This window comes from Callospermophilus lateralis, chromosome 6 (genome assembly GCF_048772815.1).
Source record: "Callospermophilus lateralis isolate mCalLat2 chromosome 6, mCalLat2.hap1, whole genome shotgun sequence".
Taxonomy (NCBI): domain Eukaryota; kingdom Metazoa; phylum Chordata; class Mammalia; order Rodentia; family Sciuridae; genus Callospermophilus; species Callospermophilus lateralis.
This window is the reverse complement of record NC_135310.1, coordinates 10,134,595-10,251,385: the sequence shown is the minus strand read 5'-3', so window position 1 is coordinate 10,251,385 and position 116,791 is coordinate 10,134,595. Positions and strand designations below refer to the sequence as shown.

The window sequence follows — 116,791 nt, the reverse complement described above, 5'->3', positions numbered from 1 at the left end:
TCACCCAGCTTCTGTGCCAGGCCCTGAGGCCCTGCCAAGCCTCCTCAGGTGACACTGGGGGAACAGCCAGATTCCAGTCTGGAAAACTCATGCTGCCCCTGAGGCTTCCCCTGACTTGGACAATGGTCTACTGATGCAGCAGAGCTTGCTGTTCTTGGCCTGTGAAAGCCACACACAAACACACACCTGGGACAGGTGTGCTCGGGGCTGTTTTTCCAGCTGCAATGCAGAGTTGGGCCAAGGCCCAGTGGCAGGTTGGCAGTCCATGAGGGATCTGCATCTTGGCCCCCAAAAGAATTAAGCTCCCCTGGTGCTCAGCGTCCGCAGGCACCCACACCACCCAGTGTCCATGCCAACACACCCAACCAACAGGTCTGTCGGCTTTCAGGAGTAGACCAAGAGGAAAGGGAGGCCCCTGGGGGCGGAAGGAGGCCTGAGCCTGGGGCTTGCTGGCCAGGCCACTGTCTGAGGGGTAGCCTAGGAAGGCCAGAGCCCTGGGCTGGGCTGGGGCCAGCTGGAGGGTTCTGATGCCTGAAAGGCCGAGGGACCCATGACTGGTGATAAGCCCCCAGCGGAGTCATGTGTGCCTGTGTGTACGATTGGCCTGCACCCACAGGGGCTGCTTCAGAGGCCGTTTTCAAAAAAAGTCATAGTGTAAGGAAATGAACTTCCAAACCGACCACTCCTAGCAACAGCTAGAGCTGAGTCAAGTGACTCCAGGTTCACCCACCTGGCCACGTGGCTCTTCCCAACACTGATGGGGTGGACATTAGAAAGACACAACTGTCTCTCTGATGATGGAACCCAGGGAACCAGACAGAGACAGGCTTCTCTCCTCCCACCTGGTAACTGTCCACTCAGTCTGACAGGCAAGCCCATGTTGCTTCTGAGGTCAACAGCTCCCACGACAGAGCTACTCTGTCTTCTGTCCTGCATGATCACTGCTTCATGCATCAGTATTTGAATTCCAGCCTTTGAAATGAATGACCAGGGCATGGACCAGCCAAGTTGCTGCTTACCAGCCTTCCATTTAAGAAGCTCAGTTTCTCTGGGCTCAGTGGCTTACATCTTATCCCCAGGAACTCAGGAGGCTGAGATAGGAGGATCAAACTTCAAGGCCAGCCTCAGCAACTTAGCCATACCCTGTATCAAAAATGGGGTATAGCTCTGTGGTAGAGCACCCTGGATTCAATCCACAATACCACACACACACACACACACACACACACACACACACAAGATCCAAAGTGGCAGAAGAGAGGAGGTTGAATTCCTGGCTGCTCTGTGGTGTGAAACCAAGAAAGCAGACGGGTAGCTTCTCCACAAGTAAGGTGCTGGAAACCCTCAGGGACACTATACATCCACAGGGTAGAAACTCTACCACCTCAGATTCATACTGTTAGATGGGTAGACACACAAACAACATGACAAAGCAAGGGAACAAATCATGCCAAGCAAACCAAGAAACTCCAGAGACAATGAATTGACACCACAGTGAAGAAATGTAGAGAAGGAGTTTAGAATGTACATAAACTGATCTGCAAAATAAAGGGTGATGTAAGAGAGCAAATACAGATAGCAAGAAATCACTTCATTAAAGAGAGATTCTATTTAAAAAAAACAGAAATTCTTGAAATGAAACAATAAAACAAATTATAAATTTCATAGAAAGCATCATCAACAGACTAGTCTACTTGGAAGACAGAACTTCAGGCAATGAAGACAAAATATATAATCTTGAAAATAGAGTTGACCCAGGAGAGAAGATGTTAAGAAACCATGAACAGAACTTCCAAGAACTATGGGCTAACATGAAAAGACCAAATTCAAGAATTATCAGGATAGATGAAGATGCAGAGATACAAACCAAAGGAATGCACCATCTTTTCAATGAAATAATATCAGAACGTTTCCCAAATGAAAGACTGAAATGGAAAATCAAATACAAGAGGCTTACAGGACTCCAAATATGTAAAATTATAATAGACCCACTGGGGGGGCGCGGTCCTGGGGTTGTGGCTCAGCGGTAGAGTGCTCGCCTGGTGCGTGCAAGGCAATGGGTTTGATTCTCAGCACCATATAAAAATAAATAAAAATAAAGGCATTGTATGCAACTAAAAGAAATAAATATTTTAAAAAAAACAATAGACCCACATCAAGGCACATTATAATGAGAATGCCTGGCATACAGAATAAGGATAGAATTTTAAAGGCTGCAAGAGAAAAACATCAGATTATATATGGGGGAAACCAATACAGATCTCAACTGGTTTCTCAACCCAGACCCTCAATGCTAGGAGGTCCTGGAATAATATATACCAAGCTCTGATAGAAAATAGATGCCAACCAAGAATCCTATGTCCAGCAAAATTAAGCTTCAGATGTGAAGATGAAATAAAAACCTTCCATGATAAAAAAATTAAAAGAATTTGCAACCAGAAAGCCTGCACTATAGAATATTCTCAACAAAATATTTCATGAAGATGAAATGAAAAAAAAAAGTGAAAACCAAAAGTAAAGGGAAGAACTACACTAAAGGAATAGTCTGTCAAAGGAGAAAGAAATTCAAATTAAACACTAGAAAGAAACCAAAATGACTGGGAACACAAATCATATCTCAATAATAACCTTGAATATTAATGGCCTAAACTCCTCAATCAAAAGACATAGACTGCCAGACTGGATTAAAAAACAAGACCCAACAATATGCTGTCTCCAAGAGACTCACCTCATAGCAAAGACATCCACAGACTGAAGGTGAAAGGGTGGGAAAAAACATATCACTCACATGGACCACATAAATGAGCAGGGTTTCTATCCTCATATCAGATAAAGTGGACTTCAAGCCAAAGTTAATCAGAAGGGACAAAGAAGGCATTTCATACTGCTTAAGGGAATTGTACATCAACAAGACATAACAGTCATAAATATTTATGCCTGGAACAATGGAGCATCTATATACATCAAACAAACCCTTCTCAACTTCAAGAATCAAATAGACCACAACAATAATACTGGATTTGAACATTTTTATCCATATTTATGAATACAAATATGAATATTTTGTAAAAATATACATAAAAATATTTAAGTGGATATGGATTTGTATATAGCTTTTTTTGAGATGGATGTTTACAATTTTAGTAATGTATAGGATATAATTATGTAACTGAATATATATGAAAATTTATGAGTAAGATTAGAGTATACACACACACATACACACAAATAAAATAAATTAATTATTTCCTAATAAAGAGTTAAATTATGCCAAAAAACAGTTAAATTATGCCTGTGTGTGTGTATATATATATATGAAGTATATAAACATATATGGAATATATGTGTGAAAATAAATGGATATTCAAAGTAATATTTATAATTTTTGTTTAAAAGGCTCATGATTATGGGTAGGGTTAGGTTTCATTCTGAGTTATGGCTTTGGTTTAGGGGTTGGGTTAACTTTAGAACATATGTATCAATATATATGAATATAAATATGAATATAGAAGTAATACATATACACTTTTATCTATGGATATTTTTACAGTAAGCAATATTGATATATTACATGTGAAATCTGGGCTATGCCTATGGAAATGAGTATATATATATATATATAAAATATCTATGAGCTTTTATGTGAATTTATGAATCGATTTATTTATTTATTTAAATATATTTTTAATCATAGATGGACACAATACCTTTATTTAATTTATTTCTTTTTATGTGGTGCTGAGGATCAAACCCAGTGCCTCACACATTTCAGGCAAGGGCTCTACCACTGAGCCACAAACCCAGCCCCTGAGTTTAAATCCCCAAAACCTGAGCTAACATCCATTTTACATTCATGTAAAATGTTATGGTTTATATAAAGAGAGGTCTCTCTGAAGTGTGTTGGTAGGTATAGGACTAATGTAGAAAAACAGGGTTAGTTTGGGGATTGAACACTTTTATGTTTATATAGGAATACAAATAAAAATATATATGTAAAAATATACATGAAAATATTTAAATGGATATAGATCTGTATATAGTTATTTTTCTTTTGAGATGGATGTTTACAACTTGTTTTATACTTTATGTAATTGAATATATATGAAAATATATAAGCAGGAATTTGGTTGCCATTAGGGTATGCTCATATATATATACATGAATGTATATAAACATATAGGAATATATAAGGATATTCAAACTAAAAAATAAAGTTGTTTCCTAATAAACAGTTAAATATTCAAAAAAAAAAAAAACAGGCCCATGAGTTTATTGAACACACCAGACCATTGAATGAAGCAATCCCCTCACCAGAGGACACCCTAACACTGGATATGGTAGCACCCATCACCTGGTCACTAGTCACAACCCTTGCCCAGGAAAATCTCCACAGTGACAGATTTCCAAACCTCTGTCCTGGGGCTTCAGCAGAGCACGGTTTCTCCTGCCAGCGAAGACCAGGCATGACCCACTGTGACATCTCAAGCTGAGACTCCAAAGGAACCTTCCAGCCAGACCCTGGCTTGGAGTAAATTCCTGCTTTGACAGCTCTGTGCCCTGAACAAGTCCTCCTGCTGGTCAGTGATCTTATCTGACTGTCGGCAGAGACTCTGCGTTCCCATGTGTCTCCTGCATCTGCTTCGCCCTCCATTCAGTCTCTGAACCCCTGGGGCCACCCTTCTTACCGTTCTGTAACCTGTGCATACACATGATCATGTACAGTGCGATGTGTGATGTGGTATCATGGATATTAGTAGTTAAGATTGGAATAAAAGAACTTCTCACTGCCAAAATAAAGAAAAAAAGAAAATTTATTGAACAGAAAGAGAGAGAGAGAGAGAGGTTGTTTCCCACCCAAAGAGATGCTCCAAGGAGGTGCTCCCGTCCCACTCACTTCTTCACGCCACAGGACCCCCTGAGCACCAGGTGCTGTCCAGTCTAGCCATGACCTCTACAGACAGGGCCAGCAGGACAGTGCAGGACAGGCTGCAGCACACTTACGCAGGTCTGCCGTGTGCGAGGCTCTGTGCTGGACTTTGCTGGATTTCAACGTGTTTGGTTCTCACGACGCCTGGACTTGAAGACAAGGGGTCCGAGGTACTGAGAAGTTAGTAAATGACACAAGATCGCCCAGTGAGGAAGGGCAGGTCCAGGACCCCAGCCCGGCTGCCTGGCTGCAGAACCCGAGCTAACCTCCCCAGGATTCCGTCTGAAGGAAGGCGTCAAGTAAAACAGAGATGCGGGTCCCATGCCAAGAGTGGAACTGCCCTGGAGGAAGAGGAGGGACAGGGGAGTATGTGCTCAGGTCCTGGAGGGGTCACCTGCAGCCTGAAAGGTGAGAAGGCCTGAGCGGCAGACAGTTTTGGGGGACAGGCCTAGAGGGCCCTGAGCTGGGCCGTGACAGTCTTGGGAGCCAAGCCAGGGCAGCGGACCTGGAAGGCAGGGAGGAGCAGGGGGAGGCAGGGGACAGCAGGGTAGACAAGCCTGCTGGGACAGGGCCTGACCAGATGGCTGTTGGAAGTCACATGGGTGACGACCTATCCTGCAGCAGTCCGGCTGCAGCAAAATAACGGGGGAGGGGGGGGGGGCGGACACGAACAACTTGTGTACTTTGATGCAGCAGGAGTGGGAGCCGTTTATTGTAGGACAACCCAGGTATTTATACATTCCACACAGCTTATCTTAATTAGCATAAACTAGATACAGCAGTCAACCAATCAGGAATCTCCACACTTAATGGCTCGCTTGTTACTTCACAAACCACTCCCTCTGGCAATATGCCAGGCGCCATCCAGACTTGTTTACAGACTCTAACATTTCCCCCTTTTGTTTAATTTAAATAACGACCATAGTGGTTTTTACACAAACACCATAAATAATCTGCTACAAGCAGAAGGGGAGGATACAAAATGCCACAATACCAAGCCAATTGATGGCTCCATGCAAGAAGCCCTTGGAAAAATTATACCAGCAATGATACCATTTGCAAAGATACCGAGTTACAATTTGTTGTAGATTGCAGTTTGTTGTCTCAGTCCAGGTAAAGCAGTGTCTCAATAGATTAACTCACAGTCCAGGTAAGTTCTGCAGGCAGCTAGCTTAAATCACAGTCCAGGTAAGTTCTGCAGGCAGCTAGCTTAAATCACAGTCCAGGTAAGTTCTGCAGGCAGCTAGCTTGATCCGAAGTCTCCTCCGATTCTCAGTAACACTGGAAAATCTTCCACCTTCGTCTTCACTGGCACTGAGACGAAGGCAGAACTCCGGATGGCTAAAGAAAATCCTGTAGTATTCGAGCAGGCGCTAAGAAAACAATCTTCTGAACAAATTAGTGCATTATCGCAAGGTTTTTTACATTTGAAATAAGCCTTAATAGTGCTCATTACTCATTAGTTTCCAGGTGAGGGAGAACCATTGTAGTTACTGGCCTAGGAAGCTATCGAACTTCAGGGACTCGGCTGTCTTCCGCATGCAGCGTCCTGGGCAGCCCCAGATGGCCCTGAGGAGAGTCCCGGACTCAAACTGCTTCCGGGCACAGGGAGCAAGAGTCTGCGAGACTGTGCCTCCAGGTCAGGTCTGGATTTGGGCTCTCGCAGTGGCGTCCGCACCCCGGGCAGGGGGCGGGGAAGAGCCGGCTGCCGCGGCTTGGAAAGCCCTTGCTGCGCCTTGAATGGCTCGCACACATGGCAGCCGCTGCACCGATTCATGCACCCTCCAGTAACGAAAAGTATTCAGTAATAGCCTTTTGCTGCAACTTTTTTCCTGATAATCCTTCCTCCTCTGAACTTTTTTTTTTCTGACTAGAGATCCTGGGCTACCATCAACACATGCCCTAACTGCTCTTGGTTCCACTGGGGTGCCTCCTTCCCTTATCAATTTACTTCTCACCCCTTCCATATTTTCATCACAAAGACAATACAACATTTCAAGACAAAACAAGACACAAACATTCTGTATCAATCTTCTCCATTTTCTCAAAATGGCCATTTTTCCTCTCGCCCTATCTAGGGACGAGCAGATTTGCTCCCGTCCTATCTACGGATGGGCAGCTTTTTTTTTTCGTCATTTACCCTCGAGTGTCCCGGGGCTCCTGGTACGGGCCACCATCTGCTGCAGTCTGGCCGCAGCAAAATAACCGGGGGTGACAAACGACTTGTGTACTTTGATGCAGCAGGAGTAGGAGCCGTTTATTGTAGGACAGGAGCGGTATTTATACATTCCACACAGCTTATCTTAATTAGCATAAACTAGATACAGCAGTCAACCAATCAGGACTCTCCACACTAAATGGCTCCCTGGTGTTACTTCACAAACCACTCCCTCTGGCATTTTGCCAGGCGCCATCCAGACTTGTTTACAGATTCTAACACTATCCCATGGGTGTGCCGTGCAGAGAGAGGGGACAGCTGTGCCAGTAGCTCCCAGAGTCCAGGGGACAGCGTGGTCTCAGCGGTCAAGAGGAGAAAGTGCTGCTGCTGGGGCCGCCTGGTTTGGAATTGACAGCCACGCCCAAGTGACAGCTCTCCCCTGCTTCCAACACCCCTCAGCAGGGCTGAGACCGCCCCAGTCCTGCAGGCGGCTCTGTTTGGCCTCACGACCTCTGCAAAGGGCTTCAGTGGGAGGGAGGATTGCTTTTCTGGTGGTCGCCTCTAGAACACCTTCCCACCCGCAGGGGAGGAGCCAGGAGGGACGGAGAATGGGGGCTGTGGGCAGCAGGGAGGGAGGAAGGGACAGAGTCTTTGGGAAAGGCCAAGGGACAGATGGACGGGGTGGACGAAGGAGGCCTTTGGGGAAAGATGAGGGGTAACATCTCCTACAAGGGTTCCATGATGGGAAGATGAGGAGTTCTTGGTGGGCTCTATTCTCAGTTTGCAACTTGGTTGAATAAATGAGTTAGTAAAGTAATAAGTTAAAAATATTAAAATTTTTTTACTTACATACAATCTTAATATCTAATGAAATATTCTTATGAAAAAGTATTTCAAGCCAGGTGTGGAGGTGCATGCTTGTAATTCCAGCAACTCAGGAGGCTGAGGCAGGAGGATCACAAGTTTGAGGCCAGCCTGGGCAACTTGGGCTAGTGACATAGCTCAGTGGTTAAGTGCCCCTGAGTTCAATTCCTTTTTTTTTTTTTTTTTTAAGAAATAGTAGAATTGACAAGAAAGACAAGAAATCCAGTTTTTTTTTAAAGAGAGAGAGAGAGAATTTTTTAATATTTATTATTTAGTTTTTCGGCGGACACATCTTTGTTTGTATGTGGTGCTGAGGATCGAACCCGGGCCGCACACATGCCAGGCGAGCGCGCTACAGCTTGAGCCACATCCCCAGGCCCGAGTTCAATTCCTTGTACCAAAAAAAAAAAAAAAAAAACTGTCTGGAAATCTTGGAAAGCCAGACAGTGATTATGCTAGAGACTCAATAAACATATTATTTGCTGATGGGTGGATTTATTATACCAGCTTATAAATTAGAAAATATGATGTTATTTTTCTGAACCTCAGAAAAGAATGCATGGTCTGATAGGAGGATGTCCCCTGAGCCAGCAATGCGGCTCAGGGGTAGAGAGCCAGCTGAGCATGCCCAAGGCCCTGGGTTTGAGCTCTAGCACCACAAAAAAAAGAAAAGGGGTATTTTCTAATTTTTAAAAACATTTTTATAAAAACTCATTTGGATGAAGCTTTAGTCAGGTATAACAATTACTCACAAGGAGCTGACATTTAATGAATCCCTTTAAGGAAAATACAAAGTTCCGTGAAACTGAAACTGCCCCAGGGCATCCCATGTGACTCAGGCCCTTCTTGGAGATCATGTCCAACGTGTCTCAGGTGGCAGAAGGGTGGAACCTGGAGGACAGTCCAGGAACATCAGGTGACGACAGCAAGGGAGGAGTGGCCTGGGGACCCCTGCGGGGGTCTGGGAGATCTCAGGAGGGTGGTCCAGAAGCACTCGCCTGTTTTAGTAACCAGCAGCTGGTAACTGATCCCTGTGTATGCAGAGGCTACGTACAAAGGAAACAGGCTGTAAGAAAATGAACTAAGAAAACGCCCCACTGTGCTCTGAAACTGTCCCCATGAGGGTCAGCCAGCCGTGACCTCCTCACAAATAAAGCCTAAGGACATTTCCCAGTTGACCTATCGTCCCTGGTGACCCTTCGCAGCCTCAGCCATTACTAACCTCTGGCTGGAAACGCTTGCTTTGCTTGGGTTGAGGATGCTGCTGGATGTCCCCAGCCTCCTGTCTCTCCTTCTCAGTGACCTCGCTGGTGCCTCTGCTCCGCCTCAGGTCTCCAAGTCAGCACTCCTGCGCTCAGGCCTGGCCATCTCAGCTCTCTGACCGACACCAGGCCCTGGTGAACCCACTCAGGCTCCAAGCTCTTAAATACCATCCACATGCCAATGTCAAGAAAAAGTAAGAGGAGGTCACACTTGTACCCCAGCCGACTGCCAAAACCATATAACCAAAGCCTAAAGCATCCTGAAGATTCTCCCATGCACCAGCCCTAATCTTAAAGGAGACAGAAAATGCAAACACCAAGTTCCTGCCAGCATGAGTCAATGAGATAAACCAACCAGCTGGAGACAAATCAGCTAAATAGCTCCTCCAAGTTAGAAAGAAGGCAGGGCTTGGTGGCACACGCCCTAATCCCAGCAACTCAGGAGACTGAGGCCAGAGGGTCACAAATCGGAGGTCAGCCTGGGCAACTTAGCTAGATCCTATCATACGACAAAAATTAAAAGGGCTGAGGGTATACTGGTAGAGCCTTTCCCAGCACGTTCGAGGCCCTGGGTTCAATCCCCAGGAGCACAGAATAAAGTAATAATAGAATGTGAATGTCACCCCAAGGTCCCAGCCTTCCTCTTTGTACTGTGTGGACTGTGCCGTAACTGTCATGAAGGGGTGTCTTGTCACTTTAGTTGGTGGGCTTCCAATTCGCAAACTGCTCTCGGGCGTACACAAGAAAACTCTCAGTGTGTGAAGTTGGGTCTGACTGTGTTTTGGACACTGGTGACCTCCTATTTACATCTGTCCAGACTTTGTCTCGGACTCCAGACTTGCATCACCCACTGTCCACTCAATTCCGCTGCTGGGTATGACTGAGCCCCCTCACCCACCCACCCAGCCACCTGCCCCTGCCACAGCTGTCAATGGGGATGCTCTTCCTCCAGAGTCTCCACCAAAACTCTGAGCCATCCAAACTCCTGTCTTCCTCCCATCCCCCATCAGCCCTAACAGTCCTCCCTGGTGACCTGTCCTTCAGAGCCCAACCATTTCTCACACCCTACGACCATTGCCCCAGCCCTAGAAGCACCAGATCCCCCTGGGCCACTGCAGTAGCCTCCTGCCCGGTCTCCCTCCCTCTGCCCAGCTCAGCAGCAGAACATGAATCTGAGCTGTCACTCCTTGGCCTGTCACTCAGCAAGAAAGCTAAGGTCATTGCAGTGGCCCACAGCACCTGTGTCCTCCCCTCCAGCACCTCCCCTTGCTCCTGCAGTTCCTGGAACGTGTGAGGCTGCTCCCTTACCAGGGTCTGCCTGCCTGTTCCCTGCTCCCTGGATGTCCGTCCCTCAGAGGCCCATGTGGCTCGCCCCTCCCTTGCTTTGGCTCTTAGGGGGAGCATCACTTCCCCAGACTCCTTGGCCCCTGTGGAGAGCTGCAGTGCTCACACTCCTTCTGCCCACCTGGACCTCTTTGCTTGACTCCCTGTCTGCAGCAGGGATTTTGTCTGTTTCCTGCTGTGAGCAGGCTAGGACGATGCTCAGCACATGGTAGGTGCTCAGTAAATACCTAACAGAGTAGGAGTCGCTCCAGGGGGCAATGGGAAGGTGTGATCCTCCACTTCCTGGATACGAGTGAGCCCCCCTGTGACAGGACTTCTGGGTATCAACACCGTCTCAGGCACTGTCTTGGCACTAGGGACACACTGGGGACAAATAAGAAACAATAGCAAAGGACCCTGTGCAGGATCTTCGACCGCAGCAGGAGAGACGATGACAAACAGGAGTGGGCGGCTCACATTGTCAGACATGGTAAGAGGTAAGGAGAGGACGGGAGCAGGCAAGAGACGAGAATGTGGGAACCGCGAGTCCACTTGGGCGGCTCACAAAGTCCCACAGGTGGAGGAAATCCAGGAAGTCCTCAGGATGCCAGAAGCTGAAAGTCCAAGATCACCGTGGGGTGGGCTGCCTTCGGCTGAGCTTCCCTGGTTTGCTGATGGCCCCTCCCCTGTGCCTTCACGTGGTCCCCCCTCTGTGCACTTAAACGTCTGTGTCCTCATCTTTACTTGTAGGACCCCAGTCCTTCTGACTTAGTCACCGCTAGATCCCCATCTCTAAATGCAGTCCCATTCTGAGGGCCTGAGGGTTAGGACTTCATCAAATGAGTTTCGGGGAGACCCAAATCAGCCCCACAAGGCAGCGGGGAGGAGGTTTAGTCGGAGTGGGGGTGCAGGGAGGAGAAGGCAGTTTTCTAACCAACCTGAGGGAGTGAAAGAAGCAGCCCGGGAAGCCACCTTCCCAGCTCCACGGCCCGGGGCAGGAAGGTGCATGGCTCATGAGACAGAAAGCAGCAGAGCCAGGGCGGTGACAGGCCAGGTCTCGGTGGGCCAAGACTGAGTGAGCTCGGCAGGGGACGGGGCAGCGGGACCGGGATGCTGCCAGGGCAGGAGGAGGTAACTGGATCCACGCTCGCTCCAGATGGCAGTCAGGTGGGGGCAGTGGGTGTGGGCTGCAGGGCGCCCCACCCAGACCTCGCCTCTGAAGGGAGACCAGGTCCCTGGGGCTGGCAGTACTGCTCCTGGCTCAAGGCCTGCCTTGCCCTCGCTCCCCTCACAGGCAGGGGTGGGTGGATGCACTCAGGACCTGTCTGAGAGGTCCCAGGGACCGCCAGGGCCTGTGACAGTTGCATTTCTTCCTCTTCCTTCCCTCCCCCCTCTCCCACCTCCTGCAGGCGAACCCCCAGCTCGGAGTCTATGTCACAGGGAACCAAACCTAAAGTAACAGGCCACCATCAGCCGTCAGACCCCCGATGTGTTTTCAAGGTCAAGTCCACAGGACGGAGACCCTATCATCATCTCGTGGAACAACCAGAGACAGCTCCACGGCTCTGTCATCCGCTCAGGCCCAGGGACCACCGAGCGTGGGACCTCTAGGGCCGCAGCCTCTTCTGCCTTCCCTGCTCCCAGGCCCAGATTTGCTTACTGGGAGTTTTTGTTTATTTGTTTGTTTGTTTTTAAGCGTAATGAGTTTTATTAGGCATTTTTATTCCGTTCCCCATCCTACTTCAAATTCGATTCATGGGTTCAACCCCAGCCCCTAAAACTATACTCAGATCTCTGCAGAAACTTAAAGCGACGACCACCCATACTGGGAGCTCCGGAGGGGCTGGAGCGGTGCTCCTCCTGCCCTTCCCCACCGTCCTGCCCCATCCTTGCCCTCCTCGTTTCTGTCTCCACCTTGGCCTCCGTCCTCCCTCCCTCTAAAGATCTGACTAGCGATGGGACACCTCCCACGCTGGCGCCTTCACCTGCCCTCCCCTGCTTGCCTTCCAACAAGCCCAGGCCTGGCCTGTCACACAAGGTTGCTGCTGTCCCTCTGCCTTTGAGTTGATTTGCTGCCTCTGCCATCCAGACCTCCAGCTGGCACAGCACAGAACTGCAGGTTCCGTCCTGGGCTCTGCAGCTGGCTGTTTTGCTCAACCCTCGAATGAAACTGCAGGTGACTCAGGTCACTGGTGCCTTCTCATCAAACCAAGGTTCTCTCCTGAGTCCTCACTCTCGGGGACTCTAAGGTTTTCAGCAGAGAGCCCGGTGGAGCCCTCCGTGTGGGCGCTCTTGGCTTCTCGGCTTCCTCAGGCTACTTCTTGCTCGTCTTTCCCTCCCCCTGCTCCCAGGTGCAGACACCTGCCTTCTACTCCCCCGCAGAGAGCTGCCCTGTGCATTTCTGGTCCCTGGCATGCAGCCATTTCCCCTGGTCAACCTGCCCAAACCAGACCACAGGCCCAGCTCAACCCCGCCCCTGCCTGTGGTCAAGTCAGCCCTCTCCCCTGCTTCTCCTGAATTTGTGCTGCATCCTCAAAACGTTGGGGGCCTTCCTGACTCCTCACTGCCTCCTGCCCTTTTGTGCAATTCCTTTCATTTCTTTAGAAGCTCTCAGGTCTTGGGCAACGTGGCAGCCATAACAAATACCATAGACCAGGTGCTCTGAACAGTGGCCCCTGCTCCCTCATGGTTCCGCAGGCTGGAAGCCCAAGGTCAAGATGGGGATTTGCCTTCTGGTTATGGCCCTCTCCTGGCTTCCAGACATCGCCTTCTGTCTGTGTCCTCATGTGGCCTTTCCTTGCAAGGGTGTGGCCATCGGCATGAGAGTGCAGTGGGGGTGGGGAGCCCTCCAGGGTCTCTTCTTCTTTTTGGTACTGGGGACTGAACCCAGGGGTGTTTACCCACTGAGCCACATCCCCAGCCCTTTTAAAAATATTTTATTTAGAAGACAGGGTCTGAGTTGCTTAGGGCCTGGCAACTCAGTTGCTGAGGCTGGCTTTGAACTCGTGATCCTCCTGCCTCAGCCTCCTGAGTTGCTGGGATTACAGATGTGTGCCACCAAGCAAGGCCAGGGTCTCTTTTTATAAGGTCAGTAAGCCTATCATTTCTATCATGTGGGACTCACTCTCAGATATCATCTATCTGACCCTAATTATCTCTCATAAGTCCCACCGCCAAGTAGCATCCTGTTGGGGGTTAAGGTTTCAACATACCAGTTTGGGTGGGAATGACACTAGCATTGAGTTCCTGACGTCCCTTCTATTTCTCTTTGCTTTGGTCATTTGCTGGACTCCCTGGCTCCCAGCCCACACCATGACTGAGTTCAACTTCCTGCTATGGCCTAGTCTGTGGCTGGTGGGGTTGGCTTTGCCTTCCTTCCCTCCCAACCCTCATCCTCCAGGCTCCCAATGCAGAAGGCCCACTTGTCCCCCCAGGTTGTACCCATGCTGAAGTGGCGAGCTGGCCTGTTCTCTGTGTCTCCAGTTGGTTACTTTCTCCATCGGCTATAGGTGCCATGTCCAGGTGGCCCAGAGTCTACAAGGCAGTGTGCGTGTAGGAAGGGTGCTTCCTCTGCCACCAGAGCTGCTGGCCCTGCCCCAGGCCAGAGAGCAGACACTTGAAACCCAGTAAGCTCTTGACTCATCTACCTTGAGAGACAAGGGACAGCGTTTTAACATTGCCAAAATCAAGGCGGAGCTTACCATCCGTGGTGTTCCACTGAAGTGTGTGTGTGTGCGCATTTCCTTCAGTGGTACATAAAACAGTGTCTCATCTTACAGTTGATGGCATCTTAGATTCTAGAAGCTATAAAGCTCAAGTACTGGTCTTGACTGTAGGAAAATTTCAAAAATATGTAAAGCATGCTACAGTGCAGAATGTTAGGTAGGAAAGAGGAGACAGAAAATAAACAGAACACTTGTTCCCTCCCCAAGACCTTACTGTCTAGTTAGTGAAATAAGACTAAGAGAAAATCAATACAAAAATAGGTGCCAACACATGAGCAAGTCAGCCCTGAGGTGTCCAATGATCCTCCGAGTGCACAAAACATTGTTATCTGGGATCAAGATCTCAGGAATATTTCCTGGAAGAAGTGAACTGTGGTTTAAAAGGGAAGGAAAAGTGGGCCAGTGGCTAAACTGCTTAATTTAATGGGCACATTGTTTTCATGAGGTAGTAAAATTTCATGAAAGGGAAAGAATTTGGACGGATTATGAGCATCATATCTGGGATTTCCATGCATCATGGCTGAAGGCTCAAGACAACCAAAAGTTCTGTGTTCAAGTTTACTTTATTCCCTGAATCTTGGTATGATGGGCTGTTCACTGAGCATTAAATATCTGGTTGTTTCCGGTCACAGCTGAAGTCTGCAAGGACACCTCCATGTCCTTCTTGGCACTAGGGGATCTGCCCCTTCTGGAACAGGTGGGGACAAACAGCTTTGGCCCACAGTCTTGTCCTCAGTGCAGAGAGGGGAACTGGCTTGTGCTGGGAGCCTGATGGGAACTCCGTGGTGGAGGCCTCTGGGGCCACGCACAATACCCCATGTGACCCCAAGGTGATTCCAAGTCAGCCTAGCGTCCCCTCTCCCTCCTCTGCAGACTCATCCTGACTCACAGACCTCGGGCCCAGAATCCAGTGGCAAGAGGGGCACTGACTCAGGTCACCCAGCTGCCACGCCACGTAGGCCACATCAGATGCATGCTAAATGAAATCTGTGGGAGGGGCGCGATTTCCATCTGAAGGGCGAGGTGGAGGATGCTCAGACAAGCAGTAGTGGGGCTGTGTTTGGGGTCACAGTACCAGTTCTCCCTCAGCCCACACTCTGATGATGCCTGGAGGTGGACCACACTGCCCTCACTCACAGAACAGTAAAAGGCAGCATCTAACTGTCCACTCTCCATGCTCCAGCCATTCATGCCCCAGGAATTCACTGTCCTCGTGGTCACCTATTAAAGGGGCCAGTTATCACTGCCCCCTCCTCGTCAGGGAGACTGAGGCAGAGTCTAAGTGGCCCATCCAGGTTAGCAGAAGCAGAGCACAGAAGGAGGCCCAGCGTCCCCGGGGCGCGGGTGGAGCGGGAGGGCCGCGGTGGTTTCCAGCTCCACAGGGCCCTCCAGGCCGGGGGCTGCCCATATAAGGCTGCAGCCGTCCAGCATGGGTAGGGGCTCGTTAAGGCCCCCAGCGGCTCAGCGTCCTCCTCCGCGGCGAGGAATGTGTGGAATCTCCTCCCTAGCTGCCGCCCACCACATGGAGGACCCTCCCTCCACCCACACCCGCCGGGATTAGCCCCCAGTCCCGGTGCCGGCGGAGCGCACTCCCCGCCCACCCGGGCCTCGGGCGCGTCCTCGCCGGCGCGCGCGCAGCTGCCTCGCCGCTGGGGGGAGCGCGGCGCCTTGGCGGAGCGGCCCGGGAGGCGGCGGCGCGCCCTCACCTGCCCCAGGCGCGGCTCAGCGGGGCGGCGGCGGCGGCGACAGACGAGGCCGCGAGGCCGCCCGGGAGGAGGCCGGGGAGGAGCCTGGCGGGGCGGGAGGGCGGCCCAAAGTGAAACTCCTGGAAGTTGCGGGAGCGCGAGGAGCCGTCGCGGGCTGCGCGCCCTCGGGCGGGACGGGCCCGGCTCCCGAGCACAGCGCACCCAGTGCCCATGGCCCTGAGCAAAGGGCTGCGGCTGCTGGCGCGGCTGGAGGCCACGGGCGAGAGCAGCGTGCTGCTGGAGGCGCGCGGCCGCGGAGACTGCCTGCTCTTCGAGGCCGGCACGGTGGCCACGCTGGGTGAGTGCCGCGCCCTCGCCCTGCCGCCCGCGGGCGGTGACGCCGGGAGGACGGGCGCCTGCCTGCGCCGGGACCTGGGGAGACCCGCGCCTCCCTGCCCCAAGGGGCCAGTCCTGGAAGGCGCGGGGACCGCCAGGACTGGGGATCGCGCGGAGGCGGGTGGCTTTTAGGGAGGAAGGGTCGCAGGGGATGGCCGCGAGCACCCCTGGCTGAGCATGGTGGCGCACGGCGGCACCCGGGGTCTCCGTCTGCGCGCCCCGAGGGCTCTGTTCTTGGAGAGGCGGCTCTGACTTTTTACGCTTGGCGCTGCTGGGTCAGAGCGCGATGCAGATTCACGACGGTCCCAGGGGACTGACTTAGGAGCCGGCAGTCCTGGCCCGGCGCTGGGCCTGGCGCTCTTTCTTGTGCACCTGTTGATGAAACCAGTGATTGCCTTTAGGTTTGTGTTGGCTTGGCTCCACTCCCAAAGGGGATGGGACCCAAGCTCCGAAACACAGACTCTGGGGAAACCACAGATGGCATCTTTGTCTTACGTTAATACTTGGTCGAGAGCGTCACTACTTTGGCATATAGGACTTTGGAAGCAAATATACTATCTGGTGAATTTACCTGTATGCTGGATGTTAGAAGATGCCAAGCCAGCATATTTCACCTTTGGGCTTAGAAACCTTTAAACTGGCATGGTGCTGAGGATTTGGAGACATAATCTCATTTAATTTTCACAATTTTACAAAACCATTGTTGTCATTCGCATATTACAGACAAGCAAATTGAGGCCTGAAGATGCTAAGACACTTGTTTGCTCAGGGTGACACAGTCCACCTGACTTGTGTCTGGCCATTCATGGCTTCCTGATTCCTGGTTTTGTGACCAGCACTCAGGAAGAAGGTTCTAGGTGGCACCAAAGCCAGTGACATCAGGTGGGGTTGTTGGGTTTGTCATCATAAACCCTGGAGAGAGATTTACAAGAGCAGGTGTCCAGCTGCAACATCTTCCGGTGTTCTTAGCTCACCAAGTGCAGAATCACTTGTTCACTTGTTCAGCGAATACAACTGCCACTCAAGCAGTGCTTCATAAAAGTCTCCAATTGTGTGTGTGTGTGTGTGTGTGTGTGTTTTATGGTGGTGCTGGGGATTGAACCCAGGGCCTCATGCATGTGCTCTCCCACGGAGGTACATCCCAGCCCTCTGGGCTTGTTTTTACATTTATATGCATCAACTCTAGTTAGGACACTGGACTGTGTGCATATATATGTGTGTGTGTTTCTCCGCAGCACCATTTCTTCTATTTCTGTTTCCTGGATCATTTAACATGTAATTATCTGGATTGCTTTCAGTCACTTGATTACTGAAACAGTGTCTCCAGTATTCTTTGCATCAAAGTGTGTAGCAAATCATGGATTAAATTATTATCAGATTATTTCATTTTGGGCTCTGTCCTGAAAAGTCCAAGTTTGGTCATTTGTTATGGCCTTGAAAGAAAAACCACAGAAATTTCCATTCCATTTTAGTTGTCTACTTCATACCACATTTATCAAAACTGAGAGATTAATTTCATGACACAAAACTACCATTTCATCAAAAAGATTAAAATATCCTTTGGTTGGATTACAGTGACATAAGGCAAGGTTCATACACATTTAAGGGTTCCTTTGAAGCCACTTGGAACAAAAAAATACTTTTTCTAAAGTGAAGGTTTTTAAATGATTAATGAAGGCGGCAGAGTGCGTATCTTCCAGGGGAAATGGGCTGTGGGCTGAGGTGCCTTTCCCTGGCATTGGGGATGCAGCGCCCTGGCTTTATAGTAGAGGTGGTGAAAGCAGTTGGCATGTCCTTAGCTCATGTGCAGTCCACACTTGTCTCTTAACCTATCATTTGTTTTTTGGTAGACCGCAGGCTAAATACCTGTGCTTTTAAAGATTGTTTTTTTTTTAATTAAATGAAATGAAACTATTTTTAAAAAGCAGCTGTACCTTTTGATGGTATTCCTTGTCCAGAGGCTTCTGAGGGAGCGTTCAGTGACTAGAAGTTGTTTCAAACTTTGAAGACACCCTAAGTGCACACATTGGATACATTGACGCTGACCTTGAAATTCCCATCTGTGCTCCGGGGCTGGCCAGCTGAGTTGCTGTGCTTTGCTGTCCTCAGTGAGGTGAAAGGCGCTCCCCCTGCCCCCAGGAAGGTTGCATCTCTCCTTTTGCAGGGACAGTGCACCTGTCCTTTCCCTGAGAGTATGGGGTGGGGACAGCTTCCTTTTCTCTTTGGCTGTGGTTTTTCTGTGATGGATGTCCCCAGTGAGTAACAGGAGCCTAGGACACTAGAGGTATGGGCTGTTGCCACGTGGGTCATGGTGTTCCTGGCTCCTGCGTGGCTCCAAAGCCTGCCCAGCTCTGTGTCAGGTGCACACTACTGCTTTTACAGGGATCAACAGGTGATGAGGTGGCTTGGCTCTCCCACCATGAGCACAGGTTGCCAGCACCTTCCTGCACATTGCACCCCAAGGATTCTAGTTTGAGGAACGTCTGTCACTGGAAGGGCTCAGCGGTTCCTTAGTGTTTTGGGTCTTCATTGGTGTTCACAGGAAAAGCTGATGATGCATGATTGGTTGGCAGTTGGACTTCTCCCTCTTACCTGCTCTAGCCTGTCCTCACCTGTTCCCACCTGTCCTCCTGTTCTTCCACTGAACTTTGCAGATGTTCTCCCTACAAGGCCACCTAACCTGCTAATGAAAAGGCGGTTTAAGGAATAGTTCCAAATTCATGTTTCCAGAAGAATTAAGCTGAGAATCTTTTAAATGGATCAGTGGGAGCAGGAATTCCAGAGACAGAAAAACTAAAGGTATGGGCACCAGTTTAAAAGGTTTTCACCAAGTGGATGTGGTAGTGCTCACATGTAATCTCAGCAACTTCAGAGGCTTAGGCAGGAGAATACTGAAATCAAGTCCAGCCCGAACAACCGAGTAAGACCCTGTCTCAAAATAAAAATGAAAAGGGCTGGGGATGGGGCTCAGTGTTAGAGTGCCCCTGGGTTCTATTCCCAGTACTGCCGACTTCTGTGTAGATGACAATCCAGCGTCCATTGGCCCCATCCAGAATCAGCATCCAGATGTTCTCTTGTTCACACATCCACACAAGAAGCACTGGTCTTTTGCGGCTGTCTCTTTTAGACTTTGGATGGACCAGATGGAGGGAAGCGTGCTGGTTGTTGATGGAGTTCACCTGCTTTCAGAGTGAGCGTCAATGCTCCAAAGTTCAGTGTTCTCCAAACAGCCAGCAGGTCCCCATGTTTACACGTGGGTTTATGCCTGTACCCTGCCTCTCTACCCCGCCCCCCGCCTTGTTACTGTTCAGTGTGGGCAGCAGGAGGGAGGATGGGGAAGGAGGCTTGGGAGACTTCATTAGTGCACGTCCCTGCCTTTCTTTGAGCAACTGTTCTTCCCAGCTGCCCACAGAGGCCACTGTCACGCTTGGCGGGAGAGGGTGAGGTGGCTGAAGAGCCCACCCAGAAGCCTTGGTCTGGACTGTTGCCTTGGTCACTTGCTTGGGCTTCATGGCTGGAATTATTTGGTCAGTGACTTGAAGCCTTGACTGGTTAAGAGCATTGGAGAGAACCTGATAGGTGGCCAATCTGGGAATGCTCCTGGACAGAGGTGGACGCACAGGTGGGGGGTGGGGGGCTGGGCTCCTGACATGGGCCGGTTGGCCTCAGAACTCCTGTGGCCCCTTTCCTGGCTGTAGGTCTTGTCAACACAATGATGTTCACAGAAATGCAGTTGATGTGTCCTCTCCTTGTGGTCTTTTTTTAACTTTGTCCTTTTGATTGTGACTTCAGATTTCAGATCTTGCCAGGCTCTTGTTTTGGCTGCTTGTCTCAAAAACTTTGTTTTTAACTTTTAATTATGAGAATGTTTACACATACACAAAAGTACAGTCAATCTCCATGGATCGATTGACACACACACGCACACACGCACACATGCACACTCTCTCTCTCTCTCTCTCTCTCTCTCTGTTGACAGTTACCCATATGGTGTCAGATTCCCTGTATTTTTTTAAAAAAACTTTATTCTATTTCTTCATTTGTATGTGGTGCTGAGGATCGAACCCAGGGCCTCACACGTGCTAGGCAAGTGATCTACTGCTGAGCTACAGCCCCAGCTGCTGTATTATTTTTTTAGTTGTAGATGGACACAGTTTCTTTGTTTTATTTTTATGTGGTGCTCAAGCAAGCGCTCAACCACTGAGCTACAATCTCAGCCCTTGTCCCTATATTTTTAATGAAAAAAAAAAATGAATCTCCTAAAATTTAGTTTTCTCAGTGCCGGGCAAGATTTTGATTTATTTGGACTGGCTCTTTTTTTTTTTTTTTTTTTTTAACTTGCATTTATATATGTAAGTTCAAATTTTATTTTATTGTAAATTGGCAAATTCTATTTATGGGGTTCAAAGTGATGTGGACATGTGTATGATGAAATTAAGCTGATTACCATATCCACCACCTCAATACCTGTTCTGTGTGAGACCATTTGAAATTAACTCTTAGTGATTTTGAACTATCCCAACAGGCTATCATTACCGTAGTCACCAGGGTACATAAGTTCACAGTTTACTTGATGGATGTCGTTGTGACCAACAGCAGAAATGGTGGTGTGAACGGATTCTGAGGTTCTGTACAAGATCCATGTTTCAAAGCACAGTGGTCACTGGGATGGAAGAGCCACAGGGTGGAAGAAGAGGGCACTCCGGAGGGCAGCAGTGGTGGGCACAAGAGGAGAAGGTCTGGGCTCTCCAGTGGCACCACCCCTAGCCCTTGCACAAGAGAGGACAGAGGAGCCCTGGCCACCTGACCTTTGTGCTTGTCCTTCGGGGCGACATCCTGCTACTCAGTACCCTGGAGTTTGCTATGCAAATGGCCCAACCTGCTTCCTTAGCCTGCTTCCTGCTTCAGGGGCAAAGGGCTCCTCCCAGGGGTGTCCACCCCAGGCCTGAAGGTTTGGGACCCTAGGGCGAGGGATAAGAACTGGACCCAGGCGAGATACAGCAGCATATGCCTGTCATCCCAGTGGCTTAGGAGATGGAGGCAGGAGGACACAAGTTCAAAGCCAGCCTCAGCAACATAGCAAGGTCCTAAGCAACTTAGCAAGATCCTGGCTCAGAATTTTTTAAAAAGTCAGGGACGGTACTGGGGATGAGGTTCAGTGGTTAAGTGCCTTTGGGTTCAATCCCCAGTGCAAACCCCCCCCCCCCCAAAAAAAAAAAAAAAGAACTAGAGCCAGGTGGTTGGGTGTCCAGCTGTGTGCACAAAGAGGGGTATGAAGCCCGTTGGGGAAGGCAGTGGAGGAGAAGGGGCCATGCTGGGATGGGGACCTGACTTCCGGTTCATCATGGGCGAGTGCTTCTCAAGGTAGGAGGGAGAATGTATTTTATTTAACAGTTTGTTAGCTTCATTGAAAACATGCAGGGTGCCAAGCACCACTGGTACTGTGCCCCAGACCCTGCAGATATTCTGTGGGCCTGCTCTGGGCACCTGCATGAGTCTGGGGCTCACTTCTGGAATAATCCTTGGGTGCTTAGTTTCTGTGGCCTTGCTGCTTGAGGACAGGAAGTAGTTTCTGTTTTCACTTGAATTGTCTTTCAGCCCCTGGACGCACTGACTTAGCACTTCCAGGCTGTGTGCCTGCTGGGAGGCAAAATCAGATCCAGCTGGGAGGACAGGAGTCTGCTCCTGACCAAGCTGAATGCTTGAAAAACCAAGTCCCCGAGCTGCTTGCCCTCCCTGCTCCTCAGGCCCTCGGACCCAGGGCTGAGTGGGGGCAGATGGGGTCCACCTCTAATAGGAAACAGCCCAGGTGAGGGCTGCCTGCCTTCAAGACCCCCTGGAGGGGGCTCTCCAGCACTTGCAAGTAAATGGGGGTCATTCTTTCTCAAGGAAAATTAGACAAGTGAATGAAAACCTTTCCAAGTGCGTGTCCTTGGTCCTGAGTTCCACCTGCAGAAACTCATCTCAGGAATAGTCACAGATCACAGCCCATCTCGCTCAAGGATGTTTATCTCTCGGTGTTTTGCATGTTTTACTGGTTAAATAAACTCTGGTTCAACTTGGCAGTAGCTCCTATTTGATTACCATACACCAGGTGCTGCTCCAGGTAGATTACACATACTGATTTATGTGATCCTTACGATGAGGCAGGGGCTAATGACCTCCATTTTACACTTGGAGAAACTGAGGCACAGAAAGACATGAGCATTTGCCAGAGCTTCCGCCTCTACTTTGTGGCAGAGTCATGATTTGAAGAAGGTCTGAAGGCACCAGTGAACAGTGTGTTCAGTAAATTCTCTTTCCTGAGCTGGGGCTGGGGCTCAGCGGCGGAGCACTCACCTAGCATGTGCGAGGCCCTGGGTTCGATCCTCAGCACCACATAAAGATAAATAAATAAAATAAAGGTATTGTATCTACAACTAAAAACTAAATGTTTTTTAAAAAATTCTCTTTCTTAGTGAAAACAATAAATACATTGGTGTGTGGAAAAGACTCACCCTGTTCCACAGTCTTGGGCTTCAGGTCTTTTTTTTTTTTTTTTTTTTTAGTTGTAGATGGACACAATATCTTTATTTATTTATTTTTATGTGCGCTAGGCAAGCGCTCTGCCACTGAGCTTCAACCCCAGCCCCTTCTCTTGGGTCTTGAACTCTGGTGCAGTCAGGGAAGACAGTCTTGCAGGTGACTGTGGTGCACCAGCGCGGTCCCTCCAGTTGTGGCAGGGTTTCGTCTGACACACGTCTTCATAGAGGAGGCTCTTACTTGGGGATCCCATCACCCACTTTCTGAGGGTGGGGTGTGCAGCTTTACCAAGGGCAGGCTCCATGTTTGAGAAGGAGCAGGCTTCAAGCCTGTGCTCCAAGAGGGAGATCTGGGTCCCCAAGTTGGTCTCATTCTTCCACGTGGATGTCCCAGCGCCTGGCACAGAGCCCCATGCGGCCTCAGGGTGCTGAAGTACGGGCCCCATTCCTCAGTGCAGAGGAAGAGGGCCCCAGGCCCCAGGGGAACATTCAGAACAGGAGGAGTGTCAGATAGGTGCAGTGTTGAGCTGGGTGGTCCCTGAGGGCTCCGGGGTTTTGAGATGGGAGAAGTCCCTAAGCGAGGTGCCAGACGCTGTAGGAGCAGACCTACCTGCCCCCGTTGGCTGTTCTGGGCAGGAATTGCTCTGCCAGGTGGGTGGACATGATTTGCACCGAGGTGGCGCTGAGCAGGTGCCAGCACCTCTCCAAAGGCCCGCCAAGGAAGGCTGTGCGCACCTGGCTGGTCCTGTGGGCCACAGCCATCTGCACTGTGGCATTAAGAGACTGGCAGGATGCCACTTGCTGGTAAAGCTTCCTGGTTCAGAAAATGCCTCAGAACTGGAGGATTCCTTTGATGAGTATCCGCCCTGGAGGGCAGCGTGTTCCCGGCGGGACCGATGACCCAGATTGCAAGAGCAGATTCTAAGTACACAAGTGGAAGTCTGAGCTTAATCTTAAGGCAGTTTGGGGGGATACGGGGCTCCTGGTGAGGTGTGAGATGTCATGGGAACTGGCACTTCGTTCTCTTCCTGGGTCTGTGCCCAGTCTGCCTGGCACCCCCAGGCTGATGGCCATCTGTCCTGCTTTCCTGGAATCCCTCCTGGTGTGAAGGCGAGCCTCTCCGCTTCTCCCTGGAGTCCCTGGAGTGCATCTGTGAAGCCACGCACATCCTGGGAACAGCGCCCCTTCCTTCCCCTCCGCCCTGGCCGTGGGCCCCCCGTGTGAAACTTTGGTCCCATGTGCTCTGCCTGCTTCAGCTCCACAGGCTGTCCCCTTGCTTCAGTGATGCCGAGGGCCTGGGGTGGGGTGGGGAGAGGGTGCCGATCCTGGTAATGCTGAGGTCCAGTGGAGGCCCGGGCTGGCAGCTGGAAGGTGAACCTGCAGTCCTGGTTTTTCCTGCCCAGCTGGCCTTTCGTGAACACAGAGGCAGGCAGTGGTGTTGTGACCACTTGGTGGAAGACTGGTGGAAGCGATCTTATTCAGAAGAAATAAACGCTTCCTTCCTGTCTTCGGAGCTGACCCTAGAATGCCCAGTGGATCGCACCCCCAAGCCCCTGTCTCCTCCTCCGCCTGTTGGCAGCTGACGGCAGGGAACAAAGGTGGCTGCTCCATCTGTAGGTGAAGCTGGGGACCCGTCTCTGGGCTGCTCTGCCATCCTGGCCCCAGCCTCTCTCCAGCCGGAGGGTCACCAACCTTTTCTTCCCTAGAGGAAGCCTGTGCCTGGCCAAAAGCAGATATTGGAGCTGTGGGTATTTTGAAGAGAGACTGCTGCCTGCTTCACCCTCTGGCCTACAAACATTTCCTACAGTGGTGACTGTTGTGACCACAGTGACCGGGTGAGGGACAGCCCAGCCTTCAGAGGTTTGACTTTGAATCCTTCTCTCCTCCTTGTCAATCAACAAGCACTGCTTGGAAAACTGACCATCTGTCTACACCAGCTGGAGGGCTGGTTAAAATGCAAGCCGTGCCTCAGTTGCTTGGGGTGCAGTTTGGGAGGCTGCAGTCCATACTTCTCGAAAGCCCCTGGGTGATGCTGTTCCATGGACCACATGTAGCTAAGGTTCATCAGCGGCTTGGGAGAGACCTGAACTCCTTATGCTGTCCCCCTTGGGAAAGACAACCAAGCCTTCCAGACCTTGGAATCTTTATCTGAAAATAAGTGAATTACAATTAATACTGCCTTTCCTGTTCTTGAGATTACATGTACCTTTTTTTTTTTTTTTTTTTTGGTAGTGCTGGGGTTGAACCCAGGGCCTCATGCATGTGAGGCAAGAGCCATACCACTGAGCCATATCCCCAGACCTCCAGCGTGTGTTTAAAAAGAGCTGGGTGTGATGGCGCATATCCGTAAGGTCAGGAGGCTGAGACAGGAGGATCACGATTTCAAAGTCAGCCTCAGCAACTTAGCAGGGCCCTAAGCAACTCAGTGAGACCCTGTCTCTAAATAAAATCTAAAAAGGGTTAGGGATGTGGCTGAGTGGTGAAGTGCCCCTGGGTTCAATCCCTATTACAGAGAGAGAGAGAGAGAGAGGAGAGAGAGAGAGAGAAAGAGAGAGAAGAGGAGGGGAGGGAAGGGGGGATGGGAGAGAGAAGTGAGAGAGGGGGAGGGAGGGGGGAGGGGGACTTAATCACCAAGTATATGCACATCACTACTTCACTCACCTACAAGTTTAAACTACCCAGAAATTTAGGAGAAGTTTAGAAGTGATGTGGCAAGGTTCCTTATAAGAAAGTCAGAGCTCAGCCTTGAAATCTCGTGCTCTGTGATTTCCTTGATCTCTACTTATGGATCAATGAAAATACGTGAGATTCTCTCAGATTCTGCCAGGTCCCTATCACTTACAAAAACTTACAAAAAGCAATGGCACTTTGAGCTTAAATAGAACACCAAGTAAAGTGTTCACTAGTGTATTATAAACTGTGCTAACTTCAGGCAGTTTATTAAGAGCCCAAGTTTCATTATTGTACAGCATGTTTTAAAAAAATAACTGGAGGGCTGGGGTTGTATGCAAGCCGTGCCTCAGTTGCTTGGGGTGGAGTTTGGGGGGCTGCAGTCCATACTTCTTGAAAGCCCCTGGGTAGAGCACTTGCCTAGCATGTGCAAGGCACTGGATTCGATTCTGAGCACCACATATAAATAAGTGAAAAAAATAAAGATCCACCTAAAAAAATAAAATAACTGGGCTGCTGTTTGGCTAGGGAGGGGGCAGTTTGTGTACCTGGGAATGTGTGATCTTTTTTCCGTCTGTTGTAACTTGGCCTCACCAGAAGTCTTGCCAATGGCTGACAAAGTGTTGGACACTTTAAGAGAGGAGGGTCTCTGCGGTTCCTGCTACAGGACTCAGTGGAACCCAGTGGCATGCTGCTGGCAGAGATGAGCTGCTTGCAGCAGGATATGTGCTCTGGGCGCAGGACAGTGACGTTGCTCTCAGTGTCAGGGTGTGGATAAAGAAAGGAATATTAGAAAGTCAGGGCTGGGGTGACTGGCTGCCACTGGGCCCAGCCAGGCCCTTGTAAGGGTCCATGGGGCAGGGGCGGCTAGCCTGTGCCTCTCCTGTCCCTGGGACCACCAGGAGGGCAGGGGACCAGGTCTCAATCACATCTGGGTGGTAATTGGGGGCCAGGGTGGAGGTGTAAGAAAGAATTCCATGTTGGAATGCGTCTCCGGCCAGCAGAATCTTACGTTTCAGAGGGCCACCTGCTTCCTCCAGACTGACCATGGAAACAGTCCCTTTGAATGAGGACTGAAAGACTTTGATTCTATAAGTTGATTTTTAACCCTGAAGCAATAGAACCTTTTTTTTCCTTCTATTTTAGTTTTGCTGTTTACTGACAGGTAAGAAGTATGATTTTGAATAGGTTGTTAAAAAGGCACTGGGTTCGATTCTGGGGGTACCCCAGAGTCTCTGTGGTAACACAGAAGTCTTGGCTCCTATAAGGTCCCCTGGGGTCCAGGACAGGGGCTCCTCCTCCCTCTCCCTGCCCACTTTTCCAAGCTGCCAGTTTGTGTCCAGATCTGCCCTCGGGCCCCTTTCCTAACTCACCGAGGCTCCCTGCTGGCTGCAGGCTGCCCTGGGGAGACCCTGGTAAAAGCTCCCTGACTTGTGTGGTGGAGATGAGATTTCCGATTGTGGGGTTTTTTGTTTTGTTTTGTTTTGTTTTTGTGGCATGCTGGGGATGGAACCCAGGCCTTGAGCATGCTAGACAAGTAGAAAAAACTTAAAAGACCTTTGTCTTGTCAGCTTAAGGATAAAAAAAACCACATTGAACCAAAAGAGTCATTGTTCTAATTTCACGAATGTCTGGAATCTTACAGAATGCAATGACTATTCTCCACCTAATTTTTTTTTAAACAATATTACTTTCCATTGGATATAAAATATAATTAATGATTTTAAGTGGTGTTGACGATCTGTAGCAGTGCCTCACACAGGTGAGGCAAGTGCTTTTAAATTGAGATACACATGCAGCCCATTCAAGAAACTGTGTCCCCAACCCTGTGATGAACTATTTTGTCCACTATGGAGGTGTGTTTGTAGCTTATCCCTAAAACATGGGATCAGGATCATAAGACCAGATATATGAAATGGGGAAACAGAACGAAATTCTGTGTGCATACAAAGTCTCCTGGCCTTCTGGGCTTGTCTTGCTAGCACCTTCCCTTGTAGGTTTCTGGTTCACTTGACTGTCAGGAAAATTTGGTTACTGAGAGCGTATTGGAATGTTACCTTCTAAGACAAATAAGTTCAGAAGCAAGACTTGATGGGGTCCCATGGCAAAGGTCCTTTGGGGGACCCCCCAGCCGCGGGCCTCCTAGAGGGCCGCCATCTTGGCTCCTGTCTTCCCCCTCCTGTGCCCTGGAAGGCTTTGGGTGTGGATGATAAGAGAGCTGTGTCTGGGATTAATTTGGTGTCGTCCAGATGGACTCAGGGCAAGTAGGTGATATCGGGGTGGAGAATGTTGGTGACCCCAGGGCTATGATAAGCTGGATGGTGGTTCATTAGTCACAGTGAGTTCATAAATGGGCTGCTTTTCAGTGTCACCAAATCAGTGACCTTCCCATACACCAGCATTCACCAGTTAGAGGGCGCTGCGGGGGGAAATGTCCCACTCTCCACAGTTTCTGGGAGTAAATGAAATATGTGAGGCTGAGAAGAAGAAGGGTATGCAACTTGACGGACGCTAGGATCCATGGACACCATGTTCTTGGGGTAGGACCACCAGCACTGTGAAGAGGCCCGTTCCATTTCATCCATAGACACAGGTCCCTGAGTAAAATCCAGCCGAGTTCCAGCAGAGGGCTTATGTTAAGTGTAACAGGCTGGTTTTAAAGTGTGTCTGGAACTCCTGCACCTGAAAATTCTGACCCTGCCCTCCCATTTGGGTTCTTGGAAACCCCACCCAGCAGATGCATGACCTGAGTCGTACTGGTTCTTTTCTGTTCTTAAACCCCAGCATCTCCAGCCACTCTGCAGCCACCTCCAGAGCCCAGCCTCTCCCTGTGTGGTGCAGCTGCCTCCTGACTAGCCCGCTGGCTGCTGGTGAGGCCTGCACACCCTGCCCACTCCGCCCTGCTCTTTCTTCTCCTTTTCTAGGGCTTCCCCCCCGCCTCAGAATCCTAACTTGTTCTTGCTGTTCCACCTGCCCCCAGAGCCCTTCCCCAGGGTCTGCCTGGCTGCCTCCTCTGCATCCAGGGCTCAGCCTGGTGACTTCAGCTGGACCTTCCTGAGCACGGTAGCTGTGCTGGCCGGTGGTCTGTTCCATTGCCTGCTTTCCTTTCTTTGTAATGAAATACCGTGTGTGTGTGTGTGTGTGTGTGTGTGTGTGTGTGTTCTGTTACCCACCACAGCCACAGCGGTGCAAGGGCACTGGATTGTGTCCCCCAGACTTGTGTGAATGGAGTACTTGAGTTTATTTAAAAGTCTAGCTGGGAGCAATGGCACAGCTATAATCCCAGCAACTCGAGAGGCCGAGGCAGGAGCATTGCAAATTTGAAGCCTCAGCAACTTAATGAAACCCTGTCTCGAAAGGAAGGAAGCAGGGGAGGGAGAGAGGCAGGGAAAGAAGGAAGAAAGGAAGAGGAAGAGAAAGAGAGGAAGGAAGGAGGGAAGGGAGGAAGGAAGGAAGGAAGGAAGGAGGAAAGAAAGGGAATGGTGCTGGGGTCGTAGCTCAGTGGCCCGCCCTGGGTTCGGTCCAGGAGGGGCTGGGGTTTGCTGAGGGGCCTTGCCCAGTGGACAGTGTGGTGCCTGACTTGCTTTATCCAGGTGAACACTCAGAACGCCCAGCCCTGCTTGGCAGGTCCCTGAGCAAAGGAGGAGGCCGGCAGGACGGGCCACTGCTCCGCATCCAGGGAGTGTGGTCTTCACAGCGGTTCAGGCCAGGGACAGCGCAGTGGCCGTCAGTCTAGTAGCCCCTCAGGTCAGGTTCCTTATGAAAGCTCTGTGTACATAGATCTCAGGGCTCACAAACATGTCCCGTTATAAAGATCACCCCTGAGGCCCAAGCCTCATTTCCCTTTGAGGTTCTGATTCACTTATGGATGTTTTCTGTCCAGAGGCAGTTTGTCAATTAGGTGGGGTTTTTTTTTTTTTTTTTTTTTAACCATAAGAAGTGTTGAGGGGCTGGGGTTGTGGCTCAGCAGTGTGCTTGCCTAGAACGTGTGAGGTGCTGGGTTCGATCCTCAGCACCACATAAAATAAATAAATAAAATGAAGATATTGTGTCTACCTAAAAAACTAAAAAAAAAATAAATATTAAAAAGAATTTTAAAAAGAAGTATTGAGTGGCAACTGTTGCCATCCTACCTTTATGGGGTTCCCAGGTGTCCTAGTTCTTTTGTTTGTTTGTTTCTATAACAAAATACGCGAGGCAGAGTACTTTATAAAGAAGAAGTTCATTTAGCTCATGGTTCTGGAGGTCCGAGAGCCTGGCATGGCCCCTGGTGAAAGCCTCGTAGTGGACAGAATCACATGGTAGGAGCACAGGGGAGAGGGGGGGGGTCAAGGGAGGGAGCCGAGACCTGGGAAGAGCCAGGCTCCACCTTGGGAAGAAAAGAAGAAGAGCTAGAGCCCTTCCTTCTATCATACATTAAAATAAATTCCAGAGATAATGAAGAATTAAATGTAAAAAAACCCCAACTTTCAAAATATTAGAAGACAGTATCTTACAGGTTTATGGTGTGGAAGGACTTTCTAAGGAAAGCATCAAACTCAGCAGCCATCAAGGCAAGAAAAAGTACAGATTTCAGACTTTGTTTTTTTAAATGGGCATCAAACCCAGGGCACTCTGCCACTGAGCTACACCCCGAGCTCTTTTTTATTTTGAGATAGTGTCTTGCTAGGTTGCTGGGGCTGGCCTCCAACTTGCTGTCCTCCTGCTTCAGCCTCCCAACTCTTGGATTACATGCATGCATCACCACACCCAGCTTAAGAAATCTTTTTTATTGAGCTATAAAATGCAATAGAAAATGGGCACTCTGAGTGCACAGTCCATGAATTTTCACCAAGTAAGCCCACCCACGTATCCAGAGGGGGAGTCTGGAGATGGAGTGTCCAGCACCCTGGGGCTCCTGCTGCCCCTTGCATGGGTCACGCTGATGGATTGGATTACATAAAAATTGCAAACTCTAGTGTACCACACACACTCCAAGTGTCATTAGAAGGCAAGCAGCAGTCTGGAAGGAAACTGCGTTCAACCCTTTGTGACATAAAAGCTAAAGACTGATAATCATTGCATATAAAAGAGCCCTGGAGATCACCAAGGACAAACAGTGAGCACAGAGGCTGGCAGGGGGATAATACGCGATTCTCAGAAGGGAAAGCACAATACTCAGAACAATGGGGCTGGCGCTGCCAGCTCTGCCAGCTCTGCCCGCAGCGGCGTGTGATCAGGGTGGGTGAGGGCTGAGTCTCCCTCCTGCGCTCCCCCCGTGAGCCAGGCACGACCGACCGTGGTACCGCAGAGGGCGCAGGTGGATGCCACACTAGGTCAGGCACCCGCCCTCCTGGGCCACAGCTGGTCCTCACACCTGCCCAGCTCCTCCTGCCCCCGCCGGGATGTTGGTTCTCTGGTGCAGGCTCCCTGGGAGGGAGGGCCCTGCAGGCCTCCAGACAGGCCCAGACTGGACTTGCCCTCCAGGGGGCCCAGCTGCTTGGGTTCCAGCCTTGAGAGACACAGGGCAGGACTCAGGTGCTGGGGACACAGCCACAGCCTGGGACAGCCTGAAGTGGCCAGGGTTAGGAGGACACAGCCAGCTCCCTGAAAGGTAGGGGACAGGCAGGAGGCTGGCAGCTCGTTCTGTAAAGTCCAGACCCCACCCTCAAGGGGGCCCCTGGAGACAGGATTTCATGGGCGCAAGACACTGTGTCCACCTCGCAGAACGTCCCCCAGCAGCTCCCAAGGTCCCGCAGTAAGACAGCTGCTCAGCAGTGTTGCTCAAGACCCTTGGCCTTTTGTTCATGGAGCCTGTGGCCGCACCTCGGGGTACACCAGTGTCCCAGGGGATGCAGTTTGGGAATCCTGCTGGGACGTGGTTAAGGCCCAGAGCCTCCCGTGGGAGGCGCCAAATCCAGGAAGGAAGCCTTGGCCCCGGGAGTGAGGGGCAGTTCAGAGTCGTCCAGTGGTGGGCACTAGGGTCATCTGAGAAGGCCTCTTCTGCCCCGTTGTGGAAGGGAGCGTGGGTGTTCTTTTCCGATGCCAGCCAGGCCCCTGTGAATGACAGACCAGGGTAGAGGAGAAGGAGTGGTGAGCAGCCCGTGGCCCCGCGTGGCCTGGAGCTGGCCCACGCGCCCGAGCTTCCCCTGGTGGCTCGTCCCTAGTCTGCCCCACGTGGGCCTCCGTCTATCCCCCGCTGTCTGGGAGACCCCGCTGCAGCTCTGGCGGGTGGTCCTGGGAGTGCCCCTGGCTTCCTCCCCAGACAACCACAAAGAAAGACCATGGGAGAGGCCTGAGCAATGGGTGATGGCCTGTTCTCTGGATTCCGGGTCAAACTGTGGCTAGAGCCGGCCTCTGGTTGGCTGGCCTTTCCCTCAGCCCGCCCCCCCCCCCATGTCCTGAGGCTGCTCTGCCCTCTGTCCGTGGGGTGGGTCTCCTTAAGCCTACCGCGCTGCCTCCGCCCCTTCCCTGGAGAGCCTCCTGCCCGCTCTGTCCCTATCCAGGTGAGGCCATGCCCACAGGCTCTACCTCCTCTGCTGGCCTCACCCTCTGGCCTCCTCACAGCCATGGCTGTCTCCCTTCCCCGTGGACCTGGCCCTCCCAGGAAACCGGCCCTGGGGGCTGAATTTCAAGGCCTGCCCCCTGCCTCCTTCAGCCCCTCCCCTGTCAGGACCCCAGCAGGGCCTTGTGCTGACCTAAGCCTGTGTCCTCTGCCTCCTCCCGCTGGGCTGTGGCGACTCTCACACTCTGCTCCTTTTACCGCCTGCCTCCTTCCCTCCTGCAGGTGAGTTGCTCAGCTGGCCAGAGAGGAGCCGGACAGTGCTGACTGAGTGCTGTTGGGTGATCTCAGGCCTTTTGCTGGTCAGAGTCTCCTCCTGGCTCTGGAGTGACCACTCCACCCACTTCAGTCCCTCTCACCTGGGACTTTGCTTCCTACTTCCCTGAGAAAATGAAAGTCACTGAGAGGGAACTTCCCTAGTTGCTGCTCTGAGCTGCGTGCACCACTGTCTCTGTCATGTTCCTGTCCTGTCCGTCCGTCCAGTCCCCCTTGCCTTTTAACCCCTTGCTGCTCAGTGCCCCCTTTCTTGCCCCCTGGCCCACGTCCACCATGACCAGGAGGCTGACATATCATCCTGAGGGACCTGACCTGACCCTGGCCCCTCCTCATTGCCCTGTCCCTCACGCCAGGGGCTGTCCACACGGGCTGTGTCCACTTTCCTCCTCCGTGCTCCTCTGAAGCAGCTCGGGCCAGCTCCAGTCCTCGCCTCTCCCCTGAACTTGGCATCCTGGCCCAGGGCCCTCACCTGCAGAGTCCCCTGCCAGCGGCCCGCAGGCCTCCACGCTTCCTTCCCGGTTGGTCGGCTTTTCCCATGTTCTGTTCAGGCCCGAGGCCTTCCTCAGGCCCGCGTCCCCTGCAGTCTGGGGGTGCCGGCACCCGCGGGCCTGGAGAGGCCTGGTGAGCGTGGAGCTCAAGTCAGGAGGCTGTGACTGTCCTCCTCCTGGGGTCCCCAGCTCCCGCCTCCCACCTGCCTCCTGTCCACAGGAGCTGTGTGTGGCCCAGTGCAGGGCTTCAGGGTGTGGGGCGTGTACACGTGTGTGGAAATAGGGAGGAGGTGGGAGGGGGCCACTGGGGGGAACCACTTGAGCAAGGAAGAGGACGGGGGAACTCAGGAACTGGTGGGGTGGTCCCCGCAGAGAGGAGTGATGGAGGACCAAGAGCAGCTGGGCCACCTCCAGCACCGGCCTGGGCCGGAACCAGCTTTAGGGTTAGATGCAACATGGCACCAAGGGCCCCTCCCTCCTGTTCCCCACTGGGTCGGAGGAGAAGCGACGCCCGGTCCTGCGGTGCTGCTCGGCCCAGTGAGCATCCCAGTGAGCGGATATGGCTGCCAGATGCATGGCCAGCTTTGTGCCAGGTTTTTAAAGGTGACGATTTGCTTTCCTGGATTCTTTTTTAAGGAAAAAAAGACTCAACTTCAAGTTCTCAGGTCCCAGGAGCCTGCCTCCCCCTCGGGCCTGGTCCCCTCAACCATGCTGACAGCTCAGCCAGGGGTGTGGGGAGTGGGGGAGGCCCCTGCCCGGAACAGTTTTCCATTCCAGCTGCAGGAGGCTGGGCTTCCCTCCTGTTTTCCCTGGCTGCGCAGGAACATCAGCGCGGCATTGGTGGGGACAGTGCCTTTGCTGACCTAATGCTTGTTAAAAGTTTGAGCCCCAGGGCTCCTGGTGGCCTGGACTTTTTGGTGAGGGGGAGATGCAGTCAAGTCTCTCAAAGGCTGACTGGCTGGCCAGCTGGCTTTGTCTCGGGCTCGGCTTCTGTTTCCAACAGATGTTTTGGTTTGCGTTTGCTTAGCAACCCTCCTGCTCTGCAGAGCTGCCTGGGCTCCAGCTGACAACCCTGGGAGGCTCAGCCACAGCCAGACTGCACTGAGCTGGACCCGCTCAGAAGGAGACTCTGATCTTGACCTGGACCCGTCTCGAGACCCTGAAATGCAGGATGGCTTACTTAATGTCACATCCAAGAACGGGGCCACAGGTGGTACCTCCACTTGGGGGGGCTGCAGTGCTCAGTTGACCTACTTACTGTTCTGACTCGTGGGCAGGGCAGGGCTTTCCCGGCATTTCCTTATGGCCTATCATCGTGGAAAATCTTGTTAAGGAGGAATGTGTGGCTGCCTGACTCTGGAGCTGCACCGGGTCTGCTGACCCACAGATGCTCTTGGCTGGGCCTTCAGCAGAGCAGACCCTGGCCATAGCCCCTGGAAACGGCAGCTCCCACTGACGCAGCCCCCACCTAGGGTGGCCTGACCCCACGCTCTGTCTGGGGACCGGAATCCTGGCCACACTGTTCTGCTTGAGGGCGAGTCTCCAATGCCCTGAGCTGCTCAGGTGGCCTCTTTCTCCTCCACCCAGAGGGTGACCTGAGGGCAGGGAGCCTCCACTTCTCCTCCAGGCTCCTGGAGGCCCACCGGACCTTTCTTTGCGGTTCACCTGTGGTTCCTCCCCGTCCACACTGCGACTGGTTCTTGCATAAGCCACGTTGTCGAGGGGTGAGGAACTTTCCTCAGGTTACCAGGGAAACGACTGAAAGTCTCTCCACAGTCAGATGCACCTGCACAGAGGGACACCAGCTCTGTCACCCTGGGCCCGAGCCCACCGTGACATCAGAGACTGCCTCGCAGCCACGGTCAGCTTCCCCTGCCCTCCTTTCTCTGTCACGTTCTCGAATCACATCTTGTTCTTGGTACCTTGGGTCCCCACATGGTGGCCCTTGCGAAGACAAGGACGTCTCCTCCACCTAGTGTGTCCCTCCCTAGCCCAGCGTGCCCTAGTCCCACCACCATCTGTGTCAGACGCCCCCCTCCGTTCCCCTCCCCCGTCTTGCCGCCCAGCCCTCCTGTTCCCTGGGCCCTCCGTCTGGTGGGGTCTCCACCTGGAGCCTGTCACCTTTCATGCCCACTCCGCCCTCTGCCTGCTTCCTCTTCACAGGACAGAGAGCACCCACCTCCTCCCCCTGCCCCTCGCTGGCTCCCACCCCCCTTGGCCGAACCAACTCATTCTGGCCCCATCTCTGGTGGAAGTTCCAGGGTCCCTGTGTCACCTCCCCCTGCTCAGCTCACCCTCCCTCCCTCCCCAGGACAGTCCACTCCCCTCCCCTCCCCCTCCCTGCCTTCACTCCTGCAGATGGCCTTGTTCTCCTCACACTGGGAACATCGAAGCCCTCAGGGAGCGTGCTGGCCAGTCTCTGTGCACCCATCTGTCCCCGTGTGCTGTCCCTGCCCTCCTGTTCACATGCTGGACTGCGGTGGCTGGGGCTGGCCCCCCCACCCCGTGCCCGGATCCTGCTGGCCTAGCCCAGACGAGCGTCTCTGGGACCTAGCTTGGTGGCCATGCCACATCATGGAGAAATCTTTTGCCCAACTTCCCTCAGCAGCCCGGCATTTCTCTGCCCGCCCCCACGTGTGGCCACGTGCCCCCAGAGCTCCCCGGGGAGTGGTCTCCTCGCAGCCTGTTTGCTCCCACTGCTCCATTAGGTCCTGGCCCTCGGCTTTATGGAAGCTGCTCCTGTCTGGTCACCAGTGTCCCTGGAAGCGACTCCTTCTCAGTTCTCCCGCTGTGGACGGCACAGAAGCCTCTGCCCTCCCAGCCGCTTGGGCTTCCTGCAGGTCCTTCTCCCCCAGCCTCTGGGGCCCTGCACCTCTGGAGTTTCCTAAATGTTTTTTGGCCACTTCTCATTGTCCCCAACACGCTGTGCCCAGAAGCCAGCCCTGGGGCTCCCTCCACTCCCGTGACATAGACACCTCCTGCTGGCTGAGGCCCAGCTGGGCTCCCGCTGGCATGGCCCTGTGTCCTGTGGCCACTTGGCGGCGCTTCTGGCCTGGCCAACGCCAGGAGCCGCCCTCCCGCTCCAGTGCTTCGTCCCTAGGAGCCGGGTTAGGTCCTCTGGGCGCTTCATGCCGCTGAGGAGTCACGGGGTCTCTTTGCTTCTCGTTTTGTGGTGCTGAGCTTTGCGCCCTGTGCCAGGCAGCGCCGTCCCCTGAGCTGCATCCCCCAAGGTTCCCAAGATGTGCTCATGGTGTTGGTGGCCTCACCTCTCCAGGCTTCTTCTGGAAGTGTGTGCAGACGCAGCGACGTGGTGACGGGGCACCTGGGGGCAGGACAGGGTTGACAGGCAGAGTCCGTGATTCATGGTGACGCGGGTACCTAGGGCCCGATGTCCTGCTCGACTTTTCTTTGGAATTCCCACGGGAGGCCAGCACAGTGTCCTGAATCTGCTTGCTTCTCAGCACTTCCTGGGCATCTGCCCCTGTCCAGGCAGTGACCTGGTCCTTTCTTCCTCGGCCATCCCAGTTTCTCCCAGTGGGTCTCCCAGCGTTTCTTCTTGTCCCCCTAGCGTCTGTTCTCAGTGGCAGCCGGAGCAGTCCTCACATCCCTGCAGTGACTCTCCTCACTCACATAAGACCCAGCGTCTCCTCACCACCGACAAGGCTCTGCGCTGGGCGTCCTCTGTGACCTTTCAGTCACGCCGACCTACTTTCTCCAACTTGGGCACTTCAGTAGTGCTCCTGCCTCTGGACATTTGCACGTGCTCCTCCTCCCACTATCTCCTTGGCCATCTCTCTCACCTCTTTCAAGTCTGCAGTCAAATGTCGCCATTGTAGTGAGACTTTCTCAGATCAAACTATGTAAAATCTATTCCCAAACCACAATTCATACTCCTGCTTCTCACTAACTTGTTCTCTTTGTCTGGAGTCATTGTTCCTGTCATTCTTATTGATCTTATCTGTCTACCTTGGCACCTGGTAGGCTCTGTCTCTGCACAGGTTCAGCCTCCCCCCCCCCCCCAGGGCTGCCCTCAGCTGCCATTGCTCATCCTTCCTCACTTGTGTCCCTTCCTAGCCACCATCAGATGCCTGCCTCGGCTCCCCTCTGGTGTGGCTGGTCGCCTGGTTCTCTGTGGGGTCCTGGGGCCTAGAACATGCCAGCCACAGTCTGTGGCACTGAGATGGGGGTTCACCGAGGCATGGTGAGCCCTGGCAAGCAGCAGGGCTGCGGGGGTGAAGGGTGCTCATGGCCCCGTGGAGGACAGGAAGGTTCTCCTGCGGAAAAACCTACAGGACGTGTGCAGGCAGGCAGCTTCCGTCTATTCCGGGGCCTTCAGTAGGGGGCAGAAGTTGCGGGTGGCGGCCAAACGCAGCCTGCAGAGGTGTGCGGCCGCCCACGCGGAGCTTAAAATAAGCCGAGATTGGTCGCCAACACAGAAACACCAGGAGTGTCCTGTTTCTCTTGCAAAACCGCAGCCCTGCAGGCCCCGGGCTCCCACAGCTGTCCACCTGCGCAGGGGTGTGTCCTGCCCCTCCGATGGCGTCCTTTGGCCTTGCCCTCTCGGTGCTGGGACACATGTCTTGTGGCCTCCGGGCTGGCGAGCAAGGGCACCCCTGCTTCCTTCAGACCCACCTGGGAAAGTGCAGGGGCTGGGGCCAGCAGGGGGTGGTTCTGGACAGGTCGTGGGGAGGTGAGGCTCAGGGATGCCACCCTGGGCAGGGAGGGTCACCAGGGGGGCTGCAGCCTGGGGGCGGGGTGCATGCTGGTCCAGAGGGTCCAGGCCTGGGAAGGAAAAGGAGCCTGGAGAGATGGCCACAGGAGTGCAGCCTGGGGAAGGACGGCTCTCCCAGTAAGGTTGCTAGGTGTCGGGGTCTGGGATGTGCCCCCCAAAACGATGTGCTGACCTCCTAGGCCGCAGGACCTCCTAGGCCGCGGGAACTCACAATGAAACTTATTTGGAAATAGGGTCTCTGTAGCCCGGTGGTTGAGATGAGGTCACACTGGAGAAGGGTGGGCCCGTAGCACAGGGACACATGGAGAGAGGACACTGATGACAAAAGCAGACTGCAGTGATGTGCCACAAGCCAACAGTCCCCAAGGAAAACCAGACACCAGAGTCTAGAAGACACGAGGAAGGACCCCCCCCCCCCCATGTCTCCAGGCCCGGGAATACGCTGGTTTAAGCCCCAGGGTAGCAGTGTGGTAATGACAGGGAGCAGTACTTCTCCCCCATTGTCAGGCCCAGAGGTGGGCAGCTAAGTCTGTGGTGAAGGTATTTCTATGAGGGAGGCAGTAATCTGCAGGAGGCCAGCCTCACCAACTTAGTGAGACCCTGTCTCAAAATGGAAAATAAAGGGCTGGGGGTGTAGTCCAGTGGGAGAGTGGTCCTGGGCTCAATTCCTGGTACCAAGCAGAAAAAAAAAAAAAAATGTTTATTCAGGAGTGGGAAGAAGGGCCCTGTTGGGTATTGCTTGTTTGTTTGTTTGTTTTTAAATATGGGGGCATGAAGGCTTTTTGACCTCTGTGTTTGATTTTGCCTTTGGCAGAGGCCCTGTGATCTGTGATCCCACAGGGCCAGGGATCCCTTCCCTCCCCTGAGGGCGCACATGACCGCCTCACTTTGTTTAGCACTTCCTGTGTTATTTGCTCAGGTTTGTTTGCGCTGTGGAATGAATGCACAAAGGTTTCTTTGTTTTGTGGTTAACAGGGTGAGAACCAGATAACACTGAGGCTGAGGGCTGTGTGGAAGAGCTGGGGTTGGAATGATGCTTCTGGGGTCAGAGTTGTTTTATTGCATTTGGTAGCTCTCTGCGGAGATGCAAAGGAGAACTGCTGTTTGCTCTGCTGGCCCTGCCTGCACCTGTCACCTGGGGAGGAGGTGCAGAAGAGGAGGCCCCTTTCCCAGGACTCCAGAAGCGCAGGGCACTGGACAAGCCTGTTGCCTCACAGTGGGCTCCTCACTGCCTGCAGCAGACCTTCATTGTGGGCCTGGGAACAGATCCTGAGAAGAAGGATGCTTCCTCCTCCTCACTCCTCCTCTGTAGACAGAGAGCAGGAGACCCGGGCCCCAGAAGACCACATCCTAGTACCCGCCCCAAGCTGGGATCTGATCCTGGACCATCTGGACGGGGACAGTGTGTTCACAAGGGTCCTTCAGTGATGGAGGTGGAGGCGGGAGGCGGACAGAATGAGATGTGAAGATGGAAACGGGTCAGTGCCTCGATTGCTGAACTGGAAGAGGGAGGACTGGCCAAGCCAAGGACTACAGGCAGCCCCCAAAGCTGGAGAAGGCACCAAGCCACCTGCACCCTCCAGGTGGAGCCCAGGCCCACTCATACCTGGCTCAGTGACTCCCTTTCACAGCTCAGACCTGAGAATCTAAGGTCAGCTATCTGCTGTTCCAAGCCAAGTGTAGTTTTGTTACAGCTGCAACAGGAGACTAATACATTATTCTCCCACCTCCCCCAGGTGCCCTAGGCTTTCTTCTTTTAGTACTGGGTTTGGACCCAGGGGTGCTCTGCCACTGACTTGCATTCCCAGCTCTTTTTATTTTTTCATTTTGAGACAGGGTCTTGATCAGTTGCCCAGGCTGGCCTTGGACTTGTGATCCTCCTGCCTCAGCCTCCCAACTCACTGGGATCACACTGCCATGCCCAGGTGCCCAAGGTTTTTGAGGCAGGTTGATGGCACAACTGGGTCTGTGTCTTCCCAGTCCTCTTCTAAGGGACCCTGACTGAGACCCCCATTTCATAGGTGCTGTATTTGCTGTAAGTACCCCCTACCGTGTGCCAGCAAAGTCTGCTCAGCTGTGAGCATTGGGGGCTTTCAGCAGCTGGTAGAGATCTGTGATCTTATTAATTATGCTTAGGTTACTACACCTGCAGTCTCAAAAAAAAAAAAATCAAGTGTTGGGGGAAACCAATTCATTAAGCTGGTTCTTGGCTTTTTCAAGGTCAGTCACCACTTTGGATTCTAGCCTCATAAAAATACGTTTCAAAATCTGCACACAAAACGAACTGGACATGACTTTCCTGGGTTCATACATGAGACACCACCAGTGTACCTCCGTATCATGTATAACCGCAAGAACCGGGAGTTGTGCTCCATGTGTGCATAATATGTCAAATACACTCTACTGTCATGTATGTCTACAAAGAACACATAAAATGAAAGAATTTTCACATAAAAAATCTGCATGCAATTTTGGAGATTATATAGACTCTCCCAAAGCTGTCCCTGAAGCTCCTGTGGCTGCTGGGAACTTCCTGTCACCAGGTGAAGAGCCCTGGTGTTCCGGTAGCTCTCCGGAGGTGAATGGCTGCTTCCTTAGCAAGGCTCCTAACGTCTTTGCAGAGCCCTGGAACCGTGTTCAGGGGACCCTCGTTACTTGCACATCCCATATTTGTAAACTCACATACTCTCAAACTTGTTTGTAACCTCAAGATCAAGACTCGTGGGGTTTGTGTGGACGTGAGTGTGGTGACAGTTTGTGACACCGGAATCACATGTTCCTGGCAGAGGTGGAGCATGTCCTGTCTCATGCTGTGAGCAAGTGCCCTTTTTGAGACTCAGTCAGTGCCACCTCTTGTTCATTTTTTATGTTTTTGTTGGTGATTTCACCATTTAGTATTTCTAAGTGCCAAGGGGCTGGGATATGCCCTACTGAGAAGACACTTTTTTTTTGTTTTTGATTGAACTCAAGGGCACTCTGACACTGAGCCACATCCCCAGCCCTATTTTGTATTTTTTATTTAGAGACAGGGTCTCACTGGGTTGTGTAAAACCTCATTTTTTGCTGAGGCTGGCTTTGAACTTGTGATCTTCCTGCCTCAGCCTCCCGAGCTACTAGGATTACTACTTTCTGTCTCTATAAATTTGCTTGTTCTGGACATTTCATATAAACATGGAATATTTAGAGGTCATTTATGACTGGCTTCTTTCACGTAGTGCAAGCTCTTCAGGTTTCATGTGTGTTGATATTTTGTTTGATGCACGTAAGGTCTGTTCTGAGAAGCGGTCCTCAGGCCCCTACCGCTGGCGTGAAGTAGAGTCTGTGGCATCCTGTGAAGGTCAGCACTCCCTGCGTCTAAGGGGCTTCCCTCGTCATTTTCTTTCCTCTTCTGCTTTCCAACTTGGCTGTGCCTTTGCGTGGGCGCAGACAGTGCCAGCCACCTGCGGGAAAGGCCACAGCTGGCTGTGACTCACTGGCCCCCATCCTGGGTCATCCTGGGGTGCCCAAGCTCCTCTGCTCAGACAGCTCTGGGTGGAAGCAGTGCCCTTGGGAAGTTCCAGGATGAGGCCCCCATGCTGCACTCAGGAAGGAAAGACCTCAGGCGCAGTCCCAGTGTCCCACTCATTACTGAGAGGACGGAGTGGATGTGGGGGGCGGGGGTGGCAGGCCAGGCCCAGGGCACCTGCTCCCAGCTGCAAGCCACTGGCCCCCGGAAAGCTGCCGGCACCTCCAGAGAACCAGCCTTTCCTGGGAAAGTGTCCGTCCTGGCCGCTCAGCGGCGGCTGGGGGCCGAGCCATTGTCTGCCTGCTCCTTCTCGCGTGGGTGGGAGCAGATTGGCAAGCGCAGTGTGAATGAAGGGGCGTGAGCAGGAGCCGCTCGCTGATGTCTGCTCTCCTGTGCTTCCCCGCAGCTCCGGAGGAGAAGGAAGTTATTAAAGGACAGTATGGCAAGCTCACGGACGCGTACGGCTGCCTGGGGGAGCTCAGGGTGAAATCTGGTGAGTGTCCCTGGGCCACAGCACCGTCGGGCCTCCACGCGGGGGCACGGTGGCTCTTGCCTTCTTGGGGAGGCAGCGGGGTTGGGCATTCAGTTTAATCACTCGAGGTGACAGTAGCCCAGTCGGTACCTGCCTGGGTGGAGGATGGGGCGCCCAGCCCTGGTACCAGGAAGGCGCCCCTCCACTGTTCTCCCCAGGACCTAAGTTTTCCCCAAAGGTGGCCGGGGCTGGTGCTGCAGGGGTCGTTGGTCTGCCTCTGGCTGGGCCCAGGTGGGTGGACGAGGGCCGGCGAGCAGGAAGATGCCCGAGACTCTGCATGGCCGGGCTCCCTGGGTGTATGGAGGCAGGAGGGGCTGGACTGGGGGTTGGTGGCCGGGAGAGAGGAGACGCTGAGACCTGCAGCCCAAGGCTGAGAGTGAGAGTGGTTGTGGGGAGAGGAAAGGTGACTGCACTTGAACATGGCAGCTTGGCCTGGCCAGAGGGAGGAGAGCTGGTGGGCAGCAGTGGACACCCTTGCTTGGGTGAGACTCAGGGCTGAGCCCTTCTGCGTCACCTCTGCAGCCTGCAGCCTGGGGTCCCTGGGAGTCTGCAGCCCCCCTTTCCTTCCTCCTCCCTCTGCCCATGCACTTTGTGTCCTTCCCACCCTGGGTCATCAGCGATCTGACCGTGGACATTCCAGCAGCCTCTGGGCCAAGCCTCCTGCTTGGCAGAAATGAGAATGGCCATGGCTTGTCCAGCCTTGGGCCTCGGCTGTTTTGGAACCGGTATGTGAAACTTGTCTGCACCACGCACAGCCTCTGTCGTTAGAGACCCAGGGCTTCTAAAGCTGAAAACAGGGTGCCTGTGGCCCCCCCTTTTCTGGCTCCTTCCTGCCGTGGGGTGTTCCTCTCTGCGCTGTGAGGATCACATCGGCATTTTCAAATTGGAGCCCCCGAGGAAGTAGTCAGGGGTCACGTGACAAACTGCACTTGGTAAGGGCTGCTTTGTGCCAGGGGCCAGCCACGGTTAACCCAGGCAGTCCTGAAGATAAGCCGGTGTGAGGACGTGTCTCTGTCCCCGTGGACAGGGAAGGAAACAGGCGCAGAAGGTTGAGCCACCTACCTAGAGGGAGCAGCTCGCTGGGCTGCAGCCCCCTCCAGCTGCCTCCAGCCTCCTGCATGAGAGCCTGCAGCCTCCGAGGGCTCGGGCAGGGTTTCTCTCTGCAGTGACGAGGCCCTTGCCCTCCACAGTGGTGCTGGGGGGACCGCGACCCTGAAGGGTGCTTTCCTGCCCTGGGCCGAGGAGGCTGGCCTGGTTACCCTCCCACTCTGCACATGCAAAGGGAAGCCCTGGAAACCTGTCCTGTCCTTATCTAGTCAAGACACCTTTCTTCTCAGGGTCACTTCTAGGTGCCCAGGATAGCTCTCCGTCATCTGGCAGTTGGCACCTTTTTTTTTTTTTTTTTCCATGAATGATTCCTTTTGCATCTGACTTGGACTTGCACTCAGGGAAGTGGGGTGACTGGCTCAAGTTCACACCATCCTCAACCCCTTGGCCTGGGTTTTAAACTCGTGCCTTGTGGCACCAGGGCTGTCCCCACCACCAAGCTACCTGCATTTCTGGAAGGAATGGTGGCAGGACATCCAAGGAGGACAGGAAGCCTAGAGCCTTTCCCTCCAGGGAATGGCCAGTGTCCTCCCTGTGATCTAGGTCCACTGTCAGGAATTGGTCCAAAGGAGAAGGGCGGCAGCTCCAGTCCCAAAAAAGTCCTGTCAGAGCCAGCCAGGGTGTCTGTGGGTCCCCAGGGGCCGCCACAGGGACTTCTGGGGTGTGGAGTGTAGAGGGAGGTGACGGACTCCCAGAGCTGCCACCAGGCCCTTGTCCCTTCCCCAGCTAGTGTCCCCAGGAGTGAGTGGACACAGCCTGTGGGCAAGCCAGGGCGGATCAGCCAAGCTGCGCATACCCACCTGGGTGAGGCCATCAGATCCCAGCCCCATTTCTTTGTCTGAGACAGGGCCCCCATTGTGGCCAGGCTGGCCTTGCGCTCCCCCCAGGCACTGTCCGCCCCATCTCCGAGTCCCCAGGCCTGTAGTGCCCACCGCACCGGCTGCCAGCCCCGCCCTGTGCTCAGCTGCTCCTCCAGCTGCCGGCGAGTGGTGAAGACGAGAGGCTGTGGGAAGGCCAGGATCCTTTGGCCCACTTTCTGCACACTGCAGTGTATTCTTGGGACCGCTGAGAAGCCCCCTGCCCCCTGCAGGCTGGAGGAAAAACCCCTGTGGCTGGACTGGGGTCTGGCTTGGCCTTGATGTTCTGTTTCATTCATGGAGTGAAATTCCAACTTTTGGTGACCACCGAGATGACATCAGGTGGGGCTTCCCTGTGGACCCTGAGGGTGAGGTCTTCTGAACAAAAGAAAGAGGCTTCCTCCCTGAAATGCCAACAAAAAAGAGCTGTCTCATGATTAGCCAGGGTGTTAGGCTACGGATGTATATACTACAAAGCATAGAAATTAAGTACAGCAGAACGAAGAATTTATCCCAGCAATTTTAGGGATTTAATTCCTCTTTAACCCCAGCCCTCAAGATCCTCCTATTTCACAGTTCAAGGGACTCTGTTCAAATCCCAGTCTGTAATGAATTGTGTCTCCTGGACTGTGCAGTGCACAACCTGTGAATCTATACATAACAGCCCTGTGAATTCTCCACCAGACAGCCCTCCTGCCTTCCAGGACCAGCTTTACAACTGGCTTTCTGCATTCATTTAATTTCCCTAGGGCTGTTTCCCCATCTGTAAAACCAGGGAGACTCCTCTCTGTCCTACACAGTTCTTAAGAGCTCTTCATGAGAGGATGAACATGGAAGTCTTGAAAACTATGGGATGTTCTTTAAACATTAAGGCTGGCCATAGAAGTTTGTGAAGGGGCCTGGGACAGTGGCTTTCCTGAGGCTGATGGGAGAAGCTGGTGTCCCCCCTGCGTCCTGAGAAGCTCTGCTGTTTCCTTCCTCGGTCTCTAGGAGTTCTGGAGGGGAGGACTCCTTGGGTTGTCACCTGTAGGCTGCTGACAACTGATTTCCAAGTCTAGTCACTTCAGACTGAAGCTTCTCAGGAGAGGGAGGTTTGGGCCTTTGGTCTTTTGAGATTTGGGTTTTGCAGTGTTCTGAAATGGATGGCCTTTGTGACTTAGAATGATTTATTTCAGTATTACGTCCAGTGGTTGCTGGTAAATATTCAGCTCCAGATGGCAGGGGAGCACTCTGGAGGTCAGGGTAACTGCGCTGGCCATGGCCGACTTCAGGCTCCCCCTGTAGAGGTGGAAACATGAGCCACTGGCCAGGGGACGCGGCTCCTGCAAAGTGCTGTGGGTGCCCCTTTGCACTCCTGAGAGGCAAGGGGGGAGGGGCTGGAGACCTGAGGACCCTGAGCCCCTTAGATCAGCTCAGCTCAGGTCCCATCTGGGTGAAGGTCCTTGCTGCACTGGTGGAGAGAGCCTGGACGTCCAAGTCCTCAGAGGCCCCAGTGTATGTGGCCTGGGGAGGCAGAGGACAGGGGAGAGGTTGGTATGGATGTGGCCAGGGAATTCAGTCTGGGCCTGCGTGAGGAAGGCCAGCAAGGGGGACCAGGAGGCTGGGGCTGTCCTGATAGCAGGGCATATGTCTGCACAGGCCCCATCTTTATCCCGTGGTCTGGTGACAGGTGGCCACCAGAGGTTGACACATAGACCCTGGTACTGCAGGGTCTGGGAAATTGGGCAGTTTCGAACTTGGATCTGGTTTTGAAGGCAGTCCTGTTGGGGGAGGGCATCTCTAAGCTGACGTTGTGGTTTCGGGGTTTTTTGGTACTGGGGATTAAACCCAGGGTGCTTGACCACTGAGCTACATCCATAGTCCTTTTTATTTTTTATTTGGAGGCAGGATCTTGCTGGTTGCACAGGCTGGCCTTGAACTTGAGATCTTCCTTGCTCAGCCGCAGGATGACTGGCAGGCACCAGGGCCCCCAGCTGGGTTATTTTAAGCTCTTATTGTGGTAACACCTATGTGACGTGCAGCTTGCCGCCCATCATGCAGGTGTGCAGTTGGGTGGCCCTGGCACGCGCCCTGCTGTGCTGCAGCCATCCCGTCTCTCCAGGACTCGTGGTGTCTTCCCACCAGATCCTTTGCCCCCACAAGTGACATGGAGAGGTCATTGCCCCCACCCCTCCAGCTCTGCTGCTGCAGGTGGTGGGCAAACACGAGCCTCTGTCCTCCTGTGGGCGGATGTCCCCGTCCCTTTCTGGCCTGTCGCCCACTCTCATCTTTCCCTCGCCTCACGCTAGCTCCCGTGTGGTCTTTCTTTGGCCCGAGCCCAGGGACTGGAGTGTTCAGCCTGGAAGGGACACAGAGGCCACCTGGTTCACCCTTCCTGAGGCCCAGACAGGGCAGGAGACTGGCCCCACAGGGCCCTGGAGGGGCAGAGCCCAGAGCCTGGCCTTCTGAGTTTGAGTCTTCCCTTGCTACAAGATCCTTGCTGCTGTAAGCCACTGTCTCAGCCTCCGCTGACGCTTCCGCGACCTCCTCAGGCTTAGCGTGCTTCTTGGTTGTCAGAAAATTGACCCTGTCTCACAAAAGCACAGCCCAGATCCTGGGCCAGGGTGACCCTGAGGAGGGGCCTCACACCAGAGGCGGGTCAGTCCCCAGGGACACCTCTGTGGGGGTCACTGGCCAACGCTGCACTGACAGGTGGGAGGGGCAGGGCCTCCCATCTGTGCTGGGCTTGATCCCAGACATTTCCTTAAAATCTGTGATACATGGAGCACAGACAAGGGCTGTCAAACAAGATTGGGAAGGACAGCTGGGCGCATGGCACATGCCTGTCATCCCAGTGGCTTGGTAGTCGGAGGCAGGAAGACCGTGAGTTCACAGCCAGCCTCAGCAACTTAGCAAGGCCCTAAGCAATTTAGCAAGACCCTGTCTTCAAACAAGAAATAAAAAGGGCTGGAGATGTGGCTCAGGGGTTAAGCGGCCCTGGGTTCAAAATATAATATATATACATACATACATATATGTAGGGAAGGACAGAGTGGAAGACAGAGGAAGCCACGTGTGCCGGGTGGAGCCTTCTGGAAGGGAGGGAGCCTTCTGGAGAGGCCCAGAGGCCCAGGTCCGGGTTCCTACGCAGCCACACACACCATCCAAGGTGCGCAGACGCAGGGGCTCTGAGCAAGACAATTCCCAGATCCTTGACTCTTCCCTATAACTGCTTTGTGTAAGGATGTGCCCATGCGGAGGGCAGGTCTCGTGCCCTCACTGCCCGCACCCCCCCACAGTCATCTTTCCTTCAGGTTAGGGGGAAAGGCACCTTCCTGGGTGCTGGCCCAGAGGGACGAGCCCTGGGATGCCACCCAGAAGGACAATGGAGAACTTCACTGTCAACAGTGTTGAGGTAAAGCTTGGCTTGCAAGTTGGGGGATGGCCACGGGACGGCTCCCCACAACAGTGAAGGAGGACTTGGGGGCTGTGGCTGACAGCTGACAGCAGTGGCGGTCATTTTGTTGATAGGACCCTGTCATGTTGTTTTTTTAGTCCTGACTTCAGGAGGACTCTGAATTGAGTGGCACTTCTATAATGAGGTTCTTTCTGTTCCCATCTATGAACACAAACAAATGTGCGTCATGTTTACAGCTACAAAGAGAAAAGCAGAATTAGAAGTGGTGCAGAATCTGCTTTCATTGCATTAAGAAATAATGTGTACCCGTTGCATTGAGATGCCTTCCTAACACGGTTTTACTTTTTTGTTACATAATTATTTGACCAAATGTTTTATTGACACTATACTCTTTACGTTGTTGAACCAGTTGGGCACTAAACGTAACCCCAATGATGAGCCAGAAAACGCTCTTCTAAACACTGAGTGTAGGAACAGAATCCTGCATGGCGCGATGGTGTGACCCACGGAAACACAGAAGCACCAAAAAGAAATAAAACAGAGAAGCACAGCTGTGCTGTGGTAGGCTGAAACTCCACGGACCGGGATGGCAATGTGGCTAGAAATTCCACCTGTTCGGGAAGAGCTTGTCCACATGTTCCTTAAATAATAGATGGCGACAGGTATCCAGTCTCTGGATTCCCCGGGACAGTGCTCAAGAGGGCCGTGGGGCTTTCGTCATTGTCCCTGTCAATATGCAGACTACGCTGGGAATCTTCATGCTAAACAGAAGGTGACTTGTGCTGTCAGCTCGTTCACTGGTCAGGCCTCCATGGCCAAGGTCCCTAGAGGGAGCCGAGCTGTGGGAGGCTCAAGCCCAGGGTCAAGGTGTGGAGTCTGTGGTGAGGAGCTGGTTCAAGATGGCGCCATTTCTGTGTCATCAGGTGGGTGGGGCCAGGGAGCTCTGACTTAATGAGGGCACTGACCCTTGTAGAGGGCTCTGCTGCTGTGACGTCTCCCAGAGGTGTCACGGCCTCATCCCACCACCTTGTATTTTAGTATGGGGACATCAGGGTGACACAGGCAGTTTACAGGGGGCCCGCTGGTGGCCACACTTTCTCCAAGAGTATAGCTACAGAAGTCACTGGACTCCAGGGCCAGACAGCACCTGGGCCTAAGCTGACCATACCTTTGCATCTAGGTTCCTATGTAGATCAGTGTATTTGGGCTGCATTCCAGCAGCTCTGGGGTCAGTCACTCGTGTGTGAAATGGTGATGGTGGCCCTGAAAGAGCACTGGAGGAAGATAGGTTCTGATACCTGCAGAGAGGGAAAGGACTCCGCTCTGGAGCCAGGCTGGGCTGGAGCAACTTGCCCCGGAGGTGCAGCCAGAAAGTGGTTTGGAACCCTGTCACGTGGATAGGTCACTTAACTTCCCGGTGTCTCCATTTCCCTCTCTGTGATGATGTACCCCTGCTGGGTTGTCGAGAGATCAAGTCAATGTGCAGGAAGAACTAGTGCTTGGTGCTTGGTGCTTGTTGGTGCTGTCCTGTTCACCGGCGGTGGCTTTTACCCACCTGTTCCCCTCGAGCCCCTCACCCAGGACTCAGGAGCCGAATTCTCTGATGGCATTCTTCTTAAGAGCCCTCCCGAGCCTCCCCCAGGCCACCGGCCTGCCAGGAGCTGCTGGCTGCCTCCGCAACCGCCTGGGACTCGTGCCAGGGACTCAGCCCCCACGCAGAGGCTGCCGAGGGCGTGGGCTAGAAATCCACTTCCTGTCTCGGAGGGTGGGATGGAAGGCAGAATTTTCCATGCCTCTTCCTGAGCCACTCCTCAGCTGGACCACAGAGGCTTCCTTGGCCAGGTCAGGAGACTCTGCGGCCGAGCTGTGGGACTGCGTCCTTAGGGCTGAGAGCTGAGGATGTCAGTCCCACCTAAAGGCCCCCTGTCCTATTGAGACACACAGACACTCACAGCACCCCACACCCCGCCCGTTACTGTCCACAGAATAACGTCCCTGGTGCTCCGGATGTTCCCCGGACGCTGGTGGTGGGAGTGGGAGCAGTCAGAGGGGCCGGTGACCTGCCTGTGGGTGCCCCTACCCCTGTGGTGCACCAGGACCTGCTCACCAGTGAACACTGTTGGGGCCAGCATGGTTCCCACGCCATGAGCTGCAAACATCAGGGTCCATCTTCTAGACAGTGGCCACTGGCCATGGGGGAGAGGTCTTGCTGGTAGGGATTCCTGAGAGCTCAGGGGGGTGGGAAGGGTCCTCTGGGTCAAAGGTTGTCTCCTGGGCTCTGTCCTTTGATGGGGGCAGCGTTCCACTGTCCCTGGGGCACAGCTTTGCCACCCGTCCCCGATTTGCACAGGATGTAGGGAAGCAGCTGAGGGGTGGGGGCATGGAACAGTGGCCGGCCCCGAGAGGGCCTGTGGTGTGGAAGGCAGGGCAGGAATCTCTTAGGAGTGTTCGCCTGGCACCTGTGTGCTGGGAGTCACCAGTGCCACAGAGCCCTGCCCAGAGGAACCCCTCGGCTGAGAGACTCAGGCGGGACCAGGCCATCAGCTCTGTGTGCCTCGTGCTGACAGGGAGCTGCTGGCCCATGGAGTGACCCTACCCTGTCTTGGGGGGCCCAGTGGACTTCCTGGAGACGGAGAAGGAGTTGGCCTGGTGAGGGCAGGGGGCAGAAGCAGGTGGGAGGCCTGTGCTGAGTTCGAGCCCTGCTGGGGGCCAGAGGGACTGGGAGCTGAGGGGGAGGACGGTCTTGCTGGGTGCGCGGCCGTGGGACGTCTGGGCAAAGCACAGGGTGGATCAGGTGTGCATGTTTGAGAGCAGCAGGCCTGGGTGTGTCCACCCACCTGTGGGGCAGGACAGGAGCGGGCAGGGGCAGAACAAGAGCGCCTCAGGAAGGGCTTCCGTGTCAGTCCTGGCTGACAGTGGGAGCCATGGGGGCGCTCGTGTCTGCCGTCTGCCCTCGGACAGGGCTGAGACAGCTGCGGGGGACTGACGGACTAGGTCCAAGTCGAGGCAGTGGCCGGGGGTGTGGGGAGGAGCTTGGAGGGCTGCAGGTCAGACATGGCAAAGGACTGGGGTCTGGAAGGCTCCAGGTACAGAACCACCCGGAGGGTCTGCCCAAGCAGGGCCTCCACGTCTCCAAGGCGCGCACTGCCAGGTTCACTGTGCTGCTGGGCAGGGATGCGCAGGCTTGGGGACAGCTCTAGGAGCGCCCTGGGACGGTGAGTACTCGATGAGCCCTTCAGCTCTCCTGCCTGACTTCCCTTCCAGGTGGCGCTTCCCTGAGCTTCCTGGTGTTGGTGACAGGCTGCACGTCGGTGGGCAGAATTCCAGATGCAGAAATCTTCAAAATCACCGCCACGGATTTTTACCCTCTCCAGGAGGAGGCCAAGGAGGAGGACCGGCTGCTGGCCTTGAGGAAGATCCTCAGCTCGGGGGTGTTCTACTTCGCCTGGCCCAACGATGGCTCCCGCTTTGACCTGACTGTGCGGGCGCAGAAGCAGGGTGACGACAGTTCTGAGTGGGGGAGCTCCTTCTTCTGGTGAGGGGACTCTGCCTGGCACCTGAGTCCTTGAGCCCACCTTGCATCAGCCCCAGGATTTGGGGGTCACTTCTGGAGGCTGAGGGTTGAGATCCATGCCCACTCTGCCCAGTGAGGAGCAAAGTAAACTGAATCCCCGCCTGCCCGGCACGCTTGGGGAATGGGTTCAGGTGGCCCTGTGTAGATACGAACTCAGAATCCTCATGCTCTCTGAAGTAGGGTCTGTGACCCCATTTACAGAGGGAGACTGAGGCGTGAACAAGCGGGCAGGGGGGATTTGCTAAACTTCACACACTTGGTGAGTGGCAGAGCCAGGATTTGAACCCAGGCATTCTGGCTCTAGACTCCAAACTGGTCATCACAAAGCTAAACCAGCTCTGACCAACAGGGAAACTGAGCATCTTGCCCAAGGAGCCTTGCAGGGATGTGACCAAGCAAGGTGGCTGGGTTTCTTGGCGGGGGGGGGGGATCATTTGGCATCTACTCTGTGCACAGTTAAGCCTCCTGACCCCAGGGTCACAACCCTGCCACGTCCTGCAGAGAAGCCAAGGGGCAGTGATTGCGTAGGGCTTGGGCCCTTGCTGATGCTCTTCCCTGAGCTTCCCCGAGATGGGGGAGAGGCAGGGCAGAGCACAGGTGAGTGGGGGTTGTGCTGCAGCGTCTGTTCCCAGGCAGCTGGTCTGTGTAAAGTGTGGGGATCCCAGCACCCCCCATGGGCTGCACTGGCTTTCCCAGCCCTGGGACAGGGCTCATGAGGCCATTCCCTCTCCCTGGGCCTTCCCCCTTTGCCTACACAGGGCCATCAGAGGTCTTTCCCTGGAGCCTTGGCTCCCCACTCATGAATTCTTGCCTTCTGTTGAGAAAAGGGCCTTCGCTGTGTCCCTGTGTCCTCCCACTGCGCCTGCCCCACATGCTGCTTGATTCTCTGCTAGAGTGGAGTTTTACTTCTCTGCTGTGGGCCTCACACTTCAAGCCCCTGTGAATCTCCTGCCGGTCTTGTTAAGATGCAGATTCTGGTGCACAGGTCTGCACTGGGTCTGAGATTCCTCCCACATTTCCAACCAGCTGCCCACCGTGGTCTGCAGACCACAGGCCCAGCAGCAGGCTCAGGGATCAGCTTTGCTGTGAGTGGTTGGTTCCATTTTGCGGGGACAGCCTGTGTCCCTTAGGCAGCCGAGCTACAGGCTGTGCATGATGAGGCTTTGAAGACTGTCGGGAGCAGAGCAGGACTCCTTGGAGCCCGTAGGAGAACTCTGGGTTGTCTTGCCCTAGCACTTATTTAAATGCCAGCTCGGGGGCTGGAGATATGAGGGACACAACACCACCCAGATAAAGAGGAGACAGGTGAAGTTGAGCAGAGAGAGGTCTTGGGGAGGGGGGGTTCCCAGGGTGCCCCTTTTTGAAGTGGACTCATACTAGATCTGCAGTTGGTGAGGAGGAGGCAACTGTGCAGGGCGCCTGGTGCCTGCTGGTGCCCACTCTGGGACCTGGTATGGAAGCTTAGGGAGGGGCCCACAAACTGCTCGTACTGAGTCACTGGCAGAGTGACCGCAGGCCTGTCACCTCTCCCTGCCTTGCTATGGTGCAGCCTCTGAAACTTTGCTTCCCCTCAGTTACGTCCTGGCAGGAGGCACAGAGCTGTTTCCCTTACGGAGGTGGCCCTCCTCCTCCTGGATTTGAGCTCCCCCCCACCCCCAGAGGGCCAGGCAGCATCTCCAGAAACAGATTATTCCAAGTCATGCATTTGCCAAGAGCCTCCTCCCCTGCCTGGTGACTGGCTGGCTCTGAAATCCACAGCCGGCTTCTGCCACCACAGTGGTTTATCATCTGAAATTTAGCAAGTGGCTCAGAAGAGGGAAGCCTCTTTCCGTACAGTCCCACTCTGTGGTCACTGGTTTTCATGCAGAGGAGCTCAGTGGGGGCAGAAGCAGGCCAGGCTCCCGGCAGGGTGAAAGTGACCATGGTCACAGTTGAGGAAGTGGGCCCTTCGAGGAGGGGCCTTCCAGAAGCCTCCCGAGATCCGCCACAGCTCCCAGCACGGATTTCTAACAGTGAGAACGCAGTGCTGTTTGGAGGAAGGCTCCAGGGCAGGAATCAGGTTGCCTTTTTTAAACAAGTAGGGCATTGTGACCTCAATTTACTCCAGACCCGTCAGAGGGAGTCCCCTGGGGACAGGCCTCTGAACGGCACTGCCAGGTCTCCTGGGTGTAGGGGAGCCAGGTGGCCAGGGGAGGGGAGGGCGTGTGTCCACATGTAGGTGGGGCTACAAGAGGGGCTGTAGGAACCCCTTGCCACCCACTGCTCCGTGACCGCGGGCAAGTGCTTCACTTCTCATGCCTCAGTTTTTTTATCTGTAAAAGGGGTTTCTCTCACGTGGGGTCATTTCAAGGCTGTGGTGCGTTAGTCCATCCCAGAACGCGCACCTGGCTTCATCACCCTGGACTCCAGAGCCCAGAAGAATCCTCCCAGTGTGGGGAGAACCTCCAAGTTTTATTTTCACCATTTTTTGCTTCATATGCCCACGGTAGTTCCTGTGCCTGTGTGTATAACGTCTAGATCCGTGTGCATGAATTCATGACTATTTTTATCATTTGTCATTACCATAATTATGATTTGATCCAAACGTATGATTAAATTCTTTGCTGATGGGCTTCTATTCAAAACATGCGGTGGCCGCGATTGACACTGAGGCCCCCGTGAAGTCCCTGCATGGAGCCCGACTGGCTCACACCCAGCTCTGCTGCCCTTTGCTGACACTGTCCACGCAGTGGTCCCTTTGGGAGAGGGCTTCTGCTTCTTTCTCCTGTGTGTGACACAGTGGGCCTCCGTCTGGGGTCGGTCTGAGGCACATGAGCTCCCTGGGTCTGTACACCCCCAGTTCACACGGGCACAGAGCCCACTCGCCTCCTCCTGAGCCGGAAGCCAGGCCCCATGAGTGCGTCACCACACCTGCTTTGGGTGCCATGCTTGCTGGAGGCTGCCGGGTGACCAGAATTGGTGTGGGGCTATGTTTTGCAGGAACCAGCTATTGCACGTGCCCCTGAGGCAGCACCAGGTGAGCTGCTGTGACTGGCTCCTGAAGGTCATCTGTGGGGTGGTGGCCATCCGCACAGTGTACGCGTCACACAAGCAGGCCAAGGCCTGCCTCATCTCCCGCATCAGCTGTGAGCGTGCCGGCGCTCGCTTCCACACTCGAGGCGTGAACGACGATGGCCACGTGTCCAACTTCGTGGAGACAGAGCAGGTCAGTGCCAGGGGCCCACCCGTGACACCAGGTGGTTCAGAGTCACACAGCTCATGCAAACATGTTTCTACTGGGGACAGAAGCAGCCCTGATGCAGTTGAGCTGGTTCTGATCATGGCTTCTCTCTGTTTCTGTGACATTGGAACTCTGCATGGGAATGTGGCCTCTGGTTTGCATGGTCTCTCTCTTCCTCTTGATTCACATCTCCTGCTGGGGAAATGTTGCTTACCTCAGGTGTTTTTAACTAAAAACAATTGGGAATGTTTGCTGTGGCCAGGAAAGGTGTCGTTTATTCAGGGAGCAGCTGACAGATGAGCCAATAAGGGTTGAAAAAAGTTTGTAGGAAAAAAAGTAGATCAGTACAAGAGGAGGAAGAGAAGCAACTGATTGTTACTTTTTATTATTTTTTATTCTAATTTGTTATATATGACAACAGAATGCATTCCAATTTATATTACACATATAGAGCACAATTTTTCACATCTCTGGTTGTATACAAAGTATATTCACACCATTTGTGTCTTCATGCAGCACTTAGGGTAATGGTGTCCATCTCAAAAAGATGGTGGACTGATTGTTTTTCTTTTTTTTTTTTTCTGGTGCTGAGGATTGAACCCAGGACTTTGTGCATGTGAGGCAAGCACTCTACCAACTGAGCTATATCCCCAGCCCTCTGATTGTTATTCTAAATGAGCTGACTCCATCTAGAAGCGTGCACTCGCACCTGGCAGTTGAGTGGCAGGGGCTTTCAGCTCCTGCGAACAGAACCATCTGTGAAATTCCTCGTGGTTTTCTTCCCTAACTTCTGTTCTCATTCCCAGAGATGCTGTCCTACAACTTGTTTTTGCTCTAGCTTTCTCCCTGTAGGACAGTGCCACCTTATAGGATAACGGGGATCAACTCTAAGAAAGGAGGCCCCAGGAGGGCACTGTTTTGACACTGCTTGGGGGGGGGGGTGGCGTGCTGCACACCTTCGGGAGGAGCACAGGTGTAGCTTTGCGTCCTCCTTCTTTGCTGCTGGGGGAGGCTTCTTGGGAGGACTTGAGTCAATTTATTCAGCACAGATTTGTACACCTGTCTCCACTACGTGTCAGCTTGTGCATGATCCGGGGTTCAAAGATGACGCAAATTGGTGTGGGTCACCATTTGCAGGAGCCAGCCGTTGCACATCAAAGGTGCAGCAATGAGAGGCTCCTCCTGAAGTCTAGTGTCCACAGGAGGGACCTTGGCACAGGAGCAGGTGCGCTGTCTTGCCTGTGGCTGTCCACGGAGCTTGCTCCTCTGAGTGTTGACCAGGCTGCTCCATAATTATCTGCTAAAAAATGAGTCAGAGAGGGTATATGCCCCCCACTGGAGGCCATTTTCCTTGCTCCTGTCTGCTTGATGCAAATGACTTCAGCTCTCACTCCACCTTCACTAGCACCTTGTCCTGTTTGGGTCCATGTTGTCGCCCTTCAGGCCCCTGAGTTCCCTCAGCGGATCTTTAGTATGTTTCATCTGCTGGGTGCTGTGCTGGGAAGAGGGGACCAAAGCTGTGCAGCACGTTTGTACAAAATCAACGTGACAGAGACCTTGAACTTGGTGACACACCAGATTCCAGAGATCACCATGGGGTCCCCGAGGGAGTTCCTGAGCCCCATCTCCACCTCATTCTCTGTCTCGCCCTGGGGCCCCCAACCCCTTATCTGGTCCAGGTGTTGGTGTTCCCAAGGTTTTTGGATTTAAACCAGTTTAAAAAATAAAACAAAACAAACTGCTCTCATCTGCTGCATCTGACCCAGCTCTTCATTAGGGAGACAGCTGCCCTCCAAGCCTCTACCCTTTCCTAGAAGACAGGGCATTTTATTTTTTTAAAAAATATATTTTTAGTTGTAGGTGGACACAATACATTTATTTATTTATCTTTATGTGGTGCTGAGGATCGAACCCAGGGCCTCACACATGCTAGGTGATTGCTCTACCACCGAGCCACAACCCCAGCCCCAGACAGGACATTTTCACACTGGACACCATGAGTTTCCTGGGGATGCTGCAATGAACCCCCACCCCACCCCCGCCCCCACAGGATGGCTTGAAACAATGGGCATTTGTTGTCTCACAGTTCAGGAGGCTGGAGTGTGACATCAAGGTGTCAGGAAAGGCCATGTTCTTAGCAAAGCCCCTAGGGGAGGATTCTTTCTCACCTCTTCTCCCTTCTGGTCACCCCAGGTGTAACCAGGCTAGTGGCCACATCACCCCTTTCAACCCCTTCTCCCTGTTTTCCTCTCTTTATAAGGAGGACAGTCATATTGATCCAGGGCTCACCCTCCTCCAGGATGGCCTCAGTTAACTAATTGCACCTGCAAAGGCCCTGTTTGCAACGAGGTGAGATTTGAAGTGTTGTGGGCTGGAAGTCTAACACATCTGACCCATCTCTGACCCGGGAGAGGGCTGTGCTTTGGACAGGATGCATTTAGCCTTAGGAAAACCTCCTGTGATCTCCCCTTTCTCCTTCTGCAGACTAGCAGACTTGGCCCTAGACTCAGTTGGGGGCTTTGCTCTGGTTATTTCCTGCAGTGTGCCCAATGACTTAGATGTGGCTCTTGCTGTCCCACTTTACTTGCTAGGGTTCAGGAGCAGGCACCTTACGCCATGTCTCCTGAGTCTTCCACATGGGGCCTTAGAGAGAGGACCAGCAGGCTCCTCCAGCCCCCTGCTTTGTGTTGTTATTAATGCAGCACCACAGCCTGGGTAAATTATGAAGAGGCTTATTTTGGCTCACAGTCCAAGGTTGAGGGGCCACATCTGACGATGGCCTTGCTGGCAGTCTCAGGGTGCAGGGTGTCACATGGTGAGGTAGGAAACACACGGGAGCGCTAGCCAAGCTGGCTATTAGCAAACCACTCTCAGACACCCCCCTCCTTGCCAAGGGCAGAGTCCAATCACCTCTTCAAGATCCCAGTGGTCCCACCCTTAATGTTTCATAATGGCCATCAGTTTCACCTGCGTTTCAGAGGGGACACACCCTAGCAAGCCCGTTGCTACTTAAATTGCCTTCCTGCTTGGGGCTGGGGGTGGTCTTCCCAGTTTCTGCTTTTCATCCCTTGACTCCTTTGGGTCAGACAGGCTGGTGCCTCCATGAAGTCCCCACCAGACCTTGCTCCCAGGGGCAGCAGTCATGGTGGTACAGCCGGACTCCACCATCTGCTGTCCACCCAGAGATGTGGGCAGCTGCAGGCGCCAGCCCTCACACCGAGAGGGTATAACTTCACCCCGAGGTGACTTCATTTTCACCAGTCTTGGAACCAGACATGAGGGCTGTGGCCTTGTTTTGTTTTTTGTTGGGTGTGTGCATTTCCGGCTGCCCAGATGGACCCTCTGGGAAGGAAGAGCCCAGGCTGGCTCAGGCCTTCAGAGACCCCATGCATTCTGGCCACTATGATGCTGGGGAAGAAGGTGACCCTCAGGGGAGGGCCATGTCACTCAGACCTGTGTCCAGGTTGTCCTCAAAGCAACGTGGAAACAAACCCTGGGCCCTTGGGCAGAGTCTGGTAGTGAGCCACCTGGGCTCAGGGCTCCCCTCCTAGGCATGTGGGGACATGGGATGCATTAGAAACAAGACCAAGGCGCTGCCACCCTCCCAGGGTGCTTCCCAGCCTCGGCTCAGCTGCTTTCCTCCTGCCTGGCTCTCTGGCCACCTGCTGCTGAAGGTACATCTAATGCATCAGGAGATGGGAGCTGGGTGGGAGGGGTGCAGCCCGGCCTGCTGTCTTTGCTGAGCTCAGGGAGCAGCCAGCCCTGCGAAGGGTGGGCTGCGTGTAAGCACAGAGGAACCTGCCTTGTGGCCTGGTAGCGGTTTGCACATTCAGGACCAAGATGGTCTGATCGGAGCCAGGTGGGTCTACTCCCTCGAGTCTGTGGAGCAGGACCATGGGCCCCCAGGTGGGTGGTGTTAAGGGCAGAGCATCCTCAAATAGCTGTCCCATGGCCTTGCTCATGGTGAAAGAGCAGCTTGCAGGGCTCTGAGGCATTTTCCAAAGAGTTTGGGTTCGATTCAGCAGGTGGCTGGCTTCTTCCTCTCCACCTGAAATAAGTGGCAGACTTTGCATCTGGTCACCTTGCCCCAGGGGGAAGGAGGCTTATGGGGGCAGTATAGCCCTGGGGGTGTTGCCACAGACCTCTGCTGGCCAGGGATCCTGCTGGGGTCTGGAGTCTTCAGACCTGAGCCATCCTCTAGGGAAGTGGAGGCTCTGCAATGGGCCCTGGAGGCATCACTGGTGAACAATCAGGGGACCACACAAAGAGCCAGGGGCTTGGTGGAGACTCTGGGGAGGCAAATTGGCTTTCGTGAATTCATGCTCTGGAGGCCCAAGCCAGGCCTTGGCCCCGCTCTACTTTCATCTTTAGCAGACTTCCTCCTCCTGGGCTGGCTAGGTGTGCACACGTCACACATGTTCTCTGTGTGTGTTGTGTGTATATTTGTGTGGTGTGTGCACACATGCTGTGTGCTCCTGTGGGTGGTATCTCGGGCTCCTTGGGCGGAAGTCCTGAGCCTTTCAGCTCTGCCATGAGTCATGCGGTGGACGCTTCACCCGTGACTCACTGTGCAGAAAAACAACCCCAAAAGTCCCCGATTCTGTCCAAAAAAACAAAACATTTGACTATGGAAGATAAGTGCAGCAAGTGATGTGGGGGTGGGTACCACTAGGTGTGCTCCCAGAGGACAGGGGCAGATGGAAGATCTGGTTTGGAAACTCCAGATAGGAGTCTAGCAGGAGCCTTCCAGATGAAACTGGTGACAGAGTTGCCTATTCTCCTATTTTCCAAACCCTTTTTTAAATAGCCCTTTGGTTTCTGCTCCCACCACCTCTGACACTGGCAGCTCACTGTACCTCTCGGCTCCCCAGTCCAGGAGCCACACTCCTGCTGGCCTCCCATGGCCCTGTCCTGCTGTCCTGGAAGGGCTTCTGTTTGCCTTCCGGGGCCTGGGGCTCCTCCTGGTCTCCCTCCCAGCCTTGTCTGTCCTTGGACTCCCTCTTCTCCACTGAATGCAAGTGCCATGGAGCATCACTGGTGCTGGGGGCCAGGTGTGGACCCAGGGCAGTGTGGGGACAGACATGGATGGTTCTCCCAGGGAGGAAGGAGCAGAAGCTGGTTCTGGGCAACTGCAGCTCAGGAGGACCCAGCACTCCTGGCACGTTGTCATCAGAGTGAAGGAGGAGAGTCCCTTAGCTCGGTCAGATCCTGGGCTTGTTAACGGTCCATTTTAGAAAGTGGCCCAGCTGGTTCCTCTCTGAGGAATCTGAACCTGTGTGGCTCCCAGTGCTGGTCAGTAGATATCCTTAACCTCAAGGTAGCATTCAGGGCTGCGGTCGTTTGAACAGCCTGCTATTCTGTCCTGTTTTCCTTAGAATACTGGAGGGTCACAAATTAGCTGGATGTCGGTACCTGGAAATAGCACATTCTGAACCCAGTGCTTTGCTTCTTCTGAGACGGAGGCTAGAATTACAGTTCACAGCCTAGATACCCGGCTCGTGTCATTCCTGTGGTCCAGGGGACTGCAGGTCTCATGTCACACTCTCCCTTGCAGAATTACTAATGCATGTGTGATCTGAGCGAGCTCTAACCTGCGTGGAAAGCTACCCTGTAAGGGAGCAGGCTGGTTAGCAATGGAAAGGACTCTCAGCGGCGCCCAGGCTGGCCTCGCCAGGCCAGGGTAGGGTTGCACAGATAAAGGCCAGGCATCTGATAACCACAGCAGCCTTCCCCTGGGTGCTCAGGACTGTACCTTTTGTCCTTCAGACTCCTTGTGCTCCAGTATCTCTGGAGGCCCGCAGGCACATGCTGAATAACAGGGCTGGGGGTGACATTTTTTAAAGCCTGAGTGGCATTTGCTTCTATGCAGGGGCTGTACACTGGAAGCTCATGGACACCGTGTTGCTTTTGCTGATTGAGTAGTGTGTTCAAGAACTTGGTGGCACAGGGCCAGGTGCATGCAAGTTCAAGTCCAGTCTTGCCTTACATTGTGAAGCACTAGACTGACAGGTGCAGTCAATTAGGTCCTTTGACTGTATTGCTTGTTCATTTTATTTCATTTAATCCTTTCCCAGTAGCTCTCTGCTCTTTAGCTATTGGACAGGTAAAAATAGAGGCTCCGAGGAAGGTCTTAGTTAAACCCCAGGCACATCTGCTTCTATTCCTAAATAGAGGTGGCTAGGTGCTGGGCTTTTTAGGGATGTGGGTAAGTTTGCATCCTAGAAGGGTGAATTCCCACCAGGTCTGGGGGACCTCCAGCCTTCTCCAGACCCCTCCTCTGATGCTGGCCAGCAACTGGTGTGCCCTGTGGATCACCATGCTGGGTGAGAGAGCAGAGGGCGCCGCAGTCCACTGTCTGCCCTTCACGGCTGGTGTCGGGTCGCAGGCACCAGATCCTGTTACTGGCCCAGGACATTTGGTTTCATTGAAGAATACCTTTCCCTCTGTTTCCTCCTGCTGCAGACGATTTACATGGATGATGGAGTGTCGTCCTTTGTCCAGATCAGAGGCTCGGTTCCACTGTTTTGGGAGCAGCCAGGGCTCCAGGTAGGTAATATAAACAAAAAAACATGTCCACTTCTGTTACAGTTTGATAACTGTGGTGTGTTTCTTTAAATGTTTCTCTCTTGTGCTGTAGTTTCTGGTCTTTCCTCAGCCCATCTGTACTGAGGTGAGCTCCGTGTGTGTGGGGGGGGTGGGGGGCGGGTGGGTGTGTATGTGCTGTTTTGCAATTTCTAGATCTACAAACATGCATGGCGTTTGCTGTTGACCCAGGTGCAGAGCGCGGACTCTGCTGGGGGTGCCACGGAGTGTGCCTGGGAGGGTGGCCTGAGATGGGACCCTAAGTTTGGTGTGCTGAGAATGACTTTTGAGAGCAGCAGCTCTACAGAGGCCTTAGAGGGTCAGGGGGCCCTTGTGGTGGTGTCGTGTGTCTGGCACTCATGGTGCCTGCGTGCCACGTGCAGATTGCACAGAGCTTTCTTGTGGTTGCTAAAAATACCCTGGAGCATCCAAAGCAGGGTGTTGGTCGGTGCCAGAAGGATTTGGCCTCTGTGTCCTGGGAAGAGTTCAAGGGCTGCAGACTCCGTCCAAGAGCACACTTGTCAATGGACGCTGGGCTGCTCCCTCAGCAGACAGGTCAGGGCAGAGCCGGCTGGAGATTCCTCACGCTGACCCCATCTTCTCCCCTGCCCTGAAGGAACATGGGAGCCTTCGGAAAGCCCGTCTCCTGGGGCCTTTGTCATCTCCCGCTCTTCTTCCTGAGGGCTCTCGTGTGACTGCGTTTGGGTCCGCAACCAGCAGCGGCTGAAGAGGCCCCAGGTGCTGTGTGCCAGGTCGTTAGGGGTGTTTGACACAGTGGGGCTCAGACTCCCTGGTTTTGAGTTCAGCTTCTTAGCCCAGCCTGGACTTGGCCCAGTGCTGCTGGTAGGTGAGCCTCTTGTCCCCAAGTTGCTGCCTTGATGGTGCTGGCATGTCAGCTAACTGCCATGTCAACTCAGAGTGAGGCAGATAGTTGAGCATCCCATTTGGTCTCTGGGTTCTGTGTGGGGAAGGTTTTATGGACAACGTCTTTAGCTAGACAACCCAGATGCAGGGGTACGGCTGGTGGCCTTGAGAGGTAACATAGGCAAGCGCACCGGAGCTGGATTGTAACAAGGACAATTCCCCAGAGCACTTCCAGAGCAGTCTGGTTTTTGGAAACGGCTTTAGTGAGATACAACTTCCTCACTGTCAACTCCACCCGTTTAAAACACACGACTTGGCAGTGTATTTTCAGGGTTGTGTAACGAGCGCCACAATCTAATTTTAGAACGTTCCCATGTTCCCATCGCTGCTAGAAAACCTCGTGTCTGTCTTCCCAGCTCTGCCTCAGGCCTGGGCTGCTCCTGTTCTCCTTTCTGTCTCTGCAGAGCTCCCAGCCCCGGGCCGTTGAAGGGGAACGCAGGCCGTTCCTATCACAGCTGATTGAGGCTGGATTGTCTTTAAATTTGGAGTTTTCCTTTGGAAACTTCTTGTTCTGTTTTTAAGAGGATGACCATCATAGATCACATGAGTGTAGTACAGAAAGGAATCAGGAGACCATGTTATATTTCTTGGGCAGTTTGTAAGAAATCCCCAAATTGAGGGGACTGTCACGACAGTCTTAGATAATTCCAAAGGGTCCTTCCAAAATTCTGTCTTGCCCTCACACCAAACTCGAGGGTCCTTCTCCAGTTGGCTGTGCTCTGGGCTACACCTGGGGATGGCTCTGACTGATTGTGACTTCCTCCTTGGACTGTGCCTCTGTCTGTCTGTCTGTCTGTCTCCACAGGGTGTTCAGGGACAGGAGTAGGCCTGACTCTTCCTCTCATGGCTCACCTGCAGTCTGGAGGGGGAGCCTCGTGGTTGTCCCTCTGCCATTTTGTCTCCTCCAAGGCCTTCCAACTCCTTGGCCGTCTTTGGTTCCATTTCTTGGAGTTTTCTGGTTTCCCTCGTCTGAAAAAAACAAAACCAGGCCTGTCAGTCTCTTCCTTGGTTTTGGTCTCCAGCTTGACCGTGGTGGTGATGCCGCAGGTTCCGCCTGACCCTGTCGTGGACTGAGTGCCTCAGTCTGATGTGAGCCGGGCCATGGGACTCGGGCGCTTTCTGGCGGCTCTGTCCCTCTTAGATTACTGACAGCTTGAGCTTCACTGAGGCCTCCGTGGTGTCTTACGCAGTTCTAAAGTCTTTAGTGCTCGTTCCTCTTATCAGGGATTTGTTGGCCTTTGGGCCCCAGGCCTGTGCTTATCCTCTTAAGTATCATCCGCCATTGACGAGAGATGCAGCCATCTTCAGAGGGCACCAGGAGGGCAGCCTTCCATGGTGGACTGTGGTCACCCAGGCTGGACATCAAAGCAGGCTTCCAGGTCCGTTCTGGCTATTTTCCTCCGTTTTGAGCTTTCCCCCTTCTTTCATTACTTAGGATGAAACATTCAAGGACTTGGGGGTAGAGGGCTCTCCATTCCAAGCTGCAAACCAGTACCTTCCTGAGGACCACTCTGGGAACGCCATCCCTGCCAGGGTGGGGAGGACAGGGGGGCCTGTGGGTGATGATCTGCGTGTAGTCACAGGCGTGAGGCCTTCAGAACACACTCTGGCTCTCGAGTCTCTCTCTGTACCTTCAACAGTTTTGTCTTTATCGTGTAAACAGGTTGTACAGTTTATAAGTGAAATTTTACCTTAAAAATTCATTGCCCCCCCGCCCCACTTTGAAGTTATACAGAGTTGGGTTCTGGGTCAATTCTGCCACCCCACTTAGTTACCATATACTTTTGAGAAGTTCTTATGTTTGTGAAACCTTAGTTTAATCTTCTGTAAATGGGGTTAGTAATACCAACCTCAGGGTTACAGAAAGGATCGAAGATCATAATACATATTAGAATTTAGCACAGGATCTGCACCAAGAACGCTCAAAATGGTGGCTGTATTAATAATAGAAAGACCTGATAACATCTCAGTTCTGTGTCCTGAGACACAGCACAAAGACCGTTTCCTGGGCTGCCTCTCTGACAGGAAGTCAGCTACCCCTGGCTGAGCTGTTGATCATCCTGGGGACTTGGGACAGCATCTTGCAGGTACAGGTGGCATCAAGATCAGAGCCTCTGCCTTGGGGCAGGGACATGACAGTGTTCTGTAAATAGAGCTATGAGAGAAGGCTGAGATCCCCTGGGCCGCTCTGGGGAGGGGCAGGCGGCCCAGGTTGAGGGGCTGGGGCTGGGGTACAGCTACCCGGGAGCCCCGAAGGCATCCTTCTGATGCATGTCTGGACTGACTGGGTGGGGTGGGAGGGACCTCTTAGGTGTGGGAGGCAACCCTGGCAGAGGGCATAGCAGGTGCGTGTTTGTAACCTCAGGGAGCAGCCTGAGTTCAATGCTTGGGCTCCTAGGCGAGAGGTGAGAAGGGAGAGGAGGGTAGGAACCAGGTTAGGCCGCTGTGTATGTTGGAACTCCCCCAGGAGCCCCAGGGTGGGGCCCAACTGTGCTGTACATTAGGATCACCTGGAGTGTCACTATGAAGTAATAAGCTGAAGAATCACCTGGGAGCTTTAAGCCTCCTGACTCTCAGGCCAAAGCCACATGGATCAGCTGGCTGTGTGGCGTGGAGACAGCCTGCTTTCTGAAGCCCCCTAGGGCACTGCAGTGGGTCCGCGTGGGGCCCTCTGGGTATGCAGATAAGCCAGTGTTCTTGGGTGGGGTGCAGGGAACAGTGACTGAAAGCTGGTCTGTTAGCACTGCTATCACTCAGCCCACCAGTGTGACGTCAGGGCTGGGAAGGGCTGCGTGGCCGTGGGAGCCTCCCCACCACTGTGCAACCCAGGCTGCTGCACTGAGGGTCAGCAGGGGGCTGTGGTTAACCAGAAGTCTCTGTAGTTCAGTCTGGAGAGGGGACTGAGGGAAGGACCCCAGGTGGGAGAAGCTGCAGGTGAACCCTGCCCTCAGGCTCCAGGTGGGAGCGGTGGGTCCGGGGAGCCTGGGGATGCTGATTATGATTTCAGTCCCTTTCGAGTGTTGCCGGGGCCTCTACTGGGACCCACCGCCAGGTTCTCTGGAGACTTGGACTGTTCGAGTGGCCAACCCCCTCAACACCATGTGTGGTCTCCAGGATGGAAGAAACGACTTTAGGCACCAGACAGGGGCAACTGACCCTTTAGCAGGGGGCGGGGGCGATGGTGTGGGGGCGAAGTAGAGGGAGGGAAGCTAATAAAGCAGTGGACCCGGCTCCAGCGTCCATGGCCAAGGGAGGCTTCACTCCGCCCCAGCTGCAGCTCCTTCCTGAGCTCTGACACGTTCGACCTCAGGAGTCGGTGACACCAGAGGAGGGCAGTGAGGGTCAGCGTAGGAGTGGGCCAGCAGTGGGGGAAGCGCTGGCAGGGCGGGCAAGCTGGACTTCGGAGAAGGAGATGATTTCCTGAGAAAATGGGGGCTCCAGTTCCCTTCCATTGCCACCCCAGGCCCCTATCCACTTTAGAGGACCGAGGGGCCCAGGGCCATCATGGCCGAGAGGTCACTAAGGCCCCTGTGGTTCTGTACTGTGGATGTGACCCCCAGGTCTGCTGCTTCCCTGCTGTCCCTTTCCTACCCCTCACGGGCATTTACAACCCAAGCCAAAGGGGAACGGAGCAGACAGGGAGCGAGTCAAAACCAGCGTTGCCCACACACTGGAGCAGGTGCGCGTAGTCATGGCCTCCAGGGCCCGTGAGGCTCCCTCTGGGCCCGCCCATGAGACTTGGTTCAGCACACTGGGCCGGGCCCGAGAGTCGCCCAGGGACCACAGTGTGAGAACCACTGGTGCAGACTTGGAGGTCTTTCCCCAGCTCCTGCCCGTGACTCCTTCGTGTTCCCAGGCAGGCTTGTTGTGTGCAGTGGTGGGACAGGAGGCCTTTCCCATGACAGTCATGCCCGTGGAAACAGACAAGCCTGGGAGACCCATGCTTTGGCCTCCGTCCTGCTGTTGGCTGCTTAGTCCCATCTGCTTCCCACTGACCCCCAGTGATGTTGAAGGGACCACAGATGGCAAGCTGTCTCATCTCGCATTGGTGTGCTGCTGCTTCTCGGCCCCTGAGGGCCAAATCTCAACCAAAGTAGCCTTTGTTACACAGGCTTGTTGGGAACTTTTTGGTGTCTCTGGGTCTTTCCATGGTGACCCTCACTGGGTGGTAATCATCAGGACATGAGACTCTGCCTCCACTTCCTCTGTCAGCACCCAGTACCTCAGCGGTGGGCTGAGCACGTGGTCTTCATAATGAGGTCCCAGAGCCTGGAGACCACGCTGCCAGGTGGGGGTGTTTGCTGTTGGCTCCACCTTTTAAAAAGAAGAGCCCTGGCTGATGGAGGGAGAGACAGTGGGCCTGTCCGGCCCTACAGCTAGTCACGACTGAAGGCCAGGCCCCGCGCCCGGACCGCTGACTCTGTTTTCGTCTCCCTAGGCTCCCACGGGGGTGGCTCTGCAAAGAGTGGACTCCTCACCACCCCAGTCAGCCCAGAGGAGCGGTAGGTAGGGCGGCCTTCTCAGTACCGCAGGGCCGTGCACGGTTTGAGTCAAGTGTATGACCGTTCCTCAGCCGGGCATTGGTGGCGACTGGGGAAAGGAGGGCAGGGGAAACTTGGCAGCAAGATGAAGGCATTTGGGCTGAGCCCTCCTCAGGAGCCCTGTTCATGCACAGTAGAGGGGCCTCATCGTGTGGACACGTTCCCCTGTGACCAGTGTCTTGGGAGCACAGGGCGTTGGACTCCGTTGAATCGTTTGTATAGACGGCCTTCTCCTGGTCTCAGAGGATGCTTCCCTCAAACATGAGGTGAGGTGGGTGCATGGTCCGAGGTGTTCAGAGCTGTGCATGAATGCACGGTAGTGCTGGCCAATGGCCATGCCTGGCCGGGTGGACACCACTCTTCTTACCACTCTATAGAGAAGAGCAGAACTGAATGGTGTTTTTCTCAAAACTTGAAATAATTTCAGACCTACAGAAAAATTGTAAGAACAGAAGAGGGCTCCTCTGTGTCCTTCACCCAGATGCACTCAGTTGTCACCTGTGGTCACACACGTGGTTTTACCATTTATTTCCTGAACCATTTGAGAGTGGGCAGCATCGTCGGGCGCCCTCCAACTCCGCCTCCTTACCTATAATATTTCAGGATGTTTTTCCTGGAGAAGTTACACTCTGATGTCACCAGAGCATAAATGTACATTTGAGAAATTCAACGTTGGCACAGTTCTTTAATCAGATCTGTAGTCGGTTTCCAAATTGATTAGTTATCTCAGTAATGTCCTCTGTAGTACCTTGTCCCCTTCAGTCTGGGGTCCCATCCTGTACTTAGTTGTCACATATCTTTTTTACCCTGATGGATTTCTTGGTCTTTTTGTCTTTCCTGACATTGACACGTTCTTGAATGAAGGCCGCCTTTTTCTTTACTTTGAGGGTCTCTCACTGGGGGGTTTCCTGGTGTTTCCGGGTATGAATCCTTGGCCATAATACTACCTATGTGACACTGTCTTTTTAGGCACATGATGTCCATCATTCCCCTGTTAGTGATGTTAATTTTGGTCACCATTCAAGGTGTTTTTCAGTTTTGTCACTTAGAATTAATGTTTTCCCTTTCAATATAAACAACCTCTGGTAGACACTTTGAGATCATGCAAGTATCTTGCTCTTTATCACATTTAAGACTTATCAATGGATGACCTTGGCTGTTCTTTACTACTGATGGTTGTAGAATGATGATTTTCTACTACTCCCTCTACATTTACAATTGATATTCTATAAGGAAGAGCCTTCCGTTCTTCCCTATTTACCTACTCACCCATCCATCCACCCACCTATCTATTCATCTACCTATCTGTGAATCCATCCATCCCCCTGCCTATCCATGAGTCATCCATTAGTCCATATGTGCATGATCTCAGCCATCTACCTACCTACCTACCTACCCACCCCCACACCTGTCCATCTGTCTACCTACACATGAACTTGTCCATCCACAAATCTATGAATCCATCCATCTCTCCATAACTATTGTCAATATAGATCCATGGATTTTTCTACTTTATTCCTTAGTTTATAATCCACTACTGTCCTTACAGAGTTTGATGCTCAGGTTGTCCCAGATTTTGCCAATGGCACCCCTTCAAGCGTTTTAGTAATAGTATGTATTTTAAATTCGTTTTTTAAAGTGAGTATTAAGAAGGTAGTTGCAAATATTAAAATGAAATCAGACAATGAGTGTAATCCAGATTTTTTTAATATTTATTTTTTAGTTGCAGTTGGACACAATATCTTTATTTTATGTATTTATGTGGTGCTGAGGATCAAACCCAGAGCCTCACATGTGCTAGGTGAGCGCTTACCACTGAGCCACAACCCCAGCCCTAGTATAGCCCAGATTTTACCAGGGATTTGAGGTCCTTGAAAGAGAAAGGAAGCTGAAAATTAGTTTCTCTGGCTTGAGAGTTTGGGGATCTGACATTTGCTTCATAATTTTATCCTAGAATTTCTTTTGTCCATTGGAAGAATCCCACCCGGCAGATTCATGCTGTAGGCAGGACTGGACAGAAGCAGATCTGTACTCAAGGCTCTTGGACCTGAGTTGGGAGCATGGTTAGCAGTGTCTGGTGATCAGGGCCTCTGAGCTGGGAGTGGGCCCCAAGGTGGCTGAGTGCCTGCCTTATTGCCTGGCTGGCGGTGAAAAGTGGGGAAGCCGTTGCCTCCTCGAGTCACAAAGCAGAGGAATCACCACTGTTCTCTCTCCTCGCTGCAGGTGGGCTCCCACCATCTGAGGCTCCACAGAGGCCTGGAGGCCAACGCCCCTGCTTTCGACAGGTAGGCATCTTTGAATCCCATCCGAGGCCTGGCATTCTTCATTCAGGCAGGGGGACGGGGCCAGCAGGGAGGGGTACCCCAGACCCCAAGTCTAAATCCGCCTTTTACTTTGGTCCTTTTGCAAGAAAGGAGTTTACAAAATGAATTTTCACGTGCTCTTGGATGTCCGTGAAGATGAGTTTGTGACTTTTTTTTTTATCATAACAGTTTCTTCTTGCAATGAACTTTCATGCATTTGCCCTGATTAATAAGGGATGGTCTAAATTATAGGATATAATGGTATTTGGAAATGAGGTGACGTGTGTGAGGCCACCCTGAGGGCAGGGCTGCTGTGGCCCCCAAAGCGCAGTGAGGTGTCCCTGGACTGATGTGCCAACTCCTCTCCAGGACACTGCTACTCTCTGTTATTCCACAGATTTATGCAGAGCCAACTCCTTCTTCCTCCACCCTTCCCACGGAAGGGCTTTACCTACAGGACACGTGTTCCTTAGCAGTGCTCCATGGGTGCACTCTGGGTTTGTCCTGCTGTCACTGACCACTCTCTGGCTGCATCTGTGTGTCTGAGGAGAGGGTTTTTGGAGCAGGCCTTCCACCGCTCCTGTTTGAGCAGGAGCTTGTCATCTGGGCATGGTGCCAAGGGCCACGGGAGCACTGACCTTTCATGAGGACAGTGTCTGCGTTGCCTTTGCAGACAGTGAAGCTCTCCTCTGTCCACCCTCCTGCTTTGTTGTGGCTGCCATGTCTGGAATCTCCCTGTGGACAAAGTGTCTGACAGTTGTTTCCCTCCTGAAGAGGAGGGTGCTTAATCCTCAGTGTCCCAAAAAACTCCAGGTTCCCCTCTCCTTTCCCCTCACAGGAACAGATGGGCAGAGAGAGTGGAGAAAAGGCCCCAATACCCAAAACAACTAGGGCCGGGAGCACCTCTTCATGCCACTGACCTCGGAGTGGGGGCCAGACTCTCCCTGACCCCCGAGTCAGTGGAAAACACCTTTTATCAACAACAGTAATATTGTCTTATTTTTAGGTTGAACGGGAGGAAGGAAAAGCCGACTTCCACGTACTGAGCACTGTCCTGGTCACTTGCTCTCCTCTCAGACCTTTTTCCCTGCACCAGTTGTGCAGATGGAGGGTGGATGATGCGATCTAGGAAGGTGGGGGTATGACAGGATACAGGAGGAATAACCAGAGTTTCTCTTCCAACCCTGGAATTTGGAACCAGTTGGGAAGTAGGCACAGATGGAGACGAGGCAGCAGCCTGACTTCTCATCAGCTACACGTGGGGTGTGGCTGTGGAGGGCTTCCTCCTGTCACCCAGGGACCAACCCTCAGAGCTGGCAACTCGGCCTTTCTCTCCAGAGGCAGAGCCCCCAGGTCAGACCTCTGGACAGGATCCACCTTCTCTGGGCAGATCCCTGAGCGGGTGAGCCACATGCTCCCATTTCCTCCTGCCCCATCCCCGGGGCTGTCAGGAGCAGGACTCCCAGGGAGTTCCTCCAAACAGAGACTGGAACCCAGCAAGTTAGCAGACAAATCCAAACCTAAAGATCCTCTTCAAAACTCATATTCTTTTTACTCCAACTTGTTGTCCCTCAAAGTTTACAAGGGAATTTGAGCTAAAAATGGTTCTTTTGTGATCTTTTTTTGTTTAAGTTCTGTTTATAAAAGAAACATGCCATTGTAGACATGGGGGGAAAGAGAAAAATGTTTAAAGAAAAAAAAATTTAAATCATATAACACTCCACCCCTTTAACACAATGGTGTATTTCTTCTGTTTTTTTTTTTCTTTCTATATTTAGGCATAAAGATCTCACTTTTTAAAAAAATATTGTTTAATTGTTGATGGACTTTTATTTTTTTAATTTATTTATATATGGTGCTAAGAATCAAACACATTCTAGGTAAGTGCTCTACCACTGAGCTACACCCCCAGCCCAAGACCTCACTATTAAGTTACAATTTTATGTCTAATTTTTACATTGCATCTTTTCCCTATATCTTTAAAAAAAGCACTTAAGCATTTCTAACATTAACAGTTACTTTTTTCGATTTTTTTTTTAGTTGTTGATAGGCCTTTATTTATTTATGTATTTATATTGAGACTCAAACCCAGTGCCTCACACATGCCAGGCAAATGTGCTACCGCTGAGCCTCAGCCCCAGTCCCAGTTACTTTTTTTTTTTAATATTTACTTTTTAGTTGTAGTTGGACACAATTTTATTTATTTATTTACTTATTTATTTTTATATGGTGCTGAGGCTCAACCCAGGGCCTCGCACGTGCTAGGCAAGTGCTCTACCACTGAGCCACAACCCCAGCCCTCCAGTTACTTTTAACAAGTTGGCAAGAAAGGATAATATTGGAGTCTCTCCCTAATATTTCAACATGCACATTTAAAAATAGCTTCTGATGCAGGAATATTTTTCTAGAGCCTGCAAGACTTCTTGTACCTTCTTGTTTTGGTTCAACATAATGAAATGCACAACTGAGGAGAGCTAAATACTGCTGTTGAGGGCTCACTGGCCAGGGTGTGTAGTCTTGAGGATCAGTGCCAGGTAAAATAGGTTAATTTCAGAGCTGAGTGTAGTGGTATACACTGTAATCCCAGCTACTGGAGAGGCTGGAACTGAAGGATTGCAAGTTTGAGGCCAGACTAGGCAATACAGTATGGCCCCATTTTTTTTTAATGTTGATTTCAATCTATACATATTATATTCACAAGACCATGGCTGTGGGTTGGCTGCTGGACAGAATGGTGATGGTTTATAGAGAGGCCCACCTGGCCGCCTTGTAGAAGCCTGAGATGCTGTGTGCCATTCCTGGCCCGAAACTTCCATGCAGACAGGCGCTGACAGACCTGTTTCCATGGATGGAGTTTCAAATAAACAGAGGGTGGCTGGGAGGGTGTGATTTTTCTCTACCCCCAGGCTCATTTTTCCACACTCTGGGTCAGTGGCATGACTGGTTCTGGACCTCTGTCCCTGAGAAAGTGCTGTCCCTTCTAGTCCATTGCTTTAACCACTCGGCCACGACTATGTAAAGGAAAACTTTCTCTTTTTTTTGGTGGTGCTGGTGATTGAACCCAGGGACTTGTGCATGTTAGGCAAACGCTCTACCAACTGAGCCATATCCCCAGCCCCAAGTGCTGTCCCTTCTGCACCTCTTCATTGAGGTGCAAGATGAGCCAGTCTGGACCTGGGTGTCACAGCATCACCACCCACCCGTTCTCTTGCAGGCACATGGTACTTCTGAAGGAGCAGTACGGGAAGCAGGTGGTCGTGAACCTGCTGGGGAGCAGAGGCGGAGAGGAGGTGCTCAACAGGGCCTTTAAGGTAACACCTGCCTCACCTGTGTTGGGAGACTGGCAGGGCCTGTCAGGTGACAGAGCCCTGAGGCACAGAGGCATCTCCAGGGCTTCTAGGAGGGCTCCTGTGGGCCCTGAGCCCTATGGATGGCGTCCTTAGGTTTCCCCACGGCTCCATCAGCAAGCAGGGCAGTGCTGGCTGCCTTGGGCTCCTGATGCATTAAGTCTCATTTTTTTCGAGCTGGGGGTTGAGGGAATTTGCTTAAAGTCAAAACAAAGCTCCATTTCCCTGAGCTCCCCAAAGCTGCTTTCCCTGATGCCTTCTGCTCTCCCTTGAAGGGTGGCTCTTTAGTGCAGGCAGGGTGAAGGGAGCTCAGTGGCTGAATGGCACCTCCTGAGGCTTTCCCACCAACCCCAATCCCTTTCCCTTTTCTGCCTTGAGGAAAGGATGTCCTCAGTGCTCCCCCAGCAACTAGTGGCCTCACCTGCTCTTCAGAGCCCAGCTGGGTTCCAAGCAGGATGCCGCCCTCTGCTGGCCAGGTGGCCCTCACAGCTCTCTCTTTCATTTGGGCTGCCATGGAAACTGGGTGCCACCTCCCGCAGGCTCTTTCCACTTTCTGGTGCCTGGATCAGGGGAGGGCAGATCCTGGATTGAGTGAGGAAGTGGTAGTAGGAGGTGACTCCACCCAGGTCTCCCTGTGAACTTGCAGTCAACCATGGAAGACTCCAGAATGAGCTGTGGTGGCCTCCTTGTTCCTGGCCCAGACTCCCATGGCCCCTGCTTAGTGGAGAAAGACTCTGGCTGTTTGAAGGTCAAGGAGGTCCCTAAGAGAGCTTACAGGCGTCTCAGCAGGGATGACAATGACCTCTCCGGCCTCTTCTGGCACTTTGACCCATGACTGGAGGAAGCCACATGGAGCTGGAGTGCTCATGTCCCTCTATAGAGAAAAACCCCGTGCTTGGAGCAGGGACTTCCTGGTTGCCAGTTTTATCTGGCCAGACCTGCTTTTCCTGTTTGGATTGTTGCTATGAGCAACAGGCTCAAGAAATCTCTCCCCACCCACCCACTTGACAGCATTGCTGGCTGCTTATTTTAAGAAAAAGGCAGGGGACAAGGAAAACAAACCCAAATCCCTTTCCCTTTTCTGCCTTGAGCTATGAAGAAAGGATGTCCTCATCGCTCCCCCAGCAACTAGTGGCCATGGCCCTGACACTGAGGCCAAGGCCTATTTTGTAAACCAGAGGGCAGGAGATGGCCCAGGTCAGGAGGGCAGGTCCCTCGGCCTGCAGGAAAAGGCAGCACTCCAACTGGAGACCTGGGTCGTGGCCCTAGGGAGTCCCTCAACCAGACTGAGGCCATTGCTCAGGCAGGCAGCCAGGACTCAGTGGCTATCAGTCAACAGCTGGACAAGAAGCTGGCTCCGGAAGGTAAAGCCCTAAGCTACCAAACAGCACACTGTTTGTTCCACAGATTTTCTTCCAAGTAAGACTTCCTGGATGATGGCACCATGTATTGATTTACATTCTGGCTAGTTGAAGTGACCCAAAGTCCTTCTGGTCCTTCAAAGTCCTCAGGACCCCTGGCTGGGCAGACACTGGTCTGATCTGAAGCCACACAGTGCAGGTGCAGTGAAGCCCAGAGGTGGGTGGCCTGGGAAGGCAGCCAGTCTATACTGGACCCTGGGGTGAGGAGTTCCCGGGCCAGGGAAGCCTTGGAGAAGGAAGGCCTCTGCGAGCAGCCCAGGCGGTGCCTCACCCTTGGTCCTCCGCTTCACCCCGTTGCTGGCATGTGCCTGGGCCAAGTGGGTTCCTGACCACTCATCTGCTCCATCCGAAGGTTTCACAGGTCTGTGTCCTACTGGCCACCTCAGCCTGGAGACTGCAGAGCCTACCCACTGGGGCTGGTGCCTGTCAGGATGGGGCTGGTTACCAGGGCAACGGGAACTGGATTATGAGCTCCACAGCCTACTACTTGCTACTCTTCCTGAGGGCCAGCGCACTTGGGCCCCCTGAAGAACAGAGCAACCCTTCCCTCACCTGTGCCCTCCAAGAGCCCTGCAGGAGTGGGATGTCCCCAGGGAGCAACCCCTGCTCCGGCCTCTTTTGCTCAAGGGGGAACTTCTGCCCTTGTGCAGGCAAGCTGTTCTTTGGAGTTTCTGTCTCCCAGGGCTTTTGACTGTGCTTCCCTTTGGGGGTCAGGCTGAGCAACCCCTCGGTCTTCCACAAGCCTCGGTGCCAGCCCGTGCCTCTAGAAGGGTGACTGGTTGGCCACATGTGGGCTGCAAGAGGAAGGTGGCTGCCCCTGCTCCGTCTCCTCACTGCCCTCCCCTTTCCTTTTCAGAAGTTGCTCTGGGCCTCTTGCCATGCTGGTGACACGCCTATGATCAATTTTGACTTCCATCAGTTTGCCAAAGGCGGGAAGCTAGAGAAATTGGAGAACCTGTTGAGGCCTCAGTTAAAGCTACATTGGGATGACTTTGATGTGTTCACCAAGGGCGAGAATGTAAGTCCACGGTGAGTCTCGCCTGCCAGCATCGCCTTCTGCCGGGTGAGGAGTCCGCTGTGGCTCTCTGGGAGGTGCCCTCTCCCTGAGGTGTTTCCTTCCCTCAAAGCTTGACTAGTTTCCTGGGTCGTGAGCCCCATGATGTGGGGGCATCGTGGGGCTTCCGTCTTCTTCCTGCGTTCAGAGACCCGCTAAGGAGTTCGGGGAGTAGATGGTAAACCACGGTTTCTAGAAAAAGAAACATTCTAAGGACTACCTATATAAAATGTTGGGCTCAGATGACCATGTGACTTACCCCACCATGACAAGTACTTGTGAGAGCAAGGGGGAACTGTCACCACTCTCAGTGGACTGCTTGGTTTAAACCACGATGCCCAAGGACACTGAGCCATGGGTCACCCTATTCAGAGCTGAGAGAAAAAGGAAGTCCGGTTTCTTCACATCACATAAATTGATCCTCATTATTTGCAGATCACATATTTGAGAATTCCCCTACTTGCTAAAACTTATTTGTGACCCAAGAATTTTACTCATGGCACTTTGTGATCATTGGCAGACGTCCAAAGCAAGTGAACATTTGTCATCCAACATGCATGTTCCCAGTGAGGTCAAAGGAGGCGGGGCTCTGGCTTCTTGCTCCACCCTTAGACCATAACCAAGGGTCCTTTCCACTCCTTAGTGCCATGTTTTTCATATTTTCTTGCCTTTTGCTGGTGATTTCACTGTTTAATGTGGCCCCCAGGGATGGCACTGAAGCATTCTAAGCACAAGAAGGCAGTGATGTGCCTTCCAGAGAGAATGCACGTTAGACGAGCTTCTTCAGCTATGGGTTATGGGCACTAGGCTGTGAGGCTGGTGTTAACAAAGCAGCGGCATACAGACTTGAATTATGTGGGGTTGTGTCCTGATAACATAGAACTTACATTTGAACATAATATGTCAAAAATATCAAGTCAATGCTGCATTTAATACTCCAATTAACCCATCATAAAAATCATTTGGTGGGACACCCTGAGTCAGAGTCTATCTGTATATATTTCAGTAAGGTGCTTTAAACAAACACATAAAAAAGGTCATGTGTTGATGAGTTGATGACATGTGGCCAGAGGCTTGCGGAAACCTAATTGCACTTCTCCAAGAGCCATGCTTAAATCAGTACTTGCTAATTTTACATTCATGCAATTTTGTAGTTATCCACAGCAACTTATATCATTGCTGTGCATAGCAAGAACTGGGTGTACTTAGGATGATCCAGGGATATGCGCTGCAGAGAGTGTGTCCTGGGGTCTGTTTGCCATCTCTCAGTATGGGGGTCCCTTAGAACCCATACTTGGGGGTGCTAGTGGTTCAGTGAGGGGTCCTCTCCTAGAACAGGCTTCCTTGGAAGTGGTAGACTTGCCACAGTGCTATGGCTGTTACACATCTCACGACTGTTCCCATCGCTTCCTGTTGTCCTCAGTTTTCAGAAAGGCACTTTGCGGATGAACTGTCTTGACTGCCTGGACCGAACCAACACTGTGCAGAGCTTCATCGCACTTGAGGTGAGTTTTGGGCCATCTGTGTCATGTCCTGGGCCTTCAGTGGGGCAGGCTGGGCCTTCAGCTGCAAGATGGGGGTGATACCACTGGTGACTTTCCAACAATGGGGTTCTCTGGTTGGCTGCTTGCCTGTGCCACTCTGTGCCACCCCCAGTGCCCCATGTGTGCTAGGCAAACATCATCCCACCACTGAGCCCTACCCCCAGCCCAACAGGCACACTTCTTCAAACATTTTCCAGATACATTCCAGACATGGTTGTCCAAAGGCTCCAGACACCCTTGGGAAGTACTAGTTCTTGATCATGACTATCAGGAATACCCCACTGGGCCAGGGCACTGTGAGGCTGGATCTGAGGCCTGGGGAGGGACACATCTGTCTGCATGGCCCCAGCTGGCTGGCTGACCTCTCTCAGCTATGTCCTGGGAGGAAGGAGGTGGAGCCCATGCCACCTGTGACCACTACTGCTGCCTGTCTAGCCCTCCCACAGTGGTGGTGGGTGTTCATGTATCTGGGGGTCAGGAGAGATTGGGCGGATCATCTGAATAAAGTTGGAGTTGGGGTGAGGAGCCGTATTCTCTGCAGCGAGAGCTTCTTGTTCTCTGGAGGGCCCAGAACATCTGCAGTCTGTTGAATAAGGAGCTCACAGGGAAGAGTGTGGGGATTGGTCCCTCCAGATAGTCAGTGATGACTGTCCTTTATTTCTTCCCCAGGTCCTTCATCTGCAGCTCGAGAGCCTAGGGCTGAATTCAAAACCCATTGTTGACCGCTTTGTGGAGTCCTTTAAAGCCATGTGGTCTCTGAATGGGCACAGCCTGAGCAAGGTGTTCACGGGCAGTAGGGCCCTGGAAGGGAAGGCCAAGGTAGGAGCCGGCCAGGTGGAGAGGGAGGGGAACCTCATGGACCCTTCTCACACTTGTGTTTTGGCTCGCACAGGTAGGGAAGCTGAAAGATGGGGCCCGGTCTGTGTCTCGCACCATCCAGTCCAACTTTTTTGATGGGGTGAAGCAGGAAGCCATCAAGCTGCTGCTGGTTGGAGATGTTTACAATGAGGAGTCAACAGACAAAGGAAGGATGCTCCTGGACAACACGGCCCTTCTGGGTAATGAGTTCTCACTCTGCCTGCATAGGGGTGTCCATGGCCCTTACGCTGCGTCAGAGCAGTTGGCGTTTGTGGGTAAAGTTAACCAGCCCCACTGCCTGCACCATGTAATCCAAGATGGCGGGTGGCAGACTTATCCAGAACTTCTGGCCTCTGACCTGTGGTATCTTGATCTGACCAGTTGACCTAAGCATCATATATGTATATATACACACATGTATACACATATATATGGTAAAGTCTTTGTATATAACCCGTGGGCATCATACCATATGACGACAGCAGAGCTCACAGACTGGCTGCTGGATGCGCCCCAGCTCTCCGGGGCTGCCGACATCCAGGGTGAGGCATTCCACAGAACCTGCCATGTCAGGCAATTTTAAAGTCCACAAGTGTATTGTTTATGCAGTTTTTTCCAAGTATTTTCCATCCATGGATTGAATCTGTTGGATAGATCTGATGCGAACCTGTGGTGATGGAGGGTAGTTATTTCCTAGTAGCCTGTGCCTTCAGGTCTCTTCCACTTTCTCAACTGGACTATGTTCTACATCAAGAGGAGGGAAGAAAATGGCAGGGCTCTGAGCATCTATACTGTTCTGAAGTCAATGTCTCTAAATTCTAATTCACTCCAGAAACTTCCTCAGTGGCCTGAATTCTTGGTGCCCTTGACAAGTGTCGTGTGGCCCAGGGAGCTTCCTATGAACCTGGCCTGTCCTCTTCTGGCCCAAAAAGCCCTATTGAAATAGAGGAGAGGACCCCGTCCATTTCTGGGTGGGGAGGACACATCCAGTTTTGGCAAAACTGTCAGGAGTCCATCAATAGCTGGAAGTTCCTTTAGGGAAATTAAAAAGACCTCTTATTCCCTGGAGCCTGGGAAATTTACAGGTCTTACAAAAAAGAAGGGGAGACCCGGCATTTTTTCTCATAAAAACGTTTAAGTTTTATTTTGGAAATTCTTGGTGTTTTTGAAAGAGAAGTGCCCACGTTCAAAGCGGCTTCCCAAGTGTTTTCTACTCTTACCCTTCTACATTATGGGCCACTTGTTTGGCTCTTGACAGCCAGGGTGATGCTTAGTTTCTGCTCTGGGTATCAATCTTCTTGGGAGAAGCTGAGCAAAGCACCAGGTGGCAGAGCACAGGTCATCCAGCAGCAAGACCAACGGGATCGGAATCGAATCACTAGTGTAAAAACTGGATCTATTTTGGTTCTCTAGAGCATGGAGACATTATGATGTCATGATTTTTTTAATGCCTCAAATTTAAGGTCAAATGAACAATAAAACAGAACCTTTCACACACACCTTTCACACACCAGTTATGTAGGATGAAAGGTAGAAAATGCAAAGATGGGGTTTGGGGAAGACATTTCAAGTTATATATCTAAAGATTGAGTGTGTGTGTGTGTGTGTGTGTGTGTGTGTGTGTACAATTATATGGTCCACTGCAGTGTTCCCTTGCTTGAAATCTATGCCTTGTTCTTCTGTGGGATCATGGATTGAGTGCTGAGGATGAGACTTGATCCCATCGTGTCTGAGATTCCCTGTGACCTGATGTCCCTCTGTGGATCTCATTGGGGAAGGGTGTGGAGGGTGAATTTTTTTGCACTGTGTTGCAGGACAGATATGGTGTCTCTGGTCTTTCATCCCCTCCCTGGGTAGCATGCGAGGTCCATGTGTTCAAGCTCTGGAGCTGCCTGCTTCTCTGCAGGGAGCCCCTCCTGTAATCCTGGAGGATGCCTGAGGTCTGGGCTGAGAGAAGGGTGACTTTTCATGCCTCCTAACAGTGACCCCCAGGATCCTAAGAGCTATGACAGAACGTCAGTCAGAATTCACCAACTTCAAGCGGATCCAAGTCGCCGTGGGGACCTGGAACGTGAATGGAGGGAAGCAGTTTCGCAGCAACCTCCTGGGGACAGCAGAGCTCACAGACTGGCTGCTGGATGCGCCCCAGCTCTCCGGGGCTGCCGACATCCAGGGTGAGGCATTCCACAGAACCTGCCATGTCGGGCTGGACCTTTTAAATAGCCGTTGCCTGGAAGAAATTGTTATTTGCCTTTTTCACTTTTAAGATGTTTGAAAGCACCTTCTAGGATATTGCCTAGCAAATTAACCATGTGACCCCTTTCCCTACTGACAGGGGAGCTATCCCAGTAGGTCTCTCTTCTCTTCATGTGCAAAGATGTCTTAGGTTTCAGTCATTAGAATTTTGTCAGGAGATGGGCCCTCTAGGGTAGTGCTGCTGTTGGGAGCTGCTAGAGCCAGACCTGCACTTAATGTTGCTGCTGCCTGAAAATAAATGCCTCATCCCTGCCTTTCCCCCAGCCAACTCGAGGTTGGGCATCCCCAATCTAAAACCCGAAATAAAAATACTCCGATATTTGAAACTTTGAGCACCGACGTGACATCAAGCAGAAATTTCCACTCCTGGGATGGGTCACAGTTAAAATATAGCTGCACCAAAAATGTATAAAATTGCCTTCAGGTTAGGAAACAAGGTGTATGTAAAATAAATGAGCCAGTCACAGGAGTGCATGCCTGTAATCCCAGCAACTCAGAGACTGAGGCAGGAGGATCACAAGTTCAAGGCCAGCCTCAGCAACAGTGAGATCCTATCTCAAAATAAAAAGTAAAAGGGGCTGGAGGTGGAGCTCAGTAGTAGAACACCCCTGGGTTCAATCCCCAGTACCAACAAAAAAATAAATGAATGAATAAAATAAAATGAATGAATTTCATGTTTACGCTTGAGTCATATCCCTAAGATACCTCATTATGCATGTGGAAATATTCCAGAATCTAAAATCTGAAGCACTTTGGTTTCAACCATTTCAGATAAATGATCCTCTGCCTGAAATATCCATCCACTTTTAAGTAGTTATGAATTTGTGTACTTTTTGAGAATAAAATAATTCCAAACTTAACAAATTATCTGTCGTGCAAGATCCTATTAAGTGCCCTCAAAACTCAAGGTTTGAAGACTTAAGTGACTTTTGCCCAATCACTGTTAACTCAGGGGCCTTGCTTATTTCCACATCCTTGGACTTGGAAAGAGGCTCCTGACCAGGTCTTTGCCTGGGATGACCTGTCCTTATGTACATCCCGTCCTGTCATTCACACCCTCTTGTCTGCCTGGGAGCAAGTGTCCACAGTCAGGGCCCCTGGATTCTCTTATTGGGGGTGGCCCATATTGGCACGGGTGGTGTGTCCAGAAGCCATCTGAACTCCACAGGACAGCCTGGCAAGTGCTGGGGCTGGTCAGCCCTACCTTGCTGAGAAAAGCCCCTTCCTGGTACCACAGCAACCCTCCTCCTGCCTGGAGGACACGTGGGTAGTTACAGCAAGTTGGTGGTTGCTTTGCCAGGATATTTCATTGAGGTGGACAGTAGTGGGCCCATTGGAAAGCCACCAAGTTCAGGAGAAGGATGGAGCTGAACTTCCTGTTGCTAGCCAGGTCAAGGGACAGGTGGTGCTTCCTTTTAAAAAGAGAAAAAAGCAGCAGTAGCAGCTTCATGTTTTACACCAGCTCAGCTGGAAGTGCCAGTGCTCGTGGAGCTGCAGAGCAGGAAGTGGGGAGCCTGTTGGCCTCTCCCAGTAGAGGCCACTTCCTCCTGCAGGAGCCCTGGCAGAGGCGCCTCACGCTCTGCAGCAGGAACCGTGTCTGGGTTTGATGGCTTCAGTACCCGAGTACCAGAGGACGTGACTGGGGAGCGTCAGTGAATGCAAGCATCAGTGTAAGCCAGGGGTTTCTGTGGCAGGTCCCATCAGAATGGTTCCCAAGCAGCACAGCACCCAGCTCGGGCTAGACCCAAATAATGGTCCCCGTTGAAGGGACCATGTTGGTCACGCATTAGCTGGGTGATGCTGTGCCCAGTGTTATGAAAGTACTTGGGAAGCACAAACTAAACATGAGGCAGTGTGACCCCTCAGCCACTTCAGGGTCTGGCTTAGAGGGTGCCCTCAACACTTAGCAGGAGGGTCAGGTATTTTACTCAAGTTATTTGATTTACTCGTAATAACATCTGGTCACTTTTGTTGAGAAAGAAACAGGTTCAGAGAGATTGGTGCCACACCCTGGGACATACATAAGGAAGGGCCACGTGTGATGTGGGCTAGAAGCATAGAGGAGAGGAGGGGAGAGTGGGTTCTAGAGGCTGGTGCCCCAGAGGGATCGGGTGAGTGGGCCCCTACAGTAGGTGGTGTGGCCCTGAGGAGGGAAATGGGTAGCAGGACCTGGTGGTTCTCATTTCCTTCATTTCCTGCCTTGTCCCCAGATGACAGCAGCCCTACTGATGTGTATGCCGTGGGGTTTGAAGAGATGGTGGAGCTGAGTGCAGGGAATATTGTCAATGCCAGGTAAGGGTTGCGTGTGGGGGGCAGGGTAACCCTGAGCCAGGTGCCTGGTGGGGAGCAGGGCCCCAAGGTCTCCTAGGGCCAGCCTGTGACCCTGACTGTGTGGTTACTTCTGGCTAGACTCCTTTTCCACACTCGTACTGGTGCACTACCCCCTGCCTCGTCCCTACTGAATAAGTAAAGGGAAGGAAGGGCTGGTGTCACCGTGTTTTCTGAGGTGCTCCTGGGCTATGTGGTAAGCTGATTCACACAGCCTGGGGAGCCAGGTGGGTGAGCCTAGAGGGCAGGCAGGGCAGGGTAGGGCAGGGCAGGGCAGGGCAGGGCAGGGAGGGCAGCTGATTCACATTTTCTGGGGAGAGGTGAGAAAGTGTGAGTGTCAGGAGGAGGTACGCTGTTTGTGCCAGGCACAAAGGAAGGGCCCCAGACTGCTGGATTAGCATTTGGCATAGAGCAGCTAGAATCCCCCCTTCCCCCGTGTCCCCGCCCCCAAACAAAGGACCTGATTATATTTCAAGTAACTATCTGAACAAATAAACCAACACTGTGGAGCTCTCATGAGAAGGTCCTGGGCTGGGTGTTGGGTTGAGGAAGGTGCCACTGTGATGTGTAAGGCACAATTGAAAATATAGAGCTAGTCCCCCCGTGGAAGCCAGGCCCGACACCACAAGGGGTTGGTAGGTGGGAGGTGCACTTCGGCTCACCCTGAAGAGCAAGCACCCTTCCTTTCTTTTCTTCCCCAGTACCACCAACAGGAAGATGTGGGGCGAGCAGCTGCAGAAAGCCATCTCACGCTCGCATAGGTACATTCTCTTGACCTCGGCACAGCTAGTGGGCGTCTGTCTGTATATCTTTGTACGTCCGTACCATGTTCCGTTCATCAGGTAAGAACACCTATAAACACCTGGGGCCTGAGGGACTGTGAGTCTGTGTGTCTTGTTCTGTGATCTCCTCTGCCCTCCCTGGGTCCTTCCACAGCAGGACTCGGGACCTGCCATAGCTGGATAAATGGAACAAAGGCCCCGAGGGAAAAGCTGAATAGGATATTGTCTAGCAATTAAAAAGCCTCAGGAGGAAACTCCCAGCTCAGGAAGCTGCCCTCTTAGGAGGAGCTGCACCGCCCAGAATCCGTGCTGGGCTAGGAAGGGGTTTCTTGTTGGCATTTTACTGACAGGAAACGTCTGAGCAAGGGCTGAGTAACTCCTCAGGAAATGCCAAGCCTTTGGTCTCATTTTGAATGAATTCTGAGTGGAATCTGTCTCACCTCCTTTGTAAGACAGGAGGGTCTGTGTTGGTTCTTTGTCTTGTAATTCGATGAATGAGATCCATGGACACAAAGGGGAGAGCAAGATAACAGGATTTATTAAAGGAATAGAAAGAAAGAAAGAAAGCAGAGCTCCGCAGTGGGAGGGCTCCCAAGGAGGGTGGCCACCAGTATCTGGTGTCAGTCTAGAGGTTTACGTGATAAGGTTAGAGGGAGCTAGGTGGCCTTGAAGACACAGGCTAGAGATTTTAAAAACAGTGGGTCTTTGAGTCCAGGTACACCAGGATGTGTCCCCCGTCCAGTTGGGACGTTGACCATGTCCCACTGGTCATGAGCTGACTACTCCATTTGTAAACTCCTGGGTGGAAGTTTAAACCTGTCTTTAACACATTTCTGTCTCCTGCTCTCATTATTATTTCTCCAGAGTGACAGCTTTGTGGTGTAAGAAGGGCAAGTTCTTAGGCGAGGCGTCTCCTTTAGGAAAGGCCCCCTCAGCTCTGGGCAGCCTCCCGCGGCTGCCTGGACTCCTTCATGGCCTTAGGATTTCCTGCAGCCCTTCTAGTTGCTGACACCAGGCAGCTAGCGGGCTTCATCCTAAGTCAAGTGGGACAGAGTCCGGTGTGGTGGCACACACCTGAAATCCCAGCACCTCGGGAGGCTGAGGCAGGAGGGTTGTAAGTCCAAAGCCAGCCTCAGTGATTTAGTGAGACCCTCATCAACTTAGTGAGACCCTGTCTCAAAATAAGAAACCATACATAAAAAATGAAAAGGGATGGGGATGTAGCTCAGGTAAAGTGCTCCTGGATTTCACACCCAGTCCCACAAATGGTTCAGCAACTAAAGTGGGATGAGACCCAGTCAAGCGCCTCTGGGTGGGGACCATGGGTACTCCCTGTGGTGGCCCTGGAAGAACAAGGCTGGCTCTGTATTCATAATTCCCTTTGGAGAACTTCAGGAAATGTTTCAAGTCCCCCTACCCTTCTGAGAGTGTTACGGGGGCAGTTTGGCCATATCCCAAGTTCATGGGAAAAGGGAAGTTCAGGGTGAAGACTAGCGATCAACCATGAGTCGGGAACAGGGTAGAGGACTTGCTGACCTCCTTGACCCTGCTTGAGCTCCCCCCACTTGCCTCCTCAGTCTCCTGCTCTTGGCCTCAGGCCTGTCCGCTCACACCCCTGTCACTTCCCGCTGCCTCCCAGGTAGGGGTGCACCAGTAGGCCCCCATCTGTGGCATGGTCGTGGAGACGTTACGCTCTTGGCTTGGGGTCCGTGGTTCTAGGTCCTGCAAGCCCGCTCGTGTGATGCTGAGTTGGCCTTGTAACGCAAGCCAGAGCCTGTGTGTGGGAAAGCCAGTTTGCCACCACCTTCCAGGCCAGCCTGAAGGACTGGCTGTTTCCGTGTTCTCGAGACACATCAAGAGCCCAGAGGATTCCTCCTGTGCTTAACATGAGAACTACGTGGTGGCGGGGGGCAGATGCAGGGGTGCTGTCTGCCACCCACGGGGTGCTTGTGGAGTACGGAGCTCCTCAGAGCCCGGCCATGGCGAAGGTGCTCCGCAGCCCACCAGCACTGAGTGGGAGCGGCCTCCTGGCCATGGAGCCAGTGATGGCCGCTGGTTGCTGCGTTCTTGGCTTCAGAGGATGTGGATGAAGACCTCTGAGCCGTGGTTCAGAGCGGGGGCCTCACACAGCTGCTGGGCTCTTCTCTGGCCAAACAGGCTTATACTTTTCAATGGCCAATGGAACGTGCTTGCTCTTCTATTGCAGGGACGTGGCCATCGACACGGTGAAGACTGGCATGGGGGGAAAGGCAGGGAACAAGGGTGCCGTGGGCATCCGCTTCCAGTTCCACAGCACCAGCTTCTGCTTCATCTGCAGCCACTTGACAGCTGGGCAGTCACAGGTGAAGGAGAGGAACGAGGACTACAGGGAGATCACCCACAAGCTCTCCTTCCCTGCGGTGAGTGGTGGACTGGCAGGGGGGCTTTCCTGCTCTGTTTGCCATGTGTGGCTTTCTGAGCTGCCAACAGGAGCCTGGCAAGAGGGGTACAACCACAGGGAGCATCCCTGACCCAGGGCTTAATACTGGGGGAGGGAGATGAACATGGGGGATAGTATGATAGAGGGACACCCAAGGAGCCCAGCTCTGCAGTGTCCCGTCACTTCCTTCTCTTTCCTGGACATTTAGATAGCCTAGATTTTCTTAGGTGCATTTTCCAGTGTTCTACCTTGGGTGATGGAACGGGGAAGGAAAACCAGTGTGCCCATGCTTGGTTCAAATTTGTGAAGAACATTTGAATCCAAACAATTTCAGATTTAGTTTCCTTGAGGCTGGGGATGTAGCTCAGTGGTAGTGTGTGCTTGGCTCACATGAGGCCCTAGGTCTAGTAGCAAAAAGAAAAGAAATTGTGTTTTTGAGATCCACAATCATCTTCTGTTACTGGATTAAGAACTTCCTTTTCCAAATCCAGGAGATCATTACTGAGGAATCATAACCGACTGGCCCTGGGGTTGCCAATAATGCACTGCCCTCTAGTGGTGGGCCAGAGGGTTTATGCTGAAGCTGGGGACTGTGTGTGTGTGTGTGTGTGTGTTTTGCTGGAGATTGAACCTAGGGGTCAGCACACTATGCAAAAGCTCTACCGCTAAACTACATCCCCTTTCCTGGACTTTATGTTCAAATTTTCATGTTTTCCCTCCTACACTCCCCTTCATTCTGGTGCATATACAGCCGCCCTATTCCCTAAAGGGAGGGCACATTTCAGCTGTTGCCATGGATTTTTCCAGCATCTGAGAGAGGCTAGGTGGGTCTTAGAGCTCTTCTCTACAAGAACAGATCCCCTAAAACTGGCATCCTATTGACTGGGCTGCCCAAATATGCAAAGCAAAAATTCCTTTAATTTCTGAGTTAAAGAAGAAATAAAACAAGTTGGGGTGTGGGGGGGGCACTGAGGACATAGCTCAGTGGAAGAGCATGTACCTAATTTGTGCAAAGCCCTGGGTTCAGTTTCCAGCACTGCAAAAAAATTTTTTTAAAAAAGGTCCAACCCATCTCACTTGTAAAGTACCATTTCGAAACAGTATATTTGGGACACATTCCAAATAATAAGAGTTTATAATATGGCTCTTCCCCCCACTTAACAATAGAAATACTGAGGATATATATAAGTTAACTCTGTGTACTGCTGGTACCCAACACCATAGTCACTGGCCACAATAACTATTTAAATTAATATCACTTGCACTGACCACATTGAAAATGCTCAGTGTGCACTGGCCTGTAGCCAGTGTTCCAGCATTAGACAGCTGAGAAAGAATGTTTCCATCACTGCAGAAAATTCCGTTGCACAGGGCCGTCTAGACACTCATTTTATTTGGTTGTGATCATCCTAACCTTCTGTTCAGGTGATCGCTATGGGGTGGGAGGAGCAGGAACACCACATAGTGGGAGAACAGAAATGAATTTTAGAGCGAGGCAGATCTGGGTTCCCTCTCATCTTTACCATGTGTTAGCTGAATTTTTTAAGTCTAAAAGATCCAGTGGAACCTGCTGCACAGGGGCTGCTGCGGGGACGAGGTACACCGGAACAGAGCCCAGCCCTTGTAGACAGCTGTTGCACAGCAGCTGCCATCATTTTGACCGGGGAAGGGCTCCAGGGCTGAGCTGGAGACTGTAGGCCACTGGACATGACTGGGGGAGGATGTGCTGAGGGGCAGGAAGAGCAGAGAGCCCCAAGGTGTGGTTCGTGGGGTTTTAGAAGCCGCACTCTTGGCACCTCCACTAGTTCCTTTCATCTTGTCGTGATGCTGACGTTTGGCCAATGCTTCTGTGGTGCAGACAACAGGAGCCGAGTCTGATCCCCAGGACTGCACTTGACAGTTGTGCTTCCTGTTGGGGTTGGAGCTTTGTCTAAACACTCAAGCACTGTTCTGCAAAGAAAAAAGCGAGGCGTGTATAATCCTCAGTAGATTCATGGGATTGGTCAAAGTGAAAGGCTCTAGTGGAAAACTTAAGAGTAACCATCTAAAGAAAAGAGCTTCTGCTCGTCCTCATTCCCTCCCCTCCACCTTCCTCGAGGATGGGAGACAACGATGATGATTTTCTTTACAATTTAGGGGAGAAACGTTTTTTCTCACGATTATGTGTTTTGGTGTGGTGATTTCAACTACCGAATTGATCTCACTTATGAAGAAGTCTTCTATTTTGTTAAACGCCAAGACTGGAAGAAACTTCTGGAATTTGATCAACTACACCTGCAGAAATCAAGTGGAAAAGTAAGTTGTGACTTTAAGGTCTTTTTTGGCAGCTGTTCTGATGGGAATAATATCCTTGTTCCAACGTGGAATCCTACTAAATCCCTGCACTGATAATATTCAGCAAATTAAGTTCTATGAGTGGGTTTAATGGTGTTTCTGATACTGTAGAAAACATGTGGGGCTTAAGAAATTAGGGAAACAGGAGCATCCATTCACCCACACACTGTCTCTCTTGAATGAGCTTTGGCTGGCCACACACAGGGTCCTTGTGTCTTCTCAAACCCCAAGGCTCTTCTGTAGAAGAGCCTTCTGAGTGCATTTAACCCAGTGGTAGAAGGTCCGACTGCAAGTCTCCTCTTCCCTCCTTTACCTTTGCCAATTTTAGGGACCTCTTAGGCCATGGCATAAGTAGAAAAGAAATAGCTAGAAAACCTGTCCTCAGTTCTTCCAGATATCCCAAATCTATCTTCTCCAGAGAATTCTGTTTCCTATTCCTGTGTCTGTTAGCTCCCTGGCAGGATAGGCGGAGATGAGAAAATACGTCTGAATGCCACTGGCCTTTTGAGAGTGAAGCTGGTGAAGTATGTGGGGAGAGGGCAGCTAAGGCCTCTCTCCAAAAGCAAGACTCGGCACTCTTTGTGGTTTGCTCTGCCTTCTTGCCTAGGGCCCTGTCAGTAAGTGGATTGCTAAGGGTGGATGAGTGGCCACCCCAGACTTCCTTGACAAGGTTTTCTTTTTCTTCCTCCTACGTATTCTCATTCCTTCCCCTCTGCACTTGAGGGAGGGAGGGAGGGAGTGAGTGCTGCTCTGGGGCCTTCCCAGGGCACAAGGCCAGATCCAGAGCTTAACAGAGAGGGAAGCTGGGCTCCCAGTGCTTCTGTGGGCTCAGTCCATTTACTTAACAAGCACCAACTGACGCAGGCCTTGTGAGGTGCGGGTCTGGAGATGTGCAGATGCACACACAAACCCTGTGCTCTTTTCCTGACTCTTGGGGGTGAGAGCAGGCCTGGCTGGAGGATACAAGGGAAGGAAGCAAAGGTGTGTTCGCTGGAAAATGAGTAGAGGATTGCATTTCGGCCGCCTGAAAAGCACACTAATGTCCATTGTAAGACAAATTTGCAAATATGACAGATTGTTAGTTTTTAGGACTAGAACATTCTAGAATGTGCATTTTTTTTTTTCACTGAAAGATGGTCTTGTGGTTTTGTTTTTTTTTTCCTCCCAATAGATTTTTAAAGACTTCCATGAAGGAGCAATTAACTTTGGACCCACCTATAAGTACGATGTGGGCTCTGCTGCCTATGATACCAGTGACAAATGCCGCACCCCGGCCTGGACAGACAGGGTACTGTGGTGGAGGAAGAAGCGTCCTTTTGATAAAACAGGTGAGTAGGATGTGCACATTCAAGAGCCAGTGGGGGGGTCAGACGATAAACACTATAAAGGAAAAAAATGCATTCACTCAGCCAGCACTCCACTGCTTGTAAATCATATGTTTTTCGATAACCCAAATGACAAAAAAAATCATCCCAGAATGATTTTTGGAAGCCGAGCTTTGGGGAGCCCCCTTCTGGCCTCTTTCTGGAGACGGTGACCTGTGAAAAGGTCTGTCCTGGTCTCCCCATCCCTCCCTGGCAGCTGCATCTGCCCTGCGCTCTGCCTGCTGTCTTGGGAAAGGAGGAGGGAAGTATCAGGGCCCTCTCCCTCCCCACGCCCTCCCTCAGGCCCTTTGCCTGGCCCATTTTGTTTGACCAAGCTCTTTTCTCCTTAAAGCCTCTATTCCAAATTGAACTCGAGCAAGACACAATAAAAATGAGAGTGTTTTTTTAAATGAGTTGCCAAGTATGTTTTGAACACTTAATTACTACCCAACTGGGAATTGAAGTTTACTTGAAGTTAGAGCACCTATAAACAATTCCACATTTTGGGAGAGATGTTTGCTAAGCTTTCAAGGCCAGGAAACCACGTGTTCCGATAAAAAAGATAAATATTCCTTCAGTTAAGTTTATGAACATCCGTTTGGCCCCAGGGCACTGAGGCTGGTTAAAGTGAATCCTGGCTCCTTGGTCTCCATGCCTCTATATGAATGGCTGCAGGTCACCTGTAATTCCTGGGCCCTTGCAGGAGTCGGGGGGCTGGGCAGCAGGGATGGCTGAACCCCGTGCTCATAGTTAACCTACCTGGGAGGGTGGTAGGTGGCCAAGGTCATTACTGTCAGGATAACCTGCATGTGAGGAACTTCTTTAACCTCAGGGCCCCAAACACCCTGAACCCAGGTTCAAGTTCAAGGGGATAAAGTGAATGAGCCTGAGCTTTGAGGTGGTTTGAGATAGAGAATCCTGCTACAGGTGTTTGTAATTGCATTCATGTATATTGATATGATTCTGTGTTACATGTGGGCCTCTTGAATGGACCCCCCTGGGAGCAGCTGGAGAACTCAATCTCCTAGACAATGGTCTAGATGGAGACACCAAAGTCAGACACACCTGGTCTCCCGGGACCCTTAGGTATTATGGCCGAGCGGAGCTACAAGCATCTGATCACAGGTACGCTCTCACAGGAGAAGGTAGTGTTTTCTCCCCAGGGGGAGCAGACATGCTCTCCCCCTAAAGGTATGCATGTGCGCGCGCGCGCCTGCGTGTGTTTGTGTGTGTGTGTGTGTGTGTGTGAGAGAGAGAGAGAGAGAGAGAGAGAGCGTGAAAGCGAGCGCGCGGGCATATGGGGAGAGTGAGAGTGTGTGCATGTGTGTAAAATACACTAAAGAACAAAAAATAAAACAAATACCACTGAGAATTAATAACTGGTAGCATTATTGCCATTGCTCTATATCATAAATGACACTATTTATGAAAGTCTCAAAGACACAACCTGTTCTATCTCATGGCTTTTAATTATTCTTAATTGATGTTGCTGAAAATCTCACTTGCTTGTCACTATTTCCAAGATACAGCCATCTAGGCTCATTTTGAGGGCTGCCCAGTCCTGGCTGATGACTGGTGGTTTTCTAAGTTCTGGGTCATGTTCTCAGGGCACTGTGGTATTTCTTTCCTCTCTCAGATCATACTTAGAAATGCCAGGAGACGATACGAAGATGGGGGAGAGATGAAGACTAAGTGCTAGGGTGCAGCCAGCCTACGGATCTGTAGGCTGATATTACTGTAGGTGGCAGAGCTCTGGCGGACCGGGCCCAGGCCTAGCACTGGGCAGTACCTGCCCTGGGCTAACCATTCTCGCCCTCTTCCCTTCCTGTCTGACGCAGACCCGTGTTGGCCATCGTGGAGGTGGAAGTACAAGAAGTCGACGTGGGTGCTCGGGAGAGGGTTTTCCAGGAAGTGTCCTCTTTCCAGGGCCCCCTGGACGCCACCGTTGTTGTAAACCTTCAGTCGCCAACCCTAGAAGAGAAAAGCGAGTTTCCCGAGGACCTGCGGGCTGAACTCATGCAGACCTTGGGGAACTTTGGGACAATTGTGCTCGTCAGGTAGCCATTGCCCTCAGATATGGGCTCTGGGCTGTGGGAGGATCTGTGAGGGCTGCAAGGTGGTTCCAGGCTGTGACTAGGCCTCTCTCATGTACTTCAGGATCAACCAAGGACAGATGCTGGTGACATTTGCAGACAGTCACTCAGCCCTCAGCGTCCTGGATGTGGATGGCATGAAGGTAAGTGGCACTGGGTCACACCATGGAGCAGGCCTGACTGATCTCACTTCTACATGGCTGTGTCTTCCCTTCCTCAGACCTGGCTCATGCTGAACCTGTGGGGACCTGTGCCTGTGTGTAGGTGCCACACGGAGAAAGAGCTAGGATTGGCTGTGGTTCTCGGGTGTTATGGGACAGTCCCTGAACTCTTAGTGTATTTCCCTGCCTCTGTACAGGAGAGATTCCTTCTCTTCAGTATGTGTTTTGGGACATGCGGCTCATAGGTAGTTTCCATTTTAATAAATTTTGGTTTTAAACTTGCATGGAATGAAAAGCTGGTGATGATGGGCAAACTTTTATTCAGACCAAATGTGAAAACTGTGCTGATTCCACCTGGGGCCTGGACCCCTGTTTTTTCTCAGCCAAACATGAAGATCGGCCTGTGCCCGGTGCACAGGTGGGAAAGGGGCACCCTGGTCACAGGCTTTGCTATGACTTTGGTATTTCTTTTCACTTACCATGCTGTCCTCACAGGTGAAAGGCAGAGCGGTGAAGATTAGACCGAAGACAAAGGACTGGCTGAAAGGTTTGCGAGAGGAGCTCATTCGAAAACGGGACAGCATGGCTCCTGTGTCCCCCACTGCCAATTCCTGTTTGCTGGAGGAAAACTTTGACTTCACGAGCCTAGACTATGAGTCAGAAGGTCAGTGACCCTTCGAGGAGGGGCAGGCAGTGTTGCTCCTGTTTGGAAGGGTTATGGAGGACATTTGAAGTGTGAGTGTCACATCCATGTGATCCACTATTCATGTCTAGGGATGATGCAGGAAATGGTAAAGGGACCCAGAGACATTTGGACTTACACCATGCTGTAGCCAAGTGTGGTGACACACACCTATAATCCCATGACCCGGGAGGCTGAAAGAAGATTATGAGTTCAAAGCCAGCCTCAGCAACTTAGTGAGGCCCTAAGTGACTTTGCAAGACCCTGACTCAAATAATACAAGGGATTGGGGATATAACTCAGTGGTAAAAGTGCCCTTGAGTTCAATCCCCAGCACCAAATAAAATAGAAAAAGGAAAAAAAAAAAAAAAAACATTAGCTTTGACATTATTGGGGTTGTGAGTGGAAGTGGGAGCCAGGGAGGCAAGACCCCAGCTGCAGGAGGTGGGCCGCAGCATCCTGGTACAAGCCAAAAGACCCACTGACCAGAGGCTAGGCCCTTGCGCCGGACTGTTTTTACCTCACTGTGGGCCAATCCTCCTCCCAGGGGATGTTCTCGAAGATGATGAAGACTATTTGGTGGATGAGCTCGTGCAGCCTGTGGTCTCAGACAGTGAGCTGGGGGGAGACGACCCTCCTGATGCCCCCAGCACTACAACAGTGGCACCTGCCAGCAAGTCTCCGGCACTAACCAAAAAGCAGCACCCGACGTACAAAGGTAGCTCAGCCTCCTTCCTCACGTGGGGGGAGACCATGTCGCCCTGTCTCGCAGCAGGCAGTGCTAGGTAGTGCCAGCAAACCTGTGCAGTCCTGGCAGAGGCCCAGGAAGGCAGAGAGTGTAGAACTGTGCTCTGGGCAGGAATCCAGTACCTCATGCTGATTTCCCCTAGGTATTTAATTTTTTACAGCTTGTACTCCTGTAACACCAGGTTCAGGGTAATGCCTATTTCCTCTGTAATTCCCGTTTCCCAGTTCTCAAGTGTGGTTACATTTGTGATTTTTCATCCTGAAACTTTTGTAATTCAATCCTTCAAGAGAGAGACTTAATAATCTACAACTTGACATATTGTTCCATTCACATAATATGATATTTTATACAGCTATATTATATAGCAACAGCATTATGTCATCTTAGACTTAGGGGAACTAAAAGATCAGTAGATGGAACTGCATACCCTGGATTCAATTGTAGAGTAATTTTTTTAAAAATTCATTTATTTGAATGTGGTGCTGAGGGTTGACCCCAGGAGCTTGCACATGCAAGGCAAGCGCTCTACCTCTGAGCCATAACCCCAGCCCTAGAGTAATTCTTTTGAATAAGTTTTAAAGCCAACTGGTGTTACGTGGCTGGCGAGTAGGGTAGTTCATATTTCTGCATTAGACCAGATTAAGTCTATTCCATCCTGAAGGTGTCCGAAACACATTCAGTGTCAGTCACCGTGTCACTACTTGGACAGCTCTAACTTGGCCATGTGTTGGGCCCCTTGAACTGGGCCCAGGAAAAGAAAACAGGGCTGAAATTGAATTAAGGTACCTCCTAGGGAAGTTCCTTGCCAGGAAATGCAAAGACCCCCATGTTCCCAAATGACAATGGTTCCCAAACTGAACAGTGGCTTGCCTCCTGGGAACCACAGGAGCTTTTAAAGTTAGAGACTGCTGAGCCCCACTGTAGAGATTTGGATGGGATCCTGGAAATCTGGCATTTTGTGACATTCCCTCAGTGGGTGGGATGCATGGCTAAGTCCAGCAGATGCTGCCCGACACAGAAGCAGCAGCTTTTGTCGCAGTCACGGTGGCTGTGCGCACTGCTCATACAGAGAGGCTGCTACCCTGGCATGGAAGCAGGTGCGGGAATGTGCTCTTCAGAAGAGGTGGCCTCTTACCAGGAGCAGCTATTATTTGGGCAGCCCCTGGGGGCCAGGCCAGGAGTGAACACAGTTGCCTCTGAATGAAGAAATTAATAGAGCAAAAGGACCCTGGGCAGCCTGGCCCCTGGTAAGCACCAGGTGGGTATGTCCAAAACTGCAGGTATTCAGCCATTCCGCTGGAACCTGTTTTACTCCAGTTTCCGCCTCAGACACACGGGCTTGAGCTGTTGGGTTTGAGGGACAGGGTGTCTGAGCCCAAGATGAAATATAAGGGGCTATGTCATGGTGTAGGAGAAAAGACCTGTAACTGAGTTTATGTCATGAGCCACAGGCAGCCACCTCCACAGGCCCCTCTTGGCTTCTCGGAAGGGATATGAGCCAGTCAAGATGGCTGACACTCATGAGGTGGCAGCCCAGGCTCTGGCCACCAGGCTGGCAGAGAAAGGGAAATGCTCTCAGCCTCCAAAACAGTGATCACTTTTTAGTGAGGAATGAACACTTTCCTTCCTCTGTGTGGAACTCTGGCTGATTGTTTTAGAAGGAAACAGGCCTACTCTTTAAAATTTGTTAATGTCTCTCAAGTCTGGAAAACAAACTGTCCAGGATTGACTGGGTGTTCCAAGAGGGCACTGATGCATCTGCCCATCAGGAAGGGGTGCCATTCCTGCACAGGCCCTCCATTGTCCTGGGTAGCTCTGCCTGCCACGGGTGGCCTCTGTGCATAGGCTCTTGTCTGACCATTTACACCCGCCATATCCTTCAGACGATGCTGACCTGGTGGAGTTAGAGCAGGAGCTGGGAGCCATCGGAGATTTCCGCCACCGTTCTCCAAGCAGGTCTCTGTCAGTTCCCAGTAGGCCTCGGCCACCTCACCCACCGCAGAGACCCCCCCCTCCAAGTAAGATTTTGCTTGACTTTGGCTTGCCACAATGCTTGCTGGGGATAATCGCACATCTCCTGCTACTGAAAAAATAGCACTAAACAACCTCCCAGCCACCGAATCCCCCCATGTTTTTCCCTGCATTGGGCATCTTTGTCTTAAATCCAGGACATACTGATAGTACAGGCAGTTGTCTTTCTCGTGGCAAATGAGCTGTCCTGTACGCTGCTTCTGCTTTCAGCTGCCTTCAAATGGAAACCTTCAGAATGGAAACTTGGCACCGCAGCCCAATGAGGAGGGACTGTTCTAGATTTTCAGAGTCAGGCTGCTGCTTCCTTGGCCTGGCCCTCTCTGCTGCTTAGGAGTCTAGCAAGCCCAGGTGCCAAACATGTATGCCTCTAACCCAGGTCATGATCCCAGACCCCTGTCACTGAGCTCCCACTGAGCATGGGCCCTTCCCTGGCTCCAGTCACACAGGAAGTGGTTTTCTTCTCGCTCCTTAAACAATGCTTTTCCCATCAAATTTGTCTTCATAACCTCAAAATACAGCTGTGGCCTGCTTTCTTTTGATCAGTTTTCATTTTACCACTGCAGTTTATTTTTACCCCCCCCCCAAAAATATGACAATCAGATGTAGATTTTTCCACAACCATTCCTTTCAGGTTTGGGTTCACGATAGTGATCCACGGTAAGCAAGGAGCACATAGCATTTGAAATGTAGTTTTGCTTTTTTGGGTTTATACTTAAAAAATAACAGATGCAGTGGTAAATACCTGTAAACCCAGCTAGTTTGAGGCTGATCTGGGCAACTTAGTGAGACCCTGTCTAAAAAAAAATAAAACTACTGGGGGCTGTAGTTCAGTAGTAATGAAGCACTGGGTTCAATTTCCAGAAATGCAAAAAATGAAGATAAATTTAACAATCATGTAATTATGAAAAGTTTTATAGAGAACTATGAAAAATCAAATTTAAAAATTCACTTGATTACCTACAGATAAGTTACTAACCAAAATACTTTCAGCCTTTCTCTGTTACATATATCTGTAGCTACACATAACTTTAAAAATATTTTGTAAGCAAAGTTGGTTTCTATTTCACTCGATTGTCTTTCATTTAATGAAACATATTTTCTGTGTCACTGAATATTTTTAAAGAGGACTTGTTAATGGCTATAAACATAATGTTACATAGTTTATTTCTCTGATTTGGGAATTTTTTTTGTTTTCCTCAAGACATTTAAAAAATTTGGACCTAGTAATGATAGTGTGTTTTGAACCACTTAAAAATCAATTCGTTTTTATATCCAATTAGAACCGCCCCTAGAATATTATATTCAAATTTGTCCAAATCATGCTTCTCCAGAGAATCAGCATTAATAGACCAAGCTGTTAGAGAATTAGAAGAGAAACTCCTCACGCATGCTGGGCATGCGCTCTGTGCCCCGCCAGCATCCACACCTAGCCAAAGCTGCATCTGCCTGCACAACTGCCTCCCTCAGCTTTCTTGTAGCTCCTTGGCAACTTGTGACTTCACTGAGGCTGAGATCTGCCCTTGTTGGTTTTTACAGCTGGTTTAATGGTGAAAAAGTCAGCTTCAGATGCATCCATCTCCTCTGGCACCCATGGGCAGTATTCAATCTTGCCAGCAGCAAAACTTTTGCCTGGAGCACCTCGGCAACCTGTGAGTTTCTCTGTTCAGCTCCAAGAAACAATTGCATTTCAGACATCTCCAGCCTGCCCCAGAGATCTGCAGGATCTCTCTTTGCCCCTCTCCTTGCCTACCACCTCATTCCCATCTCCCTTAACTCTTGTAGATTGTAAGTGGTTGTACAAGGTATTCTACCAGAAAGTCACTTTGGATGAATCCCCAAGGGTCCCCAAGAATCCCCAAAGTGCAATCACAGGTTTTACAAGTCATGCTTCTCTCCTGTGATTCTTGTCCTTGTCCTTGGATGACAAGCTGTTGGTTAGCATAAGGGAAGAGAGCAGAAATTGAGATCGGTCATAAGAAAATAAATGATGGTCATTCTGGTACCAGAACAGTTGAGAGAAGCTGCTAAAGAGACCTAATAACCACATAGAGGGTCATAGCAAGACTAACCCTCATGGGGGTCCAGAGGGCCCAGTGACCTGCCAAGTGTTGTGAAGGTCAGCAGGAAGAGTTTGGCAGGTGAAGGCAGGTGCTGAGGTGCCTGGGTCACCACACAGTCTGGTGAGTCAGGCCAGGCAGGCGCACACCGTCACAGGCCATAAGGAGTGACTAGATAGCAGTGGTGTCCGATGACGATGAGTAAGGAAACTCAGGTTATCTGGAAGATATTTTAATACTCAGATAAGCCATGGAAGGTGTGGCATAGTTCTGCTCTCTGGATTTTATCTGATTATTGAAATAAAGAGATTGTTTTACCCCATTGCAAATCTTTCATTCTCTGGTTTGGGAGACCAGAGTCATCAGCTCTGACAACTCCTGGATTCTTCTTCTTGGAATGAAAGTGCTCCTAGGGGAGGAGGGTTTGAGGGGTTCAGTTTAGATTTGGTGTTTTTAATCCACATCTGATGGGGCTTTGTAGGGTTCACATATATAGCAAAGACCCCTACCACCTGGCAGACCACCAGCACGTGCTGAACACACCACCACCCAGGCTGCTTTCCCACCTTGTTGACATGCTTCTCTTCTTCATTCTGTCCTCAAGCCCAAAGCTAGGACCGGAATAAGTAAACCTTACAATGTCAAGCAGATCAAAACCACCAATGCGCAGGAGGCAGAAGCAGCAATCCGATGTCTCCTGGAAGCCAGAGGAGGTAGGTGGCCTACACTGGGGAAGCTCCCTGTGGAGGAGGCTCAGTCTCCTTTCTGTTCATTTTTCCACTGAAAGTGGCCTAGGAAAAGATCTTTTTTTCCTTTTGAAACAATATAAAATGAAAGTAGCCTTTAATAACATTTTACTTATTTCATTTGTTCTCTATTTAAAATTCAGTAAGTATATAAAATAAACCCAGGATTATTAAACACTATTTAAGAGAAAAATAAAATTAAATTTAAAAAAGGTTAACTGCAGGTGCTGACTCAGTCTGGCCAGCTCTGTGAAAGAGACAGCTGTGTGTCCTTATTTCAGGCTCAAAATCTATCTCTTAAATCTCGAGCAAGTGTGAGTCAATGCTGCACTGTCATGGGAGTGCCTGTTGATTTTTTTCTTATTTCACTTACTCCAAGTTATCATAGTTTACTTGGGAATCTCCCATATTTAATCACTGGTAACTCACATTTGTTTTGGTTTGTTACAGAATCTCTTGTAGAGGGGAGATTGTGCCCAAAAGGCATATGCAATCGCAGTCACCTAATTTGTTTTGAGCCAGTATTTTAACCTACTTGGGATTCTTACATAAATTTAGGGAGGTTGAGTTAGAAGGCTATTGTAGAACTACATATCACAGATGGTTTATTTTTATTAAAAATTAAAACTGTGACTGTAGCAACCCACACATGCCTATTAACTGATAAAATGACTTAATATGGTATAGCCATACAATGGAATATCATTCTGTCATTTAAATTAAGAACTGATACATGGTACACTGTGGGTAAACCTTGAAAACATTAGGCCAAGTGAAAGAAGTCAGACACAAAAGGCCGTAAATGTCCAGAACAGGCAAATCCATAAAAGTTACTAGAAGTGAACTGGGTGTGGTGGCACACACCTGTAGTCCTAGTGACTCAGGAGGTGGAAGCAGGAGGATTGCAAGTTTGAGGCCAGCCTCAGCAATTTAGCAACAAACTCTGCAACCTATCTCAAAATAAAAAAGTAAAAAGGACTGAGGATGTAATTCAGTAAAGTGCCCAAGTTCAACCCCCAGTACCAATAAAGTTTGGTGTCCAGGCTAGAAAGAAGAGGGAATGGGGAGTGACTGAAATGGGTATGGGGTTTCTTTTTGGTTAATGAAAATATTCTGAAATTAAATAGTGGCAGTTACTGTATAAGTTTGTGAGTATATTAAGAACCACTGAATGTTAATGTAAAATGAGTGAATTTTATGGTATATAAATTACATTTCAGTAAAGCTTCTGTTTTTAAAAAACTCAGTTGTAGATGCTAGTAGTTTGAGATTTTAAATCTACCCACATTCTCAACTTAACATTTTCTTGCTCATGAGCCTATTGAGATTTGATACATTTTAAGTCATCTCCCCTGAAAAATGTCAGTACGAATGACACTTTGCATATGGTGTCAGGGTCTTGCTGATCTCCCATCAAGACCATCCCTGGGTACCAGGTCCCACCTCTATTGAGAAGGTGAACACAGAAAATACAAAGCTGGACACAGCTGGTGTATTCTGACAATCTCTGAGGATTTTTTTTTAAGAAAAGAAGAAGTACACTAAATTAGTAAATTATCATTAAGATACAGACTTCCAAAGATTAAATCACACAGTAGGTTAACTTGTCCTCATGCTTGAGCCTGTGATTTTGTCTCAGGCGTCCCAGAAGAAGCCTTCAGTGCCATGGCCCTGAGAGACCAAGGATCCTCCAAACTAGAGCCCAGCCCTGGGGAGGCCAGACCTGAGCCCTCCCAGGTGCCCCCACTCCTGCCCCGGCGGCCTGCACCCAGGGTTCCTGCCATCAAGAAGCCAACCTTGAGGAGAACGGGAAAGGTAGGGATCTGGAGCACTCTGAAGTTGCTCGAATATCTTCTTAGATAAAGGTATGTCTCTTAGACAAAAACCAAGTTCAATTTGGCTTTTCCATCCACATTCTTGAGTCCTAAACCCAGCTGCTTCTTTCTGGAAAGCCGTTTGACAACCGCTTTCTCCCTTGTCCCTCTGCTGCATCTTGGCCCCAGCAGAGCAAGAACAAGCAAGGCGCTGACTCCTTCAGAGACTCTCACTGTGACGAGAGAGACTTGGAGGGATTCTGCTTCCTTGGTGTTGAGCACCACGGGAACCACTGTGGGGTGTTTTCCCAAGTGGCCTGGCACAGCCATCTGTGTGGTGTGTGCATTTGGTTTTACACACACAGATTTTACGAGCATTGGAGAAACAATGAGTGATGTCTCGGTTAGCAGTTCTGCCAGGGCTCACGTGGCCGCAGTCTGTTGAGATCCGACAGCTTTTCTTGCCACTTTTCTTGCAGATTGTTTTTTGCTCTCGCTCTCAAGCTTCTCAGCCTTGCTTACTGCTTCAAAGACATGAGTTTGTAAGGACAGTGGCTGCCCAGAGACTGGCACCTATAGACACATCCGGATCTTCTGTTTGATCTCAGTTCTAGGAACAGGACCCTCGGTAATCCCTGCCTGGGCCTCCCAGAGTGACTGCTTCTCCTCTACCTGTGGAGAGTGTGAGAGGTGGCCCTGGTGCCCACTCTTCGCTGAGCTTGCTTTGTATTTTCTGGGTTGCGCTTCTTCATGTTGGCTCGTTGCCACATGTCCATTTTCCATGCCTTCTTGCAAAATGAACCCTTTCCTTCTTCTTCCTTCCTGCATTTGCTTTGTCTTTTAAAAGCCAGGAGCAGAATAGATTCATTTTCCCAACCAGCTGCACAGGAGCTATGGTGTCAGGCTGGTGGAGAAAGGATCATGCTTTTGGTTTGTTTTCTAAAGAACCAGAGGAGACACTGGGATACCCATGCTTGCCCACCAGGAATTGCTTCCCTAGCAAAGCTGCATTTCAAACTGTGGGTTGATTTCTTTGTGATAGTTTTGAAGCAGAACTAAGGAAGTGAAGTTCCTATGTAATGTTTTGCATTCTTCATGTTTAAATAAAAATGATTCAAGGAGAAAGGCTATCCATTGGTCCTTCATATAGCTTCATGCTGTGACATGTCATATCTCCCGAGTTGGCACAGACTGCATGAAATATCTGCAAAGCTGCGGCCTCCAGGAATGTTTTCAAAGAGGTTAGCTTTACATAATGAAAGAGCAGAACTCCCTTTCCTAAGGTAACAGACAATTTTGTCTCAAATTGCTCACTGTGGCCCTGGTTTCAAAATTCCCACTCATCTTTCATTGGACTTGCTGGTCTGTCCTGATCAATGTGTGCTTCCCTAGTGACACTGCTGGCATCTCAGACTTCCTCCAATCCTGAATTGGCTGGAATGTCAGCTCAGTCTCCTCCCTGTTCCCTGTTGCCCACTGAGTGTTCTGAGTCTCAACTTACTAAGGGCTGGCTTCTTAGTTACACTCTGCTTTACCTTTCCCCAGCCCATGTCACCAGAAGAACAGTTTGAGCAACAGCCTGTCCATTTTATAGTCGGAGATCCAGAGACAAGCCTTGAAGCCCCTCTTCCAGCTACAGCCCCTCGAGTCCCTCCTGTTCCCAAGCCAAGAACATTTCAGCCCAGTAAAGGTGACGAGAGGAGGCCCAGCAGTGGAAAGCCAGTGCCAGATGAAGCCCCTCCTGTGGTAGGAGCCACCATGCCACCTGCTCCAGAGGCTCCATCTCTGGTGCCCAGGGTGCCCCCAAGGAGGAAGAAGTCTGCACCAGCAGCCTTCCACCTGCAGGTTCTGCAGAGCAACAGCCAGCTCCTCCAAGACCTCACCTGCAGCAGTAGCAACGGCAGCAGCAGCAGCAGCTGTCTATCCGGACACCAGCCCGACACTGATAATCTCTTTCCACAAGTGGGTTTTCTTGGCACTACATCTGCCACAAGCCCAGAAACTGATAGCTCCAGAGTAATGAAGCCAGAAGCAGCCTCCCTTCTTGGTGATTATCCGGATCCCTTCTGGAACCTTCTCCACTACCCTAAGCTGTTGAATAATGCCTGGCTTTCCAAGAGCTCTGATCCTTTTAATGCAAGGGCCAGGAGCCCTGAGAAGGCACCCAGAGACCAAGTACAGGTCAGCACTTCAGAAGCTGCTGAGGGCAAGATGCCATTGGACCATGGGGGAGAAACCTTTGGTCACTGGGTGACCATCAGTGACAAAGACAAGAGGACGACACTGCAGGTGTTTGACCCACTGGCAAAAACATGACAGACAACTCTGAAGGCACTCCTTCGCAGAATGGAGCCCTTCTTCCCCATAGGCAAGGCTTGAGCAGGGCAAAGCAGACATCTATTTAAAGGCACACTGAAAAGAACATTAGTGCATCTGTCACTCTTGTGTAGTTTACGACAACTCTTTTTTCAATAAGATTGTTCATCTATGAATATGGTTTATTCAAGATTTGTGCATTTTAAATTTGCTCACAGGGAAACAGGATGACTCCTGTTAGGTTCAGTGTGTGAATTTTAAGGAAGGAAATCTAGCTATGAGGCCCAAGAAATTCTCTCCCGTTGAATTTTAAATGGTTGTTCAAATTTTGTGTGTACGTAGTAGAGTTTTTGTTTCTTGTTGTTTGTATTTTACAGATTTGGAATAACTCTTAGGTGACCCACCTGAAAGTTGATGCATAAAGGATGATACTAAAAGTAGTTGGGAACAGTAAAAGTTGTTCCTGGCCCACTTTAAACCAGGTTTTAAAAATCAGAGATGGACACGACGCTTGGTCAACCAAATGTCTAGACTTGTATGTTCCCGTGAGCCCTTGTTTATTTAGATAGTCCTTCCTATCTGCAGGTTCTTTAGCCACAGACTCAACCAACCACTCATCAAAAATATTGTTTAAAAACTGCACATGTACTGAACATACCAGACATTTTTCTTGTCATTATTCCCTAAACATTACACTCTAACAACTATTTGCACAGCATTTATGCTTTATTAGGTATTATAAGTAATCTTGAGATAATTTATGGGAAGACACGCATGGGCTTATGTGCAAATACTATGCCACTTTATATAGGAGACTTGTGCATCTGTGGATTGTGGTGTCTAAGAGGGTCCTTGAAGCGATGCCCAAGAATTCTAAGAGGTGCCCCTGATTATATGTAAATCTCATGGGATTTACACTATCTTGGTTCTAAAGCATACACCATTAGCTTACCCTCAGTTTAAACTAGCCGAAGACTCCTGGACCATGTCTTAGACACCGCGTGCCCTTTAAATTGTTGTGGTTTTGAGCTGTGGTGTGCTGTTCATAGCAGGTGGTATCCACCCTCTGAAACCTCATGGACTCTTTCTTCCCCTTGTATTCCAAATCCCATGAAGGCACCAAATGTGAAAACTCATCCTGGCACATATAATATTTTCATTGTTATTTGATTCAACTTATCTACCTGGTTGTGGCTTTAGGAAGGAAAGAATTCTGTTTCCCTGTATATAACAATTCCCAGGGCATTATATCTGGGTTTGCTTATCTGTTTATTAGGTTTATTTTATTTTTTTCTGTATGTTTTTTCTATACATTTCCAACACAACTTCTCAAATATTCAAGAATTGAGATCACCGTACTGTTTCATATTTTAAGATCAATGTTATAAGGTCTAGAATTCATTTGGAGCAGATATACTATTGCTTAGAACAAGTTCACCAGTAAAATCTCACTGAGTCACCTGCCATATTTGGGTCTTTCACATGATCAATCACAGCAGTGATACTGTTGTCCCTTATGCAGCACAGGGGGCATCTTGTACCAAATGCTATTGGCTGGGATGATCATGGTCATCTTACCTAGAATATACTACTCTTCATTACCAATAAGACCTCTGAGATTTTTGGATTTGTTTTTGTTGTCACTGTCAACAGACTGTAAGTCATATCTGGTTCTCAAACAAAATTTTGTGTATATCACTCCTTCTGAAAATTAACAAAAATCAGTGCCCCACAGAGATGAACAGGCACACAGTTGAGCAGTCACAGAAGATGTTGATTGGGTGATCAGAGTGCCATTGATGGCACTTACATACTTGAAAGGATTATGTTGTCCACTTCTTGTTTGTTACAGAGGTAAAAGTCATATAGAGTTAAGGGGAGAAAGCAAGATGGGTTGCTTGGAGAAGTTACATGATTGGCCAAGATGCACATCGCTACTAACAGGTAAAATCTGGATAGAATTGAAGATTTCTTCATTCAAATGCTGTTTTCCCTGTATCCTCTTTTCCCACCAAAACCAAAACAACAATAAAAGACCACAGGCAAATTTGAAAGCAGATATATTTTACAACCAGTCAGAAAAGCAGAGGGAATCAGCCCCACAAAAGCTGCTTGCAAGAGGTGGACAGTGGGCCTAATCTGTAGGTCTTTCCTTGTTCTAGATAGCAAATAGCAAATGAATGGTACAGAACAAAAAGGTAAAGTTCCATTAAGACAAGTACTCATCAGACAGGTCACTCTTGAGATCTGACGGTTACTGTTAACAAAGAAAATTTTGTTGATCTAGGAATGCAAGAAAATTTACAAGTAAAGAATTGACCAGGGGGCTGGGGTTGTGGCTCAGCAGTAGAGCGCTCACCTGGCACGTGCAGGACCCTGGGTTCGATCCTCAGCACCACATATAAATAAATAAGTGAAATAAAGGCATTGTATCCAACTACAACTAAAAAATAAATCTTTAAAAAAAAAAAAAAAAAAAAAGAATTGACCAAGTATTAGTGGATCATGGGTGTTCACATTTAGTGAACAACATATACTGGATTTTGAGTTGGCAATATGTATGGTCCTCACACCAGAGTTCTTTTAAGAATGGAGGAAAATTGGAATAGCTTCATCTATTTTCTTAAATCAATGTTTATTAGCTGGAAGGTTTGTCAAGTTAGCAGCAGAGTCTGTTAAATAACCTTGATCATGACCAGCTGCCTCGGAAGGAATTTCTTTCTTTTTTTTTTTTTGGTCTGCTGTGATGCTACCATAAGGACTTCTTCTTATGACCTATGGTTTCATTACTGCTGTTCTGTAACATAGTGGAAGTAGAGTGCTTAGTAGCGTACTCACCAGTCAGCATTGGCTCTCTGACCACAAGTCTAGTCCCTTTTAAAACAATCTTCTCAGACTTCTTGCCCATTTTTAGAATTTGTTCTGGTAAGTGACTGAAATCAGGGCATCTAAACAAGCAATGCCTGAAAATGTTGAAAGTTGTTAAAAGTTAAAGATACTTAATAAAACTGACATATGTGTAAGTAGAAACAAAGGATGCATTAAAAACTTCATGGGTGATGAAGGAACACTGCAAAGGTGATTGATTGTGGGGGATGAGTGATTAATAAAAACCCTATAATATTTTTTGAAGTGGTAAATTTGTACTGATGTTGTACAGAATATCTATTAAATATTTTTGTCTTTTTAATTGGGCTTATTTCTTTTCAGATATGAAGAAAACCTTGGAATATCTTATTTGGCTAGCCTTCTGTTCTGGATCAAATGTTTGTTATTCCTATATGTGAGTTTTTTGTTTTGGTTCATTTTCATAACCATCAAATTACATTGAAAAAGCAAAAATAATCAAGTTAAGTTTTTTTGACTTGAAAGGTACTAGCAGGGACCGCTGCCGTGCATACTCTGTAACTATGCCACACTGTCTATAAGACCTGGGAGATGATGGGATGCAACTTCTCTTGGGCCTTACAGCAAATTTCAGAGCTCAAGCTGGTGGGAGCACATTACAGTGTAGAGGCAGGAGGGAGGAAGTACTATTCAAGTTCTGTTCTGGTGTGTTCTATGCCAAACATCACACAAAATGTGTCACAATGTTCTTTGGTGGTTTTTGAGGAATGAGAATATACTGATAATTCAACCATAAATATGGCTGGTCCTTCATGACCTGTGGGGAGTACCACGTTGGATTCACTTACTCTGGGTGCATGGCACTGTGACTCAGGAAGAACCTTCCTTTCCAAGGCACTGGTGGAGATGGGCCTTATACTCATTCATACAAGGTAAACTGTTTGCCTGTATATGAGATGACAAGAGTTCAAGTAAGTGATTGTCAACAAAGGATCAGGGAACACTTGAGAAAAGAGGGTTAAGAATTTTTTGTTTGTTTACTTTCTTGGAGGACAGCAAAGTTGAGCAGGACATAGAGTTCCCATACACCGCTTACTTCCATACATTGAGCCTCCCTGAACTGCTATCCTGCGCCAGAATGGTACATTTGTCACAACCAATTGACCTGCATTGACATATCATTATCACCCAAGGCCATAGTTTACTTGGGCTTTACTCCATGGGTCTGGACAATTGTATAATGACAGGTATTGCAGGGTCCTGCGCCAGCAGCTTCACTGCTCTGAAAACTCTCTGCTCTGCCTGTTCCTCCCTCCCCACCCTGCAGCCCCTGGCACCCACTGATCTTTTCACCATCTCCATAGTTTTATTTAGAGCTGGAATCATGCACTACATTGCTGCCTCGTACTGGCTTCCTTCAATTACCAACACGCATATAAGCTTCCTCCATGGCTTTCTATTCATGTCTTTTTAGTGCTAAGTATTCTACTGGCTGGATGTACCACAGTTGATTTATCCATTCCCCTTCTGAAGGATATTCTGGTTGCTTTCAGGTTTTGTCAGTTTACCAAAGAGGGCAATTGCTGGATCATATGTAACAGTATGTTTTGTAGCAAACTGCCATGCCATCTTCCGAGGTGTCTAGTCTGGTTTGCATTCTCATCAACAATGAATGAGAGTTCCTTTGGCTCCACATCCTCATCAACATTTGTTGTATTTTTGGATTTGGGTCTTTCTAGTAAGTACGGAGTGGCATCTTCTTGTTTGCCACCTGTATATTTTTGGTGAGATATCTACCCAAATCATTAGCCCCTTTTAAATTGGATTGTTCAATATCTTGCTATTGAGTTTTAAGAATTATTTATATATTTTGGATATAGATGTTTTTAGATGTGGCTTTTGCAAATATTTTCTTAGTCTGTGTTGCCTTCTCATTCTGTTGGCATTATCTTTTGTAAAGCAGAAGAATTAAGAATGTGAAAAGTAACAAAGTGGATTTATGTACCTGGAAGGGATATTAGCTAATGGGAGAAACAATTTCAAAGGATTAAATGAGTTTAGGGTTTTAATCTATAGATGATGAAATAGTGGGTAGTGGTGACATCTGTGTGTGTATAGGATGGTCAAGGTGACAGGCTTTGCCTAATAGCAGCTTGTCAAAGCATCTGGAATGTAGTTTATTAATACTGTGAATTAGGGGCCCCACACCTTCTTACTGAGGGATCGTTAGACAAGTACACTTAATAACAAACCATTGCTCATGCTTCCTTAATTGTTTCTCCAAGAGGGTTAATTTTGTTGAATTTTCAAATAACAACTTCAGGATTTATATACATTATTTGAATTTCTTTTCAATGTTTAAAACATTTTCATTAATTTCAACTTTAATTTGTATCTGTTTTCTATGTTTTAACTTCGTTCTTTTCCTTATCTTAATTAAAAGTACTAGTTTTCATTTTTTTCACAATAAAGATATTTAAGGTTATACATTTCCACCTAATTATAGCCTAACAGCACCCTAAACATTTTGGCATGAATTATTAGATTATAATTTTGCTTTTATTTTCTCTTGGATTATTTAGGTGGCTGTGTACATTCCAAGTAAAGGTCGTTCTGTGGTTTTTGTTTTTGTTATTGGCAATTTAAAGTTACTTTTAATTGTATTGTAATGTGACCTGAGAATATAACCTAGTAATGCATTTACTTTTCAAAATTGTTTGTTGTCGTGTGCGGATTTTTTTTTTTTTTTAAACTGGGCATTAAACACAAGGCCTTGTGCTTGCTTAGCGAGAATTCTACCACTAGCTGTAACTCCAACCTTTTTAAGTTTTTGAGACAGTGTCTCACTAAGTTGCCTAGATTGGCCTTGAATTTGTGATACTCCTGCCTCAGCTTGCTGATTACAGGCCTGGTGCAAGATTTATTTGTTTGTTTGTTTGTTTGTTAGTTGGAACCAGGGATTGAACCCAGGGGTGTTCTACTGAACCACATCCCCAGCCCCTTTTTATATTTCATTTAGAGATAGGGTCTCTTGAACTCACAATCCTCCTGCCTCAGACTCCCTAGGTGCTGGGATTACAGGTGTGCAGCACCGCACCTGGCCACAAGATATATTTTTTAAGTGATTTCAGTAATACAAAAAATCTTTTTCTTTAGTTGTAGGGTGCAAAATTGTGTGTGTGTGTGTGTGTGTGTGTGTGTGTAGAGAAAGACAGAGAATGAGCAAGGTTGATTAATTTCCTCTATGTATTGCTAGACAGGTTCTCATGTAGGGCAAATCTGGAGAGGGGGATACTGCCCACTGTAACCAAGAACCAAGAATCTGTAGATTTTGTTGAATAAATAAATGCTTCTCAATTTGTTAAGTTTTTTGATTACTATTAAGACTTTGAATGACAGATTGCCTTTGCTAATTTTGACCAGTAGTAGATGTTTCTCTGGAGGAGAGGGTCTCCTTAGCTGGCATAATTCTAATCCTTGGGGCTCTCTGTCCTGTGCCATTGGTCTGTCTATGCCTGAACCAATACTACATTGATTCATTTCATTTAACTTTGGTATCTGGTGAAACCAACCTTCCCACTGTAACCTTTTTCTTTAATGAATATCTTGGCTATTCTTAACTCCATATAAATTTTAGAATCAATGCAAATTCAATCTTAAAAAAGAGAAAAAAACTTATTCAATTTTTTGGAATTTTCAACTGCATGGAATAAAACTGACATCTTTATAACATTAAGTCTTCAATTTAAGGACATGGTAGATGTCTATATTTAAAGTTTACATTAACAGTTCTAAAAATCATTAATTTGTTGTAAAAATTTTAATATATATGAAATCAGTGTGAACCCTCAGATATCAGATATATCTAGATTTAATAATAATTAACATTTTGCTATATGTCTATGGGTTTTTAAGTATTTTAAAATAGTTCTGCTATCACATTTGACTTCTAAATATTTTCAATATTTCTCTAACATTTTTATAATCTTAATACCATATCTGATAATTTTAAAATTCATTTGCTATTTTTGTGAATATACTTAGAGGGTTTTTATACATTGATTGCATCAGCAACTTGCTTTCAAAAAAATTCTGAAAATTGAATGTACTTTAATATACCTAATATGCCACCACATATAAAAAACACCATTTATATGCCATTACTCTTAAGAAGGCTTCAATTACTATGAAGCATTTATTGTGAGATGCAGCCCAATTACAGAGATGTTAAAATATTTCAAAATATGTCTTGGAATTGACAAAATATGATGTGTCGGTGCTTTTTGATTTTTTAAAATATATTTTTCGTTGTAGTTGGACATAATATCTTTATTTATTTTTATGTGGTGCTGAGGATCGAACCCAGTGCCTCACACATGCAAGGTGGGCACTCTACCACTGAGCTATAGCCCCAGCCCCATCTTTTGGATTTTTTTTAATGATCTGCAAATAATAATCTTGGCCTCTTCCTTCCTCATCCTGTGCCTTTGTATGTCTCTGTCCTGCCTTCTGACTGGCTAGGACATTTGGCACAGGTTAAATGAACGTGTTGGTGCTAAGCATTCTTGTTATACCTGTTCCTGAAAGGAAAGGTCATATTTTTGCCATCAAGTCTGATACTGTTTTTTCTTTCAGAGATCCTTTACTAGATTAAGGAAATTCTTTCTGCCTTGCCAAGTTTCATAAGTGGTTGTTGAATTTCATTTAAAAATTTTTCTGGGGGCTGGGGTTGTGGCTCAGTAGTTGACTCGCCTAGCATGTGTGAGGCCCTGGGTTCCATCCTCAGCACCACATAGAAATAAATAAATAAAATAAAGGAATTGACAACTACAACTAAAAAAAATATTAAACATTTCTGTATGTTCTCAACACAATTGGTTGCCTCTTTCCACATATATGGTGAGTTACCCTGATCAGTATTTCACTGCTCAACACCACCTACACCATCCAGTGTAAATCCAACTTGGAACAGATATCTGTGTAAACGTTGCTGGATTGAGTTTGTTAGTTTACTTAAGATTTTTGTAACTAAGTTCCCAAGTGAGAATGGCTGATTACTTTCTCCTTTTTGTACTGTCAGAGTTTTGGTATTAGTTAAGCACAGACTTTTCTGTTAACTACAAGCCTCCTTTATTAGAATGTCCTCCTTATGCTGTTGGTAGCACTCACCTGTAGAGACACTGGGCTTCCAGTTTCTTTGTGAAATTTTAAATCACTGATTCTATTCCTTTTAACAGTCATAGGACTAGTCATGTTTTCTACTTCACATACAGTTGGATGCAGTATTTTTCTTAGTTTTCTATTTTATTTAAAACTTAACAATTGGCCCAAGTATTTATATTATCCTCTCATCTTCTGATATATACATTATGATGATATCTCCTTTTCATACCTAAAACTGGTGATTTGTGCCTTTCCTCTCTGATTGTTTACTAGAGGATTGTTAGTTATATTTATCTTTTTTTAAATTTTATTTTATTATTTTTTACATGAGCTCTTATTTTTTTTGCATTACAATTCTTAATACACCTTTATATCACAATTTATCATATATTTGTCTTTTTAAAGAATCAACTTCTAGCTTTGTCAAGACTTTTTCCCCCCTATTTCCTTAATTTATATTCTTTTCAAAATAATTCCATTTTCTTTCTATCTTCTTGAGATATGTGCTTAATTCATTTGGTTATATGGTCAAGTTTGAAAACATTGTATATTTGCCATTCCTTGGATGTAGCAGAGTGCTCTAGATATCCCAGCAAGTCAATTTTGGTTCCCCAGCCATTTTTTTGAAGGGGGGCAGTTCCTGGTTCTATACCAAGAAAAGTATTAAAATCTCCCATGGTTATTATTTCTTCTTGTGGTTTTCTCCATTTTTGCATAACATAATTTTAGACCAAGTACTCATATTGATTCACAATTAAAAGTTATCATTTTTATAATGAATGTAGTCTTTTAAAAATCACCAGGAAATGACACTTATTTTCCCTAATAATTTTTCTTGCCCTAAAGCATGTTTTGTCTGATACAGTTATAGCAGCTTTCAGTATTCTCTTGGTATTTGTACTTGATATTTTCTCTCCTTATTTTTTGCCTTTCTGTTCCCTCATGTTTTTTCATTCCAGCCTGATATTTACACACCAGTATGTCAGTATTTTACGTGTGTGTGGTACTGGGAATTGAAATTATAGCCTCGTACATGGTTGGCAAGTGCTTTATGACGTTATTTTTTAATAGGGGGATTTAATCCATTTAACACTAATGTAATTATTACTAAACTTGAGTTTTAACTTAACCCTGCTATTCTGTGCATTCTTTTTGTTTCCATTTGTGCTTTCCTTTAGATTTTTATCATTCCCCCTTTTCTCTCTTTGGTAGTTATTATACTCAATTTTTTTTTTTTTTTTGCTTTTATCGGTTATCTCAGAAATCACAACAAATATAATTAAATTTTCAGGCCTAATGTTATCTCCTTCCTTCTGAAAAATGTAGCAGTCTTGGAGTATTCTAACTCCATTTAAACCATCCCAACTTGTATGTTATAGTTACTGTGTATTCTAATTTTCCATATTTAGCACCTATTCAGTACATTATTAGTGTTTTATAAAAATTAATTTCCACTAACTCAAATAATTACTTTTTTTACTCTATTTCTTTTTAAACTCCAGTCCCTCTGACTTTATTAATTTCTGCTCAAATTACATCCTTCATCTTTAACATTTCCATTAATGAACTGTTTTACTTTATATAAAACGTCATTTCTTTTTTCTTTTTTTGACTGGACGTGTAGTGTTTGTAGGTTGGGCTGATTTCTTTCAGCACATTGACAGTATCATTCCAGTGTCTTCCAATTTCTATCGATTTTCAACAGCAGCAGCTTTAACTGTTTCTGCAATTTTCCTGTGCTTAATATAGACATGTATTTATTTTTATTTGCTCTGTTGGATTTGTTAACATCATGGATCTGTAGATTGATGCCTTTCATCAGATCTGGAAATATCCCAATCATAATCTCTTGAAATGCTGTTCCTGGGACATTTTTTTCTTCTTTTTCTGGTACTCTTAAATAAGCAAATGGCAGTCTTTCCTTTTGCTTGTCTATGTATTTAGGCTCTCTTCATATTCCCCATCTTTGTCTCTCTCTGCTACATTCTAAATACTTTTTCTGACCTCTCTTCCAGTTCACTGATTTCAACTATTTTTCTTGTCTATAATCTGGTTTTGGTATTTTATAAAATCTAAGTCAATAATAGTATCCTTTTTCTGAAGGTATTTCAACATTTTCTTTTTAAAACAATAGGAAGCATGATTGTTTTATCATCTGTATCTGACAGTTTTGATATTTCAAGCATGTATGTGTTTGGGCCATGTGTCTGCTCTGCTGTCCTCATTCATGGCATCTTATTTCCTTGAATGCCAGGTTATCTCTGATTACTCACTGATTATGGCATTTGAAAAACTATTTGAAGGAATATATTAAGGGCAGAGATGAATGTATCATTCTCCTTTGATTCTATCAGATATGAGGGGACACAACCAGTTAAGGATCCTCTTAATTCAAGTCGTAGGCATGAGACTTCCTGGGTCACTTAAGTCATGAACACAGGGTGGCTCCTTCTGAACATCCTTACTTTGTAGCCCTTTGTAGTCCAGTCAGTGTATATTTGGGGTAATAAGATTTCCTTGACCACCCTTAACTTGGACTACCGTTCCCCTCACCTTGGTGACTGGCAAAAGCACAGCTCTATTTCTCAGTTGTTTCTTTTAACTCTGCAGATCATCTCAGAGTGGCACCTTGCACAAGAAAGGTAAGTTGGGTCAATAATATAATTCCTGCTCTATGTCCCAAGCCATGTTGTGGAAGAAAGGCCTTTTAAAAAATTGCCCACAAGGAATATTTTTGGTAATTGTAGCATACAGGGGCCACCAAATAAGCTTTTGTCCTAAGCAAAAATAGTTTTGACTGCTGGTCTTCTCAGTGGTTTCTTAGATTTTCCTGGATTTTTATCCATCTTCCTGATTTCTTAGCTCTTTGATCAGTTAAAAATACTTCATCCTAATTACATACTTGTCCTTATTAGAAAGTTAGAAACAAATTAATTAGCCTGCTGTCACTGAAAGGAAAGTCCACTGTTAAAAGATTCCTTTCTTACAGTATTTCAACTTATCTTTGTTTTTTTCTAAGATATACCACATGTTATGCTGCAATAACCCAACCAACAAACACAGTGACTATGAATGGATTTTGACCTCTTTTAGAATAAATTATATATCAAAATAACAAGTACTCATAAAAATTAAGCATTACATACAAGTACAAGGAAAGTTAAAAGATCATCCAGAATCTACCTAGAAATAATCAACATAATTTTTAGAAATCTTTGTGCATATGCATAATAAAATATCAGATGATTATTACAACATCATACTATGTGTCATTATATAATGCACATTAATTTACTTGAAAATCAAGGAGATGAAACTAGAATTGATTAAGTGTTCATCAAGTTCTTGTAGGCTTAAGCGTGTTCATCTATGACCTTTGCCCTCATTTCAAGCCAACTTGGCTAAGCACACAATTCTTTCTCTTCAACAGTACTTTTTCTAACATGAAGGGTTTTTATTTATAGGGGTTTTGTTTGCATTTAATTTTTAAATATAGTACTTTGATTCCTTCCAGTTAAGTTGATTTAATCAATATATATTTTTTTTTAAGTATGGTGGCATGCATCTATAATCCCAAAGACTAGGAAGACTGAGGCAGAAAATTGCAGAATTGATGCCAACCTGAGCAACTCTTATCAAAAGATTAGAAAGGTTGGGGATATAGCTGTAGTGGTAAACCACCCCTGGGTTTAGTCCCCAGTATCAAACACACACATAATCCAAAAGGCACATGGGTCCCAACTCCTTCGTGTTGACAGTGCCTGTCCATTGACTTCACAGTTGAATATTGAGAGTTGAATAACTTTTTATGTATGATCTTCTGGTTGCTCTGACCATTTTATTTTCCTTCTGAATCTATTATGGTTCTGCATTCATCAAACCATTCCTCTATTAATAGGATTTTCATCTGCCAATATTCTCTTTTATAAATTTAAAACAACATATTTATTATACATATTATCTGGGTTCCTTTTGACATAATTGTACATTCAAGGGATTTTATTTCAATCCCCATTTCCCTGCCTCTTTCCTCCAATTCTCCCTCCCCCTTTTCAAAATCTTCTACTTATCTTCCTTTCACATCATTATTTATTTGTTTGTTTATTTTTTGGTACTGGGGATTGAACTCGGGGGCACTTGGCCACTGAGCCACATCCGCAGTCCTATTTTGCATTTTATTTAGAAACAGGGTCTCACTGATTCGGTTAGTGCCTCGCTTTTGTTGAGACTGGCTTTGAATTCACAATCCTCCTGCCTCAGCCTCCTGAGCTGCTGGGATCACAGGCATGTACCACTGTGCCCAGCCATTATTTATTTTGATTGATACTTTTTATATATATGGAAAGGAAATATTCTCTTTGGTACACTTGTACATGTGTATAACAAGATTCTGTTCATTCTGAATTTCTTTCCTGCCTCCTCATCCTCCCTCCCTCTCTCCTCTTTTTACTTGTACTCCACTGATCTCTAAATCTTTGATTTATGATCCCCTCCCCCCAGCCACCTTTCTCTTAATTTTGCTTTAGCTTCAATATATGAGAAAGAAAGTCCTTGACTTTCTGAGTCTGGTTTATTTGACTTAGCATGATTTTCTCCATTTCCATCCATTTACCAGCAAATGCCATTATCTAATTCCTGTTTATGGTTGAGGAAAACTCCATTGTATATGCACATTTTCTTGATCCATTTATCTACTGATGGGCATCTTGTTTGATTTTATAATTTCGCTATTATGTATTTGTGATGCTAGAAACATTGTAGTGACTGTATTGCTATAGTATATCAATTTTAGTTCTTTTAGATAAATACCAAAGAGTGGGATAGCTGGGTCATATGGTGGTTCCACTCCTAGTTTGAGGAATCTCGACACTGCTTTCCAAAGTGGTTGAACTAATTTGCAGTTCCACCAACAATGAATGAGTGGGCCTTTCCCCCCACATCCTCACCAACATTTATTATTATTTGTATTCCTGATAATTACCATTCTGACTGGAATGAGATGAAATTTTTTTAAATATTTACTTTTTTTTTTAGTTGTAGCTGGACACAATACCATTGTTTTATTTATTTTTATGTGGTGCCTCGCACATGCCAGGCAAATGCTCTACCGCTGAGCCACAACTGCAGCCCAAGAGATGAAATCTTAATGTAGTTTTGATTTGCATTTCCCTGATTTGATTTGCTAGACATGTTGAACATTTTTTCAAACATTTGTTGACCATTTGTGTTCCTTCTATTGAGAAATTCCTACTAAGTTCTTTTGCCCACTTATTGATTGGGTTATTTGGAGATTTTTTTGTTTCGTTTTGTAGTTCTTTATATATTCTGGATATTAACCCCCTCTCAGAGGAGTAGCTGCCAAAGATTTTCTCCCATTTTGTAGGTGCACTCTTCACTCTCATTTCCTTTGCTGAGCAGAAGCTCTTTAATTTGATGGCATCCCACTTATTGATTTTTGTTTTTATTTCTTGAGCTTTAGGAGTCTTGTTGAGGAAGTCGGTGCCTGCATCTACGTAGTGGAGTGTGACCCTGTTTTATTCTAGAAGTCGGAAGCTTACTGGTCTAATTCCTAAATTTTAATGCATTTTGATTTGATTTTTGAGCAGTGTAAAAGATAGGGGTCTAATTTAATTTGTCTACATATAGATATCCAGTTTTCCAAGCACCATTTGTTGAAAAGGCTGTCTTTTCTCCAACATACATTTTTGGTACTTTTGTCAAGTATCAGAAGACTGCATGCATGCAGCTTAGTCTCTGTGTCGCTTTTTATCTTGTTATATCTCTGTGGTATAATTTGAGATCAGGTATTATGAGGACTCCTGCACAACTTTTCTAATTCAGAATTGCTTTGGCTATTCTGGGTCTCTGATTTTTCCAAATGAATTTAAAGATTCCTTTTTCTTGTTCAGTGAAGAATGTCTTTGGTATTTTGATGGGAATTGCATTGAATCTGTATATTGATTTTGACAGTATGGTCATTCTGTCAATATTAATTCTGCCTGTACAAGAACATGGCAGGGCTTTCCATCTTCTGAGGTCCTCTTCAATTTCTTTCTTCCATGTTCTATAGTTTCCATTATAGAGATCTTTTATTCCCTTGATTAGATTCTCAGGTTTTTTAAAATTTTGTTTTGGTTTTGAGGATGTTGTGAAGGGGATGGTTTTCCTGATTTCTTTCTGAACTGAATTGCTATTAGAGTATAGAAAAGCTATTGATTTAGGAATATCAGTCTTTTATCCTGCTACTTTGCTAAATTCATTTATCAGTTCTAGGAGTTCACTGGTACAATTTTTGGGGGTCTTCTAGATATAGGATTATGTCACTGGGAATCAGATAGTTTGACTTCTTTTCCTATCTGTATTTCTTTAATTTCCTTCTCTTCCCTAATTATCCTGGCTAGAGTTTCAAGGACAATATTGAATAGAAGTGGTGACACCAGACATCCTTGTCTGGTTCCTGATTTTAGAGAAAATTCTGTTTTTTTCCATTCAGTATGATATTTGCTTTGGGTTTATCATGTACGGCCTTTATAATGTTGAGGTAAGATCCTGTTATCCCTAGTTTCTGTGTTTTTAACATGAATGGTTGCTGTATTTTATCAAAGACCTTTTCTTTGTCTATGATCATGTTTCTTGTTCTTAATTCTATTTAAGTGGTGAGTAACATTTATTGATTTACATATTTTGAACCAACAACCTTGCATCCCTGGGATAAAGCCCACATGGTTATAGTGTATTCTCTTAACATGTTTTTGAATGTGATTTGTTAGTATTTTATTGAGGATTTTTGCATCTATTTTTATCAGAGATATTAGTCTGTCATTTTCTTTCCTAAATATGTCTTTGTCTGGTTTGGGAATCAGGGTTATACCAGCTTCATAGAATGTATTTGGAAGTGTTCCTTCCCTTTTAATTTCAGTAAATAATTTGAGAAATAGTTTCATGAAATAGTTTGCATTCACCAACACTGACTCTGTGTCTATCAAATTTAGCCTTCCTCTCTAATCCACAGGCTACCCCCGTTTTTTTTTTGTTTGTTTTTGTTTTTGTTTTTTTGGCACCAGGGATTGAACCCAGGAGCACTTAATCACTGAGCCATATCCCATCCCTCTTTATTTTTATTTTGAAATGGGGTCTCTCTAAGTAGCTTAGGGCCTTGCTAAGTTGGTAAGGCTGGCTTTGAACTTGCAATCCTCCTTCCTCAGCCTCCTGAGCTGCTAGGATTACAGGCATGCACCACCACTCCTGGCTGCTTCCTTTTTTCCTTTATCCAGCAGCCACATGGTTGCTGTGTTCACTGTGCTGCCACTCATGCTTTTCTGTTTGTTATATTAGCCTTTCTGATTTTGCAACACTTAAATTTTTTGTGTGTAGTTCAATATTAATTTTCAGTGAGATCCTCCAGTTACCCACCTCACTGAGAAGCCTTCTTCCTACATTTAAGCCTACACCCTTTAGTCTGCCATCTTCCCCATCATTATTATTTAATGAGCTTTAATTAATTCTTTAATTGTGCTTTCATTTTCAGTTTGTTTTGTAACCCTGTTTCCTTTTAGAATCAAATTTTCACTCATGATTATACACTTGTTTTGTTTTTGCTGTGTTATGTGGGTTAAGTGCTGTATCATTTTTTTTTTTCCACTTTGGCTGGGTATGATAACATCCATCCATACCCTACTGGCCTAAGAAGTAGAAGGTGGTCTCTCCATTTTTATAAGCAGAATAAAAAATGCCTAGTAATACACTGGACATCTCTGCCAGATCTTATTTTTAAAGCATAGCTAAAACAGTTATATTAAGATTTTTTTTTAATTTTTCTTTTTTTTTTTTTAAAAGAGAGAGAGAATTTTAATATTTATTTTTTAGTTTTCAGTGGACACAACATCTTTGTTTGTATGTGGTGCTGAGGATCGAACCCGGGCCGCACGCATGCCAGGTGAGCGCGCTACCGCTTGAGCCACATCCCCAGCCCATATTAAGATTTTTAAGGAAAGGGATTTCATTCCATGACTTTAAATTAATGAGCAGTTATTTCTATTACATTTTGTCTACCATGATCCACGGAAGACAGAACAACAAAGTGTGCCAAACATACCTTTCCCCATACCATTCCATTAATTGACACATTACTTTTGTTAGCTACAGTTGTTTTCACTATATACTAAGACAAGTGGATAAGTCATTCATTGTATTGTTGTGTAATTAAACAATCAGATGTTGACAGGGCTTAGGGCTGACCCCAGCTTACCTCAGATGCTGGGCTCCATTTTCAGCTTTGATGATCCCACTCTACACAAGTCCATCATCTTTGCAATC

The 116,791-nt window shown here is 49.5% G+C and overlaps 1 protein-coding gene across 1 annotated transcript; it reads left to right on the top strand.

Moving 5' to 3' along the window:
* The first annotated feature begins 16,175 nt into the window (after nt 1-16,175).
* Synj2 (synaptojanin 2) lies at nt 16,176-101,529 on the top strand. Its single transcript, XM_076858085.2, has 27 exons — nt 16,176-16,302; nt 41,480-41,566; nt 50,231-50,501; nt 53,520-53,745; nt 60,223-60,306; nt 68,031-68,092; nt 71,325-71,421; nt 73,735-73,907; nt 75,356-75,437; nt 76,146-76,295; nt 76,369-76,534; nt 78,317-78,508; nt 80,801-80,882; nt 81,620-81,760; nt 83,907-84,099; nt 86,256-86,414; nt 87,625-87,781; nt 88,825-88,942; nt 89,656-89,874; nt 89,975-90,053; nt 90,567-90,735; nt 91,301-91,471; nt 93,385-93,519; nt 95,069-95,181; nt 96,194-96,302; nt 97,975-98,150; nt 99,695-101,529. Exons 1-27 carry the CDS (start codon nt 16,176-16,178, stop codon nt 100,463-100,465), a joined length of 4,509 nt encoding a protein of 1,502 aa, XP_076714200.2. The 3' UTR covers nt 100,466-101,529.
* The last annotated feature ends 15,262 nt before the right edge of the window (nt 101,530-116,791 follow it).

Excerpts from the sequence above, each read along its gene's own strand:
- Synj2 (XM_076858085.2), top strand. The coding sequence starts at position 16,176 with ATGGCCCTGAGCAAAGGGCTGCGGCTGCTGGCGCGGCTGGAGGCCACG. Across the intron at positions 84,100-86,255 it reads ACAAGCTCTCCTTCCCTGCG|GGGAGAAACGTTTTTTCTCA; the intron begins GTGAGTGGTGGA and ends TTTACAATTTAG. Across the intron at positions 89,875-89,974 it reads GGGACAATTGTGCTCGTCAG|GATCAACCAAGGACAGATGC; the intron begins GTAGCCATTGCC and ends CATGTACTTCAG.